The 144,179-nt window shown below is 44.2% G+C and overlaps 1 protein-coding gene and 1 long non-coding RNA gene across 2 annotated transcripts; both read left to right on the top strand.

Annotated features, from left to right (window-relative positions):
- Positions 1–210: 210 nt before the first annotated feature.
- On the top strand, positions 211–78,356 carry Reep3 (receptor accessory protein 3). The gene is made up of 8 exons (XM_059282144.1): positions 211–317; positions 32,112–32,184; positions 54,426–54,502; positions 57,716–57,836; positions 58,438–58,551; positions 70,084–70,228; positions 76,890–77,035; positions 78,144–78,356. Exons 1-8 carry the CDS (start codon positions 286–288, stop codon positions 78,198–78,200), a joined length of 765 nt encoding a protein of 254 aa, XP_059138127.1. The 5' UTR covers positions 211–285; the 3' UTR covers positions 78,201–78,356.
- Positions 78,357–86,637: 8,281 nt separating this feature from the next.
- Positions 86,638–88,821, top strand: LOC131926493 (uncharacterized). Its single transcript, XR_009383499.1, has 2 exons — positions 86,638–87,761; positions 88,518–88,821. It is a non-coding gene; the product is annotated as an uncharacterized LOC131926493 (long non-coding RNA).
- Positions 88,822–144,179: the final 55,358 nt, after the last annotated feature.

A 144,179-nucleotide genomic window follows, 5' to 3' on the forward strand; every position in this document is an offset into this window, starting at 1 on the left:
CGCAGCGCCCGTCGGGGTCCCGGAGCCGCCGCCTATCAGCGGAGCGCAGGGGCGGGGCCGGCTGGGCCGCGGGGCCGCGGGCGGGGGCGGGCGGGGGACCGGGCTCCGGGCGGCTCCGGGCGCCGCGCGTACACACACACACACACACACACACACACACATACACACATACACACATACACACATACACACACCGGGCCGGCTCCCGAGGGCGCCAGCGCGGCCCCGGGGAGCGCGAGCTGGGGGAGCGCGCGGCCTGCGGTCAGCGGCCCAGCGGCCGGAAAGATGGTGTCCTGGATGATCTCCCGAGCCGTGGTGTAAGTGACGGGGAGGGGGAAGGCGCTCGGGGCCCGGCGGCGGCGGGGCCGAGCACGAAGGGGCCGCGCGGCCTGCTCACCCGTGTCCGAGTCGCTGCGGGGCTCCGGGGCGGCGGCGCCGGGCTGGGAGCAGGGCGCGGGCGAGCGACGGGCACTGCTCCGTGGAGCGGCTCCCCGGCGCGCGGCGGGCGCCCTGCTCGGCTTCTCCGCTCCTCGGCTCCTCGGCTGCGCGGCGAGCGCCGCTCGGCTCCTCCTCGGCGGCTTCTCGGCTCCTCCGCTGCCCGGCGGTGCGCGCGGCGGGCTCTGCTCGGCTCCGCGGCGCGCTCCCGGCTGCGGCTCCCGCTCCCGTGGTCCGCGCTGCGCGGCACCGCCCTGCGCAGGCTCCGCCGACGCTGAGCGCGGGAGGCCGGCGGGGCTCCGGATGCGCCCGAGTCTTTGTCACCAGGTCTACCGCGTTGCGGTGTCTGTCCCCCCGGCGGCCGTGCGCCCCGCGGTCACGTGTAGTAGGTGGAGAGATCGGTGGTAGAGCCCTGAGTGCGGAGCCCTGCTCAGAGGGCCCGAGGTAGACAGCTAACCCAGGAAGGAGCCTGGCCTTGAAAGGTCGGCCATACCCTGACTCCGGTCCTGTTTGGGAGGAAATATTTGCGATGGAGAAGGTGCAGGTGCCTGTCCCCTTTGTTCACATCATCTTTTCACTTTATTGTGACACCAGCCGGAGCTGCGGGTTGGAAAGGGGGATGGAAGGGAGTTGAGTTGTGATGTTTAATCCGCAGAGGTATTGGAATACACGTTAAACCGGTTCTTTGCCCGTCTTCCACCTTAGCCCTGTCCGCACTAAAAGAAAGTCACCAAATAAACTTCAGTAATTTAGGTTGAGCCTGGGGACGAGGATTCATTATTCATGTAGGAGTAATGTCATCTGAGTACCTTAATGAAATGTTTATACGAGGTAACAGGCCTCGCTGATTAGCTTATAATTTGAAGGGAGAAAATAACATTACTTAGGTTTTTTTTTTTTTTTAACTGCGAAGGAGCTAAATTTTCTAATTTGGTTTTATTTCATTTGGAAGTGAACTAGGTAACCTAATTTGCAATGCATTCAAAATTTGTCATTTTATAAAATGCCTCAAGCTTTGAAGTCTCCGAACTTACTGTGTTCATCTAAAAACCCAAAATAAATAGTTACACCATGGATGTCTTCTAGTCATTTTTTAGCCTTTTCCAGGAGAATCATTGGGTTTCCACATAATCCAGGCATACTTTTTGCTAAGGAAGTATAGTTGACTAGACAAGACTACCAAAAGCCCCTCAACTGTTTTGCCTTAAATGCCCCATTAAAAAGCTGTACTTGTTGTTTTGATCTCTTTTCCCATTTGCACTAATGGGAAATTATGGAACAGTTTGGGTGAGTTTGCATTGACCAAAGATTTTTTTTTTTATTATTGAAGAGGAATATGTTCCTAGTGCTGCCTCCACCACAAAGGTCGGTACCACGTAGGAGATCTTCATGGAACAGACAATTCACATTCACAGATATCTACTGTACAGGTCACAATGTCAAGTCTTGGGAGAGTTATGCCCAGTGTAATACCCGGTGTTAGACAAGGAAGAGATTATATGTGGTTGGAGAGCCATCAAAGAAGGCTAGAGAGATTACATTCAAAATAGGCCTTAAAGAACAAACCCAATCTAGACAGCCAAAGAGGAAGAAGGAAAAAGATCTCTGGTAGGTGGAGTGTTGGAAACCAGAGCCCAGGTAGATTACACAGGGAGCAGGGAGAGAGAAAGCACCACCCTTGTCTGAAGAGTTGGTAACCCCAGAGTAGAAGCCGCGGAGGAGGGTCCCTTACAGAAGAAAGTACGCACACTTGCATTGCAATCGCTGGAATTTAAGGTCTGGGGTGAAGGGGCAGCGGGAAAATGGGATGAAGAACAAAAAGGTTATTAAAAGGTGCGTTCATCGAGAGTGAAGAAATGTATTTCCTGAGCTTTAGACCCAGCACGGTGGAAGCCCGAGTCATGTCCTTCCTTCTGCTCTTGAGTTTATCTTTACACATGGAAGCAGTCCTAATACCCACACAGACCTAGGCACATGTTCCAAACCATGAATTTATTTATTTAATTTATTTAGCATTCATGTATGTACGTCCTTCCTAGCCAACTGAAACAGCCAGCTGGTCCTAAACAAGACCTGACGGTTTTCTCAGCATGAGCCTCTCGTGGCACCACTTAAGGACAAAAGACTTATTTATTTGTTTTGGGGTGTTCTTGGGGATATGTGTCAAGGACAACCTGCAAGAATCAGTTCTTTGCTTCTACCATGTGAGTCCCAGGGATAGAACTAGGGACCTAGGCTTGGCATCAAGTAGAGTATCCTCATCTCAAAATGATTATCCTAAGTAAGTCAACTTACTTAAATGTCACAAGAACAACAAATTAGCAGTATTTATGTGTATGTGGTGTATGTATGTGTACCATGTTTCTGCTGGGTCCCTAGGAGGTCAGAATACAGTGTTATATCCCTTCCATGTGGGTGCTGAAACCAAACCTGGGTCCTCCTCTACAGGACACATAAGTACTCTTAATCACTGAGCCAGCTCCCCAGGTTAGCAGTTCTTAAGGAATGGTAATATGAGCATACCACATAATGCTAAATTCCTATACACTGCCCATACCTCACATTCTGAAAGCATGACTCACAAATTGAGGGAAATAACCCCTTTCCCCAACTTCTCTAAGTTTATGTTCTATAGCACTGTACACAAAATCAAAACTCGGACTAACTTATCTAAAATTAAATATTAGCTCTGTCACTTACGGACAGTGACTCACCCCCATTATATTATATATATAATGCCCATATGCAACATGTGATGGTAGTAAATAATTAGGAAATAAAACACCGGTGTAAGTATGCTCAGCTGCTTCCTTCCTTCCTTCCTCCCTCTTTCTATCTAATTGACTTCAAAACAAGGAAGCACATACCCCCCCCCCAAATACCTACATAGGGAATTTTAGACTACTTTATGTTTAATTTTTCCCCCTCTGAGCCTGTGTTTACATAACAGAGTTATACATAAAAAAGTTTTATTCTATAACACTTTATAGGGGATGCTGTAATGCAGGTACAGTTCTGCAATAGACATCCTTCTTATAACATCTTGAGGATTTCCTTAAGATAAACACATGACAAGTATATCTGAATCAGACTTTTATGTTTTTCATTATCATTGGTCCAAAACGGCGAATTCTTTTCCAAAAAATTATTGTCTTCTTGTACAAAGCACAAGATACAGCCTGGCATCTGGGTGGTGGTGGCGCAGGCCTTTAATCCCAGCACTCGGGAGGCAGATACAGGTGGATCTCTGAGTTCCAGGACAGCCAGGGCTACACAGAGAAACCCTGTCTCAAAAAACCAATAAAATAAAAAAAGAAGAAGAAGAAAGAAAGATGCAGCCTGCCATACTTACACTGGTGTTTTGTTTCCTAATTATTTACTTATTAATTCTTACTATGCAAACAACCTGCATGTCTGATCACTTGCCTCTAGGGGCTTCTTTGTCTTCCCTAAGCTCCTTACTGGATAGGGAAACTCGGACTGTTTCATACTGGATAGAAATACGTTTTAATCCAATTTTACTTCTCTTTCAGATGTTATTTTTAGTTACATAGGTCATAGTTTTTAGTGTGGTGTATGTGTGTGCGGTGGATATGTATGTGTGCACCTGTGTGGGCAGGGCTGTGTGTATGTGGAGCCAAGGGTTAACAGCAGGTGTTTTCCTCTGTTGCTCTCCCCTTTATTATTTGAGACAGGGAGATTCTCTCTGAGCCTGGAGCTCACCAGCTGGCTAGCCTGGCTGGTCAGCAGACCTCTGAGATCCATCCTCCTGTCTCTGCGCCCAAGCACAAGAGCCAGGGGTGCCTCTGCCATGCCCAGATGTTTCCATGGGTGCTGGAGATCTGAGCCCAGGTCCTCGTGCTTGCAGAGCAGACACTTTACCCCCTGAGCCTTCTCCCCGCCCTTTAAGAACATTTCCATTTGTTTTTATTTGTTCTTGCTTATTTGGGCAGTACTGTGGATCAAACCTAGGACCTGGTGCACACTAGTCAAACATTCTAACTGAACTACAGCCCCAGCTCTTAAACAACTTGATTTTTTTTTTTACTTTGTGATTTCTTTATATAAACCCAGAAGTTTGATAAGTATTCTTTTCTCATACAGAATTGAGTTGTGGAGAGCTCTCTGTGTCCTTCTTACATGAGTAACGCATTTTTGTTTTTTGTTTTACCATGATCGCATCATCTGGCAGTAGTCATAAAACTTCCCTCTTCTTCCTTTAACTCTTTGTTCTAGTTTCATTTCTGCTGCTGTGACAAATATCTCCAACAAAAAAGCAACTTAGGAGAGGAAGAGTTTACTTTGACTCACAGCTGACAGCCCATTCCTGCAGGGATGTGAAGGCAGGAACTTAAAGCATCCTATCCACAGCTGGGGGTGGGGGTTGGTCCTCACTTCTTTTCCTCTAGCTTTCTCCTCTCTTATACAGCTCAGGACCTAGGGAATGGTGCCACCCACGGTGGACTGGGTCTTCTTACATCAATTAACAATCATGACTGTTTCCCCCCATAGACATGTCTACAGGCCAACCTGATGTAGATCATGCCTCATTAAGACTCTTCCCAAGTGATTTTAAGTTGGGCCAAGTTGATGGTTAAAGCTAACCAGCATTATTGATCATCTTTATTTATGTTTATTTAATGGACATATCTTTGGAGACAAAGTTGTACACCTAAAAACTGTGTACAAACAAAAAAAGGCGTCTCATCTACCATATTAACTGGCTGTGAAGTTTTTTGTCTCCTTTTTTAGAATTGGTAAAATATATTTACCACTCATGCTGTTATATTTGCAAAGACCACTGTGACTGAAAGTCAGGGAAGATGGCATGGTCACTCACGTCCCATGGACAAGGAAAATACAGCAGTTGGGGTGGCACTGTTGGTTAGGGATCAAGTTAACTAAGAAGCAGACCACAAAGTGTCACTGTACTACATAGCCATTCAAAATGATTGTCAAAGCTTTTGAGACAAGCTCTTACTGTGTACCCCAAGCTGGCCTCACACTCACAGCAGTCCTCCTGCCTCAGCCTCCCAAGTGCTGAGATCACAGGCATGAGCTACCTACCACACCCAGCTCAAAGTTTCAAAGTTCCTTATAGTGTGCTAAGTTTTCTTAAGTTTTATTTTAGTGTGTATGTATATGTGAGTGCCTACATGTATGTTTGTATAACGTGTGAATACCTGACGGCCTCAGAGGCCAGAAGAAGTTGTTGGATCCCCTGGAACAGGAGTTAGGCAGTTAGTTGCGAGCTGCCATGTGGGTGCTAGAAACCCAGCCTGAGTACCGTGCACGAGCAGCAAGGTCTCTTAGGGGCTGAGCCACCTCTCCAGCCCTTGGGTTTTCTTACCCTCGATACTCTTGATGTTTTGGATTAAATGCTTATTATGACGGTGCTGTGCATTATGGGGTATTTAGCAGAACGCCTGGCCTCAGGAGTCATCATACCCCCACTTCCCTAGTCCTAAGAGCCCCAAGAATCTCTAGATAGTGCCCTGTGCATGCCACCTCATATGCAGAATTGCCTCTGGCCGAGAGCCTCCAGACTAGGTGAAAGGGCAAGGGAAACTGTGGGAGGGAAAGAACCTGGGAGCTGTGAAGGCCAGTACGGTCACGTGTGGCTATTTAATTGTGAATGAATTAAATAAATCCCAAAATTCAGCTCCTCGGTCTTGATAGCCACATTTTAAGTACTCAGTGGCCACCTTATTGGGCAGTGCAAAAATAGAACTTTTTCCTCTTACAGAAAGTCCTATTGACTCTAGAAAATATAGTCACCTGCCTGGCACATCCATCCGAAACTGGCTGGGTTGTTTCCTATTTGCTGTTCTGTGTGTCTTTATGGGAGACACTGGAATTCCTATAACGATGCTGGGAAGTTCACCAGGATAGCGCTTTCCTCTGAACACTTTGTGGAAAACACGATTGCTAACCAAGCTTTCTTTTCTTTTTCCTTTATGCTATTTCAATAGTCATTTCTGTTGCAGTCACTTAGAGACTTTTTCGAGAGTAATAAAACTACTGAACTCTTCAAAAATTCTCACATTGTAATATTCTGAGTATCACTCCGTATCTTCTGAGTTTCTGTAGGACACAGCAGAGCTGTGGAGTTCTGATATATAGGACTGGGAGGGCAGCTCAGAGACAGCTTTCTTCTTGGGGGTTTGTGTGTCGCTTGGCTTTAGAGGGGGTGTTGTTTGTTTGTTGTTTGTTTGTTAAGACGCGTTCTTCCTCTGTAATTCAGTCTGGCCTTGAACTCGGGATCTTCTCGTCTTCAGCCTCCTGAGCGCGGGGATTACAGTTGTGAGCCGTCATAACTGGAGGCAGTCGAGGGTTTCCCAACTGTCCCAGGCTCCGGATCTGGGTCTTTTCGGTTGAAAAGATACTGAGATTATGTGTTAGCGTCTTTTCTATTGCTGTGCTAAGACACCATGACCAAGCAATTTATAAAGGAGAGCATTGAATTGGGTTTGTGGTTCTGGAGGGTTAGAGTCCGTGGTAGCTGAGAGCTCATATCTCTAACCGTAAGGAGGAAGCAGGGTGCACTGTGGATGACAGTACAATTGTGAGACACCCAAGACACAACCTCCTCCAACAAGGCGTTGCCCCCTAGTCCTTCCCAAACAGTTCCACCTACCAGGTACCAAGTATTCAAGCATATGAGCCTAAGGGGGCATTTCTCATTCAAACTTACATGGATTAGAAATATTAAGCCAGGTGTTGCTAGCACACGCCTTTAATCCCTGCACTTGGGAGGCAGAGGCAGGTGGATCTCTGTGAGTTCGAGGCCAGCCTGGTCTAAAGAACTAGGTCCAGAACAGCCAGGGCTACACAGAGAAACCATGTCCAAAAAAAAAAAAAAAAAAAAAAAAAAAAACAGAAATATGAAGGTGAAGGTTACCATCATGTTGCCAGTGTCCGCATGGCGAAACTAGAGCTAGCAAAGAAATAAAAAGTGAAAGCCATAGGAAGAATCTAGACATGGGTTTGTACTGACCAGTAATTCAGAAAGTAATTTCAGGAAGTGTTCGGATATCCTCATACAGAATGCGTTGATCTTTTCAGGTAACGGTGTGCCAGTCTTGGGAAATAATTATTTGCACACATAAGTGAAATCAATCATTTTGCTGTCGACAGCTTCATTAACCTTTATCGTGTCACAGTTCTGGGAAGTACGGCTTGCTGGCCCTGATACAGCAGAGCACCACAAACTAGGTCGCTTCAGAAGTCTGCGACGGGGGTGACAACAGGTCGGCTCCTCAGGGCTGAGGAGGACTCCGTGTGGAGCCTCTGCCTTCTGGTGGTCTGCTAACCGTCTCCGGTGCCGCCTTCTGATCTCTTCATCTTCACACAAATGTCTGATGGGGTGCTGGTCCAAATTCACATTGGATCGTAGCCTGCTCAGACTTCCCTTTAACTTGATGATGCCCATAAAGACCCTGTCTCCAAATAAGGTCACCTTCTAAAGTAGGGCTTTGGTCTCTAACATATCTGACAGCACACAGTGATCTTCAGGCATGGAGAGGGTTACAGGCAGAGGCACAAGAACAGTCTTAGGGACTGGATTAAAGCGGAAATTAACAACATAGCTGTATCAATAGGAGTTTAGTCTGTGGGGGGAGGGGTGCGAATTTTCTACTGTGAAATCACAGAGCTAGAACTGACAGTGGGTGTAAGGAAGCTCTAAAGGACAAACTTATGTGTTCTCACCTTTCTCCTTGTTGACACAGGGTCTGCACTGTGTACTCTAGGCTAGCTGGTTCAAGAGCTTCCGGGCACTTCCGTTTCCACCCCACAACTCACTGTCAGAGGGCTAGAATTTCAGACGCTTCCTTCTCTCTCTCTCTCTCTCTCTCTCTCTCTCTCTCTCTCTCTCTCTCTCTCTCTCTCTCTCTCTCTAACGTGCTTGGGTGTTTTGCCTGAATGTATGTCTGTTTACCATGTGCCTAGTGCCCACAGAGGCCCAAAGAGGACATCAGATGCCCTGGAACTGGAGAAATTAGAGCTAGCTGTGAACCAGCTTGGCACAGCCAGCTTTTTATGTGGGTACCAGGGATCAAACTCAGGTCATTAGGCTTTGCTTGCACAGGGAGCACTTTACCCGCTGAACCAACTTGACAGCCCGTAAAGGACAATTTTATAACCTCTAAAATTGTTCACCATTAACTGCCAGCCTTGTGAAAGAAGTGTGTGGTCTCCACTGAGACCGGAAGGTAATGTAGAACCCTAGTGAAGATCTTGACTCTACTGTTTGTATGCTTTCTCTGGAGAATCATAGGTAAATTGCTTGGGGAAAGATATGTGTATGTATATGTATATATATATATATATATATATATATATATATATATATATATATATATATATATATATATTTAACTACAGAAATATTCAAATGAATATATTAATCTGTATCATAAGAATATCATCATTGTTGACATTAAAAATTATATCTTATGCGAAACACACTGATAATGTGACACTTTTCATCTTCAAACTGTACCAATCTTTTTTGGGGAGTGGGGCTCAAATGAGGTCTCTCTATGTAGCCCTGGCTGTCCTAGAACTTGCTGTGTAGACCCAGGTTGGCCTTGAACTCACGGGGCCTTCCTCTGCCTTCCTCCTGCTGGTATGCACCATCACACCTGGCCAAACTTTGCCAAGCTTCAGGGCTTCCAAAAGTTGGAAGATGCTTTCATCAAAACTATAAAGTAAGTAAACTGGCTCCTGTCCTTAGAAAGGCCCAAAGATTCACACCCACAGCACTACAGACAGGGGACTAAGCCTTCAGGAAACATTCATGACCCAAATGGTAACAAAACCTGGTAGACTGTCGTGTTCAGAGTAGCCCAGGAATCAGTAAGGCCACTGAAGAAAAGGCAGATTCACCCTGCCATTCTTACAGTGACTGGCATCAGACTTAATGGAACTCAGAAAAGAATACAGAAGCTGTTCTAGGCATGCGTGGCGCTCTAATGGGACAGAGACAGACGTCGGAGTCAGGGGGTGCTTGTCTGGCAGGCCGCACACCGGAACCATACAGGAAAGATTAGTACGCCGTAAGAAAGGAAGGGAAAAGTCAGCCAGCCAGAGTGGTACATGCTTGCCAATCCAAGCTTCTTGAGAGGCTGACAAGAGGATCCTGTGAGCCAAGGAATGGAAGGACAATATAGCAATACCCAGTCTCACATTAAAGCAAGATCAGCCAGGAAAATGGAGGTATATAGAATGTAGCAGATGTTGTTATGGTGGCTTAGTTTTCTCTCCCCCCCAAAAAAAAAAAAGTCCTGGACTACGTGAGACCTGGTCTCCATAAATAAATAAATAAGTTTACATACTTTATACATTCACCATTCCTGACAATAATTTTCATCTCTGCCAATCTCTGTAGAAAAATATCCAACCATTTAAGCAGCCTTTTAAGTATGTACACTTTTTTTTTTTTTTTTTTAAATAACTGGGAATATAGTTTTCTCGATTCCTATCTAACTTAGGGTAGGGAAGGAAGTCGTAGTGGAAAAGCTGGCACTAGAGTGAATCGTGGTTTTAAGTCTAAGAGAAGAGTAGACAAATGAGTGACATCTCACAGAGGAAACCAGCGCAGACAGATGTACAAAGGATCGGCTCATTCGTTTTCAGGGAAATGTAAGTGGAGACCATATTGAAAATTCTGTTTAACACCTACTAGATGGCAAAACTTAAGAACTCTGCAAATACCAAGTGTTGGCAAGGATGCATGGAGCAGCCATGTCTTCCTTAGAACGCCAGTAAGAGCAGAGGATGCTAGGACTAGAGGATTTAAAAGATTTTGGCCCTGACTGACAGTATTGATCATCCACATACCCTGTAACCCAGCAACCCCATAGCTAGTTCCATACCCTCAAAGAAATTAAATGCGCACGCCAAGAGACATCCACAAGGGTGCTTATGGGAATGTCTGTACAGCAAAAATTCACCAAAGACACCATTTTCCACAGACGGGAAGAATGAGTAAATGCTGGTATGCGTCTGTACATAATGGAGTGTTGTGCTGACTGTAAAGCCGAACATAGTGAGCATTGCTGTGGGAGAGTATTCAGAGAATTACAGTATTGTGTGTGAAGCAACCCAGGTATGACTGTGTATTGCATGACGCCCTCCTTAAATGTCTCCACATAGGCAAGACTATGATAGTTAAATGGCATGTGTGTGCCAAGTCTTTTTTTTTTTCCTCTGAAAAGTGAATATTGGGCACAAACTTTAGGATAAGGGTTAGCTGTGAAAGCAGCAAGGGATCTAGAGGTTGGTATTACGGCATCCTGCTCCTGTTTGCCAGATTCATGGAATTCACTTTATCGTGCTATATAACATAGAGGTAGGGGTCATATATTCTTTCCTTTGTATCAGTCTTTACACTGGAAACATGTTTAACACTTGGAGTGAGTTGGGAGCTACCTGCAAGAACTAAAGGGACAAGCTGAGGCAGGCAGGGAGCAGATACCATGGGAAGGAGAGGCCGCTCCTGTCCCAGCCCATATGTTCTTGCTGGTGTGAGGGCCGGTTCTAGCGCTCCGCCAGGCCACAGATGGAGGCAGGGAAGGAGCCGCACCTGTCATCACGAGGCTTTGAACAGAAGGCCAGAACCTTTGAGAAACTGCCGAACAGCCTGTCTCTTGTCCTTTTTCTCAAAGCTGGTCTACGTCCAGTGAAGAATGGCCAACTTCATGTTTATCCAAAGGGTTTTTGAGGCTCTAGAAGCAGATGCATAGCTAGCTAGTTAAATGCTCTCTTTTTTATTTCCACGGATTGTCAGATGAGAGTTGGATGCTTTTTACCTTTTTTAAATATTGAGGAGGAGACATGGGTGTGTCACAGTGTTGGTGTAGAGGGTAGAGGGCATCCCATGGCTTTCAGGCCTTGCCTTTCACCTTGTTTGAGACAGGGTCTCTTGTTTGTCTCTGGGTATACCAGCCTAGCAGATCTTTGGACTTTTGGGGCTTCAGTATCTGCCTCCCATCTCACTGTAGGTGTGTTGGGATTACAGGCGTGGGATCCAAACTCAAGTCCTCACCCGTGCATGCAAATGCTTTACCTACCATACCATTTCTCCAGCCCCAGGAGTTACTCTCCTGTCTACTCTTTGACATGTAGCATATTACTATAAAAAGTAACTCAGCACTTAAAAGTGTGTGAATTAATGAGGCCAACCCTGGGAGGTAATATGGATAATGAAATGTAGACTAAAGTCTACACTCAGTGGCTGTGTTCTGTGTTTTAATGCTATCACTGGTCTGTTTTGATGGGCTGACTAGTCAAAAATCTTACATTGCTTAAGCCGGGCGGTGGTGGCGCACGCCTTTAATCCCAGCACTCGGGAGGCAGAGCCAGGCGGATCTCTGTGAGTTCGAGGCCAGCCTGGACTACCAAGTGAGTTCCAGGAAAGGCACAAAACTACACAGAGAAACCCTGTCTCGAAAAACCAAAAAAAAAAAAAAAAAAAAAAAAAAAAAAATCTTACATTGCTTGAGACTACCCAGTGCTTCCAGAAAAGTAATTTGAGTTGGAGATGTGGCTCAGTGTTAGAGTTCTCACCTTGCATGCATGAAGTCCTGGGTTCAGTCCCCATCTCTGCAGGCAGAGAGTGAGACAGAGAGAAGGAGAGGGAAGGAGGGACTGGGTGGGGGGGGGAGTTCACGTAGCATGTGTGTTTTAGAGCAATTTCATGGGATTCGAAGGGGAAGAATTAGCGGTGGGTTCTAGGTGGCTCGGAACTGTCAGTGGCAGAAGGCATCTGGCACTAACAGGAAGCCTGACGTGGAGTTAGGTATTCCTTCACCACCCTGAGCTCTCTTTATCTGAAAGAAGGAGAACATGAAGAGGTGTGTGTTTTCCCGGGGCTCACAGTTGCTGTAGGGACGATCTGGCTAAGGCATCTGTCACTCTCTGGTGGCCAGGGTTTATTTGGCTTGTCCACCTGGTCCCTTGCTCTTGTTCATTCCCCGTGCTGTGTTCACGTGGTCAGTAAATGACACACACACACACACACACACACACACACACAGAGCCTCGGAGCATCCAGAACCGGATATGACACATCAGCTTGTAGATTTGCAGCTCTGTCTGTAAAGATATGTAATTTGAGGATACTGGGTTGGAATTTTAAAAGTCACCTCTACACCCCCACCTCCACCCCCACCCCACCCGGACCTCCATTCCCACCCCACCTGGTCCCCCGTCCCCCACCCCAGTAATGCAGCAGTCACTCAGACGTAAAAACACTTTGCAAATGTAGCTTTTTCGGCTTGGAAAGTGTTTTTACCTCCATATGGGCTCTGAATGACCTAGATTCCCTCTAGGACTGGTTGGATTCTTATTTTGCTATGGTTTATCAGTCTTTATGTTTTGCTAACATTTTAATCTAGGAAACCAAGTCCTGGTAAACAGATAAGATTTTCTGACCTTGAAACGGAGCGTGGCCACCCATGCTTGTAATCCTAGTGCTTGAGAATTGGAGACGGGAGAATCAGAAGTTCCAGGCCTGCCTAGACTATATATGAGTCCCTGTCTCAAAAGATTTCCTAGCCTTATTCATCCTCTCAAAATGAATTCTGTAAGATGAGATTGTTTAAAATTACAGTTTGGGGCCAGAAAAGCAGTTCTAGCATGATGTAATTTGAGAAATACCATTGATGGAATGATGGCTTTGACCTCTTAAAACATCTTTATTTCAGAGTTTCCGTGCTCTTAAAGAAGAGTATCCATTTTCTATCTTTTTGTTGTTATTGTCTGTTTGTTTTTGTTTTTTATGTTTTGTTTTGAGACTGGGTTTCTCTGTGTAATCCTGGCTCTCCTGGAATTTGCGATATGGACCAGGCTGACCTCAAACTCACAGAGATCTGCCTGCCTCTGCCTCCTGAGTGCTGGCAGTATCCATTCTCATACAGACGCTTGAATACCTTGTGAGCATCAGAGACAGTTGCTGAATGCCTCATTAGAATACAGTGATACCTGCCACTCTGGAGGCAGAGGTGAGATGATCACTTGAGCCCTCACATTCCAAACCAGCCTGGGCAGACTAATGAGACCCTGTCACAGAGAAGAGGGTGGGAGGCACAGACGGACACACATATCATTAGAGCTCATGAGTACTGTAGCTTATTTGGAAGCTTGTAGAAACCTTTTTCCTGGACCCCATTCCCAAAGAGTCTGATTGAGCAGATCTAGGATGGGCTGGGCATCCTTATTTCCAAGGGCTCCTCCTTGCATGGAACACGCAGTCAGACTTTATGCTGGATTTCTTTGGCGGTAATAGTGCCAGAAACTAACACAGGATAAAACTGCCAAATATCACCGTTTTCAAACAAGGAAGTAAAAATGATGAAATGATGTTAGTTTTGGTTATTTAGTGATAGTAAAACAAGCACTCTGAGCCCTCAAGATCCTCTGAAGCTTACCAAGAGGCAGTCAGTGGTCTATAAGGAAGCAACCCTCCTGGGCCATCAAGATGACTCACTCAGCAGGTGAGGGTGCTTGCCTGCAAGCCTGATGACCCACATAGTAGAAGGAGAGAATAGACACCTTTGCCCTCCTCCCACACACACACACAGACACACAAATGTAATAAAAAAAATGTTTAAAAGAAGTAATCCCCCTCAGACAAAGTTGGTCCTTTTAGTATTACTTGCAAATGTATTAGAAGCATCTTAAGAATGTGGGAGATGGGCCATCTGGGGTTTCTTAGAGCACTCTCTCAGTACCTCATGAGTTTGAACCTAGAAATGGCTATCACGTCTCCAGCCCACAGCATGAGAACACAGTCTAGCAAGCAGTAAAAGCTCATATGTGTGCAGTGGCTGCATGCTACTTGCTGCAGTACCATGCATGCCACGTCTCCAAAGGGTCCTTGGTAACGTTTCTGGGTTTGGAGCCTTATGCTCGTTTGTCTATAGGTAAATTCATCCAAATCATCTCTGCCAACTAAAGCAGCCACAATATAAAAGTGTAAGTTCCAAGGCTAGAGAGATGGCTCCGTAGTTAAGAGCATTCGCTGCTCTTGCAGAAGACCCAGGTTTGATCCCCAGCACCTACATAGTAACTCAACTGACTGTAACTCCAGCTTCAAGGGACCCAATACCTTCTTCCAGGCCCCACAGCATCACCACACACACACACAGACTTACGCTTAACTAAAAAGTTAATAATAATAATAATAATAATAATAATAATTAATCTTCAAAGAAATAAACTCTTACAAGGTTCAAATACTTGGTAGGGGAGAATAGACTCACAAATCGTGAGTTTTCTGAGTGACAAATAGGAACACACATAGTCTGCCATGATGCTAGTTTTACCAAATGATCCTGGGAGTGGGTGTTCATTTTCTGAATCCTGTTTCTGTGTAGCTGGTATGTGTGTATGCAGCCCTAAAAGAAACTTCTGGACTATGTCCAACTTCTCTTGCATGTCCTTTCTCTAGAGTCTAAGAAAAGCTATATGGTATTTAAAATGTGGTTCAATGTGTTGTCATGGAAACTAATAAAAGAAAAGCAGGAAAAGGTAAATGTTTAGTGAGAAACCAGGAAGGAAAACACTCTGTGGAAAGAATTGTTTTAACGAAGCAAAGAAACTTTAAAGAAGTTACGTGTAGATTCTCTGCTCGAACTACTGATGAATCAGAAATGGAGAGATGACCATCAATCCAAAAACTATAAGAAATGTACCCCAGCGCCTAGAGATTCCGAGTAATTGTCCCCTTCCCCTTGTGTAAGTATGTGGTAGAGATTAATTCACTGAAGCAAAGGCCGCTTAACTTACGTGGTTCTTCTCCACACATTAAAAAGAAAAAAAGAAACAGATCTCTGGTCAGCAAAGGACTTCCATCTGTAGTATTTAGCATACTTTAGATTAATTTCTGTAGCTGTCTTTTTTGTGTGTGTGAATAGAAGGACAGAATCAGCTGTCTGAAACAAATGGATGTTTGCTATTGAAATCGCTTGTGGTTACTATGGGTACTTCTTCCTAGTGTTGTGTTTCTGTCAAAAGATAAGACACTGTTTGGATTGTGTTTTCCTTTAGTCTAGGGGCGGAATGCCTTATTTCAAATAGGGTGGCTCAGGAAGTGAGAGGCTGACTTGAACAAAGACATGCAGGAGGTAGGGGCCTTGGCTGCTCAAGAGCTCAGCTTAGCTGGAAGAGAGGCCCAGTAAAGACACCTGCCAAGGGCAAGCCCGGTGGCTGGCTGTGACAGCTGTGAGGATCCGTGTGGCTAGAGCAGAGCAGTGGTCTTACTAGAGGCATAGGCAGTTGACAGCTTGGGGATCTGTGCTGAGCACATGGGGAGCCAGGTTTGAGAAGAGAGGGGCAAGTGACACGATCAGATCTTGTGTTTTGAAAGATCGCTGTGCAGTGGGGACAGACTGGGGACAGTGGGGTGGAAGCTGGGAGGTCAGTTAACGGGATCTTTTAATAAACTAGTAAAGAGGAATGGTGCCTTGGACCAGGGTGACAGCATTGGTTAGACTTGGGATTTCTTTTTTAGAATTAGAAAGCCGGTTGACAGGTTGGCTGTGGATGTTCAGAATAAATAAATTGGATGAGGTCATAACGTAGGGAATTTATCAACTTCAAGAAGAAAGTGCCAAGTTTTATCGCAGTATGAAAAACGCGTAAGTCAGAGACTACCCCAACGGTCTCACAGCAGCAAGTGACAGTAGCGAGGTGGTGATCTGTTTGACCAGATTACAGCACTGGGAGAGCGGACTCAGTCCAACATGAGGACTCCTTTCGGTCTGCAGGACTTAAGACAGTGGGGCACCCTCGCGGGAACAGACCAGGAGATGGGCAACTGAGTGTCGAGTATGGAGCACTCGGGAAAGATGGCTCTTTATAATGACACCTTGAATTAATTACATATCCTGATCTCGCTGATCATAGCCTCCATCCCAGACCACACACAGTCAGTTCCAGTGTGGCTGCAAAACTGAAACAGTAAAGTGTCTAGAATATCAAAAAGTCGCTTCTATAACTTCAAGGTTGGGAAAAGCACCCTTAAACAAGACCGGCAGCATTCATTCTAAGGGCAAGGCTGATAATGATGAGTTGAAGTAGACTAAAATTATATATTTCCCTCTCAGCCACCAGGGCAAGTGGAGAAGAAACCAGAATGGGACAAAATGTTAGTAGTCTATAAAGGCAAAGAGTAGGGTTGACGGAACGGCTCAGTGGTCAGGGTTCTTTCCGCCAAGCCCAGCCACCGAGTCCAGTCCTCAGTTACCCACGGGGTGGGAGGAGAGAACCAACTCCTGCATTTGTCCTCTGACCTCCACCCTGAAACATACACACTCACAAGCCCATGCGTTCACACAAAATAAAGCCTAATAAAGCTACCGCCTTAAAAAAAAAAAAAAAAAAAAAGATATGTCTCATATTCCGAACATATAAAGACACGTGGACAGGCTATTTTACATCAGGAGTGGTGTGCATGAAAATAGCCAAGGAACACAGAACTTTCTGAAACGCTGGCAGTACTGTAGAAAGCTAAGTGTGTTCCTATTCTCCGTGTCTTTGCAAGGGGAGCCAGAGCACCCTGGGTCTTTAATTGCTGCTACACCTTTGGGATTGAGTGGGAACTATGGTTGTTCAAATTTACCTGCGGCTTGAAAGGTTGTATAAGTCTTGTCTTGAACATGAGGTTACTATTTTAAGAAAAGCATCTAAAAAAAAGAAAAGCACACCTTTCATCCCAGCTCTCAGAACCATCAACAGGTGGGGACTGCGTAGTGAGACTTGTCTCCAAAAAGAAAGGAATGAAGGAAGGAAAAGGAAAAGCTTCCAACATTTTAGGCACCTCCATGCTTCCGTTTATTGCAGTATGGGAGATAGAACTGGAAAACTTAACATCAAGAAAAGTAGTAACCCTTCCCATTTTCAACGAAATGCCAATGGGCCAGCTAGAGGGCTCCGCTGGAAGGGCTGGGGGAGGGGGGCACTTACTGGGCAAGCCTGGCAACCTGAAAAGCCATGTAAAGGTGCAAGGAGAGCATAGACTCTAAAAATCACCCTCTGATCTCCACACGTATGCTATGACACTCGTGCACCCACGCACACGTATCATGCACACAACAGTAATAAATACAAATCTAAAAATATATCCCTGAGGGAAGACAGATGTGTGTAAAGGATGCATATTTTCTACAAAGGTTTCACAGTTTATTTGGAGTTTTTGTAACGGAGAGGTAGATAGACCCACCCTGACTATCTCAGCTGTTACCATTGGAGGACACTGTTCATGAGGTGGCCCGGGACCCAGGTTACCCAGCCTGTGTTCAGCAGGGTTGGGCATGATAAGCTCAGGAAAGCATCTGTGTCTTGAATGCTCCAGTGAGCAATCAGTGCTCTCCTGAGATGACCCCCTGCTGTTGCTAGGCGCTCAATTCTGTTTCGGGAGTAGGTGGCAACATTATGTAATGCCGAACCATATTTCAGTCCTCTTCATATATTTGGAGAAAGAATTAAAGCTCCTGGAGTTCTTGTTTCAAGCTATTAAATCTTTACAATCAAATAGAAATCATGATTGTTTAAAGTTGGCCTTAAATAGTAACTGGTTGTGCATTTAAAGAAAAAAAATACATTCTTGAGCGTGAAAATATTGGGTTTGGGGTCTATTGTTTTTGTTTTTTATTCTTTCACCATAGACATGAGGGACATTAGGCACTCTGTCAGTGGCCAAGCGGTGGTCTCTGGGATGCATGTCTACAGTTTGCATCAGATGTGGGGAGTTCTGAACTGCTCTCAGCTACCTCCAACCCTGGAAGTGCCAAGTGAGAGACTTGATTCACACTGTTCTGGTTGTCTCTTTTAGAACAGAGCTTCTCAAAATGTAAACACAGAGATCTGCTTAAAGGCCCACCTCCAGCAGCCTAGAAAACACAAGCAGAGCTGTGACTGATTGACCTTACCGAAAACAAGCAAAGATACCAGAACTTGCTGGGGTCTTTTGTTTGTTTGTTTTTTGTTTGTTTGTTTGTTTGTTTTTCAGTCAGGGTCTCATGTATCCCAGGCTAGCTCCAGACTCCCTATATTTCCCAGGATGACTTTAAACTCATGATTGTCCTGCCTCTGCCTCCTCTGTGCTATGAGTGCTGGGATTCAAGGCATACACGGTCATACCCTGTTTATGTGGTGCCAAGAATAGAACCCAGGCTTTGTGCATGCTAGACAAGCTCTCTACCTACTGAACTACACCCAGCCTTGGTTTTTAAAAAAAAAAAAAAAGTCGTTAATGATGTATTAAATATACTAATGATGTTTTTCTGTCAGCTTAATGGCTGCACGTGAATCTACTGATATTTTAATTATCATCTGTGGTCCCACAGCAGACAATCAGCACCCAACCATTCTGGCCACAGCTTGGCAGGGCTCCCAGTCCCATGGCCATGATATGTAGGTTTAAATTAAGTCTCTATTGTTCTATTTATCAATAAGACTCAGGAGTCAAAGGCTGAGGTGAAAACCTACTAGCTCAGAGAGGTTGAGTAGCAACTTGCTGACCTTGCTTTTTGGCCCGAGACACCACAAGAGACACATCTCTTCCCTCGCCCCAGAACCAAAAGGAAACTCAAACTCTAACCCCCACCCTTTCCTTCCTCTGCATGTTCTCTATCCAAACTGCTGGCTTCTTTACGGCTAAATCCAGTCAGCTAGTCACTAGCTCCGCCCCTTGATTCAAAGTAAACTTTATTGACAGTCTGGAGTATCACAGGGCGGTCAAAATATCCCACAACATACTAGTAATAAAACCATTCAAACAATGAGGACTCTTATTCATCCAAGGGAAACCAAATACTACTGGCAACATAGTCAACCAATGACCTTAGAAAGCCAATGCTGTTATGCAGAGAAATTACTGTTTTCAACGTTTTGGTAATAATTTCCTATAGAAATCAAACTAAATACTTTTTGGTGCAGTGATATAGCTCAGTAGTGAAAGTGCTTGCCTAGCATGGACTGAGCCCTGAGAAGGGAAAACATGGAAGAGGTTAAAGGGTTTGGGGGAAAATGGTATAATTATATTTTAAGTACATAATTAAATAAATGAATAAAAAAATGACCCAGAGGCTGAGAGCCAGTGCTTCTGAAGAGATTGCAACCATGCGGTATCCTTAGGTAAGGCAGAGATTGTTAAGTATATCTCAAATTGTAAAATTTACAAAATACAATATCCAAAATTAATGCCTAATAGGCCAGGGGATAGAGCCCAGTAGGAGAGTATTTACCTACCGTGCCTTAATCTCTGGTACTGATAGATAGACAGAGAGACAGACAGAGAGCTAGATGGGGGAGGGGCTAGAGGGGTGGCTCAAGGCTAAGAGCATTTGCTGCTCTTCCAGAGGCCCCGTTGGACTCTAAGCACAGCGAGTGGTTCACCGTGGCCCCCAAGTCTTCTGACTCCTAATGGTACCCACTTGTGGCAGATACAGAGATGCACACATATACACAAATAAAAACAAAAACAAATCTTTGCGGGGGGGGGGGGGGGGGGGGGGCGGGCTGTTGAGATAGGGTCTCTCTACATAGCCCTGGCTGTCCTGGAATTCACTGCGACTAGGCTGGTCTCAAACTCACAGAGATCAACCTGCCTCTGCCTCCCACGTGCTGGGATGAAAGGCGTGCGCCACCAGCGCCCAGCAACGAATCCTCTTTTTAAGTAAGTAAAATTAATAGCTAAATCTTGTACTTGGGAAGTTAACATGGAGTAACCCATCATACGGAAGAGTTTTGACATGTTTTTACCATTTATTTAATTAATTTTATGTTTCTTACGGGGGCGGTGGCCACCAAGTCAGGAATGGGGAAGACTGCACCATTTCTTCAGAGGGGCAGCGGTGTGGTGTCATCCAAAACTTCCCTTCCTAACACATGAACAGTGTTTCCCAAGAGGAGAGGACTTGGCGTGCCAAGCAGCCAGCATGCTGGTTTCCGTAATGACTGAACTCGGGATGAAATTAGGTTGTGCTGAAGTTCTTGTGGCCGGTTTGTTTCTTTTTTTGTTCAGTTGTCCAAGATAGAGAAGAATGTACCCACCTCCCTGGTTTTCCTGCACTCAAGGAGATGGCTTGCACATCCTCCTCTTAGGTGGTTGACTTAAGAAAATGTCAGGAGCCTTTTAAAATGCCTTTACAGCGTCTGACCACTATGTTCTGGCTATTTATTTTGATAACATAATTTGTACTATGGCCTGTCCTATGAAATGAGGCTACCAAGCCTTTCAGCCTCATTAAGGAAAGACAGTTGGAAAGGAGGGGTGCTCTCTACATGAAGAGGGGGATTGTTCTAACCACTGGGAGTGGCATGGGAAACGTTACCGTATCGGAGATACCGTAAGTACTAGAATGATCTAAGCCAATGAAATGAACGAAGTAGTTTAAGAACCACAAAAATCCCAGCATGAGGGAGGCAGAGGCAGGTGTATCTCTGTGAGTCCAAGGCCAGTCAAGTCTACATCGTGAGTTCCAGAACAACCAGGGCTGTTACACAGAGAAACCCTGTCTTGAAATAACCCTAGGGAAAAACAATAATAAAAGAAGACAAACTGCTAAGCTCTCTTCAGCTTGGCAGACTCCTGTCAGAGCTTTCTGGGGTGAGTGGAGGGGACCGAAGCTTAGGTGGCGCAGTAGGAATGGGTGTTTTATGGGGCGTGTTGGCAGAGGTTTAAGACTGACTTCATTCTGGGAAGTTGGAGATGCTGCTCAGCAAGGCACGAATCCCTACGTATGGCTTGCCTTGCTAGGCTCCTTTTCATTTGCATAGTCGGGTATATTTTAGGAAAGGAAATTTTCTCAACATTTTCAGAACTGGTTTGTATATGCTTTCTTCTTCTTCTTCTTCTTCTTCTTCTTCTTCTTCTTCTTCTTCTTCTTCTTCTTCTTCTTCTCTCTCCTCTTTCTCCTTCTCCTCCCCCTCCTCCTCCTCCTCCTTCCTTCCTTCTTCTTTCTTCCTTCTTCTTCCTCCTCCTCCTCCTTCTTCTTCACCAGAAACTGTGTTTTGGGTTTTGGGTTTTGGGGTTTTTTTGTTTGTTTTATTTCGTTTTAAATCTTAGGTTACAACTCAACTCTTAAATTCTCTGTAAATCAGGACGGCTAATGGTAAGTGTGGTTTTACAGATCCTGTGCTTAAGAGGCTAAATAAAGCCTGCAGTTCCTGAGGGAAGAGTTCCTCAGGAGTCAGAAGTCAGCCAGATGATGAGTAATCATGAGCACTCTGAGTCTGGCTACCTAACAAGTTCGATGGGATCCAGAATATAATGTATCATGGTTAAAGTTTAGGATGGCCCTTTCAGCACCCAGTACATCACTTTACAAATGGGCTTCAGGTCTCTTTAGGACAATTTTCTATTAGCAGATCACAACTGGGATGACTTAGATCTATCTTCCAAATATTAATTTCATCTGCTAGCGTGGGAGAAGTGGGCTATACAATGTCTGAAGTGATACGAACTTTCATGTGGGTTTTGTTGGGGGGTATAGGAGAGCAAAGGTCTTGAACTGAAAAGTCTTGTGTTTATTATGTTTCCAGGTCAACCCTTCCTCGCTGAGTGAGTCATTCTTAAACTCTTTAGTCTTTAGACTCCCTGAACTTTGCTTCTATCATTTGTAGAAATAACACAATAACACTTATATCACCTACTTTTTTTTCCCCTTTGAGTCAAGGTCTCATGTGGGTAGCCCAGGCTGGCCTAGAACTTAATAACTATCTAAGGATAACCTTGAATTTCTGACTCTCTTGCCTCTTCTCCCAGTCCTAGGTTTGTGGGTGTGTACCACTACCCTCATCAACCCTGTTTATGTTTATGCTGGAGATTGAACCCAGGACTTTACGCATGCTAGACAAGCTCTCTACCCATTAAGCTTCACTACCAACCCCTCAGCGTTCTTAACATTTTCCGTGGGCTGGGGTCTACCGCACAGTAGACCCTTTGGATAGGAGTAAGAGCATGGCTAGGGGATGGAGACGGGGTGAAGGGGTAAGCAAAGGGGGGCAGGGGTGAGGAGTGATGTGCTCTGTGTGTGTGTGGGGGGGTGTCTTTTTCCCTCTAGCTTTCTCTTTCCTTTTAGAGTAGAAATTTGAAGCTGTGCATAAAATGAGGGTTCAGCTCTGACAACATGAAAATTCCAAGCTTCATAGCACTTGAAAATGTGCACGAAGTCTCTCTCCCCTGAGGAATGGTGCTGTCTCTTTCTGTCCTTGACAGTTTTAAAACTTGAACCTTTCATTCTAGAAAGTCAGGATTTGGGGGACGTTTTCTGCACGGACTCAGCCTCTCTCCTTGGCCGTTTTCTTTTAGGCTACAGCCTCTTAGCCGTAGCTGAGGAGAAATTGCTAGCGGAGATTTTCATCATCAGCAAACCTCTGTAAGGACAGAAGTCACACGTTGCGTTGACAGGGGTCCTGCATTCACTGGCAGCTTAAACAATGCCACAGTGACTCACAAGGGAAGTTCATCACTGGACTGTCGAGAGCATACTGTGTGTTACTCGACCTTGAACTGGCTGTTAATCATTGTTCATAGGAAAGCAAAAAATTGATTGTCTACCAAGGTTTATAAGTTGTGGGTGTATAAGCTCAGCTGGTAGAGTGTTTGCCCATTGTGCCCAAAGCCCTGGTCCAGCCTTAGCACCATATAAAATTGGGCATGGTGGCAAATACCCGTAATTCCAGCACTTGGGAGCTGGGGGTACAGCAAACAGGAGAACCACAGTCTCAGGGTCAACCCCAGAGTGAATTTGAGGAGTGCTGAGACCCTGCCTGCCTGAAAGTTTGCAAACTGCTGTTTTAGTTTACCCATGTAACTCACTTGATCGCAGTCGCTCAAGTTTCTAGGAGAAGGTCAAGAGTCAAGTTCTACAAAAGTCAAGATAATAAATTCCTTTCATGATACCTTAAAGCTCTGGTCAGAACATGGCAACTCACAGCCATCTCCGATGCCCTCTTCTACCCTACAAGGGCACTACACATACGTGGTCCGTAAGCAACATTCAGGCAAAACACCCATACACATTTAAAAAAAAAATCTCGCCAGGCTGTAGTGGTGCACGCCTTTAATCCCAGCACTCGGGAGGCAGAGCCAGGCGGATCTCTGTGAGTTCGAGGCCAGCCTGGTCTACAGAGCGAGATCCAGGACAGGCTCCAAAAACTACACAGAGAAACCCTGTCTCAAAAAAACAAAAACAAAAACAAAAAAATCTCAAAAGAAAATTTACACATCTAGTTAGGGCTTCCTAATGCTGAGACCCTCATGTTGTGGTGACCCCCAACCATAAAATTATTTTAGTTGCTACTTCATGACTGTCATTTTGCTAGTTATGAATCAAAAGGTAAGCATTTTTTGAGATAGCTGGTTGCCAAAGGTTGAGAACCCCTGGGTTAGAGTTAGGGACATAATCCCACACTTGTCGTTCCAGCACTAGGAAAGCTGAGGCAGGAAGGTCATGAGGTAGAGACCGCTTTGGTTATGTTACATGACTCCATCTCAGAAAAGAAAATTAAATCCAGTTAGGACTGAATTCATGGCGACAACCTATTGTTTCCACAGAGTCAGTTTTAATCTAAAATGAGAGTGAGCACATTGTTGAACCATAGCTGTTGAAGATGTGGAATGCAGAAGTTCAGGTGTCCAGGCTCTTCTAAGAGTCTCTCATTCCCAGTTCAATGGGTCTTCAGAAGCTGGACAGGTGTGTGTGTGTGTGTGTGTGTGTGTGTGTGTGTTGGGGCTGGGGGAGGGACTCTATAAAAAGATTTTCCCTAGGAGGGAAAAATCATCTGCAAAAAAAAAAAAAAAAGAAAGAAAGAAAGAAAACCAGAACACTACTGTTGTAGAGTAGATTATTAATAAAATTCTTAAATGGATGTGGGGGTGGTCAGAGCACTCAGGTGTCATGGTCTACTGTACAAAGTGGGTTCCAGGGCAGCCAGGGCTACACAGAGAAACCTTGTCTGAAAAACCCACCACCACAACAAAAGAGCATCCAAGACACTGTTTTCATGCTCACCTCTGGTGAAACAATGTCTCAAAATGACTTTTGCTTTGCATTTTTAATTGCTCTATTTATTTTTATGTAAATGAGTGTTTTCCCTGCATGTATGCGTGTGTGACTGGTACCCATGGAGCTCAGAAGAGGGCACTGGATCCCCTAGAGCTGGAGTTCAGACAGTTGAGAGCCACCATGGGACTGGATGCTGGGAACTAAACCACATGGGTGCTGGGAACTAAATTCAGGTCCTCTGAAAGACGTACATGCTCTTTACCATTGGGCCATCTCTCTCTTTTTTTTTTTTTTTTTTTTGGAGCTGAGGATCGAACCCAGGGCTTGACTGGGCAAGGGCTCTAACACTGAGCTAAATCCCCAATCCTGGGCCATCTCTCTAACCCACCTAATTCTATTTAAATTAATCACCTGTGTAAAGTGTATAACAACAGTACGTCCGATGATTTGTACAGACAAGGCTCTTCGAGTAACACTGGTAGGATTAAGTTGAGGTTATATACTCATGATTCCATTATGGAAGCTGTGTTTTATGGAAGCTGTGTTCCGTTTTGTTTTGTGTGTGCAGGCGCCAGGAGGAAGGGGTACATGGTGTGATGGTGTGTGGTATGTATGGAGACCAAAAGACTGTCCTTCCTTGGAACACAATCCACCCTGGTGGTGGTGGTGGTGGTTGTCTTGTTTGTTGGAAAAGGGTCTCTCACTGGCTTGGAATTTGCAAAGTAGACTGGAAAGGCTGGCCATTGAACCCTAGGAATCCACCTGTCTCCACCTCCCCAGTGAGATTATAATCACACCACCACACCCATCTTTTTAATAGGTGCTGAGAATCAAAGGTCAGTCTTCCTGCTGTGAGGCAAGTGCCTTACTTAGGTTCCGTTTCCTGTCACTGAGCACCTGAAAGCGGTCCGTGCCTAACCACACTGACTGTCACATCATAACTGCATGATTCTTTGCTGTGCTCTTTCGGATTATCTGAGAAATTTTTTTACCAAATGGATATGTGGGAGAAAAATAGGATTGAGAAGAGAATAGCAAATCAGAGAAATTTTGGAAATAAAAATGCAAATATGCCAGTACAGTGGGCCACCATAATTGATGTAACTAAAGAACAGATTTGATTCTTAGTTTCCTGGCAATCCGTGAAAAAGAAAGGCATAATGTAATCTTACTAAATAGAAATAAGAACATTATTTTAAAAGAAGAAAGAAAAGTGCTAAGCACTTAAGCACTATATTATAGTACTGAATCCCAAAGTAAACCTCATACATGGAATTTCACGTGCAAGGGTACAAGCACACTGCCCTCCAGTACACAGCAGTTTCCATACTTCAAGAAAAATTAAAAATGTAATACTTTTTTCTCCCAAAGGAGCTAAGCAACCTAGAGATATAATCTGGTGATCAAACTTGATCCAATGTCAGGATGACTCTTCCTGGAGGAATAAGATTGTAGAACAAGGCAGTGAGGATCACAGGCAGCTTTGTGTAGCTTCAGACTCTAGGTATGAGGCTGAGGAGCCGTGCTGACACCGCAGAACTGAATGTGGTGAGCGACTGGTGGCCTGTCTTTACCACAGGAACGGGGGCTGGAGGAAGAACCGCTGTGGTTTGGCCGCGCCTGCTCCCGCCTGTCTGTTGGAGCAGGAACCTCTGCACTTGGTCATCTCTGCTCCAGCCTACTGGTGTTCAGGCATCTCGGGGAGAGTCTAAATCCTCTTTGAGAGCGGTGTAGGATGTCGCAAGCACTTCGTGTTGCCTTCTGAGGGTGGCATGCTGGTTATTAACTCCTCCAGACCAGCCTGGTGCTTCCGCCTTCCATCCTTCTGATGTTTGCTCCTCTAGTTGGTTTTGTTTACTTGATATCACTTCTGCTTTAGCTAATTTCTAGTCTCATTGAGGTTTCCTTTTTCATTTAGTTTTGTCCCTTAATATGATACCATGTATTTGTCTGCTTCTGAAAGGAGTGACATAAGAATTTGCCAGCTAACATTATACCTTGAAAATATGTAGGCCTGTCAGATTAATTGTGTGCTATATTTGTTTTAACAGTCTGTAGCTTGAATTATTTTATAGTGTTAGAGAAGTAATTTGTAATATAAAGATTTTAGGGGAATGTAATGCTGAAGGTAACTGTTATCTGTGATATTTATTGGTCTCTTTTTTTAGGTATGACTACATGACTGTTTAATCCATGTGTTATCCTACTCCATTCAAAATATTTTAGATGTTTTTAAATTTTATTTTATGTGTATGAGTATTTTCCTGCCTGATATACGTATACCACATGCACGCCTGGTGCCCACAGGGGTCAAAAGAAAGTGTCACATCTCCTAGAGCTGGAGCCATGTGGGTGCTGGGATCTAGATCTGGGTCTTCTTGCAAGAGCAGCCAATGCTCATAACCACTGAACCATCTCTCCAGTCCCTGTTTATCTTTTTTAAAAACTACTTCTTTGGGGGGCTGGAAAGTTGACCTGGCAGTTAAGAGCACTTGTTGCTCTTGCAGAGGACCCAGGTTCAATTCCCAGCACCCACGCGGCAGCTCACAACCAAGTCTAACTATACCCCCAAGGAAATGTGATGTCATCTTCTGACCTCTCAGGACATCTGACAGGCACATGGTGCACATACATACACACAGGCAAAACACTCACATACATAAAAGTAATCTAAAAATGATTTCCATACTTGTTTGTTTGGCTAGTTTGGTTGTTTTGTTTTGTTTTTTGAGACTGGTAGCCTAGGCTGGTCTCAGAGTTTCTGTAATCCTCCTGCCTCAGCCTCCCAAGTGCTAGGATTACAAATGTGCACCACCATGGGTAGCTAAGAATAATAGTCCTTTCATTTCAGTGTGTATTTTCATATATTCCTAGTAAGGTAAATATATTGGCATTCCCTAAATTGGTATTCCCTAAATTGGTATTCTAAACAGTGAGAGCGTGTGTGTGCGTGTGCGTGTGCGTGCGTGCGTGCGTGCGTGCGTGCGTGCGTGTGTGTGTGTGTGTGTGTGTGGTGTTTATCCATGTCCATTTTTCAATTCATACAATTCAAGGAGCCTTACTGGAAATGTAGGCTATCTTGAATTTTTTAGCCATGTTCACTCTCTTTAGGTGGAAATAAGATGAAGAGGAAGTGAGTAACTATTTCTTTCTGCCTGTATAACTTTTTAAAAAATTTCAAATTTCTAGGTGAATTTTATCTGGAGTAAATATTCCCTTTATAAAGCTCAAGTTGATCTTGTAGGTGGCCTCCTAAATGCACTTTTCATTTTATAACTGTGCATGCCTTGGCTCCATGCCCGACCTCCCAGGTTACAAACATTAACAGTAAACCCCACTCAAGGACATAACACCTCCCTCAACAACAACCCCCCGAAAACAGCACTCATGTTACTAATAAGTTGCCCAGCAGTGTTCACATTGGACACTAATAACCCGCCAGGCTAATAGAGGCTCAGTCCTTAAAACCCACCCCACTATTTACAAAGATATTTTCTCTTTCCCAAGTTGCAAATGAGAAGCAATGATGTTTTCTGTTATTACAGAGGAGAGGCGTTAGGGATTGTCTACTTGTTTGATTTTGTTGTTGTTGTTCAATGTAAAGATTTAAAAATAAGGGCAAATCAGGCACCTTTCATCCCACACTCAGAGGCAAGAGGATATCTATCTGACTTAAAGGCCAGCCTGGTTTACATAAGGAGACCCTGTCTCAAACAAACAAACAAATTAAATAAGGACAACACACCTGTATGCAGAGTATCAACTATATTTGAGAAAAGTATCTGTTTTGAAAGTCAATTATATACTAAATTATACATTAAGCCATCTAAAATTATCATACCAAATGTGGAATGACTAAGTCTGACTAAGATTTCTGTAAAATTTAGAATGACCATAATTCAGATGTTCTGTATAAGTAGGTAAGAGCCTGGGGGGCATCACCTGAGGACTTGATTAAGCAGGAATAAGACAGAACAGAAAGAGGCTGGGAAGGCAGCGTTAGGGAAGGGTGAGTCCCAGGCAGGAAGTTCCGCTCAGGATGGAAGTAAAGGCCCACACTGGGGCAGAGGGTTTGGATCAGGTAGTGATTTTCTAATTCTGTTTTGAAGAGTCCCCACAGAGGCTGGTCAGCAAGGGACTAGGGCCGCCAGCTAGTGACCTCCTGGAGCATGGCGGTGCAGCAGGTCCATTAGAAACTAACTTGCCAGTGCACAGGAGCACATGGAGATGAGCCAGAGTGTCAGCTGGATGCCATGAGCCCAGTGTGTTACTGGCTGTGCGATTTTGTTGTTGTTGTTGTTTCTAGTGTGTGTGTGTGTGTGTGTGTGTGTGTGTGTGTGTGTGTGTGTGTCACAGAGAAAGTGTGGAGGTGAGAGGACACCTGGTTGACGTCATTTCTCTCCTACCATTTAGGTTCTGGTATTGAGTTCAGGTCATTGGGCTTGGTGACCAACGCCTTTATCTATTAAGCTATCTTTCTGGCCCTGAATACAAGATTGAAAATAAAGCAGGAAAATGGGTGCATCTGCTCTCACCAAGGAAGAGCCAACAGGCCTGGGACCAGATTGTATGGTCCAGGGGCAGGAGGTGACAGACCCAGAGAGAGAAAAACCAAGACTGCCTCATTGAGCTCCAGTCTGGTGATATTGGATTATGTGGCAGTGTGAAAGATACTGTCGTGATGGTGTGCAAGATCTAAGGAGAAATACAGAGTGGGTTAAATGTGTGTATGTGTCTATGGAAAATACAACTGTGCCTGGTAATTTACACATTGATGCCTCGTGTGCACGGTGAGGTTCAGCACACGGCCACCCTGGGAATCCAGTTCTGTTTTAGACTTGGATAGTTGTTTTTATTCAGCTTTGTAGGAGATTTGATGTTAAACTAAAAGTCCTGGGCTCTGTGGCAGAGCTAAAAATCCCAGAACCAGAGACTGAGAGTCAGTAGGTGACAATCACAGGGTTCTGTTGCTGGGTGAGGCAGAGATTCTCAGGGGTGTGCCTTCCAGTTGCTGAAGATAAAATCCCCAGCAAGAGAGAACTTGCCATTTCTCTTCTGACCTGGGGACATAAAGCCACAAACCCAGGCCTAAGGAAACCACCAGGAAAGCACCGTCTCAAAATAAATACATATAAAATAAAAGCTATGAGCGAGCTAAAAATAGAGATGTAAATATTTACTCAGTGAAAGAAAGATTCATCAGCTGGGACTATGGCTCAGTGATGGAGCACTTGCAAAAGGCCTCAGGTTCAATCCGCAGTACGACAAGAGAAAAAAGGACAGGCTGGAGAGATGACTCAATAGTTGAGCCATGCTGTGCTCTTGCAGAGGACCCAGATTCCCAGCACCCATGTCAGGCGGCTCACAGCTTCTGTAACTCCAACTCCAGAGGACGCGGTGTCTGGTGCCTTTTTCTGACTTGAGTAGGCACCTTCACTCATATACACCTACATACACATGCACATACTTAAATATAAAATAAGTCTTTAAAAAGAAAGAAAAGTAGACATCTGTCTCAGCCAGGCATGATAGCACATGTCTGTCTAATACAGCACTTGGGAGTTAGAGGCAGATGCTCAAGATTGCAAGCTCAAGGCCAGCCTGGGCCATATAGCAAGACCTCCATCTTTTTGTTTATTTTTTGAAACAGGGTTTCTCTGTGTTACCCTGACTGTAACTCCCTCTGTAGACCTTGGCCTCAAACTCAGAAATCTACCCACCTCTGCCTCCCAAATTCTGAGATTAAAGGTGTGCGCCACCACCACCTGGCCAAGACCTCCATCTTAAGAAACAAAACAAAACAAAATTTTACAGTGGGCAGAGTCTAACAGGGCTGCATACTGATCAGGATTAACACACACACACTGATGATTTCTGTTGGTATATGTGCCCTTGATATAATATGATAGCAATGGTACTTAGCCTCTGTGGTCTACTCCACAAAACCCATCTCTCTGGCTAATCATGAGAAGAACATCAAATTTGAATAGAGAAATATCCTAAGTACACTTGACCAATACTCAAAACTGTCATAGTGACCTTAGCATCAAGGAAAGTATGACATGTACAGGCCAAAGAGAAGTGTAAAGACATGTGAGTATGATGTGTTTTACTGGGTGGGGCCCTGGAGCAGAGGACATATTCTAGGTGAAGACAGAGGAAGCCCCTGGGCCAAGGTGACAGTGTATGTTCCCAATGTAAAATAATAATGGGGAACTGTGCATAGCATATATAGAAACTATTTGTATACTTTCTAACTTTTCTGAAAAACTTACCAACTAAGATAAAAGGGCCGCTTAAAATAATACAAATAATATCAGACATTGGTGGCATAAGGTAGATCTCTGAGTTCAATGCCAGCCTGGTCCTCAAAGCTAGTTTCAGGACAGCCAGGGCTACACAGAGAAAAACCCTGTCTCAGAAAATGAACAAATACTAGTAAACACTTGAAAAAAAAAATCAGATTTACTAATGCTCAGGATATTATTATTTATCTGGCATATTTTGAATTAAACATGATTTGAGTATGTAAGAACACAAAATGAAACAATCTCTCTGGAGGTATTTTGAAGTAGATAAAAGCTACTTGAAAAGTGTAATTTCAGAGAACTGTTTCCTACAGTGTTATATGCAATAACAAGTACTAATAACCAAAGTTTATAAATATAGTGGGAATCTGCAACATTGGGATTATTCCTATTGAGTAACATTTGAGAACATACATTCCATCTGCAACACACCAACTAACTGTAAGCCCTATTCTGTTGTGACGTGTCTGTCTGTCCTTCCTCTGTATGTTTACTGATAGCAATAAATGCATTAAATCCTGTTGGTGATTTAAAGTAATTTTATAAATGCTTAGAGTTATCTTTAATATGTATTTGAGAATTTCATACATTTATACAATGTGTTTTGATCCTATCACTCCACACACACACACACACTTCTCCCTCTGGGTTCTTCTCAGATCCATCCCTCTCCCCATGCTTAGAGTTATTTTAATGTAAATCATAACTAATATTGAGTACTACTTCACAGCTATGTCATATAAAAGCCACTGCTGCTCAAACTGGTAATTTGAAATGTGAAGGTTTTTTTGTTGTTTTTTTAAACCACAATATCGTGTGTGTGTGTGTGTATGTGTGTGTGTGTGTGTGTGTGTGTGTGTGTGTGTGTGTGTGTGTTGAGTTTGCTCTCTGATGGAAGAATAGGATCTCTATATAATAATTTTTAAAAATTATATGGGATTCTCTCCAACTGGAAGAGTTGGGACAATTTCTGCTTTTGTTTTCCTTTTTTATTTTTGAATATTCTTCAGGAAAAGAAAAATGGAACACTTTTTAAGTAATAAGAAAAAGATACTTGGGGTTTTTTGGTTTTTGTTTGTTTGGCTAGTTGGTTGGTTAATTGGTTGTTTTTCTCAAAAGGCAAAGTTTTCATTGCCATGAAGCTGCTATCCAGAGTGTTACTACAGTCAGTTTTTGTTTTGTTTGTTTTTAAAGAATATGTTTGTAGTTTGCCTCGCAGGGTAGACTTGGTTTCTGTGTGATTTTGTAGACATGTGAATTTACCATCTTCACACGTTTCCTGAGTTAAGTCTAGAGCTCTTAGAAGCATCATCCCCTGTGTTGGATTAATCAATTTATTTCCTTCCAGGCTGGTGTTTGGAATGCTCTATCCGGCATACTATTCCTACAAAGCTGTGAAGACGAAAAATGTCAAGGAATATGTAAGTAAAATTTCAGTCATTCTCATTTTACATGTCAACAGTACACAGACCGTGGGTAACTGCTGCTGTTTCGGAGAGTGAGATTGATGTTTTGTGTACTCATGAAAATAATTGTTTTTTAAACGCTAACTTTGACAACAGCTAACAGTAAAGCTTCAAATAGCCTTCCCTGACCACTGGCCCTTCAAGGAGTGCAGAGCTCCCAGGAGAAGGGATGGGCTGCTCGGGCGGTCTGACTCATAGTGGACTCAGGTCTGTGGGCCTGCTTGTTGCTGGTCCAGCTTTGGAGGACCGTTGTAGTTTTTCTGGTCTGTGATTCTGCAGATACCCTGAGAATGCATCTTCCTGCACCAAGCCTCAGCTTTCATGGGTCTCCTCTCTCTTTCGATTGAACGCGTGCCTACCTCATCCCTGTTGACAATGGCAGGCTTGAAGCTAACTTTATTTTGTTTCGCTTTGCTTTGTGTGTCTTCACATGCACGGAGGCACACCTTAGTGCGCATGCATGTGGAGACCGAGGTAGCAGTAGGATGCATTCTCTTTTTATTCTTTGAGACAGGGTCTCTCTGGGAACTTGCAGCTAACTGGTTCCGTTAGGCTAGGGAGCCAAAGAGCTAAAGAATCCCATCCCATCTCAGTCTCCCCCGTACCAGGGTTACAAGCATGTACCATAGTGCCCAGCAGTTTCTGTTGTGTGGGGCCTCTGAACCTGGGTCCTCATACTTGCCTGTGAGCCCTGGCTTAGCTTTCTGTTTTACTAGAGTGCATTTCCAGAGAATGACAAATGTGTACCTTGGGACAGTTAATCAAAGAAATAAGCAGACAGTATGAAATAACTCGAACCAATCAGTGGGTCTCCTTTTTTTTTTTTTTTTTTTTTTTTTTTTTTTTTTTTTTTTTTTTGAGTGACACTCAGGAGCCAGAATATCCATTTATAAATGAGCAATCTGTTGCATTTAGTACTTTCACAGTGCTGTACAGACAGCAGACACCATCTCCTTGGAGCTCTCCTCGATCTAAAGTGAAACCCCGGCTCATTAGGTTGTGCTCCCTGGAGACATTCCCGTCAACGGAATCTTGTCATAGTGACCTTTTGTGTGTTTGGCTTCTTTGCCTGCCATAATGTGTTTTAAGTTGAATCCATGTTTTCACATGTTTCAGTCTTTCATGCCTCTTGATGGCTGGAACAGTGCTCCATTGTATTGGTAAACCAAACAATGGGCTGTTCATCTGCTCGTCCGCTGACAGACATTTGAATTGTACTGCTCCTGTCTTTCGGCTCTTATGAGTAATGCTGGCACAAACACGCCCGTGTGGGCATCTGCTTAAGTGCCCGCTTTGGGCTCTTGGAGGTATATTACTGTGGCTCTTTGTGAGGGACCTTGGTTGGCAGCCCTGTCGTCCAATTCTTTTTTTGTTGTTGTTGTTTTTGTTTTTTTTTTTTTTTTTGGTTTTTCGAGACAAGGTTTCTCTGTGTAGCTTTGTGCCTTTCCTGGAACTCACTTGGTAGCCCAGGCTGGCCTTGAACTCACAGAGATCCGCCTGGCTCTGCCTCCCGAGTGCTGGGATTAAAGGCGTGCGCCACCACCGCCCGGCGTCGTCCAATTCTTAAGAGATCACAAAGATCAGAAATCCAGTCCTGATTCTTGAGAGTCTGTTTTCAGGTATTTGAGGTTGCATAGAGCCACTGCTGAAACTTTGGCAGTTAACCTATTGAACTTTTTATAAGTCATTTTTCTCTTTCATATAAAGCCAATTTTTGTAATGAAGTGTATGTATGCATAGACCCATATACCCCAGTGATAATGGTGAAATACATTTATGAGAGGTAAAGAAGTTACTTGGGTGTGCTCTGGAGTTTTTAAATCCTTTTATGATACAGATCTCTTGGATCTAGGATTGGGAAAGTAGTCTTAAGACATGGAAGCTTATTAAGTCATACTAATTTAATTTAAATTCATTTTATACATGGCTTGAAGGGACATATTTCAATATATACTGTAATAAATATTTCGCGTACCATGTTATAGTGCTGGCGTATGTTAGTTTTTAAAACAACACTTGCTTTTCATTTACAGCATTTCTCAAGCTAGCTGCCTGTGGTGAAGGACCTGCTTGGTTATGTTTGTTTTGTGTTCTGTGCTTTGTGGTGCTGGGGATGAAGCAATTTTGTTTTGTTTCTAGAAGTCATTTGCCAGGGCTTTTGTAAAAATAAAATGAAAATGAAAATGAACCCCTAGTAAAACAGAGATGCAGAACCCCGCAGAGACATGGGAAATATACCACCAATGTTTTTATTTGTTTCCATAGACATGGAGTACTATCAACTTAATGCTTTTAGCCAAATGTAACATAGCACAGCCTTTCACAGTTCCCTAGACAACACGACTCTACGGTGAGATTCTTTACTTGGAATTCTCTTTCCAATGGTAAAAAAATATGAATGACCCATAATCTCTAAAATGCCATGAAAATATGAGCCATGGAGTATACTACTGGCCAGCATTTAATAAATGCAAAAATCCATTTGCAATGTCTGTTCAATGGATTCGTTTTTTCTGATTCTAGTAACTGTGCCATGGAAGAACTGGGTGGTATGTCTTTCAACTGTGGACTCCTGTCACCTCCAAAGCATTCCCAGGCCAAGTGTAGAAGGACATGCCTGCAGCCCTAGCACTTGGGAGGATAAGGCAGAATCACTGAGGATTTGAGGTTAGCCTGGACTACAGAGTGAAGAGATACTGTCCCACATAGAAAATAGATAGGTAGGTAGACAAATAAATAGATGCCCTGTCCCAGATAGATTGACAAGTACACAGGCAGGTAGGGAGATAAACAGACAGACAGAAGACAGCCTGTCCCAGATAGATGATAGATAGATAGATAGATAGATAGATAGATAGATAGATAGATAGATAGATAGATCATACATACATACATACATACATACATACATACATACATACATACATAGGCAAACAGATATGCAAGCAAGATAAATGGACAGCAATAAGAATATAAAAGTATTAAGTATAAATAAATCACTAATATGTGTAAATGAATGCTTACAAAAGAAGAAGGAAAATGGCTATTTAGAGGTTGATCTAATTATAAAAAAAAGTTGAGTCTACTTTGATTATGCATCAGTTTTACTTTCTTTCGTTTTGTTTTTTGTTACATTTTTTTTTTCTTTTTGGGTCATAGTCTCAAGTAGCCCAGGCTGGCCTCCAGCTTACTATGTAGCTGCTAGCTGAGGCTGATCATACACCCCTGATCCTCCTGCCTCTACATTCCAAGTGCCAGGATCAAAGGCATATGCCATCACACCCAGCTCCACTTGAAGACAGAAGTTTATGTGTTTTATTCCCTTGCACTCAGGATTTTATTGCTGGAGCATTTGAAAATGTAAGACAGTGAATGAGAACGTGCTTCTGAGATTTTAATTCTCCCTCGTGTGCTGAAAATAACTTAACCTGCATAAGAAAATCCATTAACATTCTTATTCAAATTGAAGAAACTAAAACATATACAATATAGAGTGTTTAAATATATGCTTAGCGTGTTGATTTAAAAGTTGTTGTTCTCGTGATTTAGCAGATCAATAACCCTCTTTTGCAATTCCAGGAATTGAGTCCAAGGCCTTGTTCGTTCTAGGCAAGTGACCTATCCTCCTAACCCTTACACAGTTGTTTTTTAAGGGGGAATTCATTACTAATTTTTCATTAAATAATATTTCGTTATTATTTACTTGTAATTTTTGTTTGTTTTGTTTTTCAAGACAGGGTTTCTCTGTGTAGCCCCGGCCGTTCTGGAACTCACTCTGTAGACCAGGCTGGCCTCGAACTCACAGAGATCTGCCTGCCTCTTCCTCTGCCTCCTAAGTGCTGGGAATTAAAGGTGTGTGCCACCACTGCCCAGCTATCTTCTTACAGTTTTGCCACGATCCTATAACAACCACAGTAACGGTTCTTCTAACCGTCTTTGGGAAGGCCACTGTAATGAATAGTTGAAGAGAAACTAGGGAAATAGAAAGATCTGGTTCAATCATTGCTTTGTAATCAACTCAGCTTTGAAAGTACAGTGAGTTCGAAATAAAACTGAGTGGCACTGAAGCGGGAGGGACAATAAGAAGACTGAAGACCTCCCAGTCACCCACTGATCTAACAGCAAGACTCTGAGAAACCACGTTTGAGGTGTTGGTATGTTCCTTGAAACAAAGCATGTACGTTTATTTCCCACAGTTTCAGAATACCTTTGCATATTACCATGCCTAGTTTCTGCTCTTCCCAATTACCACGCTATTCTAGATATAAAGCCACAAAATATTTATTTCTCAAACATCCCTAGAGTTCAGAAATGTAAAATGTGTCCACCTGGCTGTGTGCCCTCTGGAGACTCTAGTCTGATGGAAGATCTGCATCATTCAGAGGCTGGAAGCTGCCCACATTCCTTGGCTTCAGGCTCAATCCCTGTGTCTTTACAGCCAATAAATAGTGCAGGGCTGAGATCTTTGGATGCTGCCAGCACTGGGCTTTTGGCCTTCTGCCTTCCTCTTCCTCTTGTAAGGTCCTTTATGAATGATTGGGCCCACCCCTCAAGGTTGTCTGATGCTTGGCCTTAATTCCATCTGCCTCCTAGTTTTCTCTTTATCATATAACCTAACATACTTACTTTCTCGGAATTAAAACATGGACCTATTCCCAGGAAAGGAAGCAGGATTCTGCCAACTCCACTAATATCCCCACTCATCCTTACTGTCAGTTCACCGGTGAGGGCCCTTGTAAGGCAGCATTGGAACCACACCAAAATGCTTAGGTCCCAATGTTCTGTTCGTTCTGTTCCACAGTGCTCCCTTTATTTTGTCGGTGGTGGTGTTTTTGAGACGGTCTCTCTGTGTATCTCTGGCTGTCCTGGAACTTTCTGTGTACACCCAGCTGCCCTCAACTCATAGAGATCCACCTGCCTCTGCCTCCTAAGTGCTGGTATTAAAGGCATACACACCATACCCAGCCCTACAATGCTCCTGTTAAAAACATAGGCAATAAACGGCAGTGGTGGCACACACCTATAATCCCAGCACTTGGGAGCCAGAGGCGGGTGGCTCTCCAAGCTCAAGGCCAACCTGGTCTACAAAGAGAGTCCAGAACAGCCAGGGCTGTTGCACAGAGAAACCCTGTCTCCAAAAAAAAAAAAAAAAATTAGGATTGAAAGTTCTGTAAAATTTTTAAAAGTCTAAACAGTCTTTTAAGTATTTCCTTATGGGTGTAGGGGAATTGATAAAACGTTCTTGTGTTCACTTGAATTTTACCAAACATAGCTATCCGGCTTAAACTGGGAGTCCTGTCCAATTCACTGTGTTTTTGTGTGGAAGTTTCTTGGTGGTGATCACCTTATTTACATTTCTCTGTTAGGGTCTCAACACTTCTTTATGCTGCCTGAGGCTGTATGTATCCATAATGTCTGTCTCCAACCAAAATAAGCGCCACAGGGAAGGGGGTTTTGTTTCTTTAATTGTGCTATTCTGTACCTAGAAGAGTAGCTAGTCTACATAATTAGTCAGAACTTTTGAATAAATGAACTTATGTGACAAAAGAACCTGGCTTCTCGATGCCTGCAAAATGCTAAATTGTACTTGCAAGAGCTTGTGTGTTCCTAGGTGGACCGATCTGGTTCCTCAGCTTGGATTCTGCTGGGTTAGAGCCATGTGCAAGCCCATTCTCCACACGTATGCCCAAACCCACTGTCTTTGTGATATTTAGCCCTGACCTAAATTCTGCTGATATCGACTTCAAAAGCGTTTTCTAAAAGCAAACACTTTGGGCTCATTTACTTCTTCCCACCCTAACTACTACCATTCCCCCCAAAGCCTGCAAATGGCAGGTTGCACCTGATAAAACAGATGCCGTGTGCAAATCAAAACAAATGGAGAGCGCTGTGTATTTTGGCAGCGGTCCTGTCTTCCTTTGCCTATTTTTAAAGCAGAGCTTTCCTGGGATATAATTTCCTGTATGGTGTGGCTGATATGGCCTACTTAGACACTTGCAGTCTTGCAGTAATTGAAATGCAAGCTTACTGGAGATTTAATATGGTTTTTTGCAAAGTTTTCCAGGCTCATACATCTCAAGGCTCGAAAATAAGGGTGTTTACTTCCAACTCGTGTGTAATTGCTGTAGCTTTTCTAGGAAACCCGTGTTCTTATTCTTAGAACGCTGGAGAGAGCGTCGATGAAAAGGCTGGCCGAGCAACACTTGAAAGTTACAATCCGACATTTGATCCTGAGACTGATTGTGGACGGGAACAGAGGGAGGGACACTCCTGTGGGAGGTGACTCGCTAAAAGGCCCAGAAACGACTCTAAAGTTCTGTGCAGTTTTTGAAAGTGACCTCATTTTCTAGCTGACTATTTAGGTGATAGAAATGAACAGAAAGACTGAGGGCTGGCTCTAGAGTTCCTGTAGCTCAGTGACAGCTGAAGTTGTCTAGTAGTCTTGGGGTGGAGATTAAAGAGAGAACATACTCAAGAGCTCTCTTCACTCACCGTATCCCCAGCACTCTGCCTGGTAAAGCCAGCACAATCCCACCGACCTACTCAAGTGCGCTAAGGTGCCTTGTGACTGACTCAGATGTTCATTTGAGGGAAAGCATGTAGTGTAATGCTAGGATGCTCTCCTGGCGTGGACAAAGCTCTGGGTTTGGTGCTAACCCTCAAAATAACGGTAATAGATCTCATTTGATTCCAAGGTTTCAGTATTGAAATTTTAAAGACTAGCCTACTGATTAAGGCAGGCTTTTTCTTTTCTTTCTTTCTTTTTTTTTTTTTTTAAGAGAAAATTAGTTTTATCAGCCACATGCTTCTCTGTTTGTTTACATTCTGATGTACACTTTTGGCGGGGGAGGAGAGACACAGTCTCCTAGAATGTTGGCCAGGCTGGCCTCTCACTCAGATCCTCCTGACTCAATTTCCTGAGTAGCAAGAACAATAGGCATGTGCCAACGGGCCCAACCTGATCTCCTGTTAGTTCTTACTTTTCGTCAAGTCAACAGGAGGTGACAAGAAAGCCCAGCATGTGAAGGCCCTCACTGCCATGCCTGGCAACCTGAGTTCTCTTTCTGGGACCCACATTGTCAAAGGGGAGCACCACCTCCCACCAGTTCTCCTCAGCCTTCCACATGTACACTATGGCATGTGCAGACAGACAGACAGACAGACGCACGCACGCACGCACACATGAGCAAATGATTCCTTTTTTTTTTTTTTAATAAGATTTTTCAGAGGGATGGGAATTAAATGTGTGTATTCTAACGTCTTTACCCAGATTTTCAAATTGGCTTGGTGATTGGGTTGTGGCTCCTGAATTAGTCTATGACAGAGGTTCTCAGCCTGTGGGTTGCAGCCCTTTCGCTGGGGTCATGCATATCAGATATCCTGCATATACGATATTCATATTATGATTTATAACAGTAGCAAAATGACAGTTACGAAGTAGCAGTGAAAATAACCTTATGGTTGGGGGTCACCACAACATGAGGAACTGTATTTAAGGGTCGCAGCATTAGGAAGGTTGAGAACCACTGCTCTGTGGTATCAAATAAGACACATCATTAGCATTCACTTATAAGTGTCATTTGTTAGGAAATGGGTCTAAAGTAACACATATTGTTTTTTCAGCCCTTGAAAATTATTTTAAAATTTAGTATTAGCTGCTAGAATAACTATCTGTAGCTGTTTGGTTTTGCTTTTCGATACAGAGTCTCACTGGGTAGTCCTGTTTGTCCAAAACTCACTATGTAGACCAGGCTGGCCTCAAAACTCATAGAAGCGTGCCTGCCTCTGCCTCCCAAGTGCTAGGAAGGACTAAAGGCATGTATAGCCATGACCACTGTATGAACCTAGTTTTTCGTTTGTTTACTTTTACAGTTCTGGGGCTCAAACCCATGGTTTCACACATGCCAGGCACATTCTGCCACTGAACTACACCCCAGTCCATGAACTAAGGTTTGGTTTTTGCTTTTTTGAGACGGGGTTTCTCTGTGTAGCCTTGGCTGTCCTGGAACTCACTCTGTAGACTAGGCTGGCCTTAAACTCAAACATCTGCTTGCCTCTGCCTCCCAAGTACTGGTATTAAAGGCGTGCACCACCACCACCCTGCTGTATGAACTAAGATTTCGTAAAAAAATCAGTGTCAGTAAACTTGGGACAACCCAATGTCCTTCAGTGAATTAAATCTATTTAAATTATGTGGCAGTTATTGTTGGTTAAATCGGCGCTGCTCCTCCTGGCTGGTCGCCACCTGCAGCAGCCATGCCGGCGGAGGAGAGTGCTGGTCGGAAGAATCACAGCCATGGTTACCTTTTTAGAGCTTTATTGGGGGGGGGGGGGAGAAAGGGAGGGAGAGAGAGAGAGAGAGGAAGGAAGGAGCAGAAAGGAAAGAGAGGGACACACAGAGGGCCCACCCACTTTTTAGGCTGGGATGCTATCGCAGGCTGATGACGTAATTAAGGACAGAATCCTTACAGTTATTCTTTGTAAACCTGATTTTTGATGTGTCAGGTTTACTTACGTATAGTACTTACGTATAGTACATATATACATATTTGTGTGTGTGTGTAACTTCTCTGTTGAGGTCATTGATATTGTCATAATCAAATGTCTTATACTCAGGACCACTGATAAGTGTAAAGAAGATCCTGTAACTGGAGTTGAGAGTTGGCTCTGGGGTTAAGAACACTTACTGCTCTTACAGAGGACCCAAGATAGTTTCTCCTACAGTTTTAGAATGCCAATTAACGGAACTCTTGGCCTTTGTGCAGTAAATTGAGCTTTCCCACGCTCCTTGAGCTGCAGCCTGTCTTAGCTCCCAGTGAAAGTGCTGGGGAAACATGGACAGATCCATCCCTGCAGTCACACTACACCTAGAGGCTGGGCCAGATTTCCACTACTGCCCAGGCAGGACATTACCCACTGTAGTGTCAGTGGAAATGGGCTTGAAGGCAGAGGCAGAGACAGTTGTTTCCATTAAAGGAAATGTTGCTAAGAAGTTGGAGAGAGGCCTAGCCACCTCCACCCTAATCCCTAGTGATGGAATAGTTTAAAATCACAAAAGCTCTAACAACCAAAAAACCTTCTGCCTCCACCCTCACTTCAGGGAGAATTCTATTCAAAGGCAGCCAGTGTTCTGCCTTTTCCATCTCTGTTCTGAAACCCTAACCCCCACCCCTGCTCCCACCCCACCCCATCCTCCACCTCCCACCCCCACCCCCCACCCACCCCCACCCCACCAGAAGACAACAGATGAGACTCAGAGAGAGCACAAGTGTGGAGGAGACCAATTGAAAAAAACAGAAATGGTAATGAGCATCACAGTTTTTATTTTTCAGCATGATAGCTTTGAAACACTTTTTTTAAAAAAAGGAAGATGAGTGAAATATCAACTAACAAAGTAAAAACTTATCTATCAGAAATCAAAAGGTGTGCCTTTAACCATAAGCCTCGCAGTACACACCTGTAATCCCAGCCCTCCGGAGGCCGGAGCAGGATGATTGGAAATTTGAGGAAAGCTTGGAATACAGGGCAAGCTTCTATATCTCTAAATAGGTAAATAAATGGACAAACAAAAGGCTCTGTAAGGAAAGCAGAATGCGTTCAACAGTAAGGTAAAAGAATACAATGCAGGGAATTAATATTTCTAAGAATTGTTGGCTTGTGTAAGATTAATAAAACAAACAGCAGACCCTGGGTGTAATGGAACATGCCTGAGGGATCACTGGGAGACTGAGGCAGGAGTCTTGACCAGCTTTGGCTACGTAGTTAGACCTTATCGCAAAACAAAACAAAAAAAAACCACTTGAAAGAGTGAAGATGGGGAAAAGATTGGGAGAGGATTGACAAACAAAAGAAGAAATTTAAGCAAGATGTGCTAAATTTAAATGACAAGGAAAACACTCAACTACTTAAAATTTTTATTACAGAAGTGTTTTATTCCTAAAAACTGATAACTGTGGGGGCTGGAGAGACGACTGCTCACAAGTTAAGAATGCTTGCTGCCCTTACAGAGGACCCAGGTTTGGTTCCTGTCACACATGTGGCAGCTCACAACCACCTGTAATTCCAGTTCCAGGGGATCCGAGGACCTCTTCTAGCCTCTGTGGAAGCTGCATGCATGAGGGAACACGTAGATGCCGGGAAAATACCTGACTTTTGTTCTTTTTAGCTGAAGGTCACCTTGTTTATGTGGTGAAGTTTTTTCCTACACAGATACCAGAACCTGTCCTTTGGATGCTAAGACATCGGCTTCCTTCTGTGGTTTTAGATATATCAAGTCTATAGCTATGGCTACAGTTAATCAGATTGTCAGCCAGATTGACCTGACATTGCAAAAGGACCTTAGCACAAAAGCCAGAGCTGTTCCTGAAGATGTCCACTAAGACCATTCAAGTCTCTCCTCCAACCTGGTACAGCCTGAAGGACACACGAGAAGCTTCATGGGAATGTCGGGAGAGGAAATCCTTTGGAACAACCGGTCAGAAATCTCAAACATACCAAAATATGTTTTCTCTTAAATCCTGTCCTCCTCTTGGCATTCAGAATGGTTAAGGAAAACCAAAGATATCACTTTAAAAACATGAACAAATAAACAAAGTCCACCACGTACCCTGACTCTGCAAGTAAAGAGGGAAAGGCTACTCAAAAGCCACAGATAAAGAATGGGTTAAGAAATCTGTGTTTCACAGAATCACGGTGGCTTCCAAAGGTTTCCAGCAGGTTTCATTCAAATGAAGATCTGATGTCAGCAGGTTTTATTTATTTGAGGACAAGGAGGACTCATATAGCCCAGACTAGTCTGAAACTCAGCCAAGGATGATCTTGAACTTTGCCTGTACCTCCTAAACACTGAGGTCACTGGCATGAGCCAACACACCTGGTTTATGCAGCCCTACATGTCGAACCCAGGGCCTTGTGAAGGTTAGGCAAGCACTGTACCAACTGAGTTCTGTCTGCAGCCCCAGACTCTCTCCTTGGGAGGAGACCTTCATCAATTGTCCCCATCCAAAATAGCTCTAGACTACTTGGATGTCTCTTAGTTGGAGAGACAACAGAATATTCTTAATGGACTTGGGGTAGAGAAACCTGACTGGCTGCCCTTCCCTCATAGTGCAAAGCTCTTATCTGCTGATTGCTACCATGAACAGTCCCCCTGAGAGCTGGACTAAAGGGTAAAGGCTCCTTCTATTTTTTTGAGACTTATGATAGTGGTGGTTATTTTAATTTTTTTTTTAATTGAGACAGGATCTAACTTTGTAAACCAAGCCATGTACATAGTAAGCTATATAGCCCAGGCTAGCCTCAAACTCAGAGATATACTCCTGCCTCAGGCTTCAGAGGCTGGGATTACAGATGTAATTCACCATGCCTGGCTTTTAATTTTATTTTAATGATGGTATACATAAATAATGTTCTGAAAGTACGATCGCATTTTAAATGATTACGTTAATTGTCTCACAAAACGATTTCCCCTTTTCTGCCACCTACAGCCCTTCTTTCAGTGTTACAGAGAGTGTTGCCCTTTGCTCTAGTTGGTATTCTGGGAACTGCATGGAGTAGCCTCCCACGGTAATGCTGTTAGGCTCCATCGACTGCATGCATCCCCCTGGGATCTTGTTAAAATGCAGATGCTAGTGGAGTAGGTCTGGCCTGGACTTGAAGTTCGGACGTTTCCAGCCAGCTCTCAAGTAAAGCCAGGGCTCTGTGCGTGGGCTGAACTCTGACCCCACATCCAAAGCATATGTGGATTGTGCTTTTTAAATGCCTGGCTACCCTCTCTCTCTGCATATTGTACTAAGGGTGTCTAGAAATCTACATGACTGGAGGGGTGCATGTGTGTGAGACAGACAGATTGCAGGCATGTGGAGGTCATAGGGTTTCTCTGGATTGGTTCTTTTTTTTTCCACCTTGTGACCTGGCTTGACTGTAAGCTTCTGGCTTATTCTCCCACCTCTGGCTCCTAACTCAGAGCAGAGTGCAGAGTTACAGGTGCACGCCACCACATCTGCTTTTGATGTGGGTTCTCGGATTGAGCTCAGGTCTTCAGGATTGCATGGTAAGCATTCTCACCCTCGGAACCATCTCACCAGCCCCTCTGGAGAGTCCTTTTTTTTTTTTTAATATTTAAATTTATTTTATGTGTATTGGTGTGAAGGTGTTAGATCTGGAACTGGAGTTGCAAACAGTTGGGAGCTGCCATGTGGGTGCTGGGAATTGAACCTGGGTCCTCTGGAAGAATAGCCAGTTTTCTTAACCGCTGAGCCATCTCTCCAGTCCCCCCTCTGGAGATTCTAATCCACAGCTAGGGGAAAAACTATTCATTTTTTAGAATGTTCTATGTAAATATGCATGTTTATGTAGATTTAACTCTGCAGAGTGTATGTGTGGTGAAAATAGAAGGCGTTTTTGGGGGAGGAAGGGAGTTGTGGGAGAGGAGGCAAAAAAAGGTGATGGGGGTAAATGTGAACAAAGCACGGTATACCCGTCTGTGAAAATGTCATTGTAAATTTTATATAGATTTTATATCTCAATGGAAAATAGTCTTTTAAAAAAGTGTTGCTGTAGGCAGCCTTCCCCCACATACCATTCACCACATTGTGCTTCTTAAGTCACAATAAATTCATATGTGCAAATGGGCACTAACAAATGATTTGTTTTACAAACATAGGGATTGATTAACAACTTGGAATACAATAAACATATTTTAACGCAGTCAACCGCACAGTTCAAGCTGAGTCAGACTTCCCCCTGGTTTCCATGTTTTGAGGCTGGCCTGTGGGTGCGTTTGTTCCCACTAGAGCAGTGTTTCTCAACCTGTGGGCCACAACCCCTTTGAGAAACTTCTAGAGTCTTGGCCCTGCCCCAGTGTGGACCTTAGTTCTCTCTGAGATAGAAATGCCTGTAGAGTAGTCCCACCCCTTGTAGTGACTCAGATAAGAAGGGTAGTGGTCCAAGATGTTTGAATGCCAAGGAAGAGAGGAACACGGGGTGACAGTGTACGTGGGAGCCAGGCTCACCAACGGGGTGGCCAGATGGCCCACTCTGCTCCTCTCTGTGGGATTGGCTGCTCCCCATTTAAAACCCTGAGAAATTCTGTACAGTGTTCAACAGAACAGTGACTCTTCTCTTATAAATACATATTATTCCAAATAAGTCAAGAAGACTTTAAACAAAGGGAAGAAAATGGAGGGGGGTGGCGTGAATTCCCAGCCAGTGTGGCTGGAAAGAGTTATCTTGGAGCTGAGGAGCCTTCCTTTCCTTCCCACGTGCTGCCGGGAGCAGGGTCCCGAAGCCGTTCTGGATTTTGCATCTTCTTTTCAACACTTTTTACATTTGTCGTCATCTAGTTTTGAGACATTTCTGCACTTTTCCTTCTCTCGAGTTCCTCAGACTCTGAGTGGATGAGGGATGAAGCACACAGGGCTCCTGTCATTCAAGGGTGCCGGAGAAGCCCGCACAATAGATGACAGAAACAACCGTGTCTGTCTTGGTTCACTTGGGCACCAGATGCATCTGGATTGCATGCAGCTTTGTCCTTTAAAACATCAGGGGCTTCTGTGTGGCCTGGGGGGGCGGGGATCACCAGAAACTGTAGGTTACTCTTGCTTCCTTGAGTTGGCGCGTGGGACCGAGGAACTCTCAAAGAGGAGTCAAGGCGAGTGACAGGCAGACATCCACCTCCAAACAGAGGAAGCCCAGAGCAACCCTAACCCTTTTAAACCGACATTCTGTCTGTTCAAAAATGATGTCAGGGCTGCAGGAAGGCTCAACAGGTAAGTGCCCTTGCAAGTGACCTAAGTTGTATCCCGGGAGCCCATGTCAAGGATCAAAGAACAGACAGGCTCCGCCCACATAAAACTGAACTGCACTAGCTTATTTTCAACCTTGCCTCTCTAACTTGGCACAGCTCTGAGAAAAATCCCGTGGAAGAGCCATCTGGGTTGAATAAAGGAGGGAGTTTTTCCTATTTGATTTCTCACATTTTGTTCCTCTTTGTTTTAAAGGGGGAGAAAATTGTTGTGAAATAACCAAATTATTGCATAATTGTTCATGAAACAGAAGAAATCTTTTTCCAACTCTCTACTGCTTTCCGAGGACTCCTGATCCTAGAATTTCTCCAGCCCCTCTGAAATGTGGTATCCACAAGTGCTCTGGGGGAATTGGCTGAGTAACTAACAATGGCCAGAAAATAAAGTTCTCTTTGGGTGGTCTGAAATGCAGCAGTGTTTATTTCTTTTTAGACTCAGCAAGTTTGTTTTTTGGGTTTTTTTTCCCCCCTCTCTTCCTTTTTTCCCCATTGGAGTATATTTTAGCATTTATGCTCGGGGCTTCCTTAACGGTTATAATTGAAATCGTTAGGCGTAAGTGGAGGGAGGTCCATGGTTGGTTTGGTGGTTTTGTTTTTGAAGACCAGTATTAGTAGCTTTGTGATTCGAGGACTCGGTAGTTAAGAAACGTTAGGAGGTTTCTTAATGTCTCAATAATGTGGAAAACGACAAAATAATTACTTTTTATGTGCTATAAACTGCCACTTGCCGCTCACGGTTACTTGTTCGAGCCTTATCAATTAAGGCCTTTCTTTTTAATATTACTTATTATCATTGTATGCACGGACATGATATGTGTTTGTGTGGACACGTATGTGCCTCAGTGAGCATGTGGCAGTCAAGGGACAGCTTCCTAGAGTCGGTCCTCTCCTTCCACATCTACATTGGGTTCCAAGGGTAGAACTCAAGGCATTAGGCTTGCCCGACAAGGCAAGCACTTCACCCCCTAGGCCTTCTCTTCTTACTGGACCCCAGACCTTAAATTTTAAGTAGCCAGGCCAGGTGGTGGAGGCACACCCCTTTAACCCCAGCACTCAGGAGGCAGAGGCAGGCAGATCTCAGTGAGTTCAAGGCCAGCCTGGTCTACAGAGCAAGTTCTAGGACAGCCAGGACTGTTACACAGAGAACCCCTGTCTTGAAAAACCAATAAATAAATAAAATAGCCAGGCCTGGTGGCTCGTGTGATCCCAGTGTTCAGGAGGGCTGCCTTTATTCCTTGGCTGCGTAGTTGAGTTCTGTGCCATCCTGGCCTGCAGACCGTGCCCCAGAAAATAGAGATTTTTTTTCAGTAGGATTGTTCTGTGCCTGTTTTCCCAGGCAGAGGGTACTGGGAACACAATGAGCAGGACAGGTTTCATCCCTCCCACTGTTTGAGTGAAATGGCTGAGGCGGCAGGTGTTATATAAACCAACCGCAATGCACAGATTTATGTATGACCTTTGACCTTTGGGGGTGGGGGTGGCATAACTAGAAAAGCCTTTTTCCTAAGAAGTAAGTTTCATTCAGACAAAACAGTGAATAATACATAGTATATAAAGATCTTAGTAGTCATATGTGGGTTAAACTGCCTATCCTAATTATATATCTTCTTATATTCATACCCTACCATGAAGGCTCCTTGGGAGCAGGAAAGCCTTGCCATAATAGTTTATGACTCTTTCATGTGAAAGGCTTTATGCACAATAGACCCTAGGTAGTATTTGTCAAATTAACTTATCAACTTGATTTTTCTAATCACACACCATAAGTTAGTACAGTTGTATCATTTAATATATTACCATTGTTGCTATTATAATCCCACTCTAGTAATGACACAACATGAACAAGTTATACAAAGGAACAATTTTTTTTATTCCCCGAGACAGGGTTTCTCTGTGTAACAGTCCTAGCTGTCCTGGAACTCACTCTGTAGACCAGGCTGGCCTTGAACTCACAGAGATCCACCTTCCTCTGCCTCCAGAGTGCTGGGATTAAAGGCATGCGCCACCACCGCCCGGCCTATAAAGGAATAATTTAAGGAAAACATTTCTTAACTAATGTTCCCTTACCATTATCCATGGCTCTTAAAACCCATAGCATGAGCTTGCAAACCAGAAGGTGATTTCCACCCCACCCCCACCCCCACGCTGTGGGTCTGTGTCCAGGTATTCCTGCTATCAGTTTCTACAGTGGGACACTGGGAGGGAGGTTTAAACAATTACAACATTTCCAATTGCTGTGTGTGTTTATCCTGGGATCATCTTAAAAAAATTTTTTTTTCGAAGGATGTAGAGCATAAAAACTTCTTTTGTTGAAAAATGTTAAAAGATCCATGAAATAAACCCACTTTTCTTTTGGCATTGGGATGATGTAAATGAGCTCCCGCTAAATGGAGCATGGTCTTCTGATAGTACGCTTTGCCTCTGGGTATGTTACAGTACTGCTCAGGCTTTAAATGTCCTCCAATTCCTCTGGGAGAGTGAAGCCAAGAACCCCCATCACATGACTGTCTGGATTTTTGAAATGCTAAGGCTTATCAAAACCTTATGGATTTGGAGCAATAATAAAGCAAGCACTGACAAGGGACGTCTGCCCAGGCGCTATGTAACTGGAATGTCACTTTAGGTACTGTGGTTTCATATCACAGCTGATTCTCTAATCTTTAAAAGAACTTGCCTAATTAGGGGGTTTATTTCCTTGGCAAATTACTTTCTTTTGGTATCCGAATGATTTTGCGCTTCTGTTTGGGCTGAGGATGTAGCTCAGGGTTAGGATGATTGCCTTCCTCAGTTCCTTTCTACCTTCTAAAAAAGATTTTAGAGACAGAGTCTGTCTCCGAACCCACAGCTCACCAATTCAGCCAGGTTGGCTGGCCATCCCAGGGATTGGCTTTGCTTTCCCAGCTCTGGGATTACAGATTCACATGACCACACCTAGCTCTGTGTGTGTGTGTGTGTGTGTGTGTGTGTGTGTGTGTGTGTGTGTGTGTGTCTGTCTGTCTGTCTGTCTGTCTGTCTGTCTGCGTGCGTGTGTGCGTGCGTGCGTGCGTGCGTGCGTGTGTGTGTGTGTGTGTGTGTATGTATGTGTGTGTCTGTGTCTGTGTGCATGTGTGTGTCTGTCTGTCTGTGTCTGTGTCTCTGTGTGTCTGTCTGTGTGTGTCTGTGTCTGTGTGTTCGTTTTTTGTTTCTTTGTTTTTGTTTGTTTGCTTTGGTTTGGTTTTGCTCTGTTTTGTTTTGCCTAGTGAAGAAGATGGAAGGGTAATGCTGCCCAAGTTACGGACACGGACAATACAAGATGAGCAGTAACACACTCAGTCAGAAGCCACACCTCCACGGGATCACAGTCATAGTTTAGGATTGTTTTCTTCTGGCTGTTTCAGTCTGCTGTGTCAGAATGTCGCTCTTCCTACCCTCCAGCTGCTTCCCAGATACTTCCTAGAGTCTCTGAGGAGCTCTCAAACCAGAGCCCCTGAAAACAGTTCTCTTCTTCGCATCTCTATCGCTGCCCCATTGCACCAGCCACCACTAACCGGGCATTAGGTGTGCCCCAGCTAGCTCCTAAGAGCTCCCTGGTAGGTGCATGGCTAATTCTAGAACCATTTCTGTGGTGGCCCCAGCCTCTCGGTCCCCACAGGTTAGAAGGGGAGCCAGGTGCTTCGATAGTACCACGCAACAAAGAACACGATGACAGAAGGAATATGGGGATTTATATGTCCTGTGCCGGCCCAGCATGAAGCAATGCCTTTATTTCAACAAGGAGTGTTCCTCCTGCAACTGTTTAAGAACTCTGCTCACCTTCAACACATAGCCTCCAAGGCTGCTCTGCTCCCAGCTAACTAGCAGGAAGAAGAGAGAGCCTGGCGGCAGGTACACACCCACTGTTCCAGCTCACACTGCGGGTGAGAACTGGACACTCAGCCCCCCTCCCCAATACCTGCAAGGGGAGCTGAGGAGCCGGGCACTTTGTAAGCCTCCCTTTCATTGCCCTAGTCATCTCACTGGACCCTTGGTCTAACACTCCACACAGGCGAAGGCCTCATTGGTCAGAGTCTGAACCAGCAGCCTTCCCTAGGCAACACCTTTTCCTACCCATAAAAACAACTTTTCTAAACCAGGCCGTGGTAGCACACACCTTTAATTCCAGCACGCAGAAGGCAGAGGCAGGTGGATCTTTGTGAGTTCAAGGCCAGCCTACAGAGCAAGTTCCAGGACAGCCAGAGCTGCTACATGGAGAAACTCTGTCTTGGAAAAACAAACAAACAAACAAACAAAAACAAAAAAAACTTGTCCAGATCTTTCTTGTTCTTCTCAAAGCCATGAAAGGCTGCTCCTAACAAATGACCTGTCCTCGGACTGCAGGAGCAGAGGAAGTGCTCATCTCCTTCAGCCCTCTTCCCTAGTTCCTACACCAAGCCCTGCTCCCCACACACCAGCCTTCCTTCCTTTCCGCTTGTCCTAGCAGAGGATGCTGCTTCTCTGGAAACGTTCTTCCACCTACTTCCTTAGATGCTTCTTGTCTTTCTAATCTGATTAATAGTCTCATAATTTCATATCATTGTCATCTCATTAAAATATTAAAAACCTGTGGGCTGAAGCTGTCGGCTACATGTCTCTTGTTGTCTTTTCTTCTTTCTCATTTTTTTTTTTTTTTTTTTTTTTTTTTTTTGGTTTTTCAAGACAGGGTTTCTCTGTGTAGCCCTGGCTGTCCTGGAATTCACTCTGTAGACCAGGCTGGTCCTGAACTCACAGAGATGAACCTGCCTCTGCCTCTTAAGTACTGGGATTAAAGGTGTGCGCCACCACCGCCCGGCTTAATTTCACTTGTTTATGTGCATATGTGTGTATTGTTCCTCTTTGTGCCACAGAGCACATGTGACAGTTAGGACGACCCACAGGAAGGAGTCACTCCTCTCCTGTGGATACTGGGGATGGAACTCAAGGTCATCAGACTTGATGGCAAGCTCCTTTATCTCCTGAGCCATTTCGCCAGCCCCAACTTGTGTCTTTTCCCATGACAAGTAGGTAGTAAGAGTGGATACAGTTGTATCAGTTCATGTCATTGCTAATGATGGCACCTCAGTCCTTAAGAATTAACTACATTATGTTTTATATGAAAGATGAGACAAAGTGGTGTGTGTGTGTGTATGTGTGTGTGTGTGTGTGTGTGTGTGTTCAACTTAGTGCTTATGGAAGTACATACTGCCTTGTTTATTTCTTAGGGATCAAAGATACAGTTTGTTTCTTTTGTGATCAGTAAGTGGGATATATAGAAGTGATTATAGAGCTGGGCGTGGTGACACACACCTAGAATGTCAGCCCTGGTAAGGCTTTACCAGGAGGATTGATAGTTCAAGACAGAGCAGAGGAGGGAAGGACTTGCACCCTGTTAGATATCATGAGTAATTCCGAGATGATTTAGTGTATACAACAGGATGTGCATTGGTTAGTGGTAAATACTAAGCCACTCTACAGTTGAGACTTAGCAGCCGTAGGCTTTGTATTTGCAGGTTTTGAGAGACAATCCCTACAGACACAGAAGGGTCTGTATACGTGTATAGGACAGTCTAGATCTGTATATGTGTGTAGGACAGTCAAGGTCTGTGTATGTATATAGGACAGTCTAGATCTGTATACGTGTGTAGGACAGTCAAGGTCTGTATACGTGCATAGGACGGTCAAGGTTGACGGTTTTCCCAGAAATCATTAATATTAATACTAATGCTGCATTTTATTATTGGGATTTTCATCTGATAGGAAAACTATTTAGGTCTTTGTCTTCACATGTCCTTAGTTACAATTTTATGAGCTGCTCTTTTTTTTTCTTTTTTAACCTTGGCTTCTGGTATTTTCTCTGGGAAAAACCTTAAACAGAAGCTGAGTGGCCTTGAGGCACAGTTTTTAGTAAAAGCTCTGCTGAGTCATCATTTCATATAAAATCCTAACCAGATCCATTATTGTTAAAGTAAGGTAACACATTTCCAAGGTTAACTTTCTCTGTGGTTGCCCCCATGAACAGCACATGCTCATTGAGTGACATTTAATTATTGCTAAATTCAGTTACATATTTCTGATAAGAAAAATGCAGTTACATTCAAGAGAGCAGATTGTCAGGAATTTATTCACAAAAGACAAATTTAAACCATAGAATTTTTTTTTATGTGTGTTAGTGTTTTTTTTCCTGCATGTATGTCTATGTGAGGGTGTCGGATCCCCTGGAATTAGAGTTACAGACAATTGTGAGCTGCCATGTGGGTGTGGGAATTGAACCCGGGTTCTCTAGGAGAGCAGTCAATGTTCTTAACCACTGAGCCATCTCTCCAGCCCCAGGATTTTGTTTATGTAAAACTATAGCCAGTGCCAGGCATGATGACTCGTGTAATCTCAGAAAGCCCAGGCAGAGGGATTGTCACATGTTTGAAGCCAACCTGGGCTACAAAGTGAGACCTAAGAAAAAAGAAATAATAGTAAAACACTATTCAGTACCACAGGGGGAAGTGTCTAGAATATACTGTTGATGACATAGTTTGCCATTTGGTGACGGTTTAGTTTTAACTACAAAGGAATACCTCTTTTCTTCCTCTTTAAAAAAAAAGAAAAAATTACATTAGAGGTGGAGAGGTGACCTGGTGGATAAGAGCACTTACTGCTCTTGGAGAGGACCTGGGTTCAGTTCTGATACCCATGTGGCGGCTCACAATTACCTACCTGTACCTCCAGTTCCAGGGGCACTGTTGTGATTCTTGTAGTGTACACATCATAGACAAGTACTCCGCCACTAACTACGTCCCTGGCCTTGAGTCACAGTTTGCTGTTGTCTGTGAAATAGCCAAACAAGCATCTATCTCAAAACTAAGTTGTTAATAAGGATATATTACAACAGGATTTATTTCAGACACGTATGAAAATGCCACAGTGCGACCCATTTAAAAATATTTTTTACATAGCACAGGATTCTAACTGCTCATCAGGACACTGATGTGGATGAGAATGAGGGAAGTGGTAGGTTTTCCTCTGTGTGGGGTACAGCTGACTAGCCCATGCCAGAATCAGTCAGCCTGCATCCACACTCCTGCAAAGTGACCTTGAGAAAGGCCTTTTACCTCTCTACCACTATTCCCTTACCTGTGGCAGAAGCAATTGCATTTCCCAACACCCAGTGTTGTTATAAGGGTTAAAGGCATTATTGCTATGTTGTGTGCTTAGCAGTCCCAGGTCCAGCGGTTGGTGTGGAGTCGCATATTTGCTTATAGTGTTGAACAAGGAACCAAACAGAGAAAAGAAAAAGAAAAAACTGAACCTATTTGAAAGAAAATATATCTGCTGACATGAAAGAAAAGGTGTAAGTCTGAGGGAGGGAAGGAGTTTAAGAGTAACTAATCTAGCATCTGCCTGTGAAAGGACGTAGTGCCGTAGTGCCGAAAGACAGTAGAGAGTGAGAGGCTAGCTAGGCTGCCCTCCTTCAGCAGGCAGGGACTCAGAATTTCCCACTGTGGGATTGGAGTGACAGAAGACACTAACCAGGTTCTCAGAGTGACAGGTTTTATTGGTTTGTCATTAAGGCTAATAACAGTGCTATGATAGTTCTTTGATCTGTGAACAATTTCTGTCCATGGAAAAATAAAGAGTGTAAAGTTTTATGTATTTGAGGCAAGGTCTTACTATGTAACCCCAGCTGCCCTGGAGCTTGATATTTAGACAAGGTTGTCCTCGAACTCAGAGAGATCCACCTTTCTCTACCTCTCAGGTACTAAGATTAAAGACATGCGTTGTCACACCCAGATAAATGCAAATTTTTTAAATGTACCCCTTTTTTAAATCCACTTTATTTCTTTAATATTTATTTTTATTTTATGTGCATTGCTGTTTTGCCTCATGAATGTCTATGTGAGGGTGTCGGATCCCCTGGAACTGGAGTTACAGACAGTTGTGAGCTGCCATGTGGGTGCTGGGAATTGAACCTGGGCCCTCTGGAAGAGTACCCAGTGCTCTTAACCACTGGGCCATCTTTCCAGCCCTGATAAATGCAAAATTCTAAAGACTAATGGAGCAGTAGATGTTGTCATGTCTTGTACTGTTTTATTTATGCATGTATTAAATGGTTCTTTGATTCTGGTTACTGAGTTACATTCTATCAGACCTCAGAGATTTGTTGTTGACTCTAGTATCTCAAAGACACCTCCCAAAACCTCATACATAAAACCTGTTGAAAACTGGACCATCGTCCTCTGCATTGGACCCCAGTGTGGTATATATCCAGAGATGCATGTGTATTTATATAAAATTACTCAGAATAAGTAATCTCTTTTTTAAAAACATGGTCTCACTCTATAACCCGGGCTGATACACAATAAACTGTGTAGCACAGGTGTTTCACGAGTGCCTTTGTGACTTCCAGGTCCGCTGGATGATGTACTGGATTGTCTTTGCCCTCTACACTGTGATTGAAACAGTGGCCGATCAGACACTTGCATGGTAAGTTCCGCCACTCTAGGGGACTCCGGCGCTCTCGGGTGTCCTAAGTTCTTAGCCTGCTCTTGCTTTTCTCCATGAGATCAAGCAACTTAGTTACCCAGCATCTTTTCCTTTCTCTGTCTTCCCCGTGACAACGGCGCTTTCTGTGGAGCCCGCCCTCAGGAAGGCAGCTCACTGTGCTCATCCCTGCCCACCCCCCACTCCCACCAGCGTCTTAAAATAGAGAACCTGGCTGTCATCATCCGCTTTTCCACACTCATGACTTCAGACTTTCTCTCGATGGCTTCCGAACCGACTCCTCTCCAATCCGCAGCATCTGGTCGGAGCCCTCCCTCCCTCCCTCCCTCCGCAGCCCGACAGCTCTGAGCACGAACACAGGCTACACCGCGTCAGCAGCCACGTGGACACCCACCCACTTGACAGCAGCTCCCCGGTGGCTCCTGCAAAGCACCATGAGGCGTAATTACAACATGTTCATTCCCTCATGGAGCTCACAGTTTACAGAGGACCCATACTTAAGGACTCGAGTCTCCTCACGTGGTATTTCCGAGTACCTTTCCATCCAACCGTGCCATTAGAGAAGTCTCCTTTCTAAACATGGAAACCCGAGACCTTGCCGGTGTTTCCGTTTCTTCCCGTGCGTCATAGACTGGAGCTGAAATCAACCCAGTTATCTTTTCTTTACCTGAGCTACTAAATACAGACAGACAGGCAGACAGATAGATAGATAAGGCAAGTAGATAGATACATCAGACTGGTATTGACTTGAACCCCGCCATCCCTTTCTATTCCTTCTTGGGCCTGCTTTACACCATTTCCAGTCTCATATTCTCATACAACATTATATCATGCCATCACACAGATTTGTAGGAAAAGTATATATCCTCAGACTCAGACTTCAATATTCTTTTCTTTCTTTCTTTCTTTCTTTCTTTCTTTCTTTTTTTTTTTTTTTTTCCGGACATGGTCTCACTGTGTAACTCTAGCTGGTCTGGAATTGGCTTGTGGACCAGGGTAGCCTCGAACCTCCAGAGGTCTTCCTGGCTCTGACTCCTGAGTGCTGGGATTAAGTGCGTGGCTCACCATACCTGGCCAGACTTAAACATTCTTAACCCCTTATTTATGAGTTGGTTCAAATCAATATCTTATCTCTCGCCCGCCTCTGTCACCCCCTCTTCCCCCACCTTACCTTCTTCTTCCCCCCTGCTCCTCTCTCTCTCTCCCCCACCCTACCCTCTTCCTCTCTCTCTTTTTCCTCCCCTACCACCTCACCCAGGATTTCCTACATGCTCAACATACACTCTGAACCAGATCCTACTCTCCTCCGTTTTTCTAGTCTCACTTGAAATATTTTCCTTGAGGCGGAAGAAATGGCTCCCTTCCGTGTAACTTCAGTTCTAGGGCACCTGATGCCCTATTCTGGTCTCTACTGGCATATCACACACAGACACACACAGCAAACGTACATCCACATAAGTGTTTCCTTCCCTTCCCTTTATCCCTATTCCTTTCCCTGTTGATTTTGGTTTAGATGTCTGAGGAGAATTATCTCCTGGCTTCTGGGGGAAGGCAGAATTCAAGACAGTGTTTGTCTGTGTAGCCCTGGCTGTCCTGGAACTCATTCTGTAGACCAGGCTGGCCTCAAACTCAGAGATCCGCCTGCCTCTGCCTCTGCCTCCCGAGTGATTAAAGGTGTGTCCCAGCTTCTCTTAACTTTTAACTGACAAAACAAAGATTTTTAACCATTCGAGGGGCCTGGAGCTTCTCAAAGTCCTTCTTTCCTTCCCTTCTTATTTATTCATCTGTTTGAAGGCATGATCTACTGTAGCCAGGGCTGACCTTGAACTCCTGGTCTTCCTGCCTCTACTAGGATGACAGGCGTGAACCCGCCATGTGTGTTTATTTTGTTATGGCCCTGCTGGGGACCAGACCTTTACCAGCTGAGCTACATCCCCAGCCCCCACAGTTTTGTTTTGTGTTTTTTTACTACTTTTTTTTTTCTAATTTCAAGTATAGCTCATATACATTATTGAAAAAATGTAGAAAACGTTGGATGTTAAAAATTGGGTGGGCTGACCAGGTGGTCCATTCTAAAAAGGTGCTTGCCACACAAGCCTCACAACCAGAGTTCAGTCCGGATCTCACGGTGGATGGAGAGAACTGCCGTTGGTGTTTGCACCCACCCGTACATCATACACACTTGCATGCACACACACAATCATAGCTTCTTTGTTGTGGTTTTTCTATCCTGAAAATCCATGTACTCGATCAGTTGCGCTGTGGCAGAGAGGGTTTACTGACTACACAGTAGTCACTCCTCACTGCCCCCCAACACCCTCCCACCCCAACTCCACCCCTCCCACCCCCCCACCCCCGCCTATCTGCCTTCCCACAAAAACTCAGACTTGGGGCTTGTTGTATCTGGTACCCCATGGTCCTCTCACACTGTGTGAGTTAGCTTTTCGGGTGGCAGCAGGCCAGCCCTCTAGAGCACAGTGGGTTAGAACAGCAGACCTCAGTGTCCTGCTCATGTGGCCTCAGGGCAGGGCTTTGGCTGCAGCCTTGCTGGGCTCAGCTCCATGAATGTCTCTATTCAGAACCAAGGCTGAGGAAGGAAGTATTTCCATGACGGAAGCTTTAGCCAAAGGTTGGGGGAGTTGGGTGAGAGTGTCAGAGAGCAACTAAGACTTATGTCCTCTCTGTCACACTCACTTGGGTTGACCAGTCAAGTCACATGGTCCAGGGCTGGGGAAGTAATTCCACCCACAGGAAAGACATGGGCACTTTGCTAGTTTCCAGTCTGCCCCTGCGGTAATTCCTCGTACCCTTCCTCTGCAGTTGGAATTGGGAGGGAAAACTGACGTGCACGTGGAACAGATGGAAGTTGTCCCCTGATGTCTGTAGGTGTGTCACACACTTCTGGAACAGTCCCTAGCCGCCCTGACTAAATGGTAATTCCATCCTTCCGAAGCCACTGCACTTAGTTCAGGAGCTGGCCTGTGCACGGTGTCTGCAAGGATCCTTGTAGTCCTCGATCCACCCGGCTATGATTTAAGGATATGAACTCATCAATACATTCCACTGCGATGTTCCCTCGTCAGCAGCTTCCACGCGTGGAAACAGATACGGTGGTTTTGTGGTTTCCATGTTCTTTGCTGTTTTGCTTCCTACCGTATTTCCTTCTGATGATTTCGTTGTTTTGTTTCTTGTTAGGTTTCCCCTGTACTATGAGCTGAAGATTGCCTTTGTCATCTGGCTGCTCTCCCCCTACACCAGAGGGGCGAGTTTAATATATAGAAAGTTCCTTCATCCTCTTCTTTCTTCAAAGGAAAGGGTAAGGTCGATCAGTTCTCACCACATCCTGTCTTTCAGTAGTGTATGTGTCAGCCTTGTAAAAAGAGGCTTCTTAGCATTAATTCTAAATAAAACTAGCAGGGCATGGGGATGCACACCCACGAAGGAGGCAGAGGCAGGCAGATCTCTTTAAGTTTTAGGCTAGCCTGGTTTATATATCCATTTCCAGGCCAGCCAGGAAAAAAAGACTCCATCTAAAAAAGAAAAAAAAAAAAAAAACTGAATAAACTAACCTCTATTGATATGTTCTTGTTACTATTTGCCAGTTTTTGTTTTTAAAACAGGATCTCACAGTATCTCCTGGCTGACCTGAAACCTCCCTATGTAGTCCAGGCTAGCCTCAGACTTAAAAGGATCTGCCTATCCAGAGTGTTGGAATTAAAAGCATGCACTACCACACCCAGCTTAATTATTTTATTTTATTTTTTTTACTCCAGACTTCAAGTAGCCCAGACTGGCTTTGAATTTACTATGTAACTGAAGATAACTTTGAACTTGTACTGTTTCTGCCCCTACCTCCCTACTGGGATGAGAGGGGTGTGCTGCCGCACCTGACTTGACTGTTAACTGTTTGTCCCCAGGAAATTGACGATTACATTGTCCAAGCCAAGGAAAGAGGCTATGAGACGATGGTTAACTTCGGGCGTCAAGGTTTGAATTTGGCGGCAGCAGCCGCGGTCACAGCAGCAGTAAAGGTAAGGTTTCCTTGGTCCTGTTTGGTGTTCCCATCAGCTCCATTCAGAAATGTGGCCACTTTAATTTTAGATCATTATAAAACTGTGGCAGAACTCTGTTTCATGTTTATTCTAGCACTTGAATAAACAAGTCGGTAATTTTAATGATATTTTAACACTTCGTTTTCTATGTTATTTGGGAGTCCAAGGCCCTTATTTTATTATGAAATTAAAGGTAGTTAATAAATAAAACGTACCTGCAAATGTCATATTGGGGTACAGTTTTCCCCCCTTTTAACCTTGAAATAGTTTTGATAACGCACCTTAAGTAAAGATGACCATTCTTTTCTCTGTGTCTCTGGTCTCTCTCTCTCTCTCCTCCTCTCTTTCTCTCTGTGCCACTGCCTTGCTAGGATTTCTGGCTTCCTTCTGCACCTCTGCTTCAACCAATTTGAGGTAACTGGTTATTCAAAATAAAGCATGTAAAGAGTTTGTCCTTCCAGCCGGGTCGCTGATTGAACGCCTTCTCTGGAGACTGGTGCTGTGGCTGTTGAGCTCCTGTGCATGTAGTAATTGGTGTGGCTTATTTTCAGTAGCCTAGCACAACTGATTTTAGCGTGTGGTATACGAGAAAAAGAAAACAACGGTCTTCACACCCAGAAAGTGCTGACGGTGACTTTTAAAGTCACCATAAGCAGTTTGCTAATTTGTGTATGCCTTGGCTGCTCTGTGTATAAAACAAGGGTGACGTGTCTCTGAACATACATGATAGTACTGCGCTTGCTCAGAGTGGGAGCCAGGGATCCTTAATTTCATGGGGATGGTTGATTATATGGAGTAAAATTGGGGTAGTTAGTATTCTACTTTCAAGTCACGCCCTTTTGTTGTTTGTTGTTGTTTGCGGGTTTATTTTTGTGTTAATTGTGTGTATGTGTCTGTGTGTACCTGTGTGGGTATAATGCATGTGAGCACAGGCGCCCGTGCGGTCAGGAAGCCTAGGATTCCCTGGAGCTAGAGTTACAGACCATTGTGACCCTCCTAATGTGGACGCTAGGAACTGAAAGGGGGTCCTCTGCAAGAGAAGCAAATGCTCCGAACTTCTGAGCCATTTCTCCAGCTCAAGGCAGGCTCTTTTTTTTTTTGTTTGTTTTGTTTTGTTTTTTCGAGACAGGGTTTCTCTGTGTAGCTTTGCGCCTTTCCTGGATCTCACTCTGTAAACCAGGCTGGCCTCGAACTCACAGAGATCCGCCTGGCTCTGCCTCCCAAGTGCTGGGATTAAAGGCGTGTGCCACCACCGCCCAGCAAGGCAGGCCCTTTTTAACTGAGCTGTGATATGGAAAGATACAGTTCAGCTACGCAGTGATTTTACAGAACTGCAGTGGTGGAAGAGTGTTTGTGGGAGGGCACTTTAACTCTGCAGAGACCCTTGGCTCACCCATCCACGTTTAACAGAATCAAAAAGGGAGAACTCGCATGCTCTTCCTGGCAGTGTTGCAGGGAGGCCTAAGCAGAAATTCATTAATAGGATATACGTAGACAACTGTATCGAAAATGGTTATTGACTATTGTATAATAGTATGCTACAATGTTTACTACTATATAGTGTGCCTCTTACTGGGCTTGTAAAGAGCTTTCCTTTCATTAAAAGAGATGAGTAAACTCTGAAACAGCAGCATTTTGAGCTTATTGGAGTTTATTTTGCTTTTTGTTTCTTGCTTAATGAAAATGCATTGCTGATCACATATCTACCATGAAGACCACCCAAGAGATCGATCCATCCTTCACAACTAGACAGTGTGAAGGGGGGTGGGGGCTGATGTAGTTATTGTAGACGGGGAAATCATGCCATATGTTGCAGTGTTGTGGGCAATGAGCCTCCAGTTCCAAGGGCCCATACATCACCGAGCACCACAGGGGAAAGAATGGCCATCTCCAAGCAGGGCCATCACATTATTCCCACCCCACCCTCACCAAACACCAACAAGAAGGACAGAATTCTTAAAGATTTCAGAGATTAAAATCACATCATGTTCAAATAATCTAGCATCAGAATAGCAGTAAACTTCTAGTTAATGAAAGAGAAGCATGAAGGTAGTGTGACATCACCCATGATGCCATCTTGTAACTCTGGGCCAAGTTGTATGCTGAGCAAAGCCTGTCAATCAGGTGTAAACCTAAAATAATTGAAAAAGAATAGATTTCATTTTTCTTTTTAAGTTCTTCGTATGCAAACCCATAAAATGTATCAAATGCACACCTTATTCAGAATAGGTATGTTCTGCCAAAGCTAAAGAGGAGGGATGGGAGACAAGGAGACCCGTGGATCTGGGAAATAGGTTGTCCAGCACAGAAGGGAGATGACAGAATTCCCTAGGACAATGCGCATCAAGTCCAGAATCCAGCCGGAAGTGGATTCTGCGGATCGAAGGTGCTAACAGAGATGCTTCTGAACGAAGTACAGAATTGAAATATGGAGAATAGAATAGAATTAGCTTGATGCTGTGCAGGGTTGACACTTAATCCCAGCCATGTGTATGGTGTGACCCATCAAAGAACTCACCGGCTGCAGACAGCGTGTACCTGGGCACACAGAGCCCTGCACACCATGGGAAATGTATTGGTGACTATGCACAGAGTAGGACGACAGCTAAGCAAATGAAAATCAAAAAGGCAATTATTAACTCTGGGGGGCGGCGGGGAGGGAACCAACAAAAATCCTATTAGACGCCAAGTACACTAATGGAACCTGGCCCAGCCCAGCAGTAAGAAGAAGAATCTAACAACCGTCATCTTGCTCTGTTGAGACATGGGGGTGGGGAAGAGGGGCAGAGGTGGAAAAGAAAACTCTCACTCTTACAAGTCTAGAGTGGTGTGACCACAGGTGGCTTCCTGCTTGCCATCTAAGCTTGGCATTGGTTGACTGTGCAGGCCAAGTGGATAGATTTATTTACACTTCAAAGACATTTCCGAACTTGCCTTTTTTTAAAAGCCTCATTCGACGACGTGATCCTGTATAGAAAACTGCAAATTCAGTTTCAACTTTAAATGTGCACTGAAAACGCATTTGAGGACGTTGTTTTAGTAAATACAGAAAGAAGCCCCCAACAGTTCTCAGTTTAACACTTGGAAACATTCCTAATATGTTTTCTTGCCTGTGTGTATGGACATCGTGTGCACGCCTGGTCCCCAGAGGCCAGAGGCAGGTGTAGGAAACCCTGTAACTAGAGTTACCATTGTTGTGAACTATTATGTGGGTGCTGGAAACTGAACCCACGTCTTCGGTAAGAACAGAGCAAATGATCCTAACCACTGAGTCATCTCTCCAACTCCTGAGACGTTATAGATTGTAACTACTTGTAAGGTATTTACTGTATCTTGACTTATATTTGCAAAGCCTGTTCTTGCTTCATGAGAAGTCAGCAACCCTCACAACATAACTTTATCCTTATCCCCTCATTTTGTCTTATTCTGCCTTAATCAGTTTTCACCATCCTACCATCCCATATATGGCACACTTAGCATCTCTACCTACCACCTTGTCTAAGATGGGTGCTGATGGTGCATTCTGAGATGGTTGGGCTCTGTGGTCTCACCGGCTGCTTACTGTCTGCCTGTAGCCAGTGTCTCTATTGCTAACTGAAAATTTTAACCCATCCTTTGGTTGCTAGTCTGTTCCTAAATATTGTTATCTCAAAGAAAGACTTTTCTATAAAAAAAAATGCCACAAAAGATAATCCTGTATCTACTTCCTCCTTTGTGATTCGTGGATTTCACTTCTATATTTAACAACTCAAAATCAACTCTCAACTCCCCCCCCCCCCGGTTGGGGGTGCAGGAAACAGAGACTATAAAGCCACCACAGTCGCTACAAAACAAGCCCACCACTGAAGGTCACTGCCCTACTTGCTGGCATCGTGGTTCTTTAACCAAAACAAAAGTCTCAGTGCATGGGATGATGTCATGTTCTTATGACTGCAGGAGTGCTAGACACTCAGTTCTTGGTTCTGTTGTGTCTATTAGAAATAGTCAGTAACTTTGTTAAGTACTACATAATGTCAGCTCTGTTGGCCTCAAGGTATACTGTGCTTTTTTTAAGTGGCTGAAATTAGTTTCATCTCTGGGGACATTTAAAAAAAAAAATCTATTGTCACAAAAGAACTTACTGAAGCAGACATTTCATACTCAAGTAAATTGGAACCAAACTAAGAAATAGGTCACGATTAAAGAGAAACCGAAAGAAAAATGATACCAAAATGTGTGCATTGTTAAGTGTGGGGTGTGGGGGGGGGGGGTGTGTGGGTGTGTGTGTATACATATATACCTATACATGTAGTTTGTTAGAAATACCTTTCAGGCTGAAAATTCTTACTCTGATTGTATAATATTTAGATAAGGGTGATTTCCTGCCTAGGATCCCCAGGTTGAATCACCTGAGCGTGTCAGAGATGAAAACAGGAATCTAATCAGAACATTTATTACACCGTAAAGCAATTTTCTGAAAATGTTACTCAGTCCTCTGGCCTCATTACCAGGCATCTGTTCACAAGGTCAGTGTACAAGTTTATTTTGGCTGAGCAAAGCACAAATACATGAAGGACCTTCAAGGATTCTGCTGAGGATGCTCAGCGTCCCTGCTTCCGCGTGGGAGATGCAGGTGGCATTGATGTAACTGACCAGCATCCATGCAATGAAGGGCAGGTGAAGAGCAGAGCTGCTGGACCCTGTGGCCACCTCAGGATTCACTCTGGCAGCCTCTTCTCATTACAGCTCTTTAATAGACCCCCCTCCAAAAAAAAAAAATTTATAGAAATTAGAGCTCTGCAGGTAAAATTGCTGCAATCTAATTGACTTTTTAAGCCACCATTATTGGCTTCAAATTCTTGACCTCTTGCTCTCTGTTTTAATGGCTTTCTGTCTGTGAAAGGATTTTGAAATTATTCATTTATAGAGTCCCATCCCCTTTTCTGTGGGGAAAAGGAAATTCCGCCTGTTTTCTTACAGTCCACAGAGCGGATTAGTGTAACCGACACTGAATTCTAAGAACACTTGAATTAGTCTGGATTTTTTTTTTTCTTTTTAAGTTTGGATTCTCCTACATATCAGCCACAAGGCTGTAGGCAAGCCGTCTACACTGATGTTAGAATTAAACACTTTTCTTGTCTCTAAAGCCAGGGGTTGACATCTAATATCTACAATCCTGCTGTGTCTCCAGAAGGGCAGCTGTCAACTGGAAGTGGTTTATGCTCCCACCTACACCACCCCAGGGACATTTTAGGTCATCACAAGGAGCCACTTCTGACACCTGAGTAGAGGCCAGGGGTGCAGCTTACTGTCCTGCAAGGTAGAAACACTGCAAAGATTTTATCCAGCTCAGAAGAGCAGTGCATTGAGATCAAGAGACCCTGCTTCAAAGGTGTAACGAATCCAAAAAAAAAAAAACTGAAGAAACCATACACACATGTATAAGAAGTTTAGGAAATGATTACAAGTCACTTTGATTTTCTAGTTCCTTTTTAAATTTTTCCTCTATATAGTGAGTATTTTTCAGTAATTATATATATAGATGTATATATCTAATCTTCAAAACACTGATACATCATTCACCTAATGTGAATATACCTAGGTCCATCCTGGACTTCATCAGTTTTATTTTTTTTTAATAATTTATTTTTATTTTATGTGCATTAGTGTTTTGCCTGCATGTATATTTGGTGTTTTGCCTGTGTGAGGGTGTCAGATCCCCTGGAAGTGGAGTTACAGACAGTTCTCAGCCACCCAGGTCCTCTGGAAGAGTAGTCAGTGCTCTTAACCACTGAGCCATCTCTCCAGCCCCCATCAGTTTTATTATTGACTGTCCAGAGGGAGGTTTCCCCAACATTGAGAACTAAACTTAGCAGCCATTAAATGTAACACACATCACATGAGAAGTAGAGCTGAATAGCTATAATAACTGAAAAGGATAATAAGAATTACATTGAAAAAGCATAGATTATAATAAAGCATGATAGGATAACACTATATGGCTGACCTAGAACTCAGGACCTTCCTGCCTCAGCGTCCCAAGTGCTTAGATTACAATCATGAGCTACCATACCCACTGTACATATAGTTCTGACATGAATAAGATCAAAAGAGACAGAGTATGCAAATACCTTGTTGATGGTGACCCCTTCTTCCTGATTGCCTGGAATGCTGTTTCTATACTTACTCCACCCAGAGTGGAGTATCCTTTTGATTAATATTGTACAAGCCAAATAGAAGAAGAGGGATACACATTTAATTGAAGCAAAGCAGAAATGCCTTTTAGTGATAACTGAGTAGGCTTTCCTACTTTGCCCTCAAAACAGAGGAACTAGGCTAGAGAGATAGCTTGGCAGTTAAGAGCACACACTGCTCTTGCAGAGGACCAGAGTTCAGTTACCAGCACCACACTGGGCAGCTCACAACTGTCTGTACCTGTAACTCCAGCTACAGCCTCTGGCTTCTAGGCACTAACACTCACATGCACATACCAACCCCCACACCCAACTCCAGGCACACGCCCAATTTTAAAAGGTAAAAATAATTTTTTTTTAAAGATAGCGAAGAAACTATTTTTCTTCTTTTATCTTTATTCCATGTTTGAGGCAAGGTCACACTGTGTGACCCTGGCTGGCTTGCCTCTGTCTCCACAGTGCTGGGATTAAGGGCCACACCACACACAGCGACTGTTTTTCTTTTGGTGATGGGAGTGAAGCATTAGATACAAAAACCACAGTGTCAAATGGAGCAGAAACTGTTATCGTGCAGCATGTTATTATAATCAAGTCTTCATTAAACCAGCGTGAGGAGGACAGATAAGGACAAAGGTGTATGAAAAAAATGCCATAGCAAAACCCATCGCTTGGTATGTTCAATTTTAAAACTAATTTTTAAGAAGATTTTTTAAACTTTATTAAATAAACTTACTAATTCATAATATTAAAGAAGCATTTGATAGGAAAGACAATCAATCACCCATCTCATCTGTCTAAACATACTGTTCATTTTTGCATATTTTCCCATGTACTAGGGGCTTGCGATCCTTCCCTGGGTGTGATTAGGACTCTGGGGCAGGGAGGTATTTCCACTTCACATTGCATGGCAAACGTAAATCTTGTACTAATGGGCTTTTGTGCTGAAGGTATGAGACTAGAGTGAACAGGTTGCCCTTTGGATATGATTATTTTGCAATTACACCTTTCCTTTAAAGTAGTTACATTGGATAATTACAACTTACTGAATGTCTTTCAACTTCACCATGCTACACTTACCTCTCTGTTCTCATTTGAGATGTGTTTTAGTCTATTAAAAAACTATGTAGTAGGAAATCCAGTTTCCCAAGGTAGTCAGAACTATTGGTGTGTTAACAGGCCTCAAAAAAAAGCAGCTTATACCTCCTTTTTCTTTTCCTCCCCCCCTCCCGCCCCCCCATGCCTCCTTTCTCCCCCAAGGCTAGTCCCAAGTATCACCAGCTGGCCTCAGCAAGTCCCAAGTATCACCAGCTGGCCTCAGCATCACTCTGTAGCCGAGGACAGCTTTAAACCTCTCATCCTCCTGCCCCCATATCCTGATTGCTGGGATGATGGGCATGCACCACCAGGCCCTGTTTATTCCGTGTTGTGAACGGAGCCCAGAACTTCCTGCGTGCTGGTGCTAAGCAAACACTCTACCAACTGAGCTACCTACCCCCTGAGCCCTATTTTCTGCTTTTTCTGCAGTCCATCACTGGGGAAAGTCAGGGCAGGAACCCAAGGCAGGAGCTGAAGCAGAGTCCATAAAGGAGTGCTGCTTATGGCTTGCTCGCCATGGTTTGCTGACATGCTTTCTTAGACAACTCAGGACCGCTTGCCCAGGGGTGGCACCACCCACAGCGGGCTGCTCCTTCCCACATCAATCTTTAATCAAGAAAACACTCTACGGACCTGCAGACAAGCAAAATGATGAAGGCATTTTCTCAATTGAGGTTTCTCTTTTCAGATAACTCTGACTTGTGTCAGGTTGGGGGAAATGGTCATAAAAAGAATACTTGGTTTGCTCAATAGACCTGCTCAATATAAAACTGTTCTAGATGGTCTGCTAGGACAGAAACCCAAGTCTCACCCTGTCTTCTGGTTTCTTAAAATCTTGCTCCTGTAGCAGACACACATCACACAGAAGTAAAAGTAACAACAGCACTCTAGTTCATCTGTGAGCTAAGTCTTATCTACTAACTGCACCAATTAAAACCACTTACAATGGTACAATTACTAACCTAGTCAATACTCAGTGGCAGTTTAGCTCATTAAAACCAGCCCTAGAAACTATATCAAGGTGCTTGAGAGGTGCCTCATCCATTATGAGTACCGGCTGATCTGTTTCATAGGACCCCAGGTTGGTTCCCAGCACCCACATGGTGCTTGCAACTGTTTATAACTCCAGTTCCGGGTGATCTAACACACCCTCTTATGACCTCCACTGGCATTGCATGGATACAATGCACAGACATACATTCAGATAAAACACCCAGTTATGTTAAATAAACAAATAGATGGTAGAGATTGTATGTACTCCAGTCATGGGAAGGGTAGTGTAGTATGTTAATCAGCTTCCCCAGGAAATGTTTATTTCGACTCAGAATGTTTATTTTGACTAAAAGAGGTTTTAGTCCATCACTGGTGGATGCTGTCACTTGGACCTGTGGCAAATCAGGTAATAGAGCGCTCCACTCATCTTGTGACACCAGAAAGGGTGGGTCCCCAAGATCGCCTTCAAGGGCTCATCAAATGGCCTCCTTTCGTTAGATACCATCTCTTGTAGGCCTGCCAGTAAGTAGCTCTACAGGCTGGGGACATACGCCTTTGAAGGAACATTTAAGACCCGAGTCATAATATGTGGACTACATGCCGTTTCTGTTTGGGTATGGGATGGGTAAAACAGTCCAGGAATATTGAGAGGATTCACGGAAAGAGAAGGGCACAGTAAAGAAAATTACAGTTCTGAGGAAACAAGGTTTCCTTCCAAGAGAGGAGCACGGCGCTTCCTTGACCTTCGTGTCTGAAGTGTCTCGTTCCTTTCTCTGTTATCAATAAATGCTATCTGGTCAACAGAAAATAAATACAATGAGCTAAGTTGTCAAGATTCTTTTAAAATTTGTTATTGTGTTGTGCATGATAGAGGAGAGACGTGTGTGTGTGTGTGTGTGTGTGTGTGTGTGTGTGTGTGTGTGTGTTTGTGTGTGTGTAGGACAACTTTGGGGAGTGGATTCCCTCCGTCCACTCTTACAGGGTAGTGGAGATTAGACTCAAGCTGCCAGACTTACTTGGAGAGGACTACTTAGCAACTTCGTCAGCCACAAAATAATTTTTGTGTATTTATTTACTTGAGAGAGAGTCTCATTATGTAGCCCTGGCAGACCTGGAACTCACTTTATAGACCAGGCTGGCCTCCCAAATGCTGAGATTAAAAATGTGTGCCAGTACATCATACCCTGCTCCAAAAATAATTATTTGTTTGTTTGGTTGGTTGGTTTCATTTTTTTCAAGACAGGGTTTCTCTGTATAGCCCTGACTGCTCTGGAACTTGCTCTATCGACCAGGCTGGTCTCAAACTCACAGAGATCTACCATACCAGCTCAAAACTTAATTTTTAAATGTGTGAAGTCCACTTATTTTAATAGGGAAATGGACTTGAAACTTTTTTTTTTTTTTTTTAAGATATATTTCTTCTTTTATGGGAGAGTGCTACTCTCCCTACTCTCCCATACCATGTGCACGCTTGGTGCCCAAGGAGGTAAGAAGAAGGTATCAGATTCCCCTGCAATTGGAATTACAGATGATATACTGTGTGGGTGCTGGGAATTGAACCTGGGTCCTCTACAAGAGCACTGAGTACTCATAGCCACTGGGCTTTCTCTCCAGCCCCAACTTTAAATGTTCTTACACAATTCAAAACATATGGTAGAGATACAAAACTTACCTAGGGAGTGGAAACAGCGCGTGATTTGACATAGTATGACATCAGTACCCGAGAGTACTGAATCTCAACTTGTGAATTGAAGAGGTGTTTCTTCAGGGTAAAATACAAGTGAAAAGAAACGACCCAATGTTTGTAACACCTTTAACTTGGAAGTTTAGAGATGAACCGTGATGGATGAGTTTCCATGGTAATGTTATAAATAGAGGCAATCATAAATTCACATGTGTGAGAAGAAATAATCAGTGTAAACGCCTTGAGACAAGTATTTTTAGTCTAGCTATAAATAAAACAATGAATCATCCGTATGCTATGCAGATTTAAAGTGGGTAAATTTAGAATTTTTTTTTCTCTTTACAAAGCTTCATCGTTTAGGGAAGTATATCTTTAAAGTTCAGATAAATGTCCCCGTGAAAGCTGTGTGGTGCTGGAAACTGTTGAATGCTGTGTGTTGTGGGAATGCTGTCTGTACTGGCCGAACTGTTTCCACTGCGGACATGGGCAGCCATGGACATCTTAGATGTGGCTAGTGAAAGTAAGGAGCTTCATTTTCAGCCCTGTGGTGATGGCGCACAGCTTTAATCCCTTGGGAAGCAGAGGCAGGCAGATCTCTGTGAGTTCAAGGACAGCCAGGGCTACCCAGAGAAACCCTGTCTCAAAAAACAAACAAACAAACAAAGCTGTGTTTTCCTTTTCATTAATTTGCATTTAAATATTTGCTTTGTGTCTGTCATGTTGTTAAGACAGTAGGAGCTGGAGAGCCAGCTCAGTGGTTAGGGGTGTTTATTGCTCTTGCAGAGGACCTGGTTGACTTCTGCCTCCCACAGGGTGCCTCATTGCCTCTACCTCCAGTCCCAGGGGATCAGACAGCCTCTTCTGGCCTCCGAGGGCACTGCACCCCTGTAGTACATATACATATGTGCGGGCACCTGCTCATACACATAAAATAAAAATGAATCAACCTTTTATAAAGACAAAATGAAATATACTGTGGTGAACATGTCTTGCCGGATCATTTTGGATCCAAAATTCTTTGGCTCCTAACTTTTTCCTACCTAGTTCTAGTTAGAGCTATTAACCATTCCTGACTTAGGCTTGTTTTAAAACACTGTCTTTCCTTGAAGAGCTTCTCTGCGTCATAAATGTTAAGCCCCAACAAGCTAGTTTTACTATTACTAACCCAGAATACTGAACCACAGCTCAGAATTATGGGTGCTGTTTTCTCTGAAGTTAATCTCATTATACTAAAAAAATAAAAACACGTCTTAAAGTTTAGTATAATGCTGAAATGCTTGGAATAAAATGTGTTGATGTAATGACATACTTTGAAATGCATAAAAAAGGAAAATGGATTAATGTTGATACAGATGTCATAAAGCAGCTATAAACAGTGTGTGGTATTTGTGGTAGACGTCAGCCTCTCTAAACGCCTTTTTATCATAAGATGTGCAGGGATGTTATTTATATGACAAATTGTTTCATAATAAAATGCTCTAACATGTTATGTGACAAATATAAGAATATTAAATATTTGAAAGTATCTTTTTTTTCCTCGGGTCTTACCACGTCTCCGTTAAACAGAGCCAAGGAGCCATAACGGAGCGTTTGCGGAGTTTCAGCATGCATGATTTGACAGCTATCCAAGGGGATGAGCCTGTGGGACAGAGACCCTATCAGACTTTGCCAGAAGCGAAGAGGAAGAGCAAACAAGCCAGTGAGCCAACGGGTATGCTCATTTGTTGTGCTATACGGGGGGCCTTTCATAAATGGGCTGCGGCTCAGGGTTGGGACTACATAATACATGGTACTGGACACAGAACTCACTTGGTTATTGATAGCGTGACTGTTGAGACAGAGTCTCATGGAGCCTGTGCTGGCCTCAGACTTTCTATATAGGTGGGGCTGTCTTCAACCTCTTGATTCTCCTGCCTCTGCCTTCCCAGTGCTAGGACTACAGGTATAAACGACCACACCCAGCAAAATTTACTTATTTTAAGCATATATTTTGGAGCTTCCTATTTGGTGTGTTGTCTTTCCATTTTCCAGACAGGGTGTCATAGCCCAGGCTTGCTAAGGATGACCATGAACGTGCTGGTCCTCTTGCATCTAACCTCCCAAGTATTGTGCCCGGGGGATGCGGCACCACACCTGGTATAAAGCAGTCCTGGGGATAAACTCCAGGGATTTACACAAGCACTCTCCCAACTGAACTACATCCCCAAGCTGTTGCGCCTTCTTTCCAAATTTTCTCTAAGTCAGACGGCTACTTGCCTTTTGCTGCCCACAGAAATCATGAAGCTAGCTGGGCATGGTGGTGCACGCTTTTAATCCCAGCACTGCAGAGAGGCAGGTGGAGCTATGTGAGCTTGAGTCCAGCCTGGTCCACAGAACAAGTTCTGGGACAGCCAAGGGTACACAGAGAAACCCTGAAAAAAAAAAAAAGGAAGGAAGATAGATAGGTCATGCAGCTAAAAGCATAGCTGTGGCCTCTCGGGCGTCTGGGAGTTTTTAGGAGCTGTGGACATGGTTCAGAGCTCGCCCCTGCTTTAGTTCTGACTGGTCACCGGCACTCTCTGTTCGAACTGTCAGTTGACATCTGTGGAGTCTCATGGGTAAGCACGCTGTAAGTTCTGTGAACAAGTAAGGACATTGACTCACAGGTGAGAAGTCTGAAGCACATGACAACTGCTGACTCAAAACCGAAATGAGATCAGTCCAGCGGGAAATGGGTTGAGATCGCACACTCTAATTCAAGAGCTAGCTTGTAGGCATCTTCTGCAGAAACAATGAGCCTGTCACGGTGGCTGTGTCTTGTGCCTTGCTTGATTGAACTGGTGTGGTCTTGGAAGCCAGCACATAAACAAGCAGAGTGTCTTCATCCTGCGTCACATCTGCAGCAATCTTCATTCGTGTCCAGGCTGAAAACTAAGATGCTGAGGACATTCTCTTTTTTTTTTTTTTTTTTTGTCATTTTTTTATTTTAATATTTTTATGTGCATTGCTGATTGGCCCGCATGCATGTCTGTGTGAGGGTGTCGGATCCCCTGGAACTAGAGATCCAGACAGTTGTGAGCTGCCATGTGGGTGCTGGGAATTGATCTTGGGTCCTCTGGAGGACATTCCTCATTATAAAGCATTAATCGTTCTTTCAAAAACTACGTTCTCTTGAGAGGGAGGCTGAAATTCATCACGTTATAATAGCTCAAGCTCATTTTTAAAATAAAATGACAGCCTCTCCCTTTTTCCTTTCTTTCTTTTTGAAAGACCGAGTTTTGTAGTGTAGCCCAGGCTGGCCTTGAACCCTTGGCAATTCTCCTGCCGCAGCTTCCCAAATGTTAGCTTCCACACCTTAGCCATAGCTCCTCTTCAAAAAGTAAAGACTGGGGCTGGAGAGATGACTCACTGATTGAAGGGCACACTGCTCTTGAAAAGAACCCAAGTTCAGTTCCCAACATTTCTTCACAGCTGCCTGAACTCCATGGGTACCTGAACTACATGCACATATCTGTATTTACCCATACACAGATATGTATGTATATACATACATGTAATTTAAAATAATAAAAGTAAAACTTCCACTTTCTCCAAAAAATGAATATACTTAAAATGGTGGCCAGTGTCTGAAAGGTTATACTCAAGCTAACGTTGGTTAAAGTAGTGCTTTTAAGAATGAAGACCCGAGGCTGGGCTGTGGCTCAGTTAGTAGAGGGCTCGACTAACATACAGAAAGCCCTGGGTTCCATCCCCAGCAGTTCATAAACAGGGCTTGGTGGTGCACACCTGTAATCCAAGCACTCGGGTTTGGAAAGAGGTGGGAACAGGAAGGATCAGAAATTCAAGGCCAACCTCAACTACCTAGCAGTGTTTGGCCAGCCTGGGCTACATGAGACTCTGTGTCAAAACAGAGAGAGAGAGAAAGTTACCATACAGGAAGGAAAAACACATCCCACATCCTGAAGAAGACAAAAAGAAGCCATCAGAAGCGTTCTCATTATCTGGGCAAGTGGTGCACAACTGTAATCCCAGCACTGCGGAGGCAGAGGCAGACGGATCTCTGAGTTCAAGGCCAGCCTGGTCTCACTCTGTAGAGTGAGTAGAGTAGCCAGAGCTGCATACAGAAACCCTGTCAGAAGAAGACAGAGGATTGGGGGAGGGGGGGACAAACGAACAAGAAAGCCCCCGTTGTCCATTGTAAAAACCCCAAACAGTTTCCTAAAACAATCACAGTCTCTTCGTTTGCTCAGAGTGTGGGCTAGCCAGGCTCACTCAGCAAAGTAGTTCTGTTCAGGGTCTCATGCAGCTGTGGTCAAACAGCTGCTGGGGCTGGAGCCGCACACCCAGAGAGGAGCTCACGCGCACGTGTCCCTGTCAGAGCCTGGAAAAGCCAAGCAGCAGGTGCTAGTCTATGTGTCCTCTCTGTGTGGACTCCCAGTCTCTGAGGGAGCTGGAGTCATCTGCCAGTGTCCCACAAGACGCTGGCAGAAATCCCACTTGGTGCCTTCGCTACGTTATTAGTGGTGATTTGTTGAGGCAGCTACAAAAGCCTGGGAGGTTGAAGGAGAGGAGTCCGGGAGTCATGGACCAGCCTCTTGGACTTTCTGTGAGTTTAAAATGAGCTGATCATTTTGGATGACAAGCTGCCAGATAAGCGTTGGGAGCTATATGTACCAGACTGCTCGTCTCATTCGTAATAACAAAAGCCAAGTGCCTACAGTGGCAGTTTGTTAGCCCTGAAAACTAACTGAAACATTCTGAGGAGGAGAAATCAGACAGTAAGACAGCGTCTGTTTGGATCCCGTGTTGTAAAGGCACAGGAGTAAGGATTAAGAGAGGTGAACCTGTTAAGTGTCTGTACATACTGGAAAATCCAGAGGGTGTTCTAAAAGGTTAACACTGTCTAGTTTTGTATGGTGTGTGTGGGGTGTGTGTGTGTGTGTGTGTGTGTGTGTGTGTGTGTGTGTTCTGTTGTTCAGTTAGGGGGTGTGGTTTTTTTAGTTTTAATCCATTACTCAAAATCAGAAATAGCACAATACTCTTATTTTGATTTTTTTTTTTTAAAGGGTTTCTCTCTGTAGCTCTGACTGTCCTGAAACTAGTTCTGTAGACCAGACTGGCCTCGAACTCACAGAGATCCACCTGCCTCTGCTTCCCAAATGCTAGGATTAAAGGCATGCTGTACCACCACCTGGCTTAATACTCTTATTTTGAAAAAAAAAGTTAAATAATACAATGGAAAACTCTCTCTATAAATGACAACCTCTAAATTTTTTTCTGATTTACTTTCTTCATTATACAGTAGTTATTTTTAAACAATGCTTGGCAGTTTACAAAAGGAAAAATTCAAATACATAAAAGCCTGCTTCCCGAGACATACAATGGTCTGGGGGCTGTCAGTAAGGCTCAGCTGGGTGAGTAGAGGAGCTTACCACTAAGCATGATGACTTAGTTACATTTACTTAGTTACATTTCCAGGACCCAAGCATTGGAAGGCAAGAACCACCTCCTGCAGACTGACCTTGAACAGCACACGTGCATGACCATACACACTTAATAAATAAATGTAGCTTTTTTTTTTTTTTTAGAGGAGGCAGAGGACTAGAGAGATGATTTCATGGTTAAGAACAAATACTGCTCTTTCCGATAACCAGAGTTTAGTTCCCAGCACTCATGTTGGTCAGTTCATAGCCTCCTGTAACTCGGGCTCCAGAGGATCAGGTACCCTCCTCCGGCCTCTGTGGACACCTGTACTAACATGCACATACCCACACAGAGACACACATACACATAATGAAAATTAAAATAATCTTTTAAAAAATAACATAAATCTCTTCAAAGAGAGAGAAAATACGGCTTCATTTTACCCTAAATGAGGAACATTTCCCTGGCATGCTTGAATTTCCTCCCAAGTCTCTGCTGCTCCAGCTCTCTACATTCACACTCACTTCTGCCTGGGATATTCTTCTTTTGACTACTACAGAAAAACAAAGGATTCTGGCCAAAATAATGCCTGATTCTGCTTCCAAATCCTTCCTGATTTCGAGCCTAGATGTTTGGCAGCCTAAAATTGTTCTGTCCTAATATATAATTAAAGTCGTTTATGTTATTATAAGAGTAAAAAGCATATTAGCAACTGCTCACAGTTTGCATTGTAAATCCCAAATTATTTGTGTCCTGGGCGAGCTGACTAATAGACATTTGTTCCACGTCATTTTCCTGACAGAAAAACTCATCCTTGCTTCCTCCTGGCCCCTTATCCTGTGCTTCTTATCTTTATTAGAGAGGGATTTAAAGCTTCTTAGGGCCGTGTAACTGTACACACACCCTCACCCCCTGCCTTCACTGCCTTGGACTGGCCCTTGTCTGCCTTTCACCAGAGGCCTCAGGTTTTGCTTCTCAGAGCTATGTCATCATCCCCCAGGGCTCCTTAGAGATGCTCATCTCTGCCCCACCCCAGGCCTGCTGAATCTCAAGCTTCCAGGGGTGGAGCCCAGCATTATGTCCTGACAAGTCACCCCGATAAGACAAGCCAGTGTCTGAGGACCTTCTCTTCGAGATGGGGTGCTCTTGCTCCTGACTCCCAGCCTGGAATACTCCCTAGAATTCTTAGAGTAACCATCCCTCCTGGATGCTTGCATAGCAGACAGAAATGAGTATTTATAGGTCCACGGAACAGCTGGCCCTGTGGGCCCTGGCTGATCTTGGTGCTGAACATTTCCTCTAACGTCTGTGTTATGGCCTGTGGTTTCCCTCAACTGAAACTTCCTGCTCTTGATCAGCACTGTAACCGTGCTCCAGTGAACTCACCTCTCCCATTGTAGCCCCTTCGTGTCTCTCTTGGCATCCCCTGTCATTCCCAGTGTTGACCTACCGTGTGACAGGTGGGAGAGGGGCTTGGGTCTTAATTAAAGTCAGAGGCACAAATGACAGGCCTAAGACACATTTGGGTTTTGTACAACTCATGTGAGGGTGAAAAGAAACTTTACAACATTTCTGATTATTTTTCTCTAAGTTTTTTTTTCTTGGTTTTTTTTTTTTTTTTTTTTTTTTGTTAAAAACAAACAGGGTGTGGGTATTAACTTCATTGTCTGGGGTGGGTTTTTTGTGTGTGTTGTTTGGAATTGTTATTGTTTTGTTGTTGTTGTTTGGGTTTGGCTTGTCTCTCTGTTTTGTTTTGTTTTTCCGAGACAGGGTTTCTCTGTGTAGCCCTGGCTGTCCTGGAACTCACTCTGTAGACCAGGCTAGCTTCAAACTCAGAGATCCACCTGCCTCTGCCTTCCAAGTGCTGGGATTAAAGGCATGTGGTGTGTGCCTCCACCACCTGGCTGTGTTGGGCTTTTTTAATTTTAAATATTATTATTGTGCCCTTAGGGATCAAAGGGCAATTTTGGAGTCCTTCCCTCCTTCTACCTTTTTACATGCCTTCTCGAACTCAGGCTGAGTCACCTTCCCAGTCCTGTTTTGACTTGGGGTCTTCTTACCTTTAACTCGGGCAGACCTTAAACACACATCAGTCCTTCTTCTCTACTTCCTGAGTTTTTAATGCTCCTGGTGTGTATCATGCCTGACTGTGTGGTGTATGCTCCTCTATCTCTCTCGCGTATTCCTGTGAGGCAGGGTCTCTCCCTCAACCTGGGGCACGTGTATTTTTGCTACGCTAACAACCTGGAAACTCCAGAGATCCTCTTGTCTCTCTGTGCACAACACACACAAATGTACACACAGCCCTGGAGAGTCCAGAGCACAATGCCCAGATTTTACTTGAATTCTAGGACCCGAACTCAGCTCCTTATGCTTGTACAAGTGCTCTTACCTACTGAGCTGGCTCTCCAGCCCTCTGGATGATTTTATTTATTTATTTACTTATTTATTTATTCATTCATTCATTCATTTGGTTTTGTCGAGACAGGGTTTCTCTGTATAGTTTTGGCGCCTGTCCTGGATCTCGCTCTGTAGACCAGGCTGGCCTCGAACTCACAGAGATCAGCCTGCCTCTGCCTCCCAAATGCTGGGATTAAAGTCGTGCCCGGCTGGCTTATTTTTTAAAATAAAAATATTCATAATAAGATTGGGCTGCTGGCCATGGTGCCATCACCGTGAATTCCAGCCCAGTCTGGGCTACAGAAGACTCATCTCAAAAAAAAAAAAAAAAAAAAAAAAAGAATTAGGCAAATGAGTAAAACCGATCAGGGAGCAGTTCGTGGAGGAAATGAGTCTTCTGATCTTTATCTGAAGTAGTGCACAAAGCAAAAGTTCGTGGGGAAGGGCCAGGAGCACTTTTCAGATGAGTGGGAAGAGAGGCCCCAGCTAGACCCTCATGCCAGGCAGATGAAGAGGCAGCTGCCTGGTGTCCTGTGTCTAAAACATGCTGCCCTTGACCATTTGTTTAGCCTATGGAATTCCACTGAAAGACGGAGGTGAGCAAACCGATGAAGAAGCGGAGGGGCCATTCTCGGACGACGAGATGGTGACTCACAAGGGGCTGCGGCGATCCCAGAGCATGAAGTCTGTCAAGACCATCAAAGGCCGCAAAGAGGTCAGTGTGCAGCGGGTAGTTATTTTCCTAACGATCTGTGTGAGGGATTTCCTTCTACTTTGCCACTACTGACATTAAATAACCAGTGAATGAAGGGTTCCAATCAGAGGGCAGCATTGTAGCTGAAATTCTTCATTAAAAGCAGGTGTGTTAGGGATCTCTCGGGACACTTCCTCCCCCTGGAAATTTTGAAATAGGAAAGTCCTTATTTTGTGCTCTATGGAGAAAGTGGCATTTCCACCTAGCAAACCCCACAGTTACTGTGACTGTCTGTTGCTGCCCTCTACCTAAGCAAGGAAAGCTGCTAACAGAATTAACTACATAGTGTTGCTTTCAACAAGTCATACATGATAATTAAATAGTAGATATATACCCGCAGTCACACGGTGGCAGTGCGCTAAGGCTCATTTACTGACATTGTACTCAGCAAAATGTAAATAATAAGTCAGTGTTTTCATCCGTGATTGGGAATGTCCTGTGTACTGCCTACGCCCACCACATCGCCAGCTACGTTTCTGTGGGTGTTCTTAGTAAGGTTGTAACTTGCAAGGGCATTGCTTGGATGATTGATTGATGTGGGTGCTGTACGGGCATTTGAGCCAAGGGCCCCATGAAGGCTATGCAAACATTATACTTCTGAGCCACATTCCCAGCACCTTTTATTTTGAGACAAGGTCTCAATAAGTTGCCCAGACTGGCCCAGAGCTCCTGTGTGGCCCAGGTAGATCTTGAATTACAGTCCTTCTGCCTGGTCTCCCAAGAAAGTTGATGTTTTATGTTGGAAGAGTAAAACCATTACTATGACGATGAACTATTAAAACCTACCTAGTTTAAAAACTTAATCAGTCTGTTTGGTTTTGTTTGTTTTAGTTTAGGTTAGTTTTTTGTTTTGTTTTTGTTTTGTTGTTTTTGTTTGTTTGTTTTTTCCAGACAGGGTTTCTCTGTGTAGTTCTGGTGCCTGTCCTGGATCTCGCTTGGTAGACCAGGCTGGCCTTGAACTCATAGAGATCCACCTGGCTCTGTCTCCTGAGTGCTGGAATTAAAGACGTGTGCAACCACTGCCCAGCTGGGTTTCCTCTTATTAATACTAATACTTTTATTTCTTTAGGTGCGGTATGGTTCGCTAAAATATAAAGTGAAGAAGAGACCACAGGTGTATTTTTAGCATCTACACCTCACCTATCTCAAGACAAATAATCCTAACAAATCAACTTCATTTTCTAACTCAATGTATTTAGGACTTACACTTTAAATCTACCGATTGTGGCGATGATGGGATTTACTTTAATAACATTAGAAAGTTTGTTTCTTTTAACAATTACTTTTAGATATCAACTGCTAAATGTAGTTGTGTAAGGTTTATTAATGTGCATGTATATAACAACAGTTACAGAGAATCATGTTATCTGATTCCATCAGCAACATTGAGTGTCTGGGATCTAAGGGTGAAACATAGACCCAGGGTATACTTGAAAAGTCTCTGCTTCAGGATACACCTTGCCCTTCTGGTGTCACATTGTGTTTACGCCCATCCGTGCCACCCACATCTGTCACAGGAGAGTGGTGACAGCCACTGAGCAGCCAGTGTTGTGACAAAGACATACTGTAAGGTGGTGACATGTCCCTTACATAAGCCTTGGAAGCTTTCCACCATGAGCTGAAAGGTTTTGAAACAGATATTTGAAAACCAGGTGTCCACATAGCACTTTCCTGGCTGGTTTTGCACACTTGAAAATTGTTTACTTATTTTACGACTGTACATTTACTTTAAATTTTATCGATGCTGTCTTTTTTGTTGTCTGTGATATTCTGACATGTCAAAATTACGCCTTGAAATGCATCATCTCCTTTTCCTACTCATTTGTTTCATTTGTTAAATTCATTTGATTTATAGTAGGGACACATAGCTAACTCTTATTAAATTTTTACTTTTTGTTTTGCTTTTTGAGATAAGGTCTCTTGTGGCCCAAGGGTGGCCTTGAACTCCTGATTCTCTTCCTGCTTCCACCTCACAGTTGCTGGGATGACAGGTGTATATTATCACACCTGACTAATTTTAACTGTTTTTTAATTATATTCTTAACATCCAAGAAGTGATTAACACTAATCAGTTTCCATAGTTGAATGTGATGTGTTTTTATCAACAACAATTACGTTATTTTAGGTTTTAAAAAATAGCTTTTGCAGAAGAGAGTCAAGACCAGTGTAGCACTTAGTGTTTTCTTTTTTAGGGTTTTTTTGTTTTGCTTTTTGTTTTGTTTTGGGGGCAGGGTTAGAGACAGGGTTTCTTTGTGTAGTCTTGGTTATCTTGGAACTACTAGCTCTGTAGACCAGGATGCTTTGAACTCACAGAGATCCACCTGCCTCCGCCTCCTGAGTGCTGGGATTAAAGATGTGTGCACGACTACACTCAGTGTTTTCTGACTCGTGGAACTGCCCAGTGACCACACCTCATTCTCAAGCTTGGCAGAGGCAGATGCTGCCTTACAGACCTGGCAGTGACTGAAGTCATCTGAATCTTTTTCTGGCTGAGTTTATTCCCTAAAGATGAGTGTCAAGATAAAGCACAAGGATAGTTGATGCTACGTAGCACAGGCTCCCAGACAAAGACCGCCTTTTAGTGTAAGAGATTTAGAGGGATTGAACTCAGAGGCTCTTTGGATTTGCCCTACTAACTGCGTTATGAACCCTAAATCAGTGTATCTGGGGTGATGGATAACCAAAACTTCAATAATCAAACAAAATTTACTTGGGAGTGTCTGAGAGTCATTCATACATGACCTCTAGATGCTACTCTGAATATCTCCTAAACTGACTCACATTCTTAATATTGAGCACCAAATAAAAATTCAATTATTTTCCACAAATTTAATCTTGTATCTCCATCTGCTTTGATTTGACTCATAGCCTCTTTGTTACTAGAAGAATTCTTCAACTTCTGTTCAGACGTCTATCATAAATTATTGGAAAGAGTGTTATTTATTTTGCCTGGCCCTATCCTGCTCTGTACAAAGGCCATGCTGCATGCTTGGTTTCCTGGACAGAGGCAGTGTTACCTGATAAGACAATTGGATAAGTAAGTTACTCTGTCTCCATGGGGACTGATTGACACCATATTATCTTCTAGAAATCCAGTTTCTGTATTACACCTGCCCTTTGGAGCTACTGATAGGTGCCATGCTTGACATAGGCAAGACCCTGAGTTCAATCCCTGAATCAAAAAAGAAAATTAGTTAAAACAAACTTACCCATCTTTTAAGGAACTCATATACTATTTGGTTTTTTGGTTTTTTGTTTTGTTTTGTTTTAAGTTGTTGTTTTGTGTGGAGCCCTGGCTGTCCTGGAACTCACTCTGTAGACCAGGCTGGCCTCAGGCTCACAAAGATCCACCTGCCGCTGCCTCCCAGGTGCTGACATTAAAGGTGTGTGCCACCATGCCCAGCTTGTTTTGTTTTGAGACAAGGTCTCACGTTAGCCGGCCTGAAACTCACTAGGTAGCCCAGGCTAGCCTCAAATTTGTGGACACTCTTCATGCTTCAGCCTTCTAAGTGCTGGGATTTCAGGTGTGTACCACCACGCCCTGTTTCACGGACTTTTTACATTGGGAGAATTATTAATTGGGGAGAATCAAAATGCCCAAACAAAGACACCACCTGACTCAGAACTAATGCTTGCTGTCCTGTTCTGTTCTCATCCCCGGCCCGTGCTTGGGCATACATATCCCTGATGGTGACATGCTTAATATACTTGATGTCATCTGTCCTCACAGTCGTATGTCATAACAGGGTTCTTTTCTTTGAACTTTGTATACGGAGAAATAAAGGGCTTTTTTGTTTTGTTTTGTTTCTTTTAAGGTGGAGCAGGTCATGTCATTAGTATCTCTGCTTTTGAGGCTGCTGATTTTTTTAAGAGTTGTAAATTTATTCATAGACCACAGTGCCTTGACTTACCCCACTGCCGATTGGGGCACCAGCATGCAATGCACAAACCTGTTTAGGGCACTGTTTGTCTGCCTTTTGGCGTTTATCCAAAAATTATAGCCTACTAGTATTTTATCTGAGTAGCCAGTCATTCCGTGGGATCACTAATACTTAACTATTCCCCATATTTAACTATTGTTTAGGCATAAACTATATTGATATAGTCTACGTGTCTCTCTCTTTTCTTTTTTCCTTTCGGGTATTGAAAGGAGCCACAAGTACAGCCAGAGAGATAGCTCAGTGTTTTAAGAATGCATACTGCTCTTACAAAGGACCCAGGTTCAGTCATTAGCACCTCTACCTGGTAGGTAGTTCACAACTGCCTGCAACTGTAGCTCCAGGGAAAACGATACTCTTTTGACTTCCAGGCACATCTGCATGCGTGTGAACATACTGATACACAGATATACAGACTTACGCATAAGTTAAAGTAAAAAAAAAAAAATCTGTGAAAAACAAAAAGGAACCAACAATAAGCTGATTGCTAAATGAGCAATTATATAAACCCACCTCACTCCCCAACCAGACCCCATCCACACATATCACTGTGTGTTTTAGATGGCTAAAACAACGAGATCCTGCCGCCACTGCTGGTAAGAAACACTTCACTGCATGGATGGAGCAGGGCTATCTACTCACAGGTTTTCAGGGATCTCATTCCGTGTGTCATCACCAAAGACTTCCACAGTGTTATGAAGCATGTAAATACTCTAAAATTCTGTCAAACATTGGCTAAATGTATCCTCTTTCTTTTCTGTACTTTTGGGGAGACACCTGAACCTTTATGGTATTACTATAATGTCTTATATTAACTGTAAGTGTTTTTTTTTTTTATTGTAATGGGCTAATTTTTCATTGAATATCTTTCATTGGGGGAAACTAAGGAGATCTCAGTAGATCTAAACATAGAAATCTAAATACAGATTCCAAAGCTGTTTCCTCTGTCCTCTCCTTTTTAGGTTGACTTATTTGTGAAATAGGCGAATTTTGAGAAGATTGTGGCTTTATGGTTTGTAGTATTTCTTAAGAAATATACCCTAAGGTTAAAGTTCTTAGAAAAGAAAATACCTTTTTCCCTAAGAACTTTTAAGACGTAGTCTTTTAGGGGTGCTCTGCAGATTGACCCTTTTTGAATATTGTATATCAGCCCTTTTTGAGTGTTGACCCTGACTTAACATTTTTTTCTTCTAATATTTTTTTAACTCTGTGTACTTTAATACTTTAAGCAAGAATAACTTTATAAGATCTCTTTGTTAAAGCTATCCTTAAGCCCCGTACGTGAGGGACTCTGCAAGTGTATTTTGCGAATTTTTACAATAAAGTAAACTCATTACATTAGTGGCAGTTGGGTATTTCTTTATGTGTCGGCATACGTGTGTTGAACTCTATGAATGTTCTTTATTATTCAACATGTCCTGATTTAGTAACAGACAACATCTATGTCCTTCAGATTGCGTTGGCAGAACAAATCATGATGATGGTCACTTTCTGGAAAGCTTGTCATAGGCTGATGGTGGAGTCTGGATGCTAGACAGAGAAGCAGGGAAAACAGCACAGGAACTCTGTCACAACGCATCGGCTCGCAGTCAGCAGCATAGTCTAACCGAACATTCGGATTTCTGTATCCTGGAAGTGTTCTGGAGTTCCGTCTGTGTGAGAGTCTGTGTCTGCTTCACATTTAAAGATAAATCCTGTCTTAAAAGCTCCCTTGCATTGTTTCATTATGATATGCAATGTATGTTATGGTGTTTTCAGATAGCATTGAAAATGGACTTACAGTTTTCAGCCTTGGTATGAGACACATGCTTGTCATGACCAAGGAGGGCTATAAATTTAAATAGAAATTCAGAAGAACACAGTGAGCTTGTGAAGGACTTTAATAGTGTTTGTTTTTTCCTTGGGGTTTTATTTTTCCCTTGAAGTAGTTCACTGTTCTTACAGAGCTGTGTGGAACAAAAACCCACTGATGTGTTATTCCTGGAAAATAGTGTGCTCTTCTACCTGCTCATCAATATATGCTAGGCTTGAAGCCTCCTCTGAGTGTCCTAGAGCAGGCCGTGTTTTTAAATTCCTTTTTAAAGTGGAACAGGCTTTTCGTAAGACACTGCAGAGGCAGGGCAATCTCCCAGTTCAAGGCCAGCCTGGTTTACTTAATAAGTTGTAGGCCAGCCAGGGCTCCATAGAGAAACCCTGTCTAAATAAATAAATTGCTTTTTAAAAGACAATTCTTCAAGTTGGAATTTTAAAGCATGTGATTGATAATTTTACCTGTTCAGTAAGTTAGTAAAGAACTGTGCTCAACAGGAACTGTAGGCACCAGGTGTACAATGTGGTGTGCATCCGTACATGCAAGCAAAACACTCATAACATAAAGTAAATAAAAAGAAAATAGGACCAGGCAGTGGATGCAGCGCGTACCCTCGATCCCAGCACTGGGGAGGCAGAGGCAGGTGGATCTCTGTGAGTTGGAGGCCAGCCTGGTCTACAGACTGAGTTCCAGAACAGGCTCCAAAGCTACACAGGGAACCTGTTTCAGGGGGGAAAAAAAAAAAAAGGAAAAGTGCCATGTCTTTGTTTACCCAAGGATGTCATAGTAAGAAAGGGAAGAAGACCAGGCATGCTGATACACACTGTTACTCCCAGCACTGGGGAAGCAGAAGCAGGCCCATCTCTGCATTGGAGGCCAGCCAGGACTGCATAGTGAGACCCTCCAAGTATGGTACCTTGTTATTATATGCTAATCCAGTTACCATCGCTTTTTATATATCCAGGAACATGCATCAATTGCCCAATTTGTACCAGAGTGTGGTTATGTTTCAACACAGCCTATCTAAGAAGACAGAATAACAATTTAAGGGAATTCTTGTTTCGAAAGAATGAATTCACTGTTATCAAGTCAATGTCTGCATTATTCTAGGGTTTCTTGTAGGTCCTTGAATAATTCATTTGATCCTCTTGGAACTGATTTTTTTTTCTGTTTTTTTTTTTTTTCTTTTCTTTTCTTTTCTTTTCCATGATAGGGTTTGTCTGTATAATAGCCCTGGCTGTCCTGGAACTCGCTTTGTAGACCAGGCTGGCCTCGAACTCACAGAGATCTGCCTGCCTCTGCCTCCCAAGTCCAGGATTAAAGGTATCTACCACCATGTCTGGCGTGGAACAAAATTTTTTAAAGAAATATTTTATTCCTTTCCTGCCTTTATCTTTTAATATCCAACACAGTGGTGAGTCTTCTGGCTTTCTGAAACATGTTCTGAATCTGGCCGTCTCACTCATTTCTCTGTGTGTGTGTGTGTGTGTGTGTGTGTGTGTGTGTGTGTGTGTGTGTGTGTGTGTAGACAGCTAGTGAGAGTCTGTCCTCTCTACCATGTGGGTTCTGGGAGTAGAACTCGGGTCCTTAGGCTCAGGGACAACCGCATTTACTCACTGAGCCTTCTCTGGCCCAAGAGCAGAAGAGCCATCACTGTTTTCAGTAACTGTGGAGGTTTTCACTGTGACAGTCAATGGTCGGTCCTCTAGTTCTGTGAGTTTCATATGTGTTCAACTGGTTCCTTTGGGGAATTCTAACAGAGAAGCCTGTGGGAAGAGGGGGTGCAGATCAGAGATAGATTCTGGGCACCAGGTGGGGAAAAGGGTTCATTTTTTTTCCCCAATTGCCAAGGTTTAGAGAAAACGAATGAGGCGTTAGAGAATATGACTGGATTATTTTCTACTGTGATGTACCGTCTCAAAGATGAGGTACTTGAGAGAGGTTGGGTTAATCATCAATGCTACACCTGATTTACTCAGAATCTGAGAGATACAAAAGGTCGTGGTTCCACCAGGAATCAAGGTAGATAACGTGGATGAGTCAGAGTTCACCAGAAAAACACTACCATTAGAAAAAGAAAGTGATTGATCCATCAATCCATTGATTGGTTGATGGATTGATTTTAAATAATTGGCTCACACGATTCTGAAGGCCGCCCAGTAGCGGGAAGGCAGCCGAAGAGTTAATTTTTGGAGTGCAGGTACATGATGCTGATCACATTCCCTTTTCATCTGATTTGGATTAGGCCCACTCACATTATGGAGTATAATCTGAAAGTCTACCAATTCATAACATCATCTTAAAAATAAGGATGGAAGCCAGGAGTAGCAGTACACGACTTTAATCCCAGCACCCAAGGTGCACAAATAGGTGGATCTCTATGAGCTCTAGGCCAGTCTGGTCTACATAGTAAGTTCAAGGCCAGCTAGGGATACATAGTGAGACTCTGCCTCAAAATAGATAGGTAGGTAGGTAGATAGATAGATAGATAGATAGATAGATAGATAAGAATGGAAGCAATAGGGAGGGATGGACAGAAAGAAAAAAGACACTCTACTACTGTTAATTAAATGGGTATAATGGTCTAGCCAAGTTGACATACATAGGTAGCCATCACAATATCCTTAAAAGGAACTCCACCTCAAAAGCTGTTTCGCTGTTTCTGTGCATAGAAACTAGCAGTCTTAGCTCTTGTTATCTTACAAAGAAGGGGATGCCGTGGAAAAAGAACAGCTACACCCCAGCTTCTGATGCCCTTCGTTTCTTGCTGTCAGTCAGGGTACCACCCCTGCTTCACAAACCAATCAACCAACCCAGTGAATAAGCTCCAGGCCCTATGGTTGGGGGACTTTGGTCTTTGGTTCATTTCATTATACTTGCTTTGGGGAATCACACAATACCTAAAAAAGTTAACCTAGACATGATTTTTATAAATATTACAGAAGTTTCCGATGTTTATCGGAAGATTAAGTGGAGTCAGCCATTACGTTCAAATCGTTGATCCGGCTCTTAGCTTCCGTGAGGAGAGAGAAAATGCTTTCAAACCGAATGGGAAAAATAATTCACCATCAATTATTGGCTAAGACCAAACAGGAAGCGTTTGAAGAGAGGATGTGGCTCCTGAGAGGAGCATCCTCTCAGGAAGTACTTTCCTTCCTGCAGGCCCTCCCACCAGCATTTGTCCCTGGCCTCCCTCCCTTCAAACCACACCTTGTAAACGCTTTTATGGGCTCTGTTCCCAACACCAAGAATTCCTGGTGTTCCTCCATCCCCGGTTTCAACTAATAAAACACACACACACACACACACACACACACACACACACAAACGGTCCAACGCCGTTTCACACAGGGGATTAACTTTATTCAATCTTTAAATTGAAACTACAGTTGGGACATACAGCAGGCGACAGTTTCCATATGCTATGTTCTAGGAAAGTAGAGCTGTGTTATTTATAGTTTACAACATGCTGTATAAAATTAAAGCTAGCAAGGAGGCTCCCAGGGAGGGAAGTTAGACAAAGACAAGCAGACAAAGAACCCCGTTTTGCAATATTCTGAGAAGACGCCTGTAAACCCACACACAAGTTTAATATTTACCATTAAGCAATGTGCAGAGGTATTGTGTTTACTTTAGAATAACTTAGAGTTAAGAAAGATCCTAAAGAGTGAGAAGGAGGAAATGTAACAGGGGAAAGAAAAAAAAAAAAAAAAACAAATGTGCTTCAGAAAAGCAAAGCTGGATAGTCGGTAAGAGTTGATCTTCCTCAAGTGCAGAGTAAGGTCACATGACAGCAGGCTGGCCTTTGACCCAACTGTCTCCAAGCACGTCTGACAGCAGCGAGGAATAATTGCTTCCTCATTTAGATTAGACAATGTGCTCTCTGCAAGCCGCACTCCTCTAAATAGATTGGAGAGAGTAATTGAAGCGGGTTATACTGGGAAGCGGAGTGGCCGATTCCTCCTGGTGTGAGTGTGGAGAGCCTCGGTAACCCCTTCAGTCCGGCCTTCATCCTGTTCCTATTTAGGGAACCCGCAGAGCAGCGGCGCTGAGTGCCTGCGCCTCGCTGCCTTTATTGTTTAGACTTGGGGGTGGGGTGGGGGAGGTCACATGCCCTCTTTGACAGAGAGGTTTATGGACTCTCTAATTAGCTGCACCCTCCACCCGACAGACAGTTGGCCACCTTCCAAGAATGGGGGTTTGGTGGCCACTGCTGAAGGAGAAAACAAGGTTATTTACCCCTGTGACTGTAGTTCTTGGCACAAGCTCACCCTTTACACTCAGACACGTTTGCCTTTGTTCCAACCTGCGTTTGGAATTCTGAGCAGGGCGTTGAGGAAAATGCGGCTATATATTTAGTGCTACACGCAGCACATATGTTGGCCTCAGACCCTTCTCACTATCCCAAGGCCTCAAACAAAAAAAAGGGTAACAGAGCGGTGCTTGCACATGCCCACCCACCCGCAAGCTCAGAAAAGGAAGTTAAATTCGCAACATCTATAAAATAACGACAGTTGTACGTTGGGGCAGTTGGAAGTCCCAACGGTAAAACGTGATTGGGTTTAGCTATTACTGGAGTGCCCGGAATATATTTGGCTTATCCTGTTCCGTCGGATCTGCGGGGATGGTGGGTTAAGCCGATAGAAATGCTTTGGGACTGATTCAAACCAGATGCTCCGGGCGCAGCCCAGCGTTAGGCAAGGCTGCCCCCTCGGCAGTCCTCCAGCGCAGCCAAAGCCGCGGGTTCTCCACCAGATACCTCGGCCATAAAAAGCTTTCAAGTCCCCATTGTTATTCCAGGCACATTCCAGGGGGATTGAGTCACAGACTCAACAGGACTTTCTCCTGGCTTGAACTGCCGGTAACAGGGTGGATCAGACCCCCACCTTCGAGTATGCAATCCACTTCTGGTCAAAAGGCGCTTTAGGGCAAGCTCCAGGTGTGTAGCCATTCTCCCCTCCACCCACCCATATGGAATTCCCTGGCGCACAGCTGGAGTCCCAGTGCCAGCTCCAGAGGTCATCAGATGAAGATACTAGATTTATCTTACAGGACTAAGTTTCCTGTGCTGGTTTGAGAAGCTCAGAGAGGTGCCAGGGGGCTGGGCTGGAAACTTCTACGTTAGGCCAGTTAGGTCATGCGTGCGGGAGAGTCAGTAGGCCCACGCTGGGACTTGAGATTCCCCGGGTTTTAAAGTCAGTTCACAGGGAAAAGTCACAGCCCCTCCCACGCGTCCGCCCAGACTCTCCGGCCGCCTGCCCAAGACTGGGAGCGCGCACAGCTGGCGGCCTGCGAGCTACATCTGGAGTGCTAACCCCCCGCACCCAGATGTTCCAGGGCCGGGGGTGGGGCTCCCGGGGAGGCCAGGCCGTCCCTCCCTCTCGCAGCCGGGTTCCAGATGCCAGAGGCGCTCGGCATCCCACCTCCGGGAGCAGTTTGAACCGGCCGGGGCCCTGGGGTGGGAAGTAACTGGAGCTGCCCTGGGGAGGTTGGGGTGATGGCATCGTGCCAGTAGGCTGCCATGGAGACCAGCCCACCGCGTGGGATTTAACAACCCTAGTTCCCCAGGAGGTGATGGCAGAGGGAGGGGCCAGCGGGTACTCTTGGGAAGGGGAGAGGAGGAGGACACGCTGTTGTTGGGTAGAGACCAGAGCAGAGTCCCTCCTCCTCTTGATCCTGCTTCCTTCAAACGCAGGCCTTTCTGGTCTGGGCTGTCCTCTCCTCCTGCAGGACCTCCCATCACCCAAAGAGGGAGGAGCTACAAGTACCCTCTCCATTTTCTCCAAAACCTGAGCGTGTCTGGAGAAGTGTGCCCTGGGAGGGCGGCCGCGCCCCTGTGACGTTCGTGAGCAGTTTTGGCGATCTGCTCTGCAACTGTGTTCGCCAAGGATTCTGCGCTCTTCCGGAAAGCCTGCGTGTATCGGAGGCTGCGATGTGAACAAATCGTTTCCACTCGAGTTGTTTAAGCTGCCCTTCATAAAGTTGTCCTCAGATTTTTATTGAAGGGTGTCATAACATCCCCGGTCATTGCGCAAATGTGACAATTAGAAAATCGGAGGAGTTGCGGGGTGGGGGGTGGGGAGGTGGATGCCGTCAAAGCAAAAATGAAGTCACAACCAAGAGGAAAATGACGGCAAAAAAGGTGGTCCTTTTTAGTTCAGACAGACTGTTGCAGTCTTAAGGCAAGGCCTTCCCTCAACCCAGCCCCTTCAGGGAAAGGAGCATAAAGAAACTAACAGTACGGTAACAGCTGGTGTGTCGTCTCTCCAAGCCTTCCTGGCTTCTCTGAGAACAAGAAACCAGGCTGCTGAGTCCCCGGACTAAGTGTTTAAACACTTGACTTCCTTTTCAGCATTTCTAATATGTAATTGATGAGGGGCCCGGGATGTGGCTCAGTTGGTAGAGCGTTTGCTTACCTAGGATCCATGAAGCCCTGAGTTCTGTGCCCATCCATAACCCGGACACCCCCGACTTGGTGGCACAAGCCGGTAACCTCAGCACATCCGAGACAGAGGCAGAAGGATCAGTTCAAGTCATCCTTAGCTACATAGAGTTCCTGGCTATCTTAGGCTTAGAGGGGTCCAGGGAGTAGGAGAAGGAAGCACATTTGACTGTCCTTAAGTTTCATGAAAATTATTTAGTATTGTGTATGTAGGATGTGTGTGGAGTTAGGGGCTTCAGATGGACCTTCAGATGGCTCTCGGGATCTAATTTAGGTTATTAGGCCTTTCTTAACCATTCCACTCGCCCTCTCTTGTTGACATTACAGCTTGAGAGGTCTTTTGTTGTTGGTTTGGTTTGGTTTGTTTTTTCAAGACAAGTTTACTCTGTGTAGTCTTGACTGTCCTGGAGTTTCCTCTGTGGACCAGGCTGAACACGAACTCAGAGATCTGCCTCCCAAATACTGGGATCAAAGGCCTGCGCCATCACCGCCTCCACCCCCAGCCATAACTGGAGGTTTTTATGTCTTTCCTATGGGATTGGTGTTTCATATGCTTCCAGACCATCTCACTTTTAACACCAAGCATAATAGCTATTTTACAGCTATTTCCAATCTAGCATGATGTATGGTTAGCACTAAATTCCATTTAGACTAAAGTATCGCCCTAACTTTGCAAAAAAAAAAAAAAAAAGGAACTAGATTTTCAGGAGGTCACCTCCTTATTACAGCTGAACAAAGGATGTTTCTTGCTTTTTAGTTCTGAAAGCTTTTCTTGGCCAGCGTCTCTGCAACACAATATTGTTATTTGGTAGCTGAACATCGGCTCTATAAAGAAATCCCAGCCCATTTCCTAACCCTAAGTGCCAGATCATCCCTGGAACCTCGGGAGTGGGGCCAGATAACCTCGGGAAGATCCTCCAGCGATTGGCTGCAGTGACTGTGCATAACAATAGCTCCGAAGTGAGAGGTTCAGAATTTAGCGCTGTGCCCACCGGGGGCCCGGCTAATCCCGAATCACTGCTGACTGCGCTGGTTTGCAACTCCTTAGCATCATGTGTGCAACAGCCAAGTTCACGTTTAAATTCGAAAATTGACTTGAACTCTGGCACGGCAGGCTGTCTCCGCTCTCCTACACTTTCCCCCCATTCCTTGTAGGACCTTAATCACTGTAGCTCTTTGAACTTGTTATCTATCTAGCTTGAACTTTTTGCTCTTTCTACCGCAGGAGCCCTGTGAGTACAGGTGAATGTGGTGCTGGGAATCCAATCCAGATTCTCCTGTACGCTATGCAAGAGAAATTAACGTGTAAAATGGGGGGGCAAAAATAATGAATGCCGGAAGCAATATGGTAACTAAACTACAACCTCAAGCCTGCACTGGAACCTTGACATTAGTCAACATATGAGACCTTAATAAACAAAACAAAACATTCCAGGCATGCTGGAATATATGCCTTTAATCCCAGCACTAGGAAGGCAGAGGCAGTCCAATCTCTATTTTTTTTTTTTTTTTTTGAGTCTAGACTGGTCTACATAGTGAGTTCCAGGACAGCCACAGCTACATTGAGAGATCCTGTTTTGTTTATTTTGTTGTTGTTGTTTAAAAAAAAAAACAACAACACACCTTTAATCCCATAATTCAGGAGGAAGAGGGAGTTCAAGGTCAGCTCGGTCTCTAGTTGCAGGCCAGCCCAGAGCTACACGAGGAGACCCTGTCTCTAAACACACAAACAAATCTTTCTGCAGTCTTCATTTAGATATGGAACCATCCTACATTCATTCAAAAATATTCACTGAGGGCTTCATATTTGCTACAAGTAGTGGTGGGTGAAAGTGGGTGTCCATTGCTCAAGCTAGATCCCTCTATCTACATCATGTTTAAGTCACTCTTCACATATTAGATCAGGTGGTCCTAGCTCAGCTGTTGTGAAACACAGAATGTGAGAAACCCTACCAAGGACACATAAGCCTGATTGACACACATCTTGGTATCCCTACATTCATAAAGGTGGTCCTAGCTCAGCTATTGTGAAATGCAGAATGTGAGAAACCCTACCAAGGACACATAAGCCTGATTGGTCAGAGCAAAGAGAGAGAGGAGGATGGAGTGCAGAAAGATAGTGTCGCCACTGGTGGCTCACACCAGGTCATCAGCAGCCATGGGATTTCCCTAGGCGGATTACTAGGAGGAAATGAAACTCAGACCAGTTGAAAGAGATTGAGGGGTGTGTGTGTCTCTCTGACCGCCTCTCTGCCACCTCCGTTTGCCATTGGTGAAGTTTGACCCCAGACAGAACAAATGTTCCTGAACTTGGTGCTATCACTCTCTTTCTATGGCAAGATCCCTTGCCCTAGATAGATACCTCATCTGACATCTGACTTCAGATGAGGTGGAGCACTTTCAGGGTGGGGTGGCCATCAATTTCAGAAGGTGAAAAACAGCTTGGCACATGTCAGCCTCTGACCTAGAGAGAAGGAGATAATCAGGGGATCCAAGACATTGTCTCCCTGTGAACAAAATAATCAGCCAATAAGGGCAGTCCATGCTTCTGTCTCATTCCTTCTATTCCAGACCCCGCCACCCGCCCCCCAAGAAAGCCACCAATCAGCGGCCCCTCCCCTCAGAAAGCCTGCCAAGGGGGCAGCTCCTTCCGCGGGGCTGCTCAAGACCACGCCTACAGGCTATTTAAGACCTGGTCACCATGTTTGCCACGTGATTCCTCCACTGACTTCCGGAGAGTCACGCAGAGGTTGCTTTGTTCTGTTTATTAAACCTGGATGTATTAGTTCGGCTTGATTGGCTTATCGCATCGGCGGAGGATAGTCAATAACCGGGGATGGGACTGGGTGCCTCTCAGTTGCCTCTGCTCACTAAGAGGGATCTTTGACTCATCTCTGTCTTGCTCCTCAGAACTCCAGGATGAGATCTCAGCCTTGCCTGTGGCTGCAAGGCTCTATGATCTCCTGCCTACCTTTCAGTCCTCTTACTAAATTAATTCCTCCAAGTGTGTAAAATGATCACTCATGTCAAGCTCGTCGTTAGCATTAGTGCTTTGTTACCTGTCTCAAAAACTGACATATTCCTTTAGGAAATTTAAAAGATACAAAAAGAAAATACAAAAAAAGGTAATCAAAATTAGCCAGCTGGAGGGAACAAATCTTGTACTGACACTTTAGAGGGCATCCTTGTAATAGTTGTTTTTTTTTTTTTTTTTTCTGTGAATTTCCACACATTTGTGTAGATTCTCAAAGACGGGCTGGTGAGATGTCTGAGTGGGTACAGGAGTGTGTGCTGCCAAGTTTGGGGACCTGAGTTCAACCCCAGGATCCATAGTGGAAAGAGAGAAACTAGTTCCTAAAAGTTGTTCTCTGACCTCCACACCCAAGTCATGGTACACATGGGTACACACACACACACATACACACACACACACATACACACACACACACACACACACACGCGCGCACACACACACACACGCACACTTTTCATGTAGTAAATTCTTAAAGAGATGTTAAATAAAAATTAGACTTGGAATAAAAACTTCACCGAAATTTATGTTTAATAAAAAAGTAAGTGTCAAGACTCGGTGTGACCTCACGGTTTCATCTGACTGTTTTCTTCCTTCATCTTTGTCTTCATCTTCCCCTTCTTCCTCTTCTTTTTCTTTGCCCTGACCTGGAGCTTACTGTGTGGACCAGGCTGACCTTGAACTCATAGGTTCCCCCAGTCTCTGCCCCTCCCCCAGGTGCTAAGATTAAAGACGGTACCACCACGGCCAGAAGGCATAAACACTTTTTAAAATTTGTGTGTGTATGAGTGTCTTGCCTGTGTGTATGTCCATGTACTCCTGGTGCCTGCAGGCTTCAGATGTCCTAGAACTGGAGTCACAAGTGGTTCACAGCCACCATGTGGGCGCTGCGAACCAAACTGTGGTCCTCTGCAAAAGCAATACGTGCCCTTAACCACTGAGCCTAGCTCCTCCATGCCATTCTTAACTAGTATTCTAACTAAATAATTAAGCTGTAGGTAAGAAGTTATTTTTTTAAATCTGGCTTTTAAAAATTGTTTTCAATGAAATGTCAAACTATTGGGATACTTGCCCCCCGTCAGGATCTCATGATATCAATTTGGAATTTCTTACATGAATCCTAAATGGTCTTTTAATAAAAAACCTGGGGCCAGATATTGGGGTAAATGCTGAGAGATCAGAGAGACAAAGGAACAAGCCACTGCCACACCTTACCTCGCCAATTCCACAAATCCTCTGACTGAACACCTTTGAGTCCTCAGCCGAAGGGGTACAGCCAAAAAGGGATCCTCAGCCGAAAAGGCTTAGTTCCTGTCTCCTCACGCCTTGTATACCTTTCTCTTACGCCCAGCCATACCACTTCCTTCTTAGTGCTGTGATTAAAGGTGTGTGATTCCTAAGTACGGGGATTAAAGGTGTGTGCCACCACTGCCTGGCTTTGCTTCCTCTCCTAGACTGAATCAATCTCATGTAATCCAGGGTGGCTTTGAACTCACAATGATCCAGACTGGATCTCTGCCTCCCGAGTGCTAGGATTAAAAGGCGTGTGCCACCACTGCCTGGCCTCTATGTTTCATCTAGTGGCTTGTTCTGTTTTCTGATCTTCAGGCAAATTTTATTAGGGTGCACAATATATCACGACAGGATTTTTTTTTTTAAGGTGTATTTGTTTGGGCAAGTGATGAAGGTTCCACTGTGCAGAAGTTAACTTGCAGGTGTTGTTCTCTCCTCTCACCCAGTAGGTTCGTAGATTGTCATGCTGTAGGATGGTCTGTATGTGTGTTGCTGATTGGTCAATAAATAAATCACTGATTGGCCAGTGGCCAGGCAGGAAGTGTAGGCGGGACAAGGAGGAGAATAAAGCTGGGAAGTGGAAGGCTGAATCAGAAAGACACTGCCAGCCGCCACCATGACAAACAGCATGTGAAGATGCCGGTAAACCACGAGCCATGTGGCAAGGTATAGATTAATGGAAATGGATTAATTTAAGCTGTAAGAACAGTTAGCAAGAAGCCTGCCACGGCCATACAGTTTGTAAGCAATATAAGTCTCTGTGTTTACTTGGTCGGGTCTGAGAGGCTGTGGGACTGGCAGGTGAGAGAGATTTGTCCTGACTGTGGGCCAGGCAGGAAAACTCTAGCTACATTGTTAGGTTTAGCAGCAAGTGCCTTCACCTGCTGAACCATTTCTCCAGTCTCCCTGTTTTTGAAACAGGGTCTCATGTAGCCCAAGTTGAACTGTACTTGAACACCTATTCTTCTCTAGCAGGAGCAAGGGCTTATATTTGGTCCCCGGCACAGAGGTGGGAGAGGGTGAAGGGGCTAGACCTCAATATCTCTGAAACATGAACAGACCACCAAACATATAAATCAGGCTAGTTATCTTGGTACCTGTCTTTATCTGAACACTCAGGAAGCAGAGGAAGGCAGATCTTTCTGAATCCGAGGTCAGCCTGGTCTACTCATCAAGTTCCAGGCCAGCCAGGACTACATAATGAGACCCTCTATCAAAACAACAACAACAACACAAACCTATACAAATCACTTCATACAATCTAGGTCTTACTAATTACTTTTAAAAATAAGTTGTGAGCTGGGCGGTGGTGGCACACGCCTTTAATCCCAGCACTCAGGAGGCAGAGCCAGGCAGATCTCTGTGAGTTCGAGGCCAGCCTAGGCTACCAAGTGAGTTCCAGGAAAAGGCACAAAGCTACACAGAGAAACCCTGTCTCGGGGGGAAAAAAAAAAAAAAAAAAAAAGTTGTGTTGGGGGTGGGGGTGGGGGTAGGGGTGGGGGGTGGGGGTGGGGGTGGGGGGTGGCACATGCCTATAATCCCAGCACTCAGAAGACAGAGGCAGGTGGATCTCAGTGAGTTTGAGGCCAGCCTGATCTACAAAGTGAGTTCAAGGACAGTCAGGACTGTTACACAGAGAAATAATAATAATAATAATAATAATAATAATAATAACAATAACAATAACAATACATGTTAACATTGCTGCATTCAGCCATTGCTTTCTTCCTCCTGACCACACAATTTTCAGTCCCTTTCCCAGTCTGAATTTATTTCAGCAGGCTTTGGTACTTGGCTGCCATTACAGAGTTCTTGCTCACCCTAGCCTCTAAAGCTGGCCCTACTCTCGGAATCCTGTTCTCTAGCCTGTTGGAAGAAGGAGAGACGTGCCTGAGCTCCCCCAGTGCCTGCTAGACAGCAGCCAAATATAAGGCATGCCCACTAGGCTCTTGAGTCTGGGCTCCTTTCTGGGAATAGTTGACCATTGTTTCATCCTGCAGCCTCCTTCTACCTATTCCCAGAGGACCCACCTGCTAATCCTGAAGTTCCTAGTTTCCCATGGGGGTGTTTTCCTCACTTTCCTCCATAGATTGCATGTCCAGAAAGGGAAAATGTAGATACCAGTCCCCAAGTTCCTTTGCTGGGGCCGTGATGGTAGACTGGCCATGGAGGAGGTCAATTTAGGTAGCTTCTAGATAATTCTCATTATACTGTGGTAAACAGTATCCAGTGTTGCCTGTAACTGTACAGTTTTCAAAGCACTTCTTATCTGTTATCTTGTCCTCATGTTACAATAGGATGGTTTAGCTCCAAGAAAATCGACTCTAAGGCGGAATCGGCAAGAAGTTTCTCAGAAACAGCATCTAGAAGGCGGGAAGGGAACAAGCCTGGGCAGGGTGGGTACTTGGACCCCAACACAGTTCTATCCAAAGGCTCAGCGCTCTGCCAAGGAGCCTTGGGCTGAGGTAGCTCTTCCCAGACTTCCTCAAGTGAGGCAAGAGGCCTGTCCCTCACAGCCCAACACTGACAGCTGTATCTGAGCCGCCTCCTGGGAAGAACACTTGGTCTTGAGTCAGCTGCCCAAAGCTGCAAACCCCAGGCATCTGGAGGGGGCCAGCAGGCAGGCCATAGCACCCGCTGCTCTTCACCAAGGTCAAGGTCCTGCCTTTCATGGCAGTTCAGGCAAAGGAATGGAGTTCAGAGCACATAAAAGATGTACAGGGGGCTGGAGAGATGGCTCAGCAGTTAGGAGCACTGGTTGTTCTTCCAGAGGATCCAGGTTCAAGTCCCTGCACCTACATGGCAGCTCACAACTGCCTGTAACTCCAGTTCCAGGGGATTTGACACCCTCACACAGACATACATGCCAGCAAAACACTAATGCACATAAAATTAAAAAAAAAAAGAAAGAAAAAGAAAGAAAGAAAAGAAAAGGAAAAGAACCCTGTCTTGAAATCCTCCCTTCCCCAAAAAAATGATTTTTAGCTGGGAGAGACTTCAGAAAACAACCAGTCCCTCTTATTTTTGGATAGATTAAGTAGTTTTTCAAGTTGTTCAAGAAATGAGACTCTGGTGAACTACTCTGGCCCTGCTTTTCTTAGCTGTTAAAAACGAAATCAACTAGCTGGGAGGTGGTGGTGCACTCATTTGATCCCAGCACTTGGGAGGCAGAGCCAGGTGGATCTCTGTGAGTTCGAGGCCAGCCTGGGCTACCGATCAAGATCCAGGACAGGCACCAAAACTGCACAGAGAAACCCTGTCTCGAAAAACCAAAAAAAATAAAGGAAAGAAAGAATGATAAAAGTATTCACTATGTTATAAAAGATTCCTTCACAAACACTTCATTGTTTGGGCTTTTATTTGCTTGTTTTGGAAACAGAATCTCACTATGTAGCCTCAGCTGACCTGGAACTCTCTCTGTAGACCAGGCTAGCAGAGAGCCACCCACCTCTGTTTCCCTAGTGCTGGACTTAAGGGTGTGTGCCACCATGAGGGGCCAAGCTCTCTCAACTATTGCCAACACAAGGATCACATTTTATATCTTGGGGTACTTGCACAGAAAATGAGTTTATAATTTAAATTTTGTTAGTTGGGTTCCTGTTAAAAGTGAGCAAATATTGTAGGGGGGGTAGTCATAAAACTTTTTTTCTGGCACATTTTGATTAGACATTATTTTTTTTTTATTAGACATTAGGTCCTAGGAGGCTTTGGCTGTGAATATTCTGGTATTTGGAATTCATGATCACATAACTTCCTGTTCTCCAATGAATAAGCCGCAGAATTCAGTCTCTCTGGTGCAAAGGAAACACCAGAGTTCCTTCCTCTGAACTTCAGAACTGTTTGTGGTAAGAAAACAGATCCAAAATACGTTTTGTGTTTTGTTGTGTAGGCTGAGTCCCGAAAACACCATCAAGAACTAATTTAAATAATTCTTCATCTACAAACCATCTTAACACTTGTTTTATCAGGGGCTTAACACAGAGATTGGGAATTCTATGGGTTGTGTGTTTACATCTTGTCTTTCTAATGCAAGAGAGAGATAACTCAATGGTTCGGAGCCCATACTGCTCCCAGATGTCCAGCTCCAGGGAGACATCCAGTGACTCCGGTCTCCTCAGGGACCTGCACGTTGCCCCCACCGCCACCCACAGACATACACATAATTAAAAATAAAATAAGTCTTTAAAAAGAAATAGTTTCTCTTCTGGAAAACACAGAGGGACGTTTCTTCTTTTAAAAGAAAGTATTTATCTGGATGGTGTGGGGACACATGCCTTTAATCCCAGTACTTGGCAGACAGAGGCAGGCAGAGCTCTGAGTCTGAGGCCAGGCTATCCTGCTTAGAGTTACTGGCCAACCAGGGTACATAGTGAGAGTCTGTCTCACTAAAAGAAATGACTGTTGGGGTGTGTGTGTGTGTGATGTGTGTGTGATGTGCATGTGTAATGTGTGTATGATGTGTGTGTATATGTGTATGTATGTGTGTGATGTGTGTGTGTATATGTGTGTATATATGTGTGTGTGATGTGTATGTGTGTGATGTGTGTATATGTGTGTGTGATGTGTGTGTATGTGTGTATATGTGTGTGTGTGTGTGTGTGTGTGTGTGTGTGTGTGTGATGTGTATGACGCCCACATGCCATGGTACTCATGTGAAGGTCAGAGGACAACTTACAGGAGTTGGCCCTCACTTTCTACCACGTGGGTTTAAGAAATCGAACTCAGTTAATCCCAGCACTCAGGAATCAGAGGCAGGAGGATTTCTGTGAGTTTGAGGCCAGCGTAGACTACAGAGCGAGTTCCAGGACGGCCAAGGCTACACAGAGAGAGATCAAACTCAGGTCATTAGGCTTGGCAGCAAACACCTTTAATGCCTGAACCATCTTGCCAGCCTTGAGTGAACTTATTTTCCATCCTTTTGACATCCCCAAACAGGGACTACTATCAATAAAATTGTTCATAGAAATAGTATTGCTCTCCCCGGGCGGTGGTGGCACACACCTTTAATCCCAGCACTCGGGAGGCAGAGGCAGGTGGATCTTTGTGAGTTCAAGGCCAGCCTGGTCTACGGAGCGAGATCCAGGAAAGGCGCAAAGCTACACAAAGAAACCCTGTCTCGAAAAACCAAAATAAATAAATAAATAAATAAATAAATAAATAAATAAATAAATGGCTGTTGGCAGGAGGTCTCTGCATCTCTCCGAAATCACCCTTCTTCATTTTGTTTTGTTTTTTTTTCAAGATAGGATTTCTTTGTGACAGCCCTGGCTGTTCTGAAACTTGATTTGCACACCAGGTTGGTCTCAAACTCTGTACAGAGATCCGCCTACCTCTGCCTCTGCCTTCAGTGCTGGGACTGAAGGCGTGGACCACCACACCCAGCTCACACAATCGCTTTTCAGAAATGTTTGAGTGTCTTCATAATACAGTGTCCTGCTTTGGCCAAGGACAACCGGGTAGAAGCTGACCTGCCAGGAGGACATAAGCCCTAGAAGTCAACCCATCTATGCCTATCGGTAACCCTGGGGTGTTCTGTAGCAGCTTTCAGCCCTGATAGAGTGTGGAAGGAGACTCCACAAGGGCGTAGATGGAGATGATGCGCAGTGGGGACAATCTGGCATGAGGGCATAGATGGAGATGATGCGCACTGGGGACGATCTGGCATGAGGAGTAGGGCGATGTGTGAATTTTAGTCATTGAAATGATGGGGAAGCAAACACACTACCGTGATCTGACATCTTCCCCTGCGCTCCAGCAGAAGAAGAGAAACACAGAGACTCATTATGAAAACTCCAAGCTCTCGGGATATTTATACAGCACCTAGAGCCTCCGTCAGAAAAGGTGGGGGGTGGATCTGGGTGCCCCCCTGCAGCCAGGCTGAGCCACCCTCAGAATTCCCAGACAAGTGTTTCCAAGAGGTCCTGTGGTTTGTGAGCAAGGAGACAGTCAGAAACAGGAAATACCAGCCCAGCTGTCTGCGCCTCAAGCACTCCTGTGTGGGACTCTTATCCTGCAGATACCTTAACTCTTCCGGAGCCACAAGGGCATGGATAAAGATTGGAGTGTGTGCTAAGAGTCTGCACACTCGCAGTGGCTGAGCCCTCAGCCCCCAGTTGTGATTCTAATAGGCAGCTTCAGCTGGAAAGCTGACAGCAAGGGGGTATGGCCCAGATGGTAGAGTGCTTGCCTAGTAGGCATGCAGTCCTGAGTTCAATCCTCAGCACACTATAAATGGGAATTTGAGAGATGATGACAAGGAAGATCACAAGTTCAAGGCCACCGTCAGTTACTTAGCAAATGTGAAGCCAAAGCTAGCCCGGGTTACGTGAGACCCTATCTCAAAATAAGAAGGAGGAGAGAGGAGGGAGGACGGATGGAGCGGCGGGGGAGGGGGGGAAGAAGAGAAAAGAAAAGAGAAAATCTAGCCCTCTCATATACCAATACTCTGTTTCTCCGAATCTTGATCAGTAGCTCTGGTGAAGACCTGAAGAATGGCTTTGATTTCCTCTTTTCCTGAACCCCTAAACCTAATTCCTTGGCAGCACATCTTCTCCCTTTGACTCTAAGGTTTTAGCTCAACGTCTTCTGCCTCCATTACGGCTATCACTAGCATCTTAATCTACATCACTGGTCTTTACCTGAGTGATGGATGCAAGAATCTTCTAGCTCTAGTTTTATCCTTTCCATTTTCCATCCATCACGCAATTCAGTATATCAGGAAACCTGTAGGGCTGGAGAGATTCTTCAGAGGTAAAGAGCACTGGCTGCTCTTCCAAAGGACTGGGGGTCAATGCCCAGCATCCACATGTAGGTCATGACTATAACTCCAGTTCCAGGGGATCTGACCTTCAAGGGCACCAGGTACGCATGTGGCACACACACACACACACACACACACACACACACACACACACAGGTAAAACACTGACACATATAAAATAAAAATAAGTAAATATTCTTTTAAAAAGAAAGAAAGAGAGAGAAAAACAGCAAACACCACAATGTCACTGAGGCCTTGAGGTGTAATTTTCAGAGAGAATGAGCCTCCCTCGCTGTTTTAACCAAAACAGCCTAAACAAAATGCCCTAAATGTTGGTATACCCTTTTAGCCTGAATTCTAATCATTTGTTTATTTTTGGAGACAGAGTCTTTACTAGGTAGCCCTGGAACTTGCGATATAGACTGGGCTATCCTTCAGTTCACAAGGATTCACTCGCCTTTGCCTCGTTCCCAATGGTATGCTACTACACTCAGCATAAGAGATAGATAGGCTCTTTACGAAGGTTCTGGAGCAGGGTGCAGCTCGTTCACTTTACTAATAAGAAAGCTTCCCTTCAGTGGAATAAATTTAAATCAACTTCACACTAAATGATTCAAGGTTTGTTCTTACTTTTTTTTCCCCCCTCTGAATTCTGAATTTCTCACCTTGGGTGTCAAGAAAGGTCACCAAAGTTGTGAAGGAGGACTAACCCAAATCCAGGAATGAATCAGGGCTGGTGGGAAGGACGTCTTTTCCTGTCTATATTCTCCTGTATTTATTCACTGACCTACATAGGGATGTGTCATGGAGTTGACTTTTTAAATAGCCCTTTAATTTTTAATGTGTCCTCTGAGCTAACAAAGGGAGACATTATCACAAGCCAGTAATGATGCTATACCTCAATTATACCAACCCTCTAAGCTAACCAGACTCACACAAGGGTCCTCCATCCCAGCTTCAAGGTGCTCTGTGATGGAATGTAGAGCTGCTTCCAGGGAGGTTATGAAATCCCAGAATAAACTAATTAAAAAGGAGACCTCCCAATGAACTTGATTTCACTTTAATCTTACAGGCTTTAACACACTCTTGGAAGGGAAAGCAAATCTTCAGCTCAGCAATACTGTTTCAACCTTCAACAGGTTTGGGCATTACTGGACCATGAGGTAAAAGGGAGATGGCTCATTTACTGATCTTTGGCCTTAATTCATTCTGTTGGAAGATTTTTAAAGGACCGGGCTTGCCAAAGGACCAGGTCTCTTTTTTCTCTAGAACAGTCGTTTGCCCACTGGGTGATCTATATACAGCACTTGTCACAGACCACTTCTGAGTTTCATTGTCTTCTTCAAAATGGAAAAGGCATCATCAACCTCATGACACTGTTCTGAGACTAATCGAGATAATGGATGTGAAAGAACACTGTCTTTGCAAATATAGTACTTTTTTTTTTTTTTTTTTAAGACAAGGTTTTACTATATAGCTGCTGGCTGTCCTGGAATTCCCTATGTATCTCAGGCTGGCCTTAAAAAATTTCACAGGCTGGGCGGTGGTGGTGCATGCCTTTAATCCCAGCACTCGGGAGGCAGAGCCAGGCGGATCTCTGTGAGTTCGAGGCCAGCTTGATCTACAGAGCAAGATCCAGGACAGGCACCAAAGCTACACAGAGAAACCCTGTCTTGAAAAAAAAATTCACAAATCTCTGGTTGCCTCTGTCTCCTAAGTGCTTGGATTGAAGTCATGTGCCACTACACCTCAAGACTTTTTCTTCTTTTAAAAACAAACAAAAAACAGGCTCTCATCTTTCCCTGGCTAGCCTCAAACTGGCTATGCACCCAAGGATGACCTTGAACTTGTGATTCTCTTGCCTCTTCCTCCCCCAGGGCTGGAATCATAAGACTGTACCACCATACCTGGCCTTCTGTGGTGCTGTGGATTAAACCCAGGGTTCCATGACTTATCTACAACTATGGTAAGCAGTGGGATCTCAGCTACCTGGCTGCATGGAAGCGGCTGACTAGTTTTTTAATGTCAATTGGACATGAGCTAGAGTCATTTGGGAAGAAGAAGAAGCATCAATTGAGAAAATGTCCCTAATAGATTGGCCTTTGGGCGAGGCTGTGTTACATTACCTTGATTTATGATTGATGCGGGGGACCATCTCACTGTGGGTGGTGCCACTCGTGGGTGGGTGGTCCTGGGTTCTATAAGACAGCAGGCTGGGAAAACCATGGGGAGCAAGTCAGTAAGCAGCACTCCTCCATGGCTTCTGCATCAGCTCCTGCCTCCAGGTTCCTGCTCTGTTTGAGTTCCTCGCCCTGCTTCCCTCAGTGATGGACTGTGACATGGAACTGTAAGCGGAAACACACCCTTTCCCGAGTGGCTTTTGGTCATGGTCTTTTGTTGTAGACAAGGTTTCTCTGTGCAGCACTGACTGTCCTAGAACTAGCTCTGTAGACCAACCAGGCTAACCTCCAACTCACAGATCCACCTGCCTCTGCCTCTGGAGTGCTGGGATTAAAGATTGGTGCCACCACCACCACCAGCCGGCTATTCATGCTTGTTTAGATAGGGTCATACATAAGGCAGGCTGGCATCAAAACTGCAAAGCAGTATCCAAGGATGCCCTTACACTTCTGATCCTCTTGCCTCCATCTTCCAAGTACTGATATTACATCACATGTCCGTGACTTACAGACCTCGATCCTTTGTGCAGTTTTAGGAATCACACCCATGGTTTTGTGCAAGCAATAGGCAAGCACTCTGCTAATTGGGCTGTATCCCCAACCCATGCTCTTTTTCTTTAACAGATTGTATTCTTTTCTGCTAACTGAATTTGGGTTGTTGTTTATTTTGAGACCGGGTCTCATTATGTAGCCTTTGCTAGCCTGGAACTCACTGTGTAAACAAGACAGTCCTTGAATTCATAGAGATACACCTATGTCTGTTTCCTGAGTGCTGGGACTAAATGCGTGCACCACCACGGCCCGGTGCGAATGGAATTTTAAAGAATTAATTGCAGCTCCTTTTTTTTTTTTTTTTTTTTTTTTTGGTTTTTCGAGACAGGGTTTCTCTGTGTAGCTTTGCGACTTTCCTGGAACTCACTTGGTAGCCCAGGCTGGCCTCGAACTCACAGAGATCTGCCTGGCTCTGCCTCCCGAGTGCTGGGACTAAAGGCGTGTGCCACCACCACCCAGCAAATTGCAGCTCCTTTTTAAGCTTCTGTGTGGGTGTGGATATGTATGGATCCATGCATGCCACAGCACACATGTGGAGGTCAGAGGACAATTCACAGGAATCAGTTCTCTCCTTTCACCATGTGGGTCCCATGGATTGAACCCAGATCTTGAGGGTTGGTGGTAAGCACCTTTACCCACGGAGCCCTCTCACAGGCCCCTAAAGGGAGCGACTACCAATCCTGATTGTGTCGGATAAGACGGCAGCTAATTGTTTTTCATTTCTTGAAGGACCCCACTTCTCGATACTGTTGGAAGTGGGATTAGATTTGTAATGCAGAAGCTTCAGAAGTCACCTTCAAGGCATCCTAAGCACCAACTGTACCCTCAGTGTGTAGTTGATATCTCAGGACATCTGTCACATGATCCATAAAGGATGATCTCACCGGGCTTCATCTAACAGACCTGGGTTTGGATGATAGAGGGGGTGTGGCACAGTGAGGATGACTACATGGTAGGCTTGCAATGTGTGTTTTTGAATGAATCAATGAATCAATAAAAAAACAATCACTTTTTATCCACTTATGGTGGCACACCTCTAATGTTCCCAGCTGGAGGTGGGAGCTCAAGGTCATCCTCAGCTAGGTGGTGAGTTAGGGACCAGCCTAGACTCCCTGAGATACTTGTCCCAAACAATAAAATAAGATAAAATGAAATCACTTTTTTCCCCCTGAAAATTTAATTTCATTAACTCAAAAAGCGACAGGCAGTTGGAATTTATAGAAACAGAACAGAGACCAAACAGCTTTAAATTTTTGCACAAGAGAAGTATTTGAGGGAAAGAGTGAGATTTCCCTTGTAACAGTATCTGCCTTGTGCGCTGTGACCTTGATCTGACCACAGGTACAGCTGCAAGCTGCTGCTTACTGCTAAGTGGATGACATCATCGTAGTAGTCACCCTCTTTTTAAAATCTCCACCGGAGCTGTTAATCAAGTGTAAGCCTGTAAAGAGAGCTGCTGTCATCCCGCCCTCTGCTGCCCTCCTGATCGGAAGGCTCCCCCTTGGCCTCTGGTCTCGTCCATTTGGCAGGAAGTCCGCTGATCTTATGGCTAAGGACATTGACATCTTTCTTTCCTTGGTAGACTTGATCCAACCTTCTACAGAAATACAATATAAATGGAACTGAAGTGTGGTCCTGCAGATAATAGCACTCCTGATCGTCCAAATGTTTTCCCAGGTCACATCTGAGGAAGGCAGTGGGCACACAAGAACGCTGGCATTAACCATGAAGTCAGCGAACTGATCAATGTCTTTACTTTGCTGATAGAATGCGCTTCCCTTCCTCCCTCCCTCCCTCCTTAGTGACATACCGGGTACCTTTGCGTTTAAGTCCATTGTTTTCTGCCCTTCAGACAATTTTCTTCACACACACAAAGACTGCCCAGTAGATTTATAATATTACTAATTATGCCCCATGAAGTGCTTGGGACTCCATGGGAGAGTGTTCCACACAATACAAACTCTGTAGGATGAAAACACAATTTGCTTATACCCTAAAAAAAAAATAAATAAAAACCCAAAAACTCTCATCTGCTTCATTAGGTGACATTAAGTAAAGCACAATAGGTAATTGCAATCAGTGAACTGTCGCTGAGTGCGTGCTATGTGGCGGGCCTTTGTATAAGTGAGCCGTATCTGTTATCTCATTGAAGACCCTACTAGAGTATGCTAATTATTGATATATATGTAGAGAGAATGAAGGTAGCTAGCTGGTGGGCTGTGGCGAAGAACTTTATTGTTGACTCATCAACATATTTAACCAGGCTGTGTGAAGTCAGCCTCGTTTTCTTTAGCTCTTAAGGCTGGATGTCATCTGAGGAGAGGAGAAAATCAGCTTACATCCGGTTTTGCACTTCATTCGCTAATCAAACCTTTATGTGAGGAAGAAATTAAGGTTCAGAAAGCTTAAGGTCACATGGTTGGTAAATGTTAAAAGCGAATCAATATTGTAAATTTGTTGTATCCATCCCTCTTAGTGTGTGTCTGTGTGTGTGTGTGTGTGTGTGTGTGTGTGTGTGTGTGTGTGTGTTTTGTTTAGGTCAGAGGACAACTTGAAGTAGTCAGTTCTCTCCTCCAAAGTGGGTCCTAAAACTGCAACTCAGGTCATCAGCTTGCAAGCGGGTATCTCAGCCTGCCGAGCCATCTCCCCGGCCCCAGCTCCAGGTAGTAATTCTTAATGTGCCAGGAAAATGAAGAGCATGGTGCAGTCTGCAAAAGGGTGCAGTCTAAAGGCTGAGTTTTAGAGCTCCCTTTGAATTCTAATGAGTTGGTTTACTTAGAAATAGGTTTCAAAACGAAAACAGTGAGACTTCCTTTTTTTTTCCTCCCAAGCCCTTCAGCCATCCTTAAATGTCAGGTGGTGACACAGTGAAATGACACCCAGAGGCTTTTGTGAATTCATTGCCAGAAAATTCAGTAATAAAACTTGAATTTATATTCCCCGACAACACCAGAAATCTCTTATCACCAAAGGACTCTGAAAGTCACGGAGAGAGATACCCACTTCTGGGTCAGGACACCAAGGAGACACAACTCTTTGGATGGCTGATTAATGGAATTATCTCCAATTCCACAGTCATAACAGGGAAGCCGTCTTGGTTGCGTCTTTTTTTATTTATTTTACCATCTGCTATTGGGCACTAGAGGAAAGAGTTCTTTATATATTCACCGTTGAACTTGCAGTGCGCTGTACCCACATCTGCAATGTTTATTTGGGCTGATTCTGCTGCCTGGGAAGGCCCATTCTTTGGTCAGACAGTAGTCACTGGGCCTTGGCCCACTGGCAGAGGCCAGGCCAAGAGCAACTCAGGGCCATCTCCTTACTCTAGGGAATGGAATGTAGGGGAAAGATCCCACCACCCTGTTCCAGGTGTGGATATCTGCCAGAAGTCGACATTTGGGACGATCGTGGTGTCCACCAATCAGCTCTGGGAAGTTGTAACTAGGGCTCGGTGTCCCGCAGGAAAAGAGTGTCCATATTGGAGTGTGTATCTGGCGATGCTCACAGTCTTTGTGCCTCTTTGTCACCTTTGACATTAGATTTGTCACTGTACCGCAAACGACATGATTCAGTGGACACGGAGACATCCCCTCCTTAGAGAAAGAAGGCTGCCATCCATCCCGCTTCTGTGTTCTCAAGCACTCTCTTGGTTCTTGGATCTCTCCATACTTATTTGCCTGTGGTGAGACCTGCTCCAGTGCTTTCAAAATACAGCCAGGGGACACTGCAAGTGACTTTTCACAGGTCAAAATGCTATAAAGACGGAGCCCTTAACCGACCCAGTGGGCTCTTTGGTGCTCATCTTTACAAGCCTCATGAATCTGTAGTAGGCTCCAAGGAGGAAGCTAAAGAAAACATTAGCGAGAAAACATTTCCAGAAGATAAGATATTCCAGAATAATGTTGTTACATGTGAAAAGTTTGTTGAAGGTCAACGTGGAGGAGACGGAGGCTAGAACAGGACCTCTGAGCAGTCCTTCTCTTCCAGTTCCAGGCACTTTGGGGACTGTAGGATACAGTGCTGTAAATAAAGGTGTGAGCTGGGTTCTCCAAGAAACAGTGCAAGCCTTGGCAGACGCTCCACACACAGGAGATGAATTCTGGTTTTGTTTGTTTGCTTGCTTTTTTTTTTTTTTTTTCTTCATCAAATCAGCTCCCTTGGTGTTCCCATACTGCTCTCACCACTTCTTGGTGTCTCAGCTAAAAATGCCTTTGGGGGATGGTGGTGCATGCCTTTGATTCCAGCTCTTGGTCCAGCTCCTCTACATCTTGAGTTCCAGGCCAGCCAGAGCTACATAGTGAGACAACAACAACACCCAAGAAATAGGGGCTGGAGAGATGGCTCAGTGGTTAAGAACACTGGATGCTTTTCCAGAGGACCCAGGTTCGATTCCCAGCAGTTCACTACTGTCTGCAACCCCAGTCTCAGGGGAGCCTCTTAAGACCTCCCCTGGCACCAGGCACACAAATGGGCCATAAGCAAACATACATGCAAAACACTCATACACATACACATACACATAAAAATAAATAAAAAAACAAAGAAATGGTGATTACACACTTTTAATCCTAGCATTTGGGAGATAGAGGTTGGCTAATATTTGTGACCAGGGCCACCTTGTCTACAGAACGAGTTCCAGGCCAGCCAGGGCTACACAATAAGACCTTGTCTAAAAAGAAAGAAAGAAAGAAAGGAAGAAAGAAAGAAAGAAAGAAAGAAAGAAAGAAAGAAAGAAAGAAAAGAAAGAAAGGAAAGAAAGAAAGAAAGAAAGAAAGAAAGAAAGAAAGAAAGAAAGAAAGAAAGAAAGAAAGAAAGAAAAAGAAATCAAGCAAATGCCTGTTGTCACCTGTCACCTGTTGTGATTCTATCGGGAAATCTACCATCCACCATACAGCCAACACTTACCAATGCTCCTTCCAGGCTGATCTGGACTTCCGCCTTGGCCTGATGCTGTGCAGTCATCCTCGAGTGTGAGTGGTCCCTTGCTCCATCCATCTTTTTAAAAAATAACTCAGTAAACCCAAGCATTGGACATCTCCAGTGCCCCTCTTCTCTGTGCTAGGAATACATTCTGTCTTAAAAACATTTCTCTCTCTGTCTGCTTTAAGGCCTAAAAATAATATCCCAACCAGTGTCATTGAACATGCTGTCATCTTGAATTCTGCTTCCCAAGGAAAGGGATCAGAGGTCTCTAGGAAGGTGGCCAATTCCCAAATCCAGATTGAGACATGATATGTTCAGAATATCTTGCCACATCAGATATAAACTATAAAGGCCTACAAGGACCACATCAGAAGGATTCAGCAGCCAATTTGAAGCACTTCCCACTGGCAAAAGATGAGTTGATTGGAGCAACAACAATGATAATAGCTAGAATAATTGAAATGCAGAAAATATGTATGTGCATATATATATATGGTATGGTATGTATATATGCATATATGTGGTATATATGCATACACATAGGTACATTATTTTATATGTGTGAGTGCAGGAGTTTGTGGAGGTCAGAGAGGCATTAGGTCTTCTGGAACTGGAGTTACAGATGGTTGTGAGCTGCCAATGTGGGTGCTGGGATTCAAACTCCAGTCCTCTGCCAAGGCAGTAAGTGCCCTTAACCACTGAGACATCTTTCCAGCCCTCATAAGATATGTTCATAATGTTACTGAAAAACCAACTAATTGGTCACTATCTATTAGAATATTAGTAGCCTTTAAAGAAATACACTTTTAAAAAAAGTAAGCGCGCATCTTGCCTTTGCTTTGTGAACTGCACTCCTGGAGCTGTCTAGGAAATAAGGGAGCTTGCTTAGTTTGTTTCAGAAATGAAGGAGTAATAGAATTATACCATCATCACGTTTCAGTTCTGAATTGATGTATCTAGACATCAGCCAACATGATAAGAGAGACAGACGGTGCCTCAGCTAGAAATCCATCGGATAAATCAAACACCTCTATCAAGATAAACAAATCTGGGGCTGGGGAGATGATGGCTCAGAGGTTAAGAGCACTGGCCACTCTTGTAAAGGAACCGTGTGGGTACTGGGAATTGAACCCGGGTCCTCTGGAAAAGCAGCCAGTGCACTGCTGAGCCATCTCTCCAGCCCCCTCTTTTCTTTCTTTCTTTTTTTTTTTAGTCTTTCTTGCCGTAACTCTTCTGGTCCTCCTTGATGCTCCCTGAGATACAGGGATTGTGGGGTAGATATACCAGCTGGGGATGGGAACCCCATGGTCAGTTGTTCTCTGCATTTTGACCACTTGTGGATTTCCATAACCATCTTCATGTGTTTAGGATTCTCAAAGCTGGATGAAGATCTAAAGGAGTCATTAATATTTTCCATTATAAAAAATTATTTTTATTGCCGGGCAGTGGTGGCACACGCCTTTAATCCCAGCACTTGGGAGGCAGAGGCAGGTGGATCTCTGTGAGTTCGAGGCCAGCCTGGTCTCCAAAGTGAGTTCCAGGAAAGGCGCAAAGCTACACAGAGAAACCCTGTCTCGAAAAAAACCAAAAAAAAAAAAAAAAAAAAAAAAAAAAAAATTATTAATTTACTTTTTTAAAAAAAGATATAAGTCTCTGGCTCCTAGTGGAAATTTCATTCCACCATCAAATTAGTCATGGGGGAAAAAAAAACATGCAAAGCTCCAAAACTTTCTACTTTGAAAAAAAAAAAAAGATTCCCTGACCCCACAGAGTGGCATCCATTTCCAGAGGATCTGACCATGTAGGCACATCCCACCCAGATACACATGCAGGCAAAACACTCATATGCATACATTAAAAAATAAAATAAAATAAAATAAATTTTTTTAAAACAAATTCTGATATGGTTCCCAAAACAAGGGACAGGGCAAAGGTTAAAGATGACGTCACCATTGGGAGTTCGTGAACTCTGTTTTCTCATCTGATTTTGCCAAGAACTTTCCTTGTGGTCTTTAACAGGCTCAGACTTTGCTGCCTTCATTTGGCCATCCTCCAAACATGGTCAGAGGTTAAGATCCACATTACAGCTCGTCCAGACCGCAGAGTTCCAGCCAACCAGGGCTCTGCATGAAGAGGACTCATTGCCCTTTATCAGGAAAACACTTCAGCTATCAGTAGTTATCAATGCCACGGATGAGACAGCAAACTGAAAAGGACCTTCACAGAAGGGGGAAAAGTCACGTTATGCGGGAGGCTAATATTTAGCATAGTAGGACTGCTTCTTGCTTTAATACAAGATCTCATGCTTGAGATCTCCTATAACCATTATTTTTATATATTATTTTTCCTTTCTATTTGTTCGAAACATGGTAATGATTTGCTGTGTGTGACGGTAAATGCCTTTAATGCCAGTATGTGAGAGGCAGAGGCCAAAGGTTCACTATGAGAGCTAAGCCTTCCTGGTCTGCATAACAAGTTCAAGTCCAGTCGGGCCTACAGGGTGAGAACCCTGTCTCAAGGGGAGCAGGGAGATCCAGGAAAGGAGGAATAAAGAGATGGCTCAGTGGTTACTGTTCAATCCCGACTAAAGTTCAGATCCCAGTACTCACACTGAACAATTCACAAACGCTGGCGTCTTTGGGTACCCACATACACACATGCACATATACTCAAAAAGGTACACAAACAATATAATATTTTAACACAACCTGTCTTCTACACTGGTTCTGAAGTATGGTTTATGTTAATTTCTTGTAGAAAAGGCTACACTCTCTCAGATTCTGAGATATTTTTGATGCCAATATCCACAGACAGCCTCGCTATCCAATGAAAAGATAAAGACTCCCAGATGCTGAGACACACGGACTATTTTTACTTGTCTGCAGTGCTCCAGAAATAAATGAGGTGGGAAAGTAAATGGAATTGATTTTCCCTTTTACTCTCATCTGGCACCAATTGTTTACAACTCTAGGTGTCTCCTCAAGGCTATTCTGTAGGCCAAAGATGTTGAAGGTCATTCTAGGATTCTAGTTGCTTATGTAACAACTGGGAAATCCTCTTCTGCTCACGGACAGTGGTCCCTTCTCCACACCGTCTTTCCCCATGTGTTTGGGCAGACACGCTTTCTGAAACACAAGCATATTCCTGCTCTAATCCTCCCCCATATTTGCAACCTATTTTGCCCGTGACTTATCTGGTTTACATTTAGATAGCTTTCCGTAGTGTAAACTTTAAAGTGACATGGCTTTTGGAAACGTTATTTTAAATGAAAGAAAAGTCTATCCCAGGAGCTGATAGGCAGTTATAAAATACTTAATAAAGAGGAAGGGCAGAGAGAAGAGGAAGGAAGGCAGAGTGCATATGCCAGAAAGTTTGAAAACTTCCACAACTCATAAAAACATGATGAACAAGCTGATAAAAAACCCCCTCTTCTAGAAATTTGATAGGAAATGCTAACACCCAAACAAAATGGGCATTGGGATTCTAAGTTGGCAAATAACAGTACAGGAAGAAAGCACAATGGTTTTTTGTTTTGTTTTCTTTGGTTTTGTTTGTTTGTTTGTTTGTTTTGGTTTTTTGTTTTGTTTTGGTTTTTTGAGACAGGGTTTCACTGTGTGGCCTTGGCTGTCCCGGAACTCACTCTGTAGACCAGGCTGGCTTCAAACTCACAGACGTTGGCCTGCCTCTCCCTCCTGAGTGCTGGGACTAAAGACTTGCACCACCACCACCGCAACAGTCCTGTTTATATGGAGGGGTGGACTCATACAGTAGTCGTTAGTTGCTCTTTCTCCTAAGCTCACCATAAATGGAAAAGAATTAAGCCAGGATTATAAACAAGATGTTAGAAACTCAACAACGGCGGCTGGGCTCTTCTCCATCCCTGTGGTTTCTAGTCTCGTAGCTACCTGCCTACAAACTTGTTCTCAAAGCTACTGTATTCTACCAATCTTCCCTAGAACTGGTAGACAGGATCTCAAAATCAGCCCAGTGTCCACGCTTCCAAGTCTTCCTCACTAAAGACAGTCCCTACATAGCCTTGCCTGACCTCACCACATGCCTCTAGGGACCGAGGACAGACCTGCTGATGACGACCTGCTACAAGAATTCACCTAGGACCCAACCCCAGGCCAGATCTCAGACCCACCTTGGGTCCTGGAAAGTCTAAAACCAGATCCCAAGGTCTAGACTGCAGAAAATCCCCTAAGAGACACTTATTATGAACCAATATCCTGGGTTTTCAGAGCTTCTGTTTTGTGTATGGTATTGTATATGGTGTCTATGTGTGTGGTGCTGTACATGGCATGTGAAAATGTGTGCACACACACCCACACACGAGGAGGCCAGAGGTCAATGTCATGAGTCTCCCACGGCCATTCTCCACCTTACTTTTTGAGATAGGTTCCTTCACTGAACTTGGAGCTCACCGATTTGGCTAGGCTGACTGGCTAGAGCATATTAGGGATCTGCCTGTCTCCGTCTACTGAGTGCTTGGGATGCCCCCACACTTGGCTTCTCTCTGAGTGCCTGGGATTCGAACTCATGTCCTCACACTTGCACTATAAGCACTTTACTGAAGGAGCCGTCTCCCAAGTCCCGATTGTCAGGGATTCTGATTTATAACATCCTGGGTGAAACCTAGGAATGCATATTTCTGTGAAACCCTCGGATATCTCTTATTTCCTGGGCTGCAAGGACCATAGGTTATGGAGAACAGGTAGGGGTGGTGTCAGATATCAAGTGATTCATTTAATATTCCCCAAAGGAAAAGTGCCACTTGGTGTGACAAACCAAGTCGACTACAACAAACTTTATGGCAGGTTGGTCTTGGCCACCTGAGGACTTTCTCAGGACTCGGTCGCTGGCTTTCTTACTTGCTTACAGCTCTCTGAAGCTCCTTGCTCAGAGGCTGCAGCCTTGGCATGGGAATCCCAGTGCATGACTCCCATCTCCTGTTCCGTAGCCTTAGCTCTGCCTCTCGAGGTCTGTTTCTTTCTAGCCTTACATTGTTCTAGGAAATCATCCAAAGCTCCGGATCACTGAGAATGGGGTGTGGCAGAAATGATTTCAATATCCAGTTTCTTTCCCCTTTCCAGGCACAGCCGACACGGAACTTCTCCACCTCCAGTGGTTGGAAGGCTCCAAGGGATTCATCCTGACTGATGAAATAGGAGCCGAAGCAGCACATGTGGGATTGCCCAGCGCCTCCCTCCCCTCCCGCCACCCTTCCTTGGCCTGCGTTTGCGACAAGGCAGCTGGGACCTGATGGAGATTTCAGCAGCCTGGCCCTCCCGTGGCTGGGTGGAGCAGATTTGCTGATTCAGTGGAGCACCTTGTGTGAGCGATCAACAAAAACTGTGTTGTTTTGGTCTGTAAACAAGAACTTCTGGAAAGAAGCTGTGTATCCAGAGACAGATGGACCGGTTAGAACGGCAGTGATGCGGGGAGGTTGCAATACGGCAGGTCTAGACCTTTATCTCGGGTTAGCTTTCGCTCCCTGAGCAGCTATCCCTTGCCCAGCTCTATTTTGGAATTAACATCTTGTGACTAACAGATGAAAACCTTTGGAATCTAACAGACCACTAGTCCAAAAGCTGAGAATCTCATCGGATGGAATCTGACGCCTAGGGGAGATTCACCACCTCTCTCACGTACCCACTGTGGTGGTTTGAAGGAAAATGGCCCCCAAAGGGCGTGGTATGATTAGGGGGTGTGGCTTTATTGGAGAAGGCGTGGCTTTGTTGGAGGAAGTGTGTCACTGTGGAGGTGGGCTTTGAGGTCTCATATGTGCTCAAGCCATCCCCAGTGTCTCAGACTACTTCCTGTTGCCTGTGTGTCAAGATGTAAGCACTCTCAGCTCCTTCTCTAGCACCGCGTCTGCCTGCATGCTGCCATGCTCCCCTCTATGATGATAAAGGACTGAACCTCTGCAGTGTAAGCAAGCCACCCCAACTAAATGTTTTCCTTTATAAGAGTGGCGGGAGATCATGGTGTCCCTTCACAGCAGTAGAAACTGTAACTAAAATACCCACCAATAAAAATTTTAAATTGTCTTAATTTATGGCTTCTTTTGTTCTGCTACTGTAATACCTCATGAAACTGCTTTTATGTGGGAACATGGAACCTGAGGCCACTTAGTTCCATGCTTCCTGGACCACAGTCATTGAAATTTGGCTCCAGAATAAACCATTTTTACTCCCTTTGAGATAATAGGTATAATGGTATGGGGTTTTTTGTGTGTTGACAGTTATAACAAAAAACTCGAGTCCATTTTTATTAACATAAAGTTGTATTATACTTTAAACATGTATGTGTGTGTGTGTAGAGGCCTGAGGTCAACCTTGGATATTATTCCTCAGACACCATGCACTTTTTTTTTTTGGAGCAGAATCATACTATGTAGCTCTGGTTGACCTGGTACTGACTATGTGAAAATCAGGTTGGCCTTGAACTCAAAGAGCTCCACTTGCCTTTACCTTCTGAGTGCTGGGATTAAAGATTTGTGCCAACACCCTGGGTCCACCTTGTGTTTTGAGACAGGGTATTTTCCAGGGCCTGGAGCTGATGATGATCAGGATAAGCTCACTGCTTGGCAAGCTACAGCAATCCTTCTGTCTCAGTTTCCTTAGCACTGTGACTACAAACACACCCCCACTCCCCGCTTTCTTCATGGTACTCTCATATTTATATGGCAAGCACTTTCCTGACTGAACTATCTCCCTCTCTCATTTTTTTTTCTCTGTGTAATAGCCCTGTCTGTCCTGGAAATTGATTTGTAGACCAGGCTGGCATCAAACTCATAGAGGTCCAACTGCCTCTGCCTCCCAAGTACTGGGATTAAAGGCATGCATCACCATTGCCTGTCTGTCTGAACTACCTCTCTATCCCAAGTGATACTGTACTTTGATGGTTTCGGCAAAGTTACCAGGGTCTTTAATTGATGTCTGCTGACATCATGAGAGCATTCAACTGCATTGTGAGGCAGGCAGTTAACTCCAATGCGTGGTAACGGTTGCATAGACAACTTTACTGAAGTAACTATAACTTCAGTTTGAAAAAGAACTATTCAGTGGATTCTCTTGACCAAGTAGTCTGTGAGCTCTGTGAATCTGACTAGCATACAGCCTATGGATTCTCATTATCGCTTTTTAAAATGTAATGTAATGTAGAGTATGTCTGGATGTTTTTCCTGCATGTATGTCTGTATGCCATGTGTGTGCAGTGCCCACAGAGGCCAGGAGAGGACATCAGATCCCCTGGAACTGGAGTTGTAGACAGTTGTGAGTTGCCACATGGGTGCTGGGAATCAAAGCCAGCTCCTCTGGAAGAGCAGCTGGTGTTCTTAACTGTGGCGCCATCTCTCAGCCCTAATTTTCTTTTAATAAATCTCAAATCTGAGATTTAAGATCAACCGCTTTCATGTGTGCAGAATCTAATCTGGACTGCGTTCTCTGTTACTTCCCTCTGTTTGCAGTTGTGTAATGCAAAGCCCCTCACGGGCCTCACAAGTCCCAACTGGCATCGGATTCTGATGAAGTACGCCAAAAGTGTGGAGTCAGTCGCTTTTCCCCACGTAACTTTTCTGTAGTTATCGTGGAAGCTGGGGGCAGTCGTAGTCCCAAAGAGTCTGCTACGTCTGGCTGCCATGGATTTGTATCCGACTGTTCTCCTCATGCACTCTCATTGCCAGACAAGGCAAGTTGCTTTGTCTAGACTGTCCTTGTTTTACCTCCGCTTACTTTCAGCTGTGCAGCTGGAAGAAAGGCCCTGAACAGATTCTTCCCAAGTGGCTGTGCCTGGTTCCTGGCCCACAAAAGGATGCAAACTGGCAATTTTCTTTTGTTCCTGCATTCCCTTCACTGTCATTCCCTTCCCTGCCTTTCCCCCTTCAAAGTCCTTCACTGCTTTTAGAAGCTTTAAGTGTGTGTGTGTGTGTGTGTGTGTGTGTGCGCATGTGTGTGTGTCTGTCTCTGTGTGTGTGCTTGTGTGTGTCTTCATTTGTACAAGTCTGGTTGACTTTCTGGGCTCTGGTCCAGCTGAGTTTAGTGTTGTTTACTGCCTCTCAGAGTCTTCTTGGGAGGCTGGTGTTTTAATTAAGACCATATTGATCTTAGATACTAGAAAATGCCATCTGACCCAAAAATCTCTCTCCACTTGAAACCTCACCAGACTTCCCAGTGAACATTACTCCCTTAAAAGGATGGCAATCTACTTTGAACATATGGGGAGGGGAGAGGAAAGGATGGGGAGACAGAGACAGAGAGACAGAGACAGAGATAGAGATAGAGAGAGTGCACCAGTATGCTACCTAGGCTGGTTACAAATTCTAGGCTCAAGCAATCTGCTCTTCTTAGTTGTAGTGGTTTGAATGAACTTGGCCCTCACAGGCTCATATATTTGAATGCTTGGGCTCTAGTTGGTGGAACTGTTTAGCAAGGATTAGGAGGTGTGGCTTTGCTGGAAGAGGTATTGTCTGTGTCACTGAGGGTGGGCTATGAGCTTCAAAAGCCCACACCATTCTCAGCTCTTTTTTTGCTTCTCCTCTGTGGATGGAGATGTAAGGGTTCAGGTTCTGCCCCAGCACCATGCCTGCCTGCCTGCCTGCTTTTATGATCTCTACTATGATGGTCACGGGCTCTAACCCTGTGGGACTGTTGAGCCTCAGATTAAATGTTCTCTTTTACAAATTGCCTTGGTCATAATGTTTTGTCACAGCATTAGAAAAGTAGCTAAAATATTAGTCTTCCCAGTGTCTATACCTGCCTGGCCTTTGGATATAGATTTTCTTATAGCAGACAATATGAATTTAATATAAATCAACTCTAGATAAAGTATACACTGAGGTACACTTTGGCTAGTATTTTTCATTTTTCCACCTTTTAGTTAATGTATCCTTCAGAGAAAAATCTTTAGATCGCTATGGTGCATCTGAAATCAAGGGTAAAGCTGGCAGTGTAGCTCAGTTGGCAGATTGCTCACCCAGCACACACAAACTCCTGTGCTTGGGCCCCAGCACCATATAAACTGGAAGTAGTGGTGCACACCTGTAAACTCAAGCAGGAGGTCAGAAGTTCAAGGTCATCTTCCGCTATATAGTAGATTTGAGTCTAGCCTGGGCTATGTGAGACTCTGTCTTGAAAACAAATAAACACTCAAGTGTAGGGGTGGAACACTGATTTTGAATGCAACAATTATTTGAATTAGCCACTTGAATTTGAGAGTACCTACCTGCTAAGCCCCTATTCTGTGATAGCTCAGGGTTGCCGTCACAAACACCCATTCCTTCCTAATATTTTAAAATAAGTGTTTTGAATATCAGTATAAAAATGGGAAAATACACAACTTATCAGATTAAACTGAGGAGGAGGAAGAAAATACATTGCCTTGATTTAGTTTCCCTAGCCCAGAAGAGGATCCTGACATGAGGATTTAAATGTAAGTAGTTTTGCCGGGCGGTGGTGGCGCACGCCTTTAATCCCAGCACTCGGGAGGCAGAGCCAGGTGGATCTCTGTGAGTTCGAGGCCAGCCTGGACTACCAAGTGAGTTGCAGGAAAGGCGCAAAACTACACAGAGAAACCCTGTCTCGAAAAACCAAAAAAAAAAAAAAAAAAAAAAAAGTAAGTAGTTTTTCTCTCTGTGTGTACGTGCATGATACTTATGTGTGTGGTGTATGTACACATGCATGCATTCCTGCTCATGCACATGTGACCATCACTTTCCACATTATTCCCTTGAGACAGAGTCTCTGATCCTAGCACAAGGCTGTCAAGCATCAAATCCCAGTGATCTTCTTGTACTGGGGTCACAGGCAAGCACATGGCCATGACCAGCTTTAAATGTGTATACCAGGGATTTGAACTCAGGAGTTCATGCTTGTATAGCAAACACTCATATCTCTGGATCCATCATTCCAATCTTCAAGTAATTTTAACTGGGGCATGATCCTAGGGGGGAAAATATCTAATAGGACAGAGGGAAGGTCAGGAAGCCACAAAAGAATTGCTATGTGGTGTGACATCCTGCTGTGGGAAACTGTGACTCAGTCCTGCTGGGGAACTCTGCCAGATGATACAGAACACTCCTTGGGAGCATCTCACCTCACTAGGTGCTATAGAGTCTATCCCTGAACTTAGTTGAGGCTGTCCATGGGGAGCTAATTTCTTGGCCACCACTTGCTTGCTCTGCACAACCTCTCTTGACTACTAGGCCAAAGGAAAACCCTCAGCAGACACAATTGCTCTGAGGAAGCAGCCATTGGCTATAGAGGTATGGGAAACCTGACAGCATCAGACAACTATCATAAAAAGACAGTTAGTCTCACTAGTAATGGTATCCATGAAAATTACAGTAACAGTGAAATATTGTTTTTGACATATTTTTGCAGACTTCTGACACAGTAGAGAATGGAAATGACTTTTCCCCCACAAAGGGGAGGGTACTGGAAAAACTGGCTCTTGTGTATTGCTGGCAAGAGTCAAAGTTGGTACAATCTTTCTGGCAGGGCAATTTGGGATAGAATCAAAAGTTTTCAAACATGCTTCTCTTTGATCCACAAACCCTGCTTCTGAGGACACGTTTGAAGTGGATGATCAGATTATCACTTAGTTCTCGTTCTGAAGAGAAAGAACCCGAGGCACGTGAATGCCTAATAATAAACCGTTGGCAAATCCCTTACCCCTGTATCCATCCACCCTCCAGCTGTGTTGGTCGTCCCCCCCCCCCCCCCCCCCCCCCCCCCCCCCCCGCTTCAGTGACCAAAATTCCTGACATAACAGCCGCAGGGAAAGAATCGCTCATTTCAGTTCAAGGTTTCAGAGGACTGGGTTCATGGCTGCTCCGCCTAGCGTTCTCATATGGCGGGATCATGTGGTAGAGTCCGTTATTCCTGTGTTCTTCAGAGACTCACGGTGGCTGGAGCATGTGGTAGAGCCCGTTATTCCTGTGTTCTTCAGAGACTCACAGTGGCTGGAGCATGTGGTGGAGTCCGTTATTCCTTTCTTCATGGATGGGAAGCAGAGTGTGCATACAAGAGGAGGTCACTGCAAACTATAGCTCCCTGGGCACCTCCCCAGTGGCTTACTTCCTCCAGTTAGGCCCCTTCTCCTACCTTTTTCTTATGACTCCAGTCACTAGGTCACAGCTGTGGGGAATCTGTCTCTAAGAACGCCTTACCTGGCCCACCCAAGGGTGCCCTACTCACCTCCATGTGACTCCTCTTCCCTTCCCTCCCCTCCTCTTCCTTTTTTTTCGAGACAGGGTTTCTCTGTGTAGCTTTGCGCCTTTCCTGGAACTCACTTGGTAGCCCAAGCTGGCCTCGAACTCACAGAGATCCGCCTGGCTCTGCCTCTCAAGTGCTGGGATTAAAGGCGTGTGTCACCACCGCCTGGCCCTCTTCCTTTTTTAAAAAGTGCTGTGGGATGGTCCTTCTGTATGCTGTGAATATGTCTTTCTCTCATTGGTTGATAATAAAGTTGTTTTGGCCTATGGCAAGACAGGATAAGGTTAGGCAGAAGAATCAAACCAGGACTCAGATGAAGAGGGCTGAGTCGGGAGACACAAGCCAGCTGCTCAAGGAGCAAGATGCCAAAGGACTGGTAAGCCACAGGCCATGTGGCGGTGCATAGATGAATAGAAATGGATTCATTTAAATGTAAGAGGTAGCTAGTAAGAAGCCTGAGCCATTGGCCAAGCATTTATAATTAGTATAGCCTCTGAGTGATTATTTGGAAGCGGCTGCAGGATGGGGCAGGACAGAGAAACTTTGTTTACATAAAAGAATCATTTTATTTTTATTATCATGTATGTGCACATGCACCTGTGTCCGTGGAGGCCAGAAGAGGGTGCTGGATCCCCTGGAACTGGAGTTAAGGCAGCTGTGAGTTGCCCAGTGTGGGTGCTGGGAACCAAACTCTGATCCTCTGCAAGAGCAGTAACTGCTTTTAACCTCTGAGCCATCTCTCCAGCCTAACCTCTCCTCATATCTTTGTCTTCCCTCCCTCTTTTCCTCTCTCCCCCTCTCCCTTTCTTTAATTTTGAGATAAAATTTCATTTGTAGCTCAGGCTGGCCTTGAACTTATTATATAGCCCAGGCTGGCCTTGAACTTGAGGTAGATCTACCCCAGCTTTTCAAATGTTAAAGGTTTCAAGTAGATACTATCTTGCCTTGCTCTTTTTTAATTTTGTTTTGTTTTTTGAGACAGGGTTTCTCCATGTAACAGCTCTGGCTGTCCTGGAACTCATTTTGTAGACCAGGCTGGCCTCAAACTCATAGAAATCTGCCTGCCTCTGCCTCAAAAGTGCTGGGATTAAAGATGTGCACCACCACTGCCTGGCTTCTTAATTTTTTTAAAAAGATTTAATGTTTTTGAGAGCAAGGGCACTGATATAAGTCTTTCACAGCAGTTCTCAACTTGTAGGTGGAGACCCCTTGGGGGAGTTGAACAACTCTTTCACGGGGTCACATATCAGATATCCTATGTAGCAGACATTTACATTACAATTCAAAACAGTAGCAAAATTAAGAAGTAACAATGAAATAATTTTATGGTTGGGAGTCACTACAACATGAGGAACTATGTTAAAGGGTCACAGCATCAGGAAGGTTGAGAACCACTGTGAGAGAAGGTGGAGCTGACCGTTGAATTCAGTGGTTGCCCAGGGCTGCCAAAATTTAAGAATTAGGTTAAGGACCAAAGATTTCTGTTGTTTCTTAGACCCTTACTCTGACAGAGAATCAGGGGAGAGCAAAACAATCCAAGGGAGTTCTCTTAAACTCTCTGGACAAGTGGACAAGTCAACTTCCTCATGCTTTTTTGTCTCTGATGGTGAGAAGCCTTTTGGTATTAGAGTTGTGCATCTTTGTTTTTATAATCTGTGTGCTCTTTCTTTGGCTTACTTCTCTTCAGCTTTGGTCTGAAATGGCTGAGGAAGGGAACTTCCTGTCTTGAAATGATTCTGATTCAGCATCGCCCTTTCATTTCTTTTTTTTTTTTTTTTTTTTTTTTTTTGGTTTTTCGAGACAGGGTTTCTCTGTGTAGCTTTGTGCCTTCCTGGAACTCACTTGGTAGCCCAGGCTGGCCTCGAACTCACAGAGATCCACCTGGCTCTGCCTCCCGAGTGCTGGGATTAAAGGCGTGCACCACCACCGCCCGGCTGCCCTTTCATTTCTTGAAGTCATTTTTAGCATGATATATTAATCAAAGTTGTCTCACTTATTTCCTCTCTGTTTCTCTTTTTACATGCCTTTGTTGTTGTTGTTGTTGTTCTTTTTGTATACCTCTTGCACAAAGAGCCAAATAAAAGTTCTGCATTAAAAAAATAATTTGGACCAATGATAATAATAAAAATGTTAGGCCAATATATTATTTATTTCTAAGCTTTCTGAACTAAAAATAAGAATAACTCAGATTTTATGCTGCAGCTCCAGGCACTGCTGGTGATATTCATCTCCCTATAATTCTCAGGAGGGAGGAACATTTCTTACAACTCCATGTGGAGCACAAATGGCTGGTCCACAGCACTGGTGTTACTGGGAGCAGAGATGAAGCCAGGTGGTAATGATACAAGCCTTTAATCCCAGCACTTGGGAGGCTGAGGCAGGCGGATCTGTGTGAGTTCGAGGCCAGCCTGGGCTACAGAGTGAGCTACAGGACAGGCTCCAAAGCTAAACAGAAAAACCCTGTCTCAAAAAACCAAAACAAAACAAAAAAAAAAAAAAAAAAAAGGAAATACTTATAGGGACTACCTAGAAGTTTATCTGCATCTTTCCAGTGATCAAACTCTGCAGGGCAGTGACAACTGAGTTCCATCCCAGCACCCACACAGTAGAAGAAAACAGACTTTTGCGTGTGTCCTCTGAATTCCATCCACAGCCATGGTACGGTTCTCCCCAGACTCTCATACATACTTCTTAAAAAATGTAATACATAAACTTTTTTTTAAAGATAATAATCTGCCCGAAGGCCTTGTGTTAGCTTAGACAAACTTTCTGCCACTCAGCCGCATCCTCAGATCTACTTCGTATTTTGTCTTTTTTTTTTCTTTTCTTTCTTTTTTTCCAACAACTTAAAATTATTTTTTAATTAAAGTTATTTCCATACAATATATTTTGATCATGCTTTCCCCTCCCCCAGCTCCTCTCAGATCCTCCCCACCACCCTATCCACCCAACCTTATTTCTCTCTCTCTCTCTCTCTCTCTTAAAAAAAGTAAAAAACTAAAACAAAATAAAACAAAACAAAAGAAAAAAAACTCTACAAAACCACAAAAATGAAAATCAAAACAAACAGGCAAAAGACAAAAAAAAAAAAAAAAAAAAAAAAGCCTAAATAAAGCAATAAGTAATACGAGACAAAAAGTCCACAGAAATCCCGTTGAGTTTATTTCATGTTGGCCAACTACTTTGATGCATGGGGCCTCCCCTGAAATGTGGCTAATAAACCCATGGAGACTCCACTGGAGAAAACTGATTTTCCCCTTTCCAGCGGGTACCAATCGCAGTTAGCTTCTTGGGTGGGGTAGCAGCCTGTGTCCACTTTTCCCTCCCAATGGCGGGACACCGGCTCGTACCTGTGAAGGTCTTACGCATGTTGCTGCAGTCTCCGTGACTTTGTTATGTGTATTGATCTTTTTGTGTCTTGAAAACACAGTTTCCTTGGGGTCATCCACCACCTCTGGCTCTTGCGATCTTTCTGCCTCCTCTTCTGCATGGATCCCTGAGCCTTGAGGGGGAGAGGTTTGATGAACACATCCCATTTAGGACCGAGCATCAAAGAAATCCCTCACTCCCATTGTCCAACTGTGGGCCTCTGTGTCATTCTCATCTATTGCAAGAAGCAGCTTCTCTGATGATGGCTGAGTGAGACACTGATCTCTGGTACAGCAGTCTCACGAGGAGTCACTTTATTGGTATGCTCCCTTAGCAGAATAACAGTGTTAGGTATTCCCCTAGACTTTCACATTGTAGCAGTTTCAGGCCTGGTTTCCATCACATGGTGTGGGCCACCAATTTTCTTTTTCCTTTACCCTGTGTTTAAGGTTGCTGTGAAAACAATGTTGTCTCCCTTCCCAGGAAAAGGACAGAGTTTGGGGGCGTTGTGCTGAACACCATGCAGAGGAAGCACAAAACTCAACATTTGCAGCATTCCCTACTCCACTTAATGCTTTTCTTTACAGTCAGAGCTTTTATATTTAGCCCCAGTGTATACAACGTTTCCTGTCTACTCACAATCAGTAAAGAACGGTGTGTATTTGAGGCTAGGGTGGCTGTGGCTGAGTGTAAAAGTGGAATTCATCCATTCATAGTCAGATCCTGTTTTTAAATTAAAAAAAAAAAAGGAATCTGCCCCAGTTTGTTCTGCTTTTTCAAGTATTTACAAATCCACAATTTTAGGTTTCTGATGTGAAAATGAGTAAGTGGAGTTACAATGTTTTTCTGCGGGAAGGAGAGAATAATAGCTGAAGACAGCCTGGAACACTTATGTATGTATGTATTTACTTATTTATTTACTTATTTACTTATTTTTGAGACAGGGTTTCTCTGTGTAGCTTTGCACCTTTCTTGGAACTCACTCTGTAGCCCAAGCTGGCCTCAACTCACAGAGATCCGCCTGCCTCTGCCTCCCAAGTGCTGGGATTAAAGGCATGTGCCACCACCGCCCAGCTGGAGCACTAATTTATTTGGAAAGATTTTTCAGGGCTGGAGAGGCCCCTCAATTGGTAGAGTGCTTGGCTTAGCATGCATGAAGTCCTGAGTTCCATTTCCAGCACTGGGTATGACAGATAGGGTGGCCTCTGCTGGTGACCTCAGCACTTGGGAGTAGATACAGGAGGACCAGGAGCTCAAGCTGGTTCTTCTTGGCTGCATAGTGGGTTAGAGGTTGCCCTGGGTTGCAGTGAGACCCTGTCTTAAAAACAGAAAGAAAACAGACTTTTCCGTGTGTGTGTGTGTGTGTGTGTGTGTGTGTGTGTGTGTGTGTGTGTGTGAAATTATTTGGCAGAGTTATAAACCTCTGGGCTATGAAAACATCAATATTCATTTATTTATTTATTTTGAAAATTCTGCCTGAATCCCGCCCTGTTCTTGAAGTCTCACAATGAATGCAAAAATCATCTCAGAAGCTGTTGTGCACATGGGTCAGCTAGGAAAGAAAGTGGGGGGTGGGTAGGGGTGAGGACCAGCTTTGCCTAGGGGATGAACTTGCACAACCCATCCTTTTTTTGGGAGTGCACTTCCTGCATCCTTGCAATGGCCGCGTTCCCAAGGCACTGAGGAAAATCGGAGGGAATATTGCAACATGTCACCCATGGGAACGGACGTGTGAGTGAGTGTAAAATTAGAGACATCTGTAAGAACCGTGGAGACAACGGAAGGGCTATTGCTCAAAGAAGTGAAATACCCAGGACCTTCTTTGCAAATTGTCCTCTGCTGCTGACGTTGCCACCCCCGTGAGTCAGATTAACACCACAAGGAGAAGACCCGGATCCCTCTCATTTTGACACTTATTACAGCACAGACTTTCCACATATGGTTTCAGGTTGGTTGCCTATCTTAAGCTGTGTGTGTGTATGCTTGTTTTCTCTTGTTAGGGGTGATTATGGACATTGATATGACATTAGAATGAGGTGGATGGTGGTGTTGCACGTCTTGAATCCCAGCACTCGGGAGACAGAGGCAGGTAGATCTCTGAGTTCGAGGCCGGACTGATCTACAGAGTGAGTTTCAGGACAGCCAGGGCTGTTGCACAGATAAATTCTATTTCGAGAAAACAAACAAACAAAAAAGAAGTTTGAATGATTTGAATGTCAACAGTAGAAAAAAAAACATATACACAGTAACCAAGTGTTTGAGAAAATAGTTTAGTATAACTATGAAAGAAAAGCATGAGATTAAAGTCATAAATATTTATCTTAATTTTATGTGTGTTTGCCTGCATGTATTTATGTGTACCATGCATGTGCCTTGTGCCCAAAGTGGTTAGAAGACAGCCTTAGATACCCTGGAACTGGAGTTACAGAAGGTTGTGAGCTACTTTATAGGTGCTGGGAACTAAACCCAGGTCCTCTACAAGAGCAGCAAGTGCTCTTAACGGCTGAGCCATCCATCTCTCCAGCCCAAGACTGAAGTCTCCTAACAAAAGACCTAGTCAATGTTCTATTTCTGTGAATGGACGCCATGAAGCAGTTAACTGGGGCTGGCTTACAGTTCAGAGGTTTAGTCCATTGTCGTCATGGCAGGGACCAGGGGCATGCAGGTGGATGTGGTGCTGGAGAGGTAGCTGGGAGTTCTACATCCAGATCTGGGCCAAGCTTCAGCTGAACTTTGGAGACAGAGGTGGAGGCAGAGGCAGGTGGATCTCCACGAGTTCGAGGCCAGTCTGGTCTACAAAGTGAGTTCCAGGACAGCCAGGACTGTTACACAGAGCAACCCTGTCTCAAAAAACAAAAAACAAATAAACAAAAGAATGGGAAATTCCAAAGGCCAAGCCCAGTGACACACTTTCTCCAACAAGGTCCACAAGGCCACACCTCCTAATCCCTGTCAAGTAGTGCCACTCCAAAATGACCAAGCAGTCAAATATATAAGCCTACGGAGGCCATTCCTATTCAAACCATGGCACCCATATACTGGTCTTGTATATCATTCTACTTTTGCTATCAGCATTCATGAACAAATCACATCAATCCTCTGAAGAGAATCTTGTTCTTTTTTTTCCCCCCTTTGGTTTTTCAGGACTTGATTTCTTTATGTAACAGTTCTGGCTGTCCTAGAACTTGCCCTGTAGACCAGGCTGGCCTTGAACTCACAGAGGTTTGTCTGCCTCTGCCTCTGCCTCCAGAGTTCTGCTGGCACTAAAGGTGTGCACCGCCATGCCCGGCGAGAATCTTGTTCTTGAAAGTAAAAGAGAAAGAGATGGTGTAACAATGCGGCTCACAAGAGGCCTTGCGGGTGTGGACCAAGGTGCCTTGCAGTGAATGAGACACGGCCACCACACAGTCCGTGGGAAGTTTCTCACAAGGCAGACACCATGTCCACATGGCAGGATTATTTGGGGGGAAGGGGAGAGGGAATGGAGAGAAGGAGAAGAGAGAGGGGGCGGGGAGAGAGTGGGAGAGAGAGAGAGAGGGAGAGGGAGGGAGAGAGAGAGGGAGGGAGAGGGAGGGAGAGAGAGGGAGGGAGAGGGAGGGAGAGAGAGAGAGGGAGAGGGAGGGAGAGAAAGAGAGAGAGAGGGAGGGAGAGAGAGAGAGAGAGAGAGAGAGAGAGAGAGAGAGAGAGAGAGAGCTGTGGGATGTTCTGTACGGCAAATGTGTTGCTAATTAGTCAATAAACACTGATTGGCCATTGGCTAGGCAGGAAATGTAGGCAGGACGAGGAGGAGAATAAAGCTGGGAAGTGGAAGGCTGAGTCAGAGAGACACTGCCAGCCACCACGATGAGAAACAGCATGTGAAGATGCCGGTAAGCCACGAGCCACGTGGCAAGGTATAGATTAATGGAAATGGATTAATTTAAGCTATAAGAACAATTAGCAAGAAGCCTGCCACGGCCATACAGTTTGAAAGCAATATAAGTCTCTGTGTTTACTTGGTCGGGTCTGAGGGCAGGTGAGAGAGATTTGTCCTGACTGTGGGCCAGGCAGGAAAACTCAAGCTACAAGAGAGAGAGAGAGAGAGAGAGAGAGAGAGAGAGAGAGAGAGAGAGAGAGAGAGAGAGGTGTGCGGGCTACCTCTGGCAAGGGGGAAGAGAGAGGGAAAAGGGGAGGGATTTTTTCCTCTTAAGGGAGCTTTAACGTAAGATGATGTCAGAACGCTGGACGGGTCCTCAAGGAGCTGGTCAGAATACTAACAGATGGGATCCACTTAATGCTTCCAAAATATAATTCTGCCATGTTTAACCATAGTAGAAAATTAATGAGAGGCAAAATGATGCCTTACAGAGCAGTTTCTCAGCTTTTTCACCAACCATGTGATGTTTACCATGCAAAGGGATATAAGGAATTAAACACGACTTTATTGTCACATAAACCTGAAGTAAAAATGATGGTTTGAGTACATAAATGAAACTTCAGTCCTTCAAATCTTCCCACTCGAGCTACACAAGAGAAAAATAAATTTCAGGCTCTTCCTAGGATGGTTTCTTTGACCATCCAGGCTTAGTTTGTATTTTCTCAAACACCAACAGGAATCCATGAAAACAGCATTTTGGAAGCTGGTGTGTGTGTGTGTGTGTGTGTGTGTGTGTGTGTGTGTGTGTGTGTGTGTGTGTGTGTGTTGGGGGGTTGAATAAATAAAACCAAGAAAGCCGAGTTCTACCTAGATGCTTGGGGGAGATGCACAGTCTTACTCTCCCTGTTGCACACTGTCTTACTCTCCCTGTTGCTATAACAAAATACTCAACAAAAGCAATGTCAACAGAGGGGGACATCTGTTGGAATTAAGGAAGGGAAGGTTTGCTTTGGCTCACAGTTTGAAGGGACAGCCAGCCCATCATGGGTGGGTGTGTGGCAGGGGTAGGGGTGGTGGTAAGGGGTGGGAGGTCATGGCAGCAGAAGGAGCTTGAGGCAGTAAGTCACGTGGCATCTGTAGACAGGAAGAAAGGAAATGCTGGTGCTCCATTCACTTTCTCCTTATTGGATCTGAGGCTTTAGCCCCTGGAATGGTGCCACCCTTATTTAGAACGGATTTTTCCATCTCAGTTAACCCAATCTAGACGTTCCCTCACAGACATAACTTGGGGATCCTAGATCCTGGGAAGCTGATCGCCAATGTCAGCCATCGCTCAACCCGCTGGAGACATACCAAACACTGCTCAGAACTGGGGGCCTTGAGGATGAAGGGGAAGGGAGGCGAGCAGGGACTGAACTCAGATGGACTGGCTGACAGCTCAATAGGGTTGGTAAGAAGTCAGCCTTAGGTCCCTTTTTATATTCTAGACTGCTGGGAGGTGGCCCCCATTACCCTCAAGGAGCACAGCAGGAGCCTGACGACTACTCTTTCAAGATGACAAGAGTCCCTGAACTGGAGGAAACCAGATTGGAGCAGTGTGACTCAAGGGACACATATGTCATGAACATTTTGAACTAAAAATGGCTGGGTGAGCCTGGCGCAAAGCTGATTTGTACTTGGATCTCATTAGTCAAGTGTGGATGAAGCTCCGATGTCTTCCCTTCCACGCCGGGTTATCTGAGGACGCTCCTTTTCTCCCACAGATATCTTCTGTTAGGACCTACTCATGACCACCAGCAGGACAAGTGAGAAGAGAAGTAACCCAGTGAATAGAAACCTCATTCCTGGCTGATGGCCGTCACCCAGCCTAGCCCATGTCCAGCCCGGGTTCTAGTCATTGTGAACCCAGTGTTTCTCAGTAACGGCCCTGCCCTGGCTGGCTGACTCCCACAAAGGGTTCTGATAAACTTTCGGTGAAAGCAAAGCCAGACAGAATCAGATTCACAGACATTCCTCTCTTCTGGTTAACATCATTTTTATTAAATCAATTATTATAGTGCCCGGGTTGTGTGTGTGTGTGTGTGTGTATGTGTGTGTGTGTGTGTGAGAGAGAGAGAGAGACAGACAGAGACAGAGACAGAGAGACAGAGACAAAGACAGAGAGACAAAGACAGAGACAGAGAGACAGAGAGACAGAGATGGGGAGAGAGACAGACAGAGAGACAGAGAGACAGAGACAGAGAGAGAGAGATGGAGAGAGAGAGAGAGAGAGAGAGAGAGAGAGAGAGAGAGAGAGAGAGATAGATGGGGGGCATCGGGGAGGGTACACATGCTACATGCTATGTAATCAAGTCAGAGAAAAACTTCTAGAGTTAATTCCTTCCTTCTGCCATAGGTTGTGGTAGCTGAACTCAGGTTGTCAGGCTTGGCAGCAAGCACCTTCACCTGCTGGGCCATCTTGTCAGTCCTAACATTATTTTTGTGAAAATAATGTTAGGACTGGTGGGTTAGTTTGGCTCATTTATTTTCTCGGCCACAAAGTTTTCTATTGTTTGCATTATCACTCTTTGATCTGATTTTTTTTTTCTTTCTTTTTGAGACAGAGTTTCTCTGTGTAGCTGTGGCTGTCCTGGAACTCTCTCTGTATACAGGCTGGCCTCGAACTCACAAAGATCCACCTGCCTTTGCCTCCCGAGTGCTGGGTTAAAGGTGTACACCACCACCACCACCACCACCACCACCCTAGCCCAGTTTTTCTTAAATAATTATGACTTCTACTGCTAATGTAGAAAGTTCCTGGGGCTGCAGATTCTTATCAATTTCTGGTCTTGCCAGACTTGCTAACGCTTGCTAATCAAAGGTGTGTAAAACACGTCCTCGTGATTTTTCAACTTCATTTGCCTGTGACCATCGAGACTGAATGCTGGCCATGCAGGTTTCCTGTTCTATGGCTTGTCTGCTCATGTCCTTGTCTGTCTTATTGTTAAAATGAAAGTAGAGTAGACACAAAGAATTGGCATGAATCTTAAGGAGATAGTTCAACAAATATATATAAATGAATATAATTATATAGGTGTGTGTCCTTCAATGTGTTTTTCAAGTATAGTTGAATTAATAAACGTTTCCTGGGGCTGAGATGGATCATTTGGCAGGGTGCTTGCCTAGCACAAAGAAAGCCTAGCACACAAAAAAGTTTAATTCCCCAGTACTCTTGTAGTTCAAGAGTTTGGGAAGTGGAGGCAGGAGGATGGGAAATTAAGGTCATCCTTGGCTATATCACAAGTTTGAGATCAGCTTGGGTACAGCAGACCTTGTTTCAAATCAATCTATCAATTGATTCGTCATACATCTTTCCCTAATGGTTTCTTTCCTTTTTTTTTTTTTTTTTTTTTTTTTTGAGATGGGTTTCTCTGTGCATTTCTGGCTGTCCTGGAACTCACTCTGTAGCCCAGCCTGGCCTTGAACTCACAGAGATCTGCCTGCCTCTGCCTCCCAAGTGCTGGGACTAAAGGCGTGTGCCACCACTGCCTGGCCTCACTAATGGTTTCTAATTGTTTGCTTTGTTGAAGAAGCCCTTCTGCATCCGAACAGCATGAACACATTTCCTTACTTTTATTCTAAAGGTTTAGTTCTTTATTTGTTACCTCTTTCTTTTTTGTTTATGAGACAGAGTCTTGTGTAGCCGAAATACTCCTTACACTCCTGATGCCCCTGTCTCCACTGACCAAATGCTAGTATTATACGCATGTACCACCATCCCCTGAAAAGCTTTAGCTGTTTACCTTTAATGAATGTGAGATTGTTTTGTGCGTGCAGGTGCAGAGAGTCTGAAGTAGTGTTCCATTTTCTCCCTTACGGATAACCATTCATCCAAGCACTGTTTAAGCACATCCATCATTACCTCTGACCTACCAATAATCCACCTTCCTTTTGGTGTGGTCCTGATGATTGAGTCCAGGGGCCTTGTTCATGTTGAGCAAGAACTCTACCGCTCTCCACGTGTGTGGACCTAATTTCCGGATACTTAGTGAAGTCCTTGGATTACTTTGCCTAGCTTTGCATGTGATGAAGAAAAGGTAATAGTATCTCCGCATCATTTCTCTCAAGCTTCATGGCTGAGCCACTTGTAACGAAAGCCAAATGAATGGGTAACGAACATAAACATTCACTGAACATGTTTTCCACATACAGGAGCCTTTGGAGAAGACTGGGAGGAGCAGTCTTTTTTTAGGTTAATTTATTTTATGTGTATGAGTGTTTTGTCTGCATGTACATGTGTGCACCACGTGCCTGCCTATGGAGATCAGAAGAGGGGATTGGATCCAGAGAGCTGTGGTCCATGTGGTTGTTGGAAACCAGAACTGGGTCCTCTGAAAAGAGCAACCACTGGCCTCCATCACTAAGCCTCCTCTCCAGCTATAAGCCTCTGTCCTTTAGTGCTCAGTTAGTTTGATGTAGGCTTGCAAAAGTATGAGGCAAAGGAAGTACAGTCTGAGGCTCCAACCTAAGGGAAATGCAGCCAACCTGCTTGTTTGGACTCTTGTTAGTGTCTGAGTCTTGCGAGACAAGGATGTTCCTTTCTTTTGGGTTCAAGAAAGACACCCCTGGATTTTGAAGGCACTGTGACCTGCTTGGGGGGGGGTTCCTGCTCCTGCTGTTAGGGAGCCCCTTACACCAACATCCACAGTTTCACTTGATACAACTTGATTACCAAATTGGGCATTGGGTTTAAGCAAAACTTAAGTATATTTTTGTGGGATAAGCTCTCATCTGTGGCCCGAAGAAGGGAAGAATGTAGGTGGTCCACAAGCCCAGATTGGTACAGAAGAACCTGTGCCAGCTTGGTGGTCACAGGGTCTAGCCCTGGTTCTGCCCCCCTGGTTATGGGACCAAGGGTCTGGCCCTTGGCCACATTAAAGCGTATGAATTGGAATGGCTTTCTAGGGTCCCTGTGATTTAGGACATCCTGAATTCCTCCTTCAGATTTCACCATCTTGCCATACTTCCAACACCCAACTCCCTTGCCCCATAGACCAAGGCAGGTTGTAAAATTCACCACCCCAGAAGAACGTGTCCAGCCTTTGGTTTATTTTTATGTTTAAAGACTAAACTGGATTGTGATCCTCCACTGCCCCCCATTAAAACATTCTCTAATATTGCCAGATATCTAAGCTCGGGTAAAAATGAGCTGTTACTGACTTCCCCGAAATGCCTTGTTTGTTCAGACTTTCTAGAACAGAGATTTCAGTTGGCCTCATTGTGACTGTAACAATGCCTCTTCCTCTTTCAGAATGGATGGTTCTGGGTACTGATATGGTGAAGAGCAGCATGTCTAAACACGAATCAACATCTTACAAGAGTCTGTATTGGACATGTGTCCTTACAAAGGAGTTTAGTCCTATAGTGTCATTATACTAGCATGCCTAATGGTAAGAATGTTATTTACTCATTTATACTCATGAAATAAATACTTAGTTGGCTGATGCGTGCACTATTCACATTATTGAAGACTTAATTTTTGTTTTCTTTGTATAATGAGCTGTCTCTCCTTCCTTCCTCTCTTTCTTTCTTTTAAAATTTTAATTGTATGTGCATTGGTGTCTTGCCTGCATGTATGTCTGTGGGAAAATGTCAGATGCCCTGGAACTGGAGTTACAGACAGTTATGAGCTGCCATGCGGGTGCTGGGAATTGAACTCAGGTCCTCTGGGAGAACACCCAGTGCTCTTAACCACTGAGCCATCTCTTCAGCTCCCCTCTCCTTCTTTCTTGTTTCAGCAGGGTAACATGTAACTCAGGCTGACCTCAACTTTGCTGTACAGCAAAGGATGACCTTGAACTCCTGATCCTCTTGTCTTCCTGAGTGTTGAGATGACAGACGTGTGCTAGCTACTATGTGTTACTTATGTGGTGCTGGGGATTGAACCAAGGGCTTTCTTTGTGCACATTAGACAGGTCAACTACATCCCCAGCCCTCTCTGGCAAAATAGATTTGATGAAATGATTTTCAAAGACATAAAGGATCTTACAGAGCTTCTCAAATCTCCCTCTATTGTTGTGTATGTATTTGTGGTATGTGTATGCTTGCACACCCCTTGTGTGTGTATGCTTGCACACCCCTTGTGTGTCCATGTTGAGTGTCTTCCCCTGTCACTCTCCACCTTCCTTTTTGAACCTACTGACCACTGAATATCTAGATTGCCTGTCCAGCAAGCCTAAGGATCTGTCGGTCTCCGTCTCTGTCCCCTGCCCTACAGGTCTGGATTAAAATTAAATAGAGCATGGATGATTTATTTAGAACAAAAAAGGAATGACAGCAAGAGACTGAAGTTTAGAGATTCCTCTTCCTTTGTTCTGAGATTTCTTCGGGCAGTTTCCTGGAAGCATATTTAATCATGTTTCCAAGCTTGCTTTACTCTGACCTAGAACATTCCATCACTCTCAATGACCGTAAAACTTACCCGAAGCTTTGTGTTGACTCTGTGTCTGCAATATGGCATGCATGCTGTCTCACGAGTTCTAAGAGTGATCAGTGAACTATGAATCCATGTAGCACAGAAAACAAAGGCCTCTGTGCTTGTCATTTACGTGGCAATTAAAGACTGAAACCACTTTATCATGTGTAATGAGATACATCGACATCAGATAAAAAATAAGGGCAACTTAAAATTATACCTGTCGTCTGTGACATGCCAGATTGGTTCTTGGTTTTTGATTAGGAAATGTGTGACTCTTTAGAGTCAAGCATCCTACCCAGTGGGATCCAGATATTTTCATTTGACCACCTTTACATCCCACCAAAGTTTCCAGAAACGAACTCTTGGCGCTGGAGAGATGGTTCAGTGGTTAAGAGCACTCACTGGCTGTTCTTCCAGAGGACCTGGGTTCAATTCCCAGCACCCACATGACAGCCCAAAACCTAATTTTTCAAGACCTAAGATAGAAGATAAAAAACAAAAACAAACAAACAAACAAACAACCCAAACAAAACAGCAAATAGGGCCATTCCTCAGTGGTAGAGCTCAGAATCATAGAACATCTCCCTAAAGATACCAGTCCTGTCCTTTAGAGAGCCTTCCTAACAAAAGTAAGAAGGTACATAGCTAGGTAGAGGTGAATGTGGGTTATTTCCCAACATCCTGGTTTTAAAGTCATCACACAGCTACAGCTTGCTCTGTGTGTCTATGTGCACGATGCCAATTTCCTTTTAGATGCAATTTTAACCCTTTAAAAAAAGTCATCTAGTAGAACCTTAGTCACACGTTCAGAAGTTTGATTTCTGGAATAGCACCTATCGGATTATCTGAATTGGCCACTTCAGTCTCTACTTACAGTGTCTGTGTGATGGAGCTGGATGTGGCTCAGTTGGTAGAGTGCTTGCTTAGCAACCACAAAGCCCTGGGTTCTAGTCCTAGCACCCCATTAACAGTGCATGGTGGTGTACACCTTTATATCCCAGGACTCAGGAGACGGAACAGCAGGATTTTGAGCCAGCCTGGGCTACAGGATATCCCGTCTCAAAGAAGAAGCACAGCTGTTGCACCCCTAACTGCTCAGTAGCTGTGAGTACCTGCGGAAGGTTGGGTTTGCCCATCAACATTTCATCATGGAGAAGTCGTGAAGGAGGAGGGGCTCACTAGGCCTTGAGGATGTGGGCAGTTAATGGCTGTTGGAGAAGGAGGGAGAGATATTTTCTTCAGTGGTGTAACCACTGGCGGGTCACTCAAGCTCCTGTAAATAACTTTCCCGCATGCTCCTGTGAGTAACCCTAATGAAACCCAGTGGGTCACAGTAAAAGTAGTTTCTGATAAGCCTGGTGACATCAGTATAACCCTGATACCCACATGGTGAAAGGAAAGAATTATCTCCTGCAAATTGTCCTGTGACCTCCAAATGAGCACCCGGGCATATATAACATAGCTGTAACTATGAATATATATATGTGTGTGTATATATATATATATATATATATATATATATATATATATATATATATCAGATAATGGCTATACCCAAAACACAGTTCTTACCTTAAAACAAGAGATAGTTTAAGTTTATTCTGGAGCCAAATATGCATCATCACGACCCAAGAATGTAGATTCAGATTACCCCAAAGACCATGTTCCAACATGGAAATGTTTTCATGAAGTGTTTTACAGTTACAGAACAAAAGAAAGCATGAAATCAAATTGCTTTTCAAGTACATTGGTGAGAACGTCAGATGGCTGAGTGTCCTAAGTTTCATTTTTCTTGCTGTGATGAATATTCTCCCCAAAAGCAGCATAAGAGAGGAAAGGGGTTCCCTTGGATTTATTTAGCTGGCTCATGGTCCATTATTGCAGGGAAGTCAAGGCAGGAACATGGCATCATATCCACAGCCAAAAGCAGAGAAAGTTGCACCCATGGTTTGGTGGTTTGCTTGATGTTTATACATGTACTTTTACTGTTTAGGATCTCTTGCCTAGGGAATGATGCCGCCTACCATGGGCTGGGTCTGCTACATCAATTAATAATCAAGACAACCACCCACAAAACACGCCCAAAGGCCAATCAGATCTAGATAATTTCTAATGAAGACTTCCCTTCTCATGCGATTCCAGGTTGTGTCAAGTTGACAGTTGAACCACCGTAGTGGGTAATAGTCATCAGGGGAGCCTCTCTGCCATCGGTTTCAGATACCACCTGTTGGCATCCTTAGCTTTTGGGTGTGGAAGTGAAGAGTCTGTTGTCACATTCCAAAATAATGTGTCTCATAGTCACGAAGATGTTAGGTTAGACACAGAAGTGGGCGACAAGTGGTTGTTAAGGGGACTAAAGATAAACCCGGGGTGATTTGTCTCCGGATCTGCAACATTCCGACTGTCCACCATCATAAATTCTAATCAGTCAGTCAGCCTTGGAGAGTCTTTAGCAGAGGTGTGGCTTTGTGTGGAAACTTCAGTTTACAGTAGGATTGTTTATCCCAGTATCATTTATAGTGATGGTTGAGGAAGATAGTGGTGTTGCAATCGAGGGGACTGGCCAGAAAAAGAATGGGTAAGTGATGCAACCCAACTATTAAAAGCATGAAACCACATGAATATAGTGCAGTGGGAATAGACATTTACAGTATATTAGAGGGCAAAAAAATGTAGTTTTACGGAAAAATGCTATGTATGCATACACACACATGCACAATGTATTTCACAGAAGTGGACATCAAAATGTGTCTACCAAAGTAATCAGTTGGACATGGAGCTCTAAGGAGAAAAGGATGTGGTGGAGGATGGAAGCACAATGCAAGGGCTAAAGGTTTCAGGGTATGTGAAATCAAAGATGTAATTAATTCAGTCCTCTGCACTTGGAGTTCAGGGGCCAAAGAGATAGCTCAATGGTTATAGAAGCTTATTGCTCTTGCACAAGACCCGAGTCAGTTTCCAGTACATAATGGCCGCTTCCCACTGCCTCTAACCCCAGTTCCAGGGTATCTGATGCCCTCTTCTGGCCTCTGTAGCCTCCTGTATGCACATGGAGTTTGAGGCCAGTGTGGTCTGCCGTGTAAGTAGCCAGGGCTACATGAAGAAACCTTGCCTCGAAAAACAAAATGAAACAAAACAAAGTCAATATGGATGCCAGAGAGATGTCTCAACAGTTAAGAACCCTGATTGCTCTTCCAGAGGACCCAGGTTTGATTCCCAGCACCAACATGATGACTTACACTGTATGCCAGTTGCAGGGACTCCAATGCCATGTTCTGGCTTCCTCCAGCACCAGACATGCCTGTGGCACAGAAACAATACATGCAGACAAATATCTATACACGTTAAATAAATAAACAACAATTTTAAAAGAGCCAATATAGAAGATATAGACTGAAAGCAGTGTCCACTGTAAGTTTAAACTAATCAGTACAGGGCTGGAGAGATGGCTCAATGGTTAAAAGCACTGGCTACTCCTCCAGAGGACCAGGATTCAATTCCCAACACCCACCTGGTAGTCTTGAGTCCAAGACCAGTCTGAGCTACTTGGAACCTTGTCTCAAAATAAGTAAATAAAAGTTACGCGCGCGCGCGCACACGCACACACACACACACACACACACACATTCCACAGGAAACCCACATGTGATGCTAATAAAAGGTTAAATGTTCGTGGTGTTGGACACTCACCAGCCTCATCATCTTGCCGTTTCTCCTCCTTCAGCCAGATTGTCTTTGGCTCTGCTTCCTCTGGCTTGAGTCTATAGTCTGTCCTGGCTGCTTCCTTTGGCTGCCATCTTGGCAGGCCTCTGTTGATATTCCCTTTAAAGAAGCCGAGGGGTCTTGCGTTGGCCACACACAGTGGAACCCCCTTCTTTCTGTTTCTTTCTCCCTCTTTTTCTTCTTTCCTCCTCCTCTTCCTCCTTGCTTCTTCTCCCCACCTCTCTCCCTCTCCCTCCCTCCCTCTCTCTCTCTCTCTCTCTCTCTCTCTCTCTCTCTCTCTCTCTCACACACACACACACACACACACACACACACACACACAGAGAGAGAGAGAGAGAGAGAGAGAGAGAGAGAGAGAGAGAGAGAGAGAGAGGAGCTATTTCTACTTTGAATAAAGCCAACCCTACAATTAGTGGTTTCGGATTGAAATTTAATACAGAACAAAAAGGGGTGGTGTAAATATGATGTCAATGAAAGTGTTCCAGAGAATTCCAAGAAGTTATTTGTTCCATAAATAGATGGCTAGAGCCAAACTTTAAAAAAAAAGTTTGTTTTGTTTTTTTTAATCCTTTTCTCCATTCTCGCACTCCAAACCTAAGGATTTGTATTACCAAATATGGTGAGTTTAGTATTTTATCTAGAAAAATACTTCTGCTATCAGCCTATGACCAGAAGAAGAATGAGTTCCAAACTTGTTGCAACGTTTTGTGAGACTTAGTGGTTGTGGGGTTTTGTTCCACTGTTAGTGACTTTCTGGGGTACGCTAATTCCAATAAAGATTCAAGTTTGCATCTTAGAATAAGAGGGATCTGAGCCATACCATTGTTGCTTTCCTTATCTGATATGAAGGGAGAATCAGGCTTTCTATCTATTTCCATTTTCATTGTTTGTTGAGACAGAGATGTGCTAAGTAGCCTGGACTGGTCTTGAACCTGAAATCCTTCAGAGTAGCTGGGATTTCAGGTATGTGCCCCTATATTTACCATGATTTTATGAATTTAGAATTTAGATTTCATGAATTTAGAGACAGGATCTTGTGTATGGAAGGCTGGCTTGGGACTCACTGTGTAGCCAAGTGTGACCTTGAACTTCTGATCCTCCTGCCTCCATCTCCTGAGTGTTGGGATTGCAGATGTACACCCCCATACCCAGTTTTATATAGTGCTGGGGGATCCAGCCCAAGGCTTAATACAAGTCAGGAAAGCTTTCTTTTCTTATCTTTCTTTTCTTTTCTTTTTTGAGACAGAGTTTCTTTGTGTAGCCCTGGCTGTCCTGGAACTTGCTCTATAGATCAGGCTGGCCTTGAACTCAGAGATCTTCCTGCCTCTGCCTCCTGAGTGCTGGGATTCAAGGTGTGTGCCACTACTACCTGGCCTAGGCAAGCTTTTTATCAACTGTGCTACACATCTTCAGCCCAGACTTAATCTTTTTTAATGGCCAAATAATATTAGGATGCATGCTAGTGGTAGCATTACTATCAAGTATCAGTAGTTCAGAGTACTATATTTTATGCTGAGTTTTTCACTGTATTGGAAAGAATATTCAGGTTATCTGTTTCCTTTGGTTGGTGGCAGTCATCATGCACAGTGAATTATGGCTGGATGGGAGATGAGCAGCTTTTGTGGGGCCTTTGTGGCTGCTGCATCCAATCCTGATCCCTGATGGGGCCAGTGGGAGACTATGTAGCCTTGAATTTATTTAACACTTTACGCTTTGCAGAGTCTTGAGAATTGAGTGAGGTAATTTTTGTAAAACAAAACAAAACAATCGCTTTAGAGTAGTTTTTATTTAATAAGCAAATAGAAAGTCCCATGAGTTTGCTCTCTAAAAAATAAAAGTGATGAGGCTCAGTATGCAAAGTGCCTGTCTCACAAGTATGAGGTCCTGGTTCCATCCTCAGGCCCCCAGCCAGGTGCTGGTGGCACACACCTTTAATCCAGAACTTGGGAGGCAGAGGTAGGCAGATCTCTATGAGCTTGAGGCCAGCCGGGTCTACAGAGTGAGATCCAGGAGAGCTAGGGTTACACAGAGAAACCCTGTCTCGAAAAACAAAAACAAAAACAAAAAAAAAAGTAGTCCTGACTAACCAACCTCAGGACCCAAGTTAAAAAACAAAAACAGAACTGAAAAGAGCCAGGCCTGGTGATACATACTTGGAATGGCTGTCCTGGGGAAGTGGAAACAAATTGATCCCTGGGGCTTGGTGGCCAACCAGCCCAGCTTACTTGATGAGTTCCAGGCCAGTGAGAGACCCTGTCTCAAAAACCAAAGTGAATGGGGTCTGAGGAATGGCAGCCAATGTTGTACACACACACACACACACACACACACACACACACACACACACACACGAGGCCTAGGCACCTGCATGCACACACAAACTAAAAATAAATAAAGCAGTACCTGCCCACCATTTACACTAGGCTGGCCTTGAACTCACAGAGATCTGCAGGTCTCCGCCTCCTGAGCGCTGGGATTAAAAGCCTGCGCCACATCATTCACTCAGCAAGTGTCTCTGAGGACTCCTGAGGTTCACTTTAAGTTTCTCCTCTCTTTGTGCTGGCTGCCTCTGACTTCATTTCTGCTACCCATTCTCACACCCTAGGAAGTAACTCTTCCTGGAAAACGAAGAGACCAACTCATTAGAATCATGACTAAAATCATAGAGGGTGATTCAAAGATCTTTCTGATGGACCATGTGCATAGTTTTTGATTGAAGAGACACCTAGCCCAATCAGAAACAGTCCTCACCCCCTCTAAGCATCATCGGTCACGTTCTGAGTAACTGAGGACAGTACCCAAGGGGTCGCTAAAGAGGGATTTCCACCCGTCTTTTCTTTTTTAAGTGTCTTTTATATGAGTAGCACAGCCTTTTGCCCTTTCTCCCCCATTTCCCACAAACACACGAAATAGCTATTACTGTGGGGCAGCAGAGGGCATGTTGGACCAAGGTGAAGAGGAACATAGATACTGCCTGGAATGTGCCAGCTGCGGAGAATGGCCATGAACTTTGCTCACCTCTGGACTAACAAGGCCTCTGCAGGCCCTTTAAACCTCATCTGTCTCTCCTACACAAAAGAAGGTGTACACAACTGTAGCTGTGATGTGTGAAATGAGGCAGGGCTGTTTGAAGGATGCAAAATCAACACTCGATCAATGTTCCTCCAAGAAGTAAACCAACCAAGCAAGCAAAACAACCATTCAGTTTAGATTACTTTTCCTGGCCCAATAGCTAAGAAGGTGAGTGAAAGAGAAATTCTGTAGCCGGGGATGTAGCTCAGTTGGTAGAGTGCTTGCCTAGCATGTAGGCAGCCCTGGGTTCGATCCTGGCAATGCACCTTACTGTAGTGATGCTTGTCTGTCTTCCCAGAACTCAGGAAGTGTGGACAGGAGAATCAGAAGTCATAGCGTAAGTTTGAGGTCAGACAAGGCGACATATGACCTCCTCTTAGGGAGAGGGAGGTTAAAGACAGCCAAGGAAATGATGATTTTATGCATCCTCATAAAATTTTAGAATCCATAAGATTTTTTTTTTTTTTTTGAGACAGGGTCTCACTGTTTATAGCTCTTGCTGTCCTGGAACTCGCTCTGTAGACCAGGCTGGCCTCGAACTCACAGAGATCCACCTGCCTCAGCCTCCCGAGTGCTGGGACTAAAGATGTGCACCACCACAACCTGGCTGCATCCCAATTTGTAAAGACAAGTAAAAGCAAAGCAACTTGACAAAAATAACAATGCTAATTAGACCCTTTTAATGCTGATGAGGCTATTATTATTATTGCTATTACTAATTATTATTATTATTACTACTACTACTAGAATGGCAGTTTTATACTCCCTGGTACAGATTATCTTGGTCACTTCTGCCATAATTTGTACTGTGGGCACTGAAACACAGTAAGTGATTCATAAACAAACAACTGAGTATCCTAGCCTAAAGTAATTGAAGGAAAATGAGAAATGCAGTTGAGAAATCCAGGAGACCTGGCTTCAGGTATTCCATGATTCAGGAATTAAAATGTCCACAGAATGTGACTTCTCTGCCCTGGGTCTGTTCTACCTGGTTTATTCTCAGACAGGGTCTTCTCTTAGATTTGAGAGATGGTCACAGAAGAAGTCCTAGGCTCTGTGTCCTTGAAGAGTCACTTCTGAAAGGAAAGGCTCATTATGTCTTCCTCAGAGGCAAACTCATAGAACCCTGCTGCCTCTACTTGAAACTGTATCATAGGCATCGGTAGAAGTCTGGCACTGTGATAGGCTTTGATGTGGGTCATGTGTAGTGAAAATTGGTATGGAGATGATCTTTAAAAAGTTAACAATTAGCCGGGCGGTGGTGGCACACGCCTTTAATCCCAGCACTCGGGAGGCAGAGCCAGGCGGATCTCTGTGAGTTCAAGGCCAGCCTGGGCTATAGAGAGAGTTCCAGGAAAGGCGCAAAGCTACACAGAGAAACCCTGTCTCGAAAAACCAAAAAAAAAAAAAAAAAAAAAAAAAGTTAACAATTGTGTGTGTGTGTGTGTGTGTGTGTGTGTGTGTGTGTGTGTGCTCGTGTATCCATCCCAGGTCAACCTTGGGTGTCATTCCTTAAGACACCATCTATGCTGTTTCAGGAGACAGGATCATTCACCTTCACTTGGAACTCACTAATATGGCTAGGATGACCAACCAAGGAGCCTCAGGAACTGCCTGTCTTACCGCTCAAAGTCTGGGATTACAAGTGTGTGCCAGCATGCTCAGGTTTTTTTGTTTTTTTTTTTTTTAATCCGGTTCTGGGGATTGATCTTACTCCTGATCCCTGCACAGCTAGGCATTTTCTGACCACACTATCTCCTCAGAGCCTCCTTTTGAATGTTTTTCTAATGAATAATATGTGACCCTAACTCTGTCGGGTTGTCCTAAGAACTTTACAAATAATAACCCACTCAATTATCTCCCGTCAACAAGATAAGAAGGAACACTGTCAAATCTGTAGAAATGAGGGAAACACCAATAAGTGGTGCGCACAAGTCACACAGCTTATACCTAGTAGAGGAGCCACAATTCCAACCCAGGCAACCCCGCTCACAAATACCTGGCGTTCTGCTGAGATGATCGTGCACTCTTTCCAGAGTTATGACTTACAGAGAGCTTGCTGGCAGGACCTGCGCTAAGTGGCAGTCCAGCTCAGAGTGGGTAATAATTGGCTTCCCCACCCCATCTTGGGCTTGCTTTTTTGAAGAGCGTTTTGGACTCTTGTAGCTCTGTTCTCATGCACGATGTATTTGCTAATTCCTGGAACCGAGAAGACTTGCCAATCAGCTTCTTGGAGACGGATGACTTCTTAAATGTCAAATGAAACATTGAGTTGTTAAATTGTGCTGTTTTAAAATGTCAGGAAAAACCATTATTTTTGCAGGCAAAGCTTCAGTGTGGTCTGATTTCGAGTCTGTGGAATAACTCTCGTCTTCAAGGGAAGAAAACTTTCTTTCACTTATTTTGAAAAAAAAAAAAATGCTGTTGTTTTGTTCGGGGAAGAGTCCAGGAGACACCAGTGGCCTCTGAGCCCTGCTTACGATGGAGATGCTTTAATTTTTCCTTGTCTCTTCCAAGGTCTTTCTTCTTGTAGTCTAGGCTTCCAAGAAACTCCAAAAAGGGCCTCCACCCTGCTCCTTCTAGCTTCTTTCTCCCTCTCACTCCAATAGCATGGTTGGGTCATGTGTCCTTTGGAATCCATTTCCACTTAAAATATTTTAAGCTACTTTCCTGTAGAGCATGGCTGGGCTTTGTGGAATAGAAACGATACCGGCAAGAGAGCGTGGTAACAGTGCCTGGGACCGTAACTCCCGGCCTCTACCAAAAACTTCCCAGTGCAGAGAGAGCGATGGAGAGTGGGTCTCAGGCTGTTTTCATCTGGACACTGTCCAGTGATTAGGAGCTGAGTCACATCACCACCACAAAGTCACCTGAAGTCCGAGTGACACGTGTGGAAGTGAAAAAAGAGGAGTTGGCAAGTTCCCTTGGAGCTGGAGGAATGGGAAAGGAAGGGCTCAGACTTCTTTCTGTGCATCTGGGGAACTTCTAGCATTTCAAGCAACTTTCAGGGCAGTCAACTTTTCCTTTCATTGGCTTCCTCTTTCTTCACGACCCAGCTCGATCAACTCAAAACTGTTAGGGCGACTCTCAAACCGTCTTTGTATCTGAAATCCCATGGTAAGGCTTTAACCACGTAATTTGCATGGGACAAAATTAATTGGGGGAGGGCGAGTATACTGTCTCGGCAGTGTAGCAGCCTGCCATCTTGTGTCTGAGGGAGATTTAATTTACATGTTTTAGACTGTCACATTAGTGTAGCACTCGGAACAGGGCAAACCCAGCCTAGAGACAGAAGCACCAAACAGCGTGTTGAAGGGTCCCCTTCTTCCAAATCTGAAATTATCTAGGTGAGTGGTTTCTCTGTGTAGTTTTGGTGTCTGCCTGTCCTGGAACTCACTCTGTAGATTAGGCTGGCCTTGAACTCATAGAGATCCGCTTGGATCTGCCTCCTGAGTGCTGGGATTAAAGGCACATGCCATCACCACTTGGCCTTTCCCCCCATTCTTGTTAAATGAAGACATAATTCAGAATGCCTACTCCCTGCTTTTAGAATTGAATTTGTCTACATGAAATAAGATTTTACAATACTGGTAATTATTTTCTGGGTTTTGTGCACTTGGAAATGTAGGTACAATTCTGCCCTTAAATAACAGTTTCATTTGCTTTTTATTTTATTTTTTCATTATTTATTATTTATTGTTTTAGTTTGTTTGTTTGTTTGTTTGTTTCTTGAGACAGGGTTTCTCTGGGTAGTTTTGGTACCTGTCCTGGATCTTGCTCTGTAGAGCAGGCTGGCCTTGAACTCACAGAGATCCGCCTGGCTCTGCCTCCCAAGTGCTGGGATTAAAGGCGTGTACCACAACTGCCCGGGTATTGTTGGTTTTTTGAGACAGGGTTTCTCTGTAGCTTTGGAGCCTGCCCTGAATCTCGCTTTGTAGACTAGGCTGGCATTGAATGCACAGAGATGTGCCTGTCTCTGACTCCTGAGTGCTGGGATTAAAGATGTGTGCCACCACCGCCTGGCTGCTTTTTATTTTTTAAGATTTATTTTTATTTGTGTGTGTGTGTGTGTGTGTGTGTGTGTGTGTGTGTGTGTGTGTGTATGTATGGATACCCTTGGGAGCCAGAGGAGGGTGATAAATCCACTGGTAGTTGTGAGTCACCTGACATTGGTGCTCGGGATCAAATTTGGGTCTTCTGGAAAAGCAGTAAGTGCTTTTAACTGCTAAGTCATCTCTCCAACCACCCAGGTAACAGCTGAAGCCAGTAAATCACAGAGAATTTTGAATCTCACCTCCTACCCATTCCTCGCAGGATAGCGGCTTTGAAAGCTTTGGTAGAAGTGGTTTGGCTCTTAGATGGCTCAGCTGGGAGTAGGTATTCAGAATGACAGCTCCAAAGGCATCATTTGACTGACGCAAAGCATGAGTCAGCTCGGGAGAAACTTGACGGCTTTGGAGGACCTTCTCAGGGAGGGTAAGGT

The sequence above is a fragment of the Peromyscus eremicus genome, chromosome 16_21, assembly GCF_949786415.1.
Source record: "Peromyscus eremicus chromosome 16_21, PerEre_H2_v1, whole genome shotgun sequence".
NCBI lineage: Eukaryota > Metazoa > Chordata > Mammalia > Rodentia > Cricetidae > Peromyscus > Peromyscus eremicus.

Coding starts and splice junctions, on each gene's coding strand:
- Reep3 (XM_059282144.1), top strand. CDS start 286: ATGGTGTCCTGGATGATCTCCCGAGCCGTGGT. Junction 57,837..58,437: donor TTCTTTCTTCAAAGGAAAGG/GTAAGGTCGATC, acceptor GTTTGTCCCCAG/GAAATTGACGATTACATTGT. Junction 70,229..76,889: donor ACAAGCCAGTGAGCCAACGG/GTATGCTCATTT, acceptor CCATTTGTTTAG/CCTATGGAATTCCACTGAAA.